This window comes from Vicugna pacos, chromosome 21, assembly GCF_048564905.1.
Source record: "Vicugna pacos chromosome 21, VicPac4, whole genome shotgun sequence".
Classification (NCBI taxonomy): Eukaryota; Metazoa; Chordata; class Mammalia; order Artiodactyla; family Camelidae; genus Vicugna; species Vicugna pacos.
In genome coordinates, this window is record NC_133007.1 from 29,253,628 (window position 1) to 29,357,400 (window position 103,773).

The 103,773-nt window shown below is 41.9% G+C and overlaps 4 protein-coding genes, 1 long non-coding RNA gene and 1 pseudogene across 12 annotated transcripts; 4 read left to right on the forward strand and 2 right to left on the reverse strand.

Annotated features, from left to right (window-relative positions):
- Positions 1 to 271: 271 nt before the first annotated feature.
- On the forward strand, positions 272 to 9,812 carry PIAS3 (protein inhibitor of activated STAT 3). Of its 2 annotated transcripts, none has more exons than XM_015246285.3 (14): positions 272 to 490; positions 3,132 to 3,549; positions 3,709 to 3,793; positions 4,022 to 4,072; positions 4,312 to 4,402; positions 4,911 to 5,045; positions 5,258 to 5,363; positions 5,952 to 6,025; positions 6,159 to 6,319; positions 7,180 to 7,313; positions 7,394 to 7,562; positions 7,710 to 7,843; positions 8,047 to 8,084; positions 8,635 to 9,812. In XM_015246285.3, exons 2-14 carry the CDS (start codon positions 3,135 to 3,137, stop codon positions 8,899 to 8,901), a joined length of 1,860 nt encoding a protein of 619 aa, XP_015101771.1. In that variant the 5' UTR covers positions 272 to 490; positions 3,132 to 3,134; the 3' UTR covers positions 8,902 to 9,812. The 2 variants fall into 2 exon arrangements, with proteins under 2 accessions (XP_015101771.1, XP_006212497.1); XM_006212435.4 differs by lacking the exon at positions 272 to 490 and adding an exon at positions 1,079 to 1,193.
- NUDT17 (nudix hydrolase 17) lies at positions 7,000 to 12,416 on the reverse strand. Of its 6 annotated transcripts, XR_012062887.1 has the most exons (9): positions 12,187 to 12,415; positions 11,803 to 11,986; positions 11,543 to 11,568; positions 11,301 to 11,393; positions 10,943 to 11,041; positions 10,580 to 10,716; positions 10,056 to 10,208; positions 9,788 to 9,945; positions 7,837 to 8,442 (listed from the first exon to the last, which is right to left on the reverse strand). XR_012062887.1 is itself a non-coding variant. In XM_015246247.3 (8 exons), the coding sequence occupies exons 1-8, from the start codon at positions 12,364 to 12,366 to the stop codon at positions 9,846 to 9,848; spliced, it is 972 nt and encodes a 323-aa protein (XP_015101733.2). In that variant the 5' UTR covers positions 12,367 to 12,415; the 3' UTR covers positions 9,404 to 9,845. The 6 variants fall into 6 exon arrangements, 4 of the variants coding, with proteins under 4 accessions (XP_072802787.1, XP_015101733.2, XP_072802785.1 ...); XR_012062888.1 differs by lacking the exons at positions 9,788 to 9,945; positions 10,056 to 10,208 and adding an exon at positions 7,000 to 7,549 and having other exon boundaries at positions 8,295 to 8,442; positions 12,187 to 12,416; XM_015246247.3 differs by lacking the exon at positions 7,837 to 8,442 and having other exon boundaries at positions 9,404 to 9,945.
- A 1,878-nt stretch (positions 12,417 to 14,294) lies between these two features.
- Positions 14,295 to 27,691, reverse strand: POLR3C (RNA polymerase III subunit C). Of its 2 annotated transcripts, XM_006212434.4 has the most exons (15): positions 27,207 to 27,691; positions 25,965 to 26,131; positions 25,174 to 25,429; positions 24,879 to 25,064; positions 23,752 to 23,840; positions 20,593 to 20,697; positions 20,373 to 20,465; positions 19,117 to 19,197; positions 18,819 to 18,870; positions 18,408 to 18,468; positions 17,832 to 17,982; positions 16,966 to 17,067; positions 16,790 to 16,839; positions 16,037 to 16,186; positions 14,295 to 14,443 (listed from the first exon to the last, which is right to left on the reverse strand). In XM_006212434.4, the coding sequence occupies exons 2-15, from the start codon at positions 26,109 to 26,111 to the stop codon at positions 14,362 to 14,364; spliced, it is 1,605 nt and encodes a 534-aa protein (XP_006212496.2). In that variant the 5' UTR covers positions 26,112 to 26,131; positions 27,207 to 27,691; the 3' UTR covers positions 14,295 to 14,361. The 2 variants fall into 2 exon arrangements, with proteins under 2 accessions (XP_006212496.2, XP_072802788.1); XM_072946687.1 differs by lacking the exon at positions 16,790 to 16,839 and having other exon boundaries at positions 27,207 to 27,455.
- On the forward strand, positions 27,557 to 80,774 carry RNF115 (ring finger protein 115). Its single transcript, XM_006212433.3, has 9 exons — positions 27,557 to 27,786; positions 44,173 to 44,231; positions 47,482 to 47,539; positions 61,191 to 61,402; positions 69,582 to 69,653; positions 70,850 to 70,922; positions 71,878 to 71,971; positions 74,051 to 74,166; positions 74,859 to 80,774. The coding sequence occupies exons 1-9, from the start codon at positions 27,691 to 27,693 to the stop codon at positions 74,988 to 74,990; spliced, it is 912 nt and encodes a 303-aa protein (XP_006212495.3). The 5' UTR covers positions 27,557 to 27,690; the 3' UTR covers positions 74,991 to 80,774.
- LOC140687981 (probable ribosome biogenesis protein RLP24 pseudogene) lies at positions 39,918 to 40,408 on the forward strand (annotated as a pseudogene).
- A 1,151-nt stretch (positions 80,775 to 81,925) lies between the features above and the next one.
- On the forward strand, positions 81,926 to 91,642 carry LOC140688128 (uncharacterized). Its single transcript, XR_012062889.1, has 4 exons — positions 81,926 to 82,058; positions 82,451 to 82,555; positions 91,158 to 91,273; positions 91,434 to 91,642. It is a non-coding gene; the product is annotated as an uncharacterized lncRNA (long non-coding RNA).
- Positions 91,643 to 103,773: the final 12,131 nt, after the last annotated feature.

The window sequence follows — 103,773 nt, forward strand, 5'->3', positions numbered from 1 at the left end:
TAGCCCAGGTTTTCTTTCCCTTAGGGAGAGTGCCTCATTCTAAGTAGGCACCTCTGTATGCTATCAGATTCCCGATCCACAGTCTTCTTTGCACCTTGCCTCCACCCCAAGCGCATACAGCAGCACAAGGGTCAGAGGAGTAGTGAGAATGATGAGATCCAAGAACGACTCTCTCGATCCACTCACTAGAGGAGTTAATCTTTCCAGGGCCTGCCTCTGAGTCCTTCCCTCTCCCGCCTCAGACTCCGCCCCTCCCCACTGCTCCGCGGTCCAGGCGGGCTTACCCGGGAGAGGGCGGCCCCAGCCCCAGCCCCAGCGCTGGGCCGGGCGGAGCTCCCGCCCAGGAGGAGCTGCGGCTGCAGCGTCCAGCTGCCGGACTGACCTCGAGCCGTGCTGACCGCGGGAGCGGCGCCGGGCCCCCTCCCCCCCACCGCCCCAGCCCACCCTCTGAGCCGTCTGAGCCCCCTCCCTGCTCCCTGCCACTGCACTGGTAAGTCCCGCGCTCCGCACCAAACTTTTTTGCTGCGGAGTTCTACCGCCAGACCACGAGCTACACTGTGGGGGGGGGAGGGGAAGGGGTGAAGAATTGAGACAAGCCTTCTTGAAATGATCTATTCACGACTCCATAGCTTCCCGAAAATGGATCAGATCTCCCCGTTTCCCGAGTTGGTATAACTCTTGATTTTAGCTGGTTAAACTTGTAGTGAGGGAGATGAGGGTATCTGTTCCAACTTCGCTACACCCTCTCCCATTTCTCTGAGATGTAGCACTTCTCGATACTTTCCCTCCACATTTCAAGTACCTTTGGCTCCCTAAAAGCTCATCCCCTCCCCATTCTGCCGTGGCAAAGCCCCCTCTCCCAGGTACTTCGGGTCCACCTTCTCCGCATTTTCCTGGAGACCCCGCGATCCTTCGGGCTGTTCACTCCCTCCGGGTCTACCGGTCTTGCACACCGGCCAAAGACGTGCAGGGGCTGGGTCCGGCTGTGGAGGGAGGGGCTGAAGCTGGGGCTCGTCCGAAACCAGGCGGGCGGGGCCGGGAAGGGGAGGTGTAGGGGGCCGGACGGGGCGGAGCAGGCGGCATTTGCGGCCGGCGCCGAGGTGGAGAGTTGTGCGCCGGTCCCTGGGCCTGAGCTCGGGCTCGGGCTCGGGCGCCTGCGATGTCTCAAGATGGCGGAGCTGGGCGAATTAAAGGTACCGGCCCCCTCCCCCATCCCCATCTGCACTGAGCCCGGCAGAGCGCCGAGTCAGGGAAGCGACCGAGACGGGGTGCCGAGGGCTCGGTGGGGGCTGGAGACGTGGCGGGGACTCGCTGCTGGGGATGGGAGAAGTGGCTACGGGCGAGGTAGGGGCTGCGGCGGGACTCCGGGGGCGGGGCCGCGGGGCAGATGCAGGGGTGGGGCCGAGGGAATTGCAGCTGTTGGGGGCCGAGGCGCAGGGGGCGGGGACGAGGGGTAGAAGTTGGATTTGGTGGTAGGGGCAGATGCAGGGGTAGGGTCAGGAGGAAAAGCTGCTACAGAGGCAGCGCGAGTCGATCAAGGCCCAGAGATTCGACAGTAGGGGGCACATGTTGGGATGGGACTGTGGGGCAGAGGTACGGAAGGCTCCAGGGGGAAATGCGCTGAGAGGATAGAGGCTTTGGGGCTGCTGTTGGGATCTGAGCCTTGGGAAGTACCAGTAGGCGGCTGAGATCTAGGGGGCGGGGCTGCGCGGGCGGATAGATCGAGGGGTGGGGCAGAAGCATCCTGGAGGCTGAGAGGGAGGTCCTGCCTTAGTGAGTCGGGATCTTTGGGCAGAGACAGAGGAGTGTGAAACTACGGGATAGGAAGGGAGAAGTTCTTGACAAAACTAATGGAGAAATAAAGACAGAACAGAGGAAATAAGGATGGGGAGAGAGGCAGAGGAGCAAGTTTTTAATCACATTCCTCAGGAGGAGCCCAAAGCCGTAACACCGCCGGAGGTGAAGAGCCGTGGAGGGCTAGCAAGGCCTGCCCGTGGCCGGGCCTCCTAGAGACTCGCAGAAGGGAATCCTTTAAAGAGAGAGCTTGCCACGACCACACAGACTCTTGAGAATAACTATCCAAGGACAACATGACAGAACCTTTAAGAAGCACTGGGTTCATTTCCCTGCTTCTTGGCTTTATGCTGCCCTTTGAAATGGAGCCACAGCCTTGGGCAGGCTTGAGGTCTAGTCACTGGGCCCAGTGTGAGATTCTGCACCTTGGCTTAGGGGCCCCATGCCTGCTCCTCATTCTCCAGGGCCTCTGTTGAGAGCTTTGCCCTTTCTTCTCCCGCCCCTCTGGCGGAGGGGGAGGATCACTTCTCTCTGTGCAGGAGAGAAGCAGAATATTGGTTCCTGGCAGATGGAGTAAACAGGTAGACAGGAAGGGTAGATACCTAGATGCCCCATTTTGCTGTGAACACCCTCACTCCAAATTTTGGTCCTGCCTCCCTCCCAGAAAAATAGGGCTGAGGGAAGGGTAGTTATGTTAATGACAGTGAGAAAGGATCTGGGGGCGTTCTGAGCATTGAACCCTGACCTGAAAACCCTGGTTACAAAAGCTTCAGAGGCTTGGGGAAAAGAGCTGAGGTGGATTGAGGTGTTGGGAGGGGTGGGCTGAGTGGCACAATCCTCCAGCCACCTGGCCCCTTTCTCCCCTGTGGAGCTATCTGGCCTGAATCCTCTTCTCCCCCTCCTTCTCCCTGTCTCCTGTCCTCTTCCCAAGAGGCTGGGATGGGTCTGAGAGTCTGAGAAAGGGCAGGAGAGGAGATAAGCAGCTTAACGGAGAGTCCAGGCTCAAGGCAGGAATGGAGGTGGGCCGCGGAAGTGGACTCAGAGGTGTGCTTTAGGATGGCCTGCTGTCTGCACCCTGTCCTCACCTGGTCGACTTCCAGGCTGGGGGAGATGGCGTTGCTCAGGCTCTGGGGTAATGGTGAGGCTGGCCTGAGGGTTGCTAAAATGGGACGTAGAGGTCCTTTTGGTCATATTTGCAGTCATCCACTGGCTGCAAAGCACCTCTCTGATTAGTGCTGGATGCATAGAGGCACTGCCCACCTAGCAGCTCAGCCCAGTGTCCTTGGCAGGACAGGCCTGTGCGAGGTAGGGTTCTCAAGCTTCTCTGCTCTCCACAGCACATGGTGATGAGTTTCCGGGTGTCTGAGCTCCAGGTGCTCCTCGGCTTTGCTGGCCGGAACAAGAGTGGACGGAAGCACGAGCTCTTGGCCAAGGCCCTGCACCTCCTCAAGTCCAGCTGTGCCCCCAGCGTCCAGATGAAGATCAAAGAGCTTTACCGACGACGCTTTCCCCGGAAGACCCTGGGGCCCTCTGATCTTTCCCTGCTCTCTCTGCCCCCTGGCACCCCTCCTGTAGGCTCTCCTGGCCCTTTAGCTCCCATCCCCCCGGCCCTCTTGGCCCCTGGCACCCTACTGGGCCCCAAGCGTGAAGTGGACATGCACCCCTCTCTGCCCCAGCCTGTGCACCCTGATGTAACCATGAAACCGTTGCCCTTCTATGAAATCTACGGGGAGCTGATCCGGCCCACCACCCTCGGTATGGCTGTTTGTGATCCCTCAGTCTTCCCGGATCCCATGCCTCTTCCACAGGCCTTTCTTAGGCTTTAGTCCTGTGGGCTCAGCAGCCCAGGATAAGGGCAACTTCTGTGGCTGCCTGTGCATGGGCTTGGGAATAACTGCTCCTTTGTGTTCTCAGCATCCACTTCTAGCCAGCGGTTTGAGGAAGCTCACTTCACCTTTGCCCTCACCCCCCAGCAAGTGCAGCAGATTCTTACATCCAGGTACATCGCTTTCAGTCCTCCTGCTTCCTCCTTGGGTAGTTACCCTTAGACTCTTAGACTCCGCTCTCTGACTGTCTTCTCTTCTGCCCTGCTCCTTCCTCTCCATCTTCCTGCCCCTGCTTTGCCTCTGATTCTCTCGTATGCCTCTTCTCTGTCCCTGGTGTCTCTGTCTGTTCACCCCTCCCCTCCGGGGAACACATACTGACATCTTTTCTCTCCCTGTTCCAGAGAGGTTCTACCAGGAGCCAAATGCGATTATACCATACAGGTGCAGCTAAGGTGAATCGATCCTTCCTCTCTGCTGGGCTCCCATGGAGGGTGGGAATGAAATAAGGGTATGACAGGTCCTACTAGGAGATATCCCTGCTCTTCCACACCCACCCCCGCCCTGGGACTCTTTTCTGGAAACTGAAGGCTACAGATATCCATCACTGATTTACTGAGGTTCCCTGCCTCTCTCTGAGATTCAGTTCAAGAAACTGCCTCCCACCCTTTCATCTTCTCTCATCTCTTACCAGGTTCTGTCTCTGTGAGACCAGCTGTCCCCAGGAGGATTATTTCCCCCCCAACCTCTTTGTCAAGGTCAATGGGAAACTGTGCCCTTTGCCGGTAAGTGCTCTTCCCTTCTTCTGGCAGTAACCCCTTCCCTGTTTCAGTTCCTAGATGTTAATTACAAACCTATTATGAAAGAGACATGCCTGGCACAGTGCCTGGGACATAGTAGGTGCTCAGTTTACTGACTGAATCAGTATAATCTAGTGAGTCCTAAGACAGGGCTGGACGAGCGTTCTGTTTGAATCCAGAGGAGGAGGGACATTGGTTTAACCCAGAGGTTGAGGGAAGATTCTCAGAAGTGATGCGCCCAGAGCTGAGAGTTGGAAGAAGTGGGGTCTCCTTACTCTTACCCATGCTCCTCAAGAGCTCAGTGAGCAGCTTCCTATTTCTTTGGCCATTGAATAAGCTCTCTCCTTTTCCGCCGGGATTGAACCCTAGGTAGTGCCCCAGCTTTGTGAGTCACTGAATGGGCCCCCATCTCCTTGGTCAGTGGGTGAGCTGACCGCCCCAGGGAGCAAGGAGCCTAAGGCAGGACGTCTTGACCAGGCCCTCCCTTCTCCAGGGCTACCTTCCCCCTACCAAGAATGGGGCTGAGCCCAAGAGGCCCAGCCGCCCCATCAACATCACGCCCTTGGCTCGACTCTCAGCCACTGTTCCCAACACCATCGTGGTCAACTGGTCATCTGAGTTTGGACGGGTGAGCGTGGCGGAGGCAGGGAGCCTGGGAAAGCCTGCAGGGGGTGAGAGGGAGTCACCCAGTGTCTTGGGCTGCAGAAATACCTTTCTCTTTATGGGTCTCTCTGCCTTAGCTTGCTGTCTCTGGCCCTCTTGTGACAAAGGAGGGGGTGTTGGTGGGGTGGTGGTGGTGTGCAAAGCAGAGGCTAATTGTTTCTCCCCACCTCCAAGTAGAATTACTCCTTGTCTGTGTACCTGGTGAGGCAGTTGACTGCAGGGACCCTTCTACAAAAACTCAGAGCCAAGGGCATCCGGAACCCAGACCACTCCCGGGCACTGAGTGAGTAGCAGCCTGTCCCTCTTCTCCTCTCTGCCCTGGAGCCAATTCTTCCTGGCCCTCCAGCCTTCATAATTAAACTCACACCCGCCTTGTGACACCTGCCTCACCTCTCACATGAACCCCAACCCTCCCCCTGTGTCCCTTACTGATCTCTGTGGTTGAAGAGTCGGACCATTCCCAGGCACTGAGTGACACCCCTGCATTCCCAGTTACACATTGGCTTTGCACCGCACAGACCCTGACTCCAGCCCCGGCTGGAACATGGGTTCTTCAGACTAGAAAGAGTCTTAAGTATCATCTAATCTAACCCTCTTGGGATGTTTCAGTTCCCTCTAGGTCATCTCTACCAAAGCGTCACCTAGCTGTATTTAAGCATCTTCGGGGGCTTAGTGGGGGGGTTGAAGGGAATCCCTTCCTCCCATGTAGCCTTCATAATCCAGATCACAGACTGCCCCCACGTGACATCCCATTGGCTCCCAAAGGGCTTCTTCCCACTTGTCTCTCAGCCAGAGTCATCTGTTTCTTCCCACCCTTGGGCTTCTATCCAGCCTTGCTGACCCCATGGCTCTGGCCCTACTCTTGTTACAGTCAAGGAGAAACTGACTGCTGATCCGGACAGTGAGGTGGCCACCACAAGTCTCCGGGTGTCACTTATGTGCCCGGTGGGTACAAGGGAGAAGAGAAGGGGTGGAGGGTTGGGTTAAGCCTCTGGACTCAGATGTGGGTTCCTCAGGCTGTTAGAGTGAGGCTCCCTGGGACGTGGGGACTCTGACCTCTGAACTCATCTCTCCTCAGCTAGGGAAGATGCGCTTGACTGTCCCTTGTCGTGCTCTCACCTGCGCCCACCTGCAGAGCTTCGATGCTGCTCTGTATCTACAGATGAATGAGAAGAAGCCAACGTGGACATGTCCTGTGTGTGACAAGAAGGCTCCCTATGAATCTCTTATCATTGATGGGTAGGGCCATTCTGCATTCAGCTTCCTTTTGCCTTGGACAGTCCACTAGGACTCTCTCTCTCTCTATGGCTATATACGTTTATATATAGCTTATTTCTCCTCCCATGAATCCCAACTCGTAACCTATTTGTCTCCTTTATATAAATATAATGTATATATGTATATAAAATCTGTCCCCTTTATTATATGTATGTATCTCCAACACTGAGGACTACTCCATACCAGGCACCCTGCTGAGCGCTTTGCATATCTTATCTCACTGAATCTTGTGAGATGCCGGTAACCCTGTGAGATGGGTACTGGCATTATTGGTGAGAAAACTAAGGCCTGGAGAGACTAAGTATCTCTTCTTTCTTTCTTTTTTTTTTTGAGATTGAGTATCTTGCTCAAAGTTATATTGTTAGTAAGTGGCAGAGCCAATGTATCGAATGCATTTCCTGTAACAACCACCTGACCTCTCACTGAGTGCAGCAATCTAGTTCTTTGAGGGCCTGGATGTGCTGTCTTGCTGTTCCTAATCCGCCTCCAGAGCCTACATTATGATTCGTATTCCCAGTGCCTTTTTGAGGTGGTTTACAGAGTTCTGTATCCCCGCTCCTTCTGTCTTGTCCTTAGTACTACACGGAACAGGTGCTTAGAATGTATTTATTTTAAAACTTAGCACTCAAAGTTTTCGAAGCTCTTTTACACACCTTACTTTATTTGATTCCAACAACAACTCAGAGAGGTCATTAGGGTGGATGCTATCCCTGATTTACAGATGAGGAAGCTGAGGTTCAGGAAGGTGAGTCCCAGAGCTCCCTGGCTGCTATTCTAGCCATCTCCCGGCCACATGAGTTCCCATCTCTCCTTTCCCCCAGTTTATTCATGGAGATTCTTAATTCCTGCTCGGATTGTGATGAGATCCAGTTCATGGAAGACGGATCCTGGTGCCCAATGAAACCCAAGAAGGAGGCATCTGAGGTTTGCCCCCCGCCAGGGTATGGGCTGGATGGTGAGTGACCCCCTGTCTCCCAGTTGAGCTGAGTCTGGGGTGGCCTCTTCTCTGAGACATAGTCTTCTTACTACCCACAGCTGTCCAGTATAGCCCAGTCCAAGAGGGCAATCCATCAGAGAATAAGAAGAAGGTTGAAGTGATTGACTTGACAATAGAAAGCTCATCAGATGAGGAGGACCTGCCCCCGACCAAAAAGCACTGTCCTGTCACCTCAGCTGCTATCCCAGCTCTACCTGGAAGCAAAGGGTACGAGGAAATAGGCTGAATCTACAGCAGAAGGGGCAGGGAAGGCGTCGGGGGTGCTTTCTGATCACTGGGCAAACCCTGGGGCACAGAGGGGACTTGGGAGGCAGAGCTGCGTGAGGGCATCTGTGTTTCCTTCTCTCCTCACAGAGTCCTGACGTCTGATCACCAGCCATCCTCGGTGCTGCGGAGCCCTGCTGTGGGCACGATGGGCGGCGATTTCCTGTCCGGTCTCCCGCTACACGAGTACCCACCTGCCTTCCCGCTGGGGGCTGATATCCAAGGTATGACGCTGATCACAGGGTGGGGCCCTGCACCGCCACAGCCTCCCCAGAACCGGCTCAGAGCCCTTGCTCCTTTTCAGAGCTTTCTGGCCGTCTCGCAAAGGGCCACAGTCCACGGAACTTGTTTGAGTGTTTTGTTTGCTTGTTTTTGGTGGTGAAGGGGCCAGATAGGAAGTTAATTTTAATTTTTCTTTTCTTACCAGGTTTAGATTTATTTTCTTTCCTTCAGCCTGAGAGTCAGGTAAGTAGCCCCTTCTCCTCCCATGAACATCTCAGATCTCTGAAGCTTCCTTTCTAGGCACTGAGGGCTCCCCCCTATTTTCCCCAGGGGACCTAAATCTGCCTCTTTGTGGAGGAGAGGGGGCAGTACAGGCAGTTTATTTCCCTCCTAGGCCCCACTGGGACTGCCTCGGATTCTCACCCGTGTCCTCCTCTGTCCTCTATTACTTACTGTTCTGTCTCCAGAGTTCTTGGCGCAGTTCTGCTCCTGTCTGCTCACCCCTCAAAGCCATATGCACTTGAGCACCACGACTGCCCCAGCCGGACATTCCACACATTTCACACGCCCACAGGGCCAAGAACCTAGCAGGCTGGTGGGGCTGGGAAGGCAGGGAATAGGGGTAGGGTGCGGGGAAGTGGGGAAAGAGTCAGGGAGAGGCGCTCCCGCTTCTCAGAGAATACCTTGGGATCCCAAGGGGTTGATTCATCCCATATGATATTTCTGAGACAAGGGATTGGGAGGCGGGGACAGCCCAGATGATCTCTTAAACCATGCTCTTGATTCCTCCCAGCACTACGGTCCCTCTGTCATCACCTCACTAGACGAACAGGATGCCCTTGGCCACTTCTTCCAGTACCGAGGGACCCCTTCCCACTTTCTGGGCCCGCTAGCCCCCACGCTGGGGAGCTCTCACCGTAGCACCACTCCAGCACCCCCTCCTGGCCGCGTCAGTAGCATCGTGGCCCCTGGGGGGACCTTAAGGGAGGGGCACGGAGGACCTCTGCCCTCAGGTCCTTCTTTGACCGGCTGTCGGTCAGACATCATTTCCCTGGACTGAGTTCCTGGCTTTGGGAACCTTCACTGCCTCCTGACAGCTGAGCAAGTATGCTGTGGAGTCTGAACCCCTGGCCACCCTGACCCCTCGGGGGCTTTGGTCAAAGGCCAGAGAGACCTTCATGGACACCTGTTTTTGGCCTTATCTCTGCCTGACAAGTCCAGCACCCAAAGGGTTAATATTTAACCCCTTTTGAAGGAAACTCGGGGTGTCTGTTTTTGGACGTATTCGTATTCTTTGAGGGCCGCACATTCCTTTGGGTATGCTAACCTAGGCAGTAGCAGGCAAATGGGGTGGGATGTGAGTTGGGGAAAGGGCTGAATCCTCAGCCTTGACTGTGTAGAGCCTCGCGGGGAAGGGGGCCTTCTCGTGTCCCCTAGGTGCCCTCTCTTCTCATTCCCCAGAGCCGGCTCTGTTCCTTCCCCATGTCCATTGTCTCTTCATGTCCATTCCGTTCTCTTTGGCCAAACAGACAGGTGGAGTAACTGAGACGGGCAGACACATGGACAGAGAACTCTATTTTGGGTTGCAGATTTTTTGTGCATAAACAAGAAAAAACAAAATACTCCAAAGATGACTTTCCCTGCCTCCTACTTCCCAGTAATGACTGAGAAGCGGATAAGGCCTTAGCCCTGATCCCCAGGGGTTTGGGAGAAGGGCCTGGCCAATCGCCTGGGTCTCTATTTATATATTTAAGTTCACAATGTTTCTCACGCTGACCAGCCTGAGGCCTGAGCTTCTAAAGGCCCACGGGCCTGTGGTCAGGGTGGATCATTCTGCACCTTTCCTGGGAGGTGTGAGCACCCACGCTCTCCCCCAGCTCCTTTTTCAGGCTCCTCTAGGGCCTGGGACCTATGTTGTATTCCCACAGTTGTAACAAAGTTCTCACCCATAATAAAGGTTGTGAATGTTCAGAGTGTCACGGAGGTGGGCTGGGGAGGGGGGTATCAGATTCCTGGTCCGGGGGGGAGAGGGTCAACATTCTGTTCTTCCTTTGCTGGCCCCGGGTCTGAGGGAGCTCCACTTCCACGTGATAGGGGTGTCACACTGAGGATTTTCAAGAGCAGTTATTCCTTCGTCCTTCCTCTCCCCCATGCCCATAAAAACACCAGACCATTCTGCCCAACACTGTGGAATCCTTAGGGCCTCATCCTTACCTGCCCAGGTGTTGCAGCCAGAGCCTGAGGGCAAACTTGGTCCCTGTGCTAACCCTCTCTTGGCTGTCGGCCACGGCTGGGGTGGTCCGCAGCAGGGTGGACGTGGGCAAGGCCAGAGGTCGAGCTCCTCCGTCCTCTCCTAGTTCCACCGCACTGCGGAATGACAGCTCCTGTCTGTGCTGTGCCTTGTGGCTTCACCCACTTCATCTGATCCTCCCAACCACCAAAGGGAGGAGAGGTGGGTGGGTGTTAATGCCCTTTTACAGAGAGGAGGGTTAAATGACTTGCCCCTATGAGAGAGTGGGACTGAAGCCCAGGTCTTCGGTGCTGGCTAGTTGGAGCAGGAACCCTTGGAGTATGATGGGCAGTATCTTTGATCTCATGTTCTCTCTTCATTGTCAGCTAACCAACTCCCTAAATCTCCCCCACAAAACAAAATTCTCTCCTGAGGAGGAGACAGAAGCTGAACTTCTCAATGTGTATGTGTTGGTGTGTTGGAGGGTTAGGGAGAAGCTCCTACTTACGGGACAGAGGGTGGTAGGTCCTGGGGAAGATGTCTGGGTGTCTCTGTCCCATCCTCTGAGGCAGCCACTGCAGCTGCTACATCTGGTCCCAGCCACATAAAGGCGCTCACCTCTCCTGGGTTTGGTTGGATCCGGGCCTGGGGCCAGACATGTTGATCCCTTAGTCACGGGCTTTCTCAGGAGACCTGTTTCTGATCACAGCCTACCCACAGGTGGAGTGGAGAGACTTGGGGCAGGGGCCGGGGAGAGGCTATTGGATTTCTTGCTTATCTCTGACCTTCCCCTCCCCCACCCTAGCCATAGTGAGAACCAGTCTGCTTGGGTCTCCTAAGCCCCATTTCCTTCCTCTACTGCCAGCCCTACCTGCAGCTGCTGCTGTGACTCCTGGGAGATGACAAGTAGATAGAGAACGATGTGATGGTATCTGGGGAGACCCCAGCTCAGCCTAGGAGGGTAGGCAGACTAAGAGAGAAGAAAATGGCGAAAGTAAGAACTTTCTGTCCCTTGAGACTTTGTAAATGCAGCCAAGGAAGTGGAGAGTAGAAACAATGCAAGAGGGACACGGGTAAGGGCTGTGGGGTTGGGGACTTCAGACACCCAGACACCATCATTTCCCCTGTGGTCAAAGCAGCTAGGCCAGTTCTGTGGGCTTCGGTGGGTTAGAAGTTGTCGAGGGTTCTTGTTTAAGTAGGAAGAAACCTCTCCCAGGTCCTTGTCTCACCTCCCATAGCCCCAGAGGGACCCAAGAGAACTGGCCCTGGGGCAGCTGTAGTCCACTCTCCTCCCAAAGCTCTCGAAGCCCTCCGTCCAACAGCTGGGAGAGAGAGGGCAGGAGGTCAGAGAGGCCAGCACCTGACTCCTCCAAGTCCTGTGTTTGCCCTTCCCCTGGCCCCCACCCAAGGTGATCCCAGACACAGTCCCTCCTTCAGGGCAGGGTGCAGGCTGGGTAAGGTGATCGGTTACCTCTTCATCAAGTTCCACATGCCCACCTGCAACAACAGTGGGGCCAGTAGGTGAATGATGGTGTCCTTGGCCAGGGACCCCATGCAGTATTTACACCGCCCCCTCCTCCAGGGGGCACAGACGCTGTTGCAGCCCCTTGTGATTTTGGGACCTACTACATTTCTGGGCCTGCTTCTCTGTCATTCTCAGACTGGGGATAGCACTGTTGGGTGAAGGGGAAGTTTCTTTCCTGGACAGGGCCTTGTCCTCAGGGCGCTCACCTGGGGGTACCCAGAGGTTGGGTGAAACGTTGAGGGTGCGTGTCCTTCGGGTCAACAAGACGGTCTGATCGCTGGACTGCAGAATGACCGCCACACCCAGATCCACACCTCGATTCGTGGGCAGCTCGGCCCCAGGAGCCCCGGGCTGCTGGTCCAGGGCCGCAAAAGGGCAGAAAGGGGGTCGCTGGCGGGAGGGAACCACTTGGGTTATCGCTTCAGAAGCCGGGCGGGGCTTTCAAAAACTGGGGAGCATCGCACGACGGGGGGATGGGGGAGGAGGCCGAGCCGGGGCGATGGGCTCGGCCCGCAAGCCCCCGCCTCCCTCCCGATCCCAGTCGCGCCCTTCGGCCCTTCACTGCCCGCTGCGAAGCCCCTTCTCCCGACCTGGAGCGGAAGCCTGGCCGACGCGCCTGGGAATGGCCTGTCCGAGAGGACGAGCTGTCCCCGCTTCAGGCCGCAGTGCGTGGGCCCCGGCCTAGCGCCCAGGAGGCCACACACGCTCTGCGAGAAGCTCAGGGGCTCGGGGCGCCCGGAGCGGAGCAGCAGCAACCGCGCCGCGGCCATAGCGCGCCCCCGGGGGCGGCGGACGGGGGCGGGGGACGGGGCGCTGCGGCCCGCGCGGCGCCCTCTGCCGGCCCGGCCGCGCTTCCCCTCCCGGCGCCCCGCGGGGCCGGCGGGAAGCCCGGCTTCCGGGACGTCTCCGGAGAAATTTAGGTGTGACACTTGGGGGCTATCCATGCGGGTAATAAATAAATGACAAAGGGGAGCACCTCTAAAATCTCAGCCCCTCTTTTCCTCCCATCTCTGTGTAGGGAAATGATCCCCAGACAGGGATTTCTGGACTCGCAGGTCAACACCCCCTAGCCACGCGCGGGGGTATAAGCGCCCCTCCACAGCCCCCTGCACACCTATCTTGGTATAGAAGGTGACACCTACAATTCGTGAATTACAGCTGTCTCCCAGCCAGACACCCAGGAAACATTTCTGACACCTCCTCTTTCTTCTCACTCAAATGGCAAGCAAGTGCAGCAGACTCTACCTCCTTAAATGTTCTCAAATCCATGTCTTTATCTTGTCTTTTACTTCCAGCCTCCATTACCCTAGTTCAGGCCTTCCTCATATTCTGCCTGAGATATTATTGAAAGTCCTGCCCACACCTCATAGTCTGCCTGAGATATTATTGAAAGTCCTGCCCCCACCAATTCATTCTCTCCAGTGCTGCCAGAGTGATCTTTCTAAAATGCAAATTTGCTCGTTTTGCTTCCCACTGCTCTCAGGATAAGATAAGCTACTTAGCCCCGTGTAGCAAGAATCCACCAGTCCGTGCCCTTGCCTGTCAATTCTGGTGGGACTTAGGCCCTATTTTCTAGTCATATCTTATTTGCAGTTCCCCCAAGAAACAGGCTCTGCTTCCTTCTGGGATCCTTGCCCCCTTCCACCTGGCAAATCCCCATCTTTCAAAAAGGTTAAGTGTCACTTTATGCTCCCGTTCCTGGCTGACCCTTTCCCCCATTGCCTCTGTACAAAATACTTCCCTACCATAGCCCCCTAACACTTGTCTCCTCCCACTAGGCTGTACGCTCAAGGCTATTCCTCTTTGCATGCTTAAGGCCTGGCCCAGTATGGGGCACATAACAGCTGCTCAGTAAAGCACGGGAAGTGTCTTGAAGGCAGAGATGGTATTGTACTTATCTCTGTACATTATTTCTAGTATAGTGGTTGGCAATTAACTGAGATTCAAATGTTCAATGAATTAGAACACTGGTAAGAGGAAACTGAGGAGATTATATGTAAAATGAGACCTAATTGCTTTAAATGAAATGAAGCTGCTCATATAAATTATATCAACTAGATTAGTCACCTATCCATGGTACTGAGAGAGAGAAGTCAGAACTGCCACTTTCTAGGAACTACGGTGAAGAGGAAGGCAGTGATTTGGGTGCTTACCACATGCCAGGCATTGTGCTAAGTGTTTTACATACACAACTTCAGATATGCTAGAAGCCTGGAGCTGGCAAATGTGACTTTCATCCATAGGTTCTAGTGTGACTCCTTGGGCCAATCCACCTGTTGGCCCTGAAAATAGCTTTTATTCCCCCTCTGTGGGAGCCTTCCACGTTCTCTACACTGTGTGTGTGTATGTGTTTAAGATTACAGTTTCACAAAGTAAAGAAAACAGGTGTTGCCTTTTGAAAATGGAATGAACATTCTGGAACAGAAAGAAGAAACTTCTTTCATTGTCAGGGATGTTCAAACACAGCCTTAGCTGATTTCTTGGTGGGAACTGATGCATCTGTTAGATGATTAATACAGTTGACTTAAGTTCTTTCCCCTGCTAACATTTGACGAGGGGGGAATATACTGATAGGTCTAAAACAGGATCAGCAAACTTAAAAAATACGTTAAACTCTTTCTGGTGTATTCTGGGTGGAAGGGATAAAGAAGGGGTTTCAGAACAAGAATCTGCAACTTATCCCACTGCACAGCATGCATCCAGGCACCTCCTTTATTTTTCCTTCCAATCCCCTCAGATTTTTTAAGGGAGACTCTTCTTCTGAGTCATTGTCTCTTCAGGGTGCTCTCGATGTATGACTCCAGCAGGAAGATGGTTTCATCCACCTGGATCTCACAGGCATCCAACCTGAGTGAAAAAGCAAAAGCATTTGCTTAGACTGAATATTCATTAGCATATCTAGGATTACAGGCTGGACTGGGTGTGGCCATGGGGAACTGCTTGGCTACCCTCGAGAGTACTGGGTGGAAAGCAGGAGAACCAATAGATCATTCTCCCATTTACTGAACATCTCTTATACGCGAGACACTGCGGAAATTGCCAAGGATTCGAAAGATAAAGCCTCTGTCCCAGGAGAGGTTACAGTCTAACTTACAATGAGGAGAAAGATAGTACATGTTAAAGGCACAGGTGTAAAAGGCCCTGGTGTGTCTTACAATAGAAGCTGAGAGCGGCTGAGGCTTAAGGTGATTAGGAATAGAAGGGAACTTCATCAACCTGATAGAAGCCATCTATGAAAAACCCACAGCTAACACCATGCTTAATGGTGAAAGACGGAAATCTTTCCCTCTGTGATTAGGAACAAGACAAGGATGTGTGCTTTTTACTTCCATTCAACCTTTTACTGGAAGTTCTAGCCTGGAATTTAGGCAAGAAAAAGAAATAAAAGACATCCAGATTGAAAGGGAAGAAGTAAAGCTATTTCTAATTCACAGATGACATGATCCTGTAATAAATGAATTTAACAAAATTGTAGGATATAACATCAAAACACAAAAATCAGTTCCATTTCTATACACTGGCAGAGAAGAATTCAAAAATGAAATTAATTTTGGGGTGAGAAGGGTATAGCTGAAGGGGTAGAGGGCATGCTTAGCATGCAGGAGGTCCTGGGTTCAATCCCCAGCACCTCCTCTAAAAATAAATAAATAAACCTAATTACTTCCCCTGCACCCCTCCAAAATGAAATTGAGAGAACACTAAAAAAGCATCAGAAAGGAATAAAAACTTAGGAATAAATTTAACAAAAGAAGTGCAAGACTTGAACACTGAAAATGACAAAACATTATTGAAAGAAATTATGGAAGACCTAAATAAATGGAAAGAGCTTCCACGTTCATGGGTTGGAAGATTCAATATTGTTAAGATGGCAATACTTCCCCGAGTGATCTACAGAGTCAAAGCAATCCCTCTGAAGGCCAGTGGTGAAGGCCAAGGAACTGAAGATGAAGAGACAGCCTGCTATGTATGAGACTGTGGAAGGCCTTAGGTGTTACGCCAAAGAGTCTGGTCTCTATATTAAAAACAAGGAGCCAATAAGCATTTAGACTAGAAGAGTGATATTATCAATCACTTTAAAGACACTAACTTTGAGAACATTAGAAGAAATGGTTTGAAGAGGGAGGTGATCGTCAAGGTCGAAGAGGTGATGAAGGTCTGCGTGGGGAGCAGATGAAAGGCCACATCTGAGACACATTCCTGAAGTAATGCAGCCTTGGTGAACGAGAGAGCTGTGTGGTGAGGGAGGAGAAGCTAGGAATGTCCTCAGAGTTTTTAGCTCAGGAAAATGGGTCGACTGAATTCTGTTAACTGAGCTGGGGAAGAAGACAGTGAGTTTAGGTTTGCTCACGTTAAGCTGGAGGGGTAGCAGGAAATGGAGGCGGGTTTGTTCGGAATGTATTTTGAAACACAGGCTGGAGGGTGAAGGGTGATGCTGCTTACTTGTTGACGTTACGTTTCAGGGTCTCCAGCTGCTGACGCTCAGGGGCTGTGATCATCTCCTCTATCTCCTGCAGCTGGGCCTCCTCTGCACCCGTGGCCTGCATGGATGCAATGATGGCTTCTACCCTCTGAGACTTTTCTAGTAGCCGCCTGTCAGACAAACACAACTCTGAGGCGTGTCCCTAGCCTTGGAGATTCTTTTATCCTGTAGCCCTGGGGCATAACTCCCCCAGTGAGCATGTTCCTGGTCAAAATAAATAATGTCATTTTCTGAGGACGTTTTCTACAAGCTTCGTTAGAAATGAGACTTCAGCTTTTCAGTGACTATGAAGCTAGGGAGATCCCAGCTGGGACGAGGACGTAGGATCTAACTGTCCCCCGAGCCCTTCGACCCTCCCCTGAAGCTCCCAAATAAAATGGTTAAAGGTTTGATCCCCAGCCCCCTGCAAAAAAAAAAAAGAAAGAAAGTAAAAACGAATTGTACCTTCACTCCTGAAACTCTCACTGCTTCTCATTTGTACTGAAACTCTGGTGCCAGTTTGTACATTTCTCATAAACTTAATCTGCAAAATTATTTCACCGGGAATATAACAGAAAAGCGTATACTCCTGGGTGATTCGTGCCAACCTAATCCAATAATTGAGGGCAACCAGATTGGTTACTGTCTCTTTTGGTTTCCATTTCTATAGGAAATTTCCCCTCAAGACTTCTGACGCTGAAAAACTTAATTACTCAACTGAAAATGCCACTCACTTGTTTTCTTTGGTTTCAAATTGCCTCCTTTCTATCAAGTTGGCTACGCTCTGAGGGGAGAGAAAACAAGAAATGCACAGAGTTCTACTGAAGTAGCTCAGGTAAAATGGCTAACGAGGGCACGAGGGTGAGACACCTCCGCGGAGGGCAAGGGGGGAAAGGCCAGCAGGAGTCACCTTGTAGCACCTGTGCAGCAACATTCGGGCAGCCGACGGGATGTTCACAGTATATAAATAGAAGGTCCTGGATGGGGCGTGGTCTGGCGTTTTGGGGATTTCCTATTTGTCCATAGAAAGAAAAATAAGAGAAATTAAGCTTTTCTTCAGAACTGGCAAAGTAAACACCTGTCCTATCTGGAGCTACTCAGCCTTCTCTTTCACTTATACTTTCCTCTTCCTCAGTCAGTACAGCATCTGTGTCCAGGGCATAATCAGCCCCATGGAGAGCTGGGCTGCCCTGTTTTTCCCATTTGACTGTCAATGTCCTGAGTGGGGAAGAAAGAAGAGGCGCTTAACATGTACTGAGCAACTCTCAAGTGCCAGGTAGATGGTATTTGATCTTTATAACAAACCGGATTTCTTCTGTTACCACTATCCATCACCACTCTGTAGATGGGGAAAAAAGATGGTAGACAATTTGCTCAGTGTAACTGTAGTAAGAGGCAGAGCTGTGACTCTGACTCCAAAATCCATTCTGTCTGTTCCCTCATAGGGTATATATACCACATGGCTCTGCAGATAGTGAGGATCCAATAGATGCCACTGATGGATTTAATCTATAATAAAGTTAAAGCTCGAGGAAAGGGGCTTACAACTAAAGAAGAAAGGGTAAGGTGATTCTGGGCTGATTTCCTGGCTGTGCCTCTTTTTTACTAGGACAGTTAAAGTTCCACAATTATCTTTCAAGTGCTTGCTATGTCTTTGTTAATCTTTTTTTCCCTCTATCTCAGCGCTGGATACAGAGTTTCCTTGGGGTTCAGGATCTTTGCTTCAGGAATTTCTCTCACCCTAGGTCAGCTCTGCTGGCTGGTGGTTATTGTTACCTGGAGTGATATGAAATTTTCTGAGAGCATCTTATAAAGCATATCTTTTGCCTCTTTTGCTGGAATCATTGCAAAGTCTTCTACCTGCTTCTGCTCCAGGTGTTTCTTTTGCAAAACAAGACGGAATATTCTGGCACAGCGAGACCCAAATCTGGAAAGGAATGAAGAAAGCAAAAGGCATGCCAACACAGATTAGCTTTAGCTCTTAGTCACAGATGGTGGTTGTTCGGTTTCCAAGTGTGGAGCCAGGACCAGAAAGGAACGGTGCTGAGACAATTCTCTCATAACTCCACAATTTGACGATGGTACAGCTGATCATAGGAGAGCCACAAACTGCTGACTCACTTAAATGCTTCAGCTCCTGCATCTGTAAGTAACGGCTTTAAGGGGCTGGCGTCACTGGGAACTGAGCAGTAGGGTATTTACGGTAAAGGGCAATAATAGACCGGATCAGTTCAGTGGAAAAATGGGGCAAGATGTGCCAAGGCATGTGACATAAAGATCAAACCACCTGTGCAAATGGGGCGTGAGGAGGAAGTGTCTGACCCCCAGCACCAATCGGGGTGACCCCCTTACCTCTCCTGTACCACGGACTCCAGGCTGGCGGTGGCTAGGCAGCCTAGGGCCTTGTGTAGGTCTTCATGCCGAGGGTCAAGGTCGCTCAGTAATGTTTTGGCCTGGTCATTGCGATCTTAGTTTTATTCCTAAGTCTTTAAAATTTAAATACTATTTTGTTTTTCACATCGGTCTCATTTATGATGTGTATTTCAAAACCTTAATTAACTAGGATATTTAAATCAGGGTTTTGCTTAACTAAAACTTGGTTAGTTGAAAGTCCCTTTTACTTCTCTATTATCAATGTTTTCGTTCAATATTCTACCTTACTTAGTGTACTAAATATCATCAAATCATTTCTTTTATAAATCACCGTCCTGTTTTATAGGTCAGGCTGCCTGACTGAAAGGAAATAACCACCGGTAAGGATACTGATGACATACATTCCTCCACCGCTGTCGCCAGACTTTCCAACAAACTCTAGCTATTAAAAAAAAAAAAAAAAGGGAGCACGTGTCATCCGAATGGCAACAAGTCCAGTGATTCTGTTTCCAACAGAGCAAATCTGTCCAAGAGTATGGAGCAGGTAGCCCTATCAGATGACGGTAGAGAAACTGTCTGAGCTGGCTAGATAGAGAATGAGGCTACAGAAGAATGATACTAGGTGTCAGTGGCAGAAGTAAATCATAAATACAACAGAAAAAAAGAAAAAAGAAAAAAACAGACTTACTGGATCATCTGCCAGCAGAGTGAGATACTGATCAAGAACCTGCTTAGAGATGTTATAGCCAACAGGTAGGGACCTGAAGATCTATGGAACAAGAGAGACAGGGACAATGGGTTTGGGAACTTAGATTTGCTGACGTTGCTGAAATAAAGATGTTTTATTATACACTTCAATTAAAAAAATATATATATATATAAAGAAAACAACATTGTAAACTGACTACTTCGATAAAAATTTATATATGAAAAAGATGTTTTATTAAGAATGAGGCTGAATTTGAAATATTAAATTTGACATGAAAAAAAAAAAGAATGAGGCAGATCTAAAAATACTGACATGAAACGAAGGTGTACATATACTACCATATGAAAAAAGTGAGTTTAGAACACTGTGTAGCATACAATCCCATTTTTTTTTTCAGTTAAAAATATACATATACCTACATTTTTGTGAGACTCTACATAAAAGTCTGAATAAAGAGATGCACCAAACTATTGACAAGGATCTCTGGGGCTGGGATTACACAAAACTATACATACATTTAAACTGGGGTATGTTACATACAATAAGAAGCACAGATCTTAAGGGTTCAGTTTGATGAGCTGACAATTGTATACACCCACGTAACTCTCACCTACAAGATAAAGAACATGTCCTTCATTCCTGAAAGTCTGGGGACTGCAACTTTTAAAAAATTATACATTTCTATGCTGTTTGAATGTAGATCACATAATTACTTTTGTCATCAGAAAAAAACCCTTGTATTTAAATTTTTGTTATATAAGTTAAAAAAATTTAAAATAAAGACTATAAAAATATAGTAACCATATTTAATATGAATAATTAGTATAAGTACAAAAGTAACAGAATATAGATAAAACATTTGCTATATTAAGTATTAATATTTTAAGAAACATATTTAAAACAAACTTAAAATATACAAAATACATTGAAAAAAACAAATACAAGGGCCCAAATAATGTCCTGAGCACTAAGGCTCAGATTCCAAATAGTGGATTCCTAGAACAATTAAGAGTAATTTGTTCTTTGACTAAGATAATGGTTTAGGTTTCTAAAGGCTGGATTTCCAGGAGACCAAATATTTCAGTACCTACCACCTGAAGGTAACGCCTGTCCCACCTCAAACAGCAAAAACCCTTTCTTTCAAGGCTCAGACCTCAACCTACTCCCGGGCTCCATGTAGAATGATGATAACATCCCAGAGGCCGTAGAGAACCAGGACAGAAGGTGAAGCTCACCTCATTGGAAGACAATGGCTGGGTGAAGGGGGCACTAGAGGAAGTGGTGATCTCACTCATCCGGAGCATGGTCCGCACGATCTCGCTGCTAGTCTGGGTTTGAAAAGTGAACTGGAGTTCAGAACTCACGCTGACGCACTGGCTCTGGCTATATGCCAGTGGCCACATCTGGCAAAGCGGATGTTCTTCACAGCCACTGTCCCACCCACTTGACTATCACCTGGTCCATCCTGTTGGCAACTGCACTGACAATGGCTTGGTCACGGAAATGCTGGTGGAATCTGTCAAGGTTGGCCTGCCAATAAATCCCATCATCTGGAATGGGCTGAGGAGGAGAAAGGGATTAGAGAGAAACATTTAGATACAGTGAAGTTTTCTAACGAGGAGCTTGGATTTGACTGTTCACCATTTCTTTTCCCATACAGTAGAATCTAAATTGGCTGGAGAAAAATCAGTCATGTGGATTAGTACCTGGAAAATGACAAATTCACAGCCCCCAACTTCAGACTTCATGATTCTTCTTTTCTTTTTTTTGAGCAAAAGATTTATTTAGAGTGATGTACATGGGGTGGGGATGGGGAGGGTAGGGGGGTTAAAGTAAAGGTAGATAACACACTCCATAGACAGCGTGGGGGTTGTCTCAGGCAAGAGACAGAGCGTGACCCAAACAGATTCTTGAAGCTGCAATCTTCAAGACTGAACCTCCAGTCCTTCTCTACTTTATCTCATCTCCAGTATCTTCAAATCTCCCATTTGCCCTTCCCTTCTCACTCAGCAGATGACCTTGCTTCTTCTTTCAGAGAGCAAAGAGAAGCCATTAGGTCAGAATTCATCCAGTGTGGTGAACACATCCCCATAACATTTGTTTCTTTTTTTAAAAATCTGTGTTTTTACCTACTTTTATCACAGTGGAACAATGTCCCTCCTTCTACCTAAAATCAATGCCCATATGGGGGTGCTAGGTCTCACCCTCTTCTGCATTCTCAGGGACTCAGGTCAGTTCTCCCCTCTCTCCTCTAAATCTTTAGCCTCTCTTTACTGGCTTCTTCCCATCAGCGCTGACCTTGTCCAAATCTCTTCTACCCTAAAAGAGTTCTCCTTTGACACTGTGCCTTCCTTCCTTTTCCTTTCTGTCACAGCTGAGCTTCTCAAAGAGTTGATCATCCCAGCTATATCCCCAACCACAGATTTACTCAACCCATTTCTACCATTATACTGAAATGACAAAGTTCCTGAGGAACTATTGCTAAGTTCAAAGAATAATGTCCAGTTCCAATCTTATCTGATCTTTCTGAAGCATATGACATGGTTGGACATTTTCTCCTTCTTAACTCTATGTGGCCCCTTGGACTTTATGACACCATTCTTTCTTGGTGTGCCTCCTAACCATTCTGTTACCCTTCCTCAGTCCCCACAGATTCCTCTTCCAGATCTCACCTATAGATGCTGGTGTTCCCCAGGGACTGGGCCATAGCCCTCTTTTCTTTTCACTCTACATATTCCACTTAGGTGATTTTATCTGCTCTTAACACTTCAACTATTGATGTACTTCCAAATCAGTTACTTAGTTCTAGAACTCTCTATTAAGCTCCAGATGCACAGACTCAACTGCCTACTTGACACTTTCCACTAGTTCCTCAAAAATGTTCTTTTGAAGTTTTTAGCTAACTACACTATAACCAACCCAATTTCTCAAGCTAGAAACTTGAATATCATCCCTAACTCCTTGCTCTCCCTCATCTACTAACCAATTACCAAGTTCTATGTGTTCTTTATATTTATCAGACTGTCATTACCTTATTTCAGGCTCTAATCTTGGCTCACGCAGATTACAATAGCCTCCTGACTGGTTTTCATTTTTCTTTTTAATATAGTGGACACTATAAAAAGGGTAACTGGGTTTGCTGCTTTTAATTTTGTACTTTTTGCATCATTCTCCCCATTTCTCACAGAGAACACACATGTGCACAACTACAGGTGGACTCTCTGAACGGCATCCATGGAGGTGCACAAGCTCTGAACCATGGTACTATGGTAATATTGCTAAAATGTAAATCTAGCCACTTCGTTCCCCTGCCTAAAATTCATCAGTGCCAGCCCTTTGCCTTCAGGATGAAGTCCAAACCTCTTAGTCAATCAAGAAATATTTATTGATGTCTTGCTAGAATTCCAGGTGCCAGGGATAAGATACTATCCTCAAAGAGCTTCCAATCTTTTGGGAGTAGTAATAAATAACTTCAGATCTTACAAGTGCTGTGCAGATGAAATGGGAAAGTGTGGTAGAGACTGGAGTGGAGGGTGGGCAATGATGCTTGAGCTCTAAGAAAACAGCATTTAAGCTGAGATTTGAACAATAAAAAAGAGGAAACTACATGAAGATCTGAGGGAAAAGCATGTGAAGCAGAAGGAATACTACAGGCAAAAGCCTGAAGACTGGAAGGGGTGTGACATGTTTGAGGGACAGAAAGAAAGGCAGAAGCCAGAACACAGTGAATGAGAGGAAGAGGAGAGAGAGCTGAGTCTGGAGAGCCTTGTCCCCACCAGACCACGTAAAGACCCAGCTCATATAAGGCTTAATAATCCACAGTAAAGACTCAGATTTCTTCTAAGAGTAATGGGAAGCTATTAAAGGAGTCTAAATCACTGAAGTATTGGGCTTTTTTAAAAAGAACAATTTAGAGAGTCATTTTGGTTCTCAAGTAGGTGGGAATGCCTGCAGGGAGGCCACTTAGGAGAGTACTGGCAAAGCACTGACTAGAGTGGTAGTGGTTTGGATAGGATGACAGCAGTGGAAACGGTGAGAAATAGTTGGATTTGAATTAAATTTTAGAAACTGGGCTGATGGTTTTACTGTGAGATAAGATGGTTCCCAGGATTTTGTCCTAAGCAAATGGTGCCCCAGGTGGCTGGCCTTGGAGGAGTCCCTTACTAAGACGAAGAGAGCTTGTCAGGGGAGCAGATGTCTGGGAGTGGAAACCAGTTACTCCGTTTTGGCCATACTAATTTCCAGATGCTTATTAGCCATCTTTACACGGATGCTGGGAAGGCATTTGAACATGACAGCTCAGGCCAATGTACATCTTTCTAGACTCATTTGTCACCACTGGCCACCATGGGTCTCTATGTTCCAGCCAGACTGAACAATTTACACATTTTCTAGGCCCTTTTTTGGCATAAGCTACTCCCTCTGTCCAATGACTGAAGTAAGTTAAACCTCAGAAGAGAGAGGGCAATGGCGTTCACTCCATATTTGATCAAGTTCATAATCCTACTACTTCCCGACCCAAGAGCCTTCAAGCTCTTCTGGGGCTTGTTATCTCAGCGCTCTCTCTGGTTCTCCTTACAGTGAGGACTCCTACTAATCAGGAAGCCCCATTACCTCCTTGTTATCTGAGGTGTGCTTTGGTCTCTTGGCCTTGGGCTCCCCAGTAGCATCTTCGTCAGACGACCTCCTCCTTTTCCCTTTCCCTGCCAAAGTAAACAGTTGAACGAGTTAGGCTACATCTCATAAGATGACAGGAAATGACCGAACATGACAGCAGCTGTCTCTGTCCCAAAGACACGTGCAGTCACCTCTAAGTCACAGTCGTGAGGAGACCGAGGAGCTACAAGAAATGCAAGTTAACCATGAAGGCATCTGAAACTCTACATGTTGAACAAGATATTCGTAATCTTTCTCCCTCAAACTGCTCCTGCTCCAATGCTTCCTTTCAGCGTGAATGGTACCATCACCCTCCCACATACGTGGCACATAGATGTCATCCTTGACTTCTCTGTCTTCCTCACCCCTTCCATGTCTACATTTACCTTTGCCCCATCCTTTCTGCAGACAGAAAAATCTTTTAAAAATGCAAATTAGATCATGTCACTTCCTTTAAAATCCTTTAGGAGTTTTCCTTTGCTCTCAGGATAAAGAACAGACGCTCTATAAGGTCCTGCATGACCTAGCCCCCGCCTATCTTGCTAACTTTATCTGATGGCTCTCCTTCCTTTACTCACTGTGCTTTCACTACCCTGAGCTTCTTTTACTTTCTCAAACATCCTCTTTGTTTGTTTGTTTTCCACTATGCACTATTCCATTTGCCAAAATACTTACCCTCTGTCCTCCGTCATACCTTACCTCACTGGTTGGCTCCTACCTCTGCTTCAAATCTTAGTACAAATGCCACTATCTCAAAGAAGCATGTGCCCTAAATGCCCACATAAATCTAACCTCCTGTTACGTATTTTCATAACACCTCATCCTTTTCCTTCATAGTACTTACCACAGTTTGTTAGCTGTAATATACATCTATGATGCTTCCTAATTAATGGAAGTCTCCTATTCTAGACATAAGCCCCAAATGGGCAGGGACCGTAATGGTTTTTTCATCACTTTACATCACAATCTCTGGAAGAGAAAACTCCTTGGTAACTGTTCAATTGATCCATTCATCCATTCAACACTCAATGAGGAAGAATCCACAATTAGGGTGAGTCATAGTTCTAGGGCTCAGAATTGCTTACCTATCAAGCTTAGTTTAGGAACCAGGTACATGTCCTTTTCACTGATGACAAGAGTAGGGGCAGGCGGTGGTGGCCCAGGCTCTGAATTCTCAGTGGCAGGCACCACGGGGCACCGCTGCACAAAGTGTGTGTCTGCTAGTCGCACAAATGTGTTGGATACCTCAGCATAGTCCATGGTCTTGCCATCTGTACAGCAGGAGGAAAGGGGCAGGTGAGATAACCTAAGAGAGCTGAGGGTCCGCTCCTGCATTCCGCCAACCTACACCTCTGCCAACAGCGTGGCTGCAGTACTGACCCTCCATAGTCTCTGTGAGCCGGTCTGCTACTTTCTTCACAACAGCTGACATTGTCATTTTGCCATTCAGCAGCAGCTCTTCGACAAGCAGCTCTCCGGTGTCACTATACAGTGTTTTGGCAGTATAGATGTACCTGGGATACCTAAGCATTCGTAACACCCGGCTGCACTGGGCTTCATACTCCACCACACCCCGTTTGTGCACTCGATGTATCACCAGGTTGTGCTGAATAAGGACACAAAGGGCCTTTTTTACCTGGAGAGGACACAAAAGAAAGAGAAGAAATATCTGAAGATGTAGCTCATTATTGCTGGCAATTTCTCTCCAACAGTTTATGAAGCATCAGGAGGTGGCTGGAATTCCTGTGCCTCTTCCCTCTCTCCATTGCAACAGCTGATCAGAATCGCATGTCAGTGGAAGGAATCAGGAAGATTCCTTCCTATGATGCTCATATTTCTTCTGATCTTTACCTTTCAAAGTACAATTTACTTCTCTATTATTCGCATTCCTTAAAGGTAGTACTGAAATTAACAGACGCAGTATGAATAAGTGAAGTAAGGCACAGGAAGAGCACAGAGTTGCCTCAGAAGCCACAATGAGTCAGGAACGCTCAGGAACGAGAAGCAGAACCTTGGGCCCCTACTGCCTCGCCCTGTCCCCAGTAACCTTATTCTGATCCTAGGGCAGGCTTCTCTCTTCTTTTCATTTTGTGGGATGAGGAGTAACAATATTCAAAGATAGGTAAAAGACATTGATGAGATGAAAGCAAATTAACATGATCCAAACATACCTGATCCAGTGACGTCCCTGTGTCATGGGCGATAACTCTCAGTGGCTGGCTGCCAGTTCTGACTAGGTGGACTCCAATTTTTTCTACAATCTCTCCAAAATGCTCTTGCAGCAACAAAGAACACAGTTTAATTTCTGCTTGAGTCATTGTACTGAGGAATCTCAGAGCTAGGGGGAAAAGAGAAACTGTATGATGGGAAGTTTCTCTTTTATGGTGGAAGTGGAGATGCGGAGTGTAAATTCATGTACTTTCTGGAGGGCAATGTGACAGCAGATACATCAAAAGCCTTAAAACCTTGCATATCTTTGACCTAATAATTTTGTTTTGGATACTCTGCTCCAAGGAAATAATGAAAATATGCCAGTGCGATTCTCTTCAGAATACTGACATATACTGGGAACAACCTAATGTCTAGCAATAAAGGATTATTTCAATAAAGTATGGTATACTCATACAATAGGGTACTACGCCAACATTGACAATGAAGTATAATACGTATTAGTGTAGAAAACTTCATTAAGTGAAAGAAGCAGGCTACAAAGCAAAATGGAGAGGAAAGTTCAAGTATTGTGGAAGAAAGAAAAATACATACGAATAGGAAAAAAGACTGGGAAACTATACATATCAGATTTACCTTTATGGGATTATGTGTGATTCTAATTTTCTTTAAAGATTGGGTGAGATGAATCTGTGATCTGTCACAGACCTTAGATTCTATGCTTCATTGTTTGGAGGAATTAAGGCCACTATTCACATCCCCCTAGGAGTGAACATTGGGAGACAGTGCCATTCCCAGTCCGTAATGGAAATGATAACTTAGCAAAAGAAATTAAGAGGTATAGGAGAGCTTCTCAACAGGGTGTTAAAAAAGGAGATGAAGTATGTTGTTGGCAGGGAAGTGTTTAATTCTAACATTTTTATTCCTTGACAAAGCAGACACAAGTAGAAACAGGCACAGCTCACTATATAATCACTTCCTTATTACCACAAGTGCTGCCAAACACTGGTTTGTTCATTTATTTCTCTCAATTCCTCAGAAGCCAAGACTTTGCCTTTCAGCCTCAGTATCCCCCGTCCACAGGTCTCTGGGAAAGCATCCCCAGACCCTCTGCCATCCCTGAATAGGATTTCCAAGGAGCGTGGCTCCTGGTTCTTCACTCCCTTCCCGCAGGTTCTGGTTCCGGACTGGATCCCTCGGTCCAGAGACAGGGCCGCCTGGTTCACACCGCATTTTCCACTAACCTCTGGGTCAACGCGATCTGGCGCCGCCGAGCTCCTGCTGGCCGCCCGGGCGGAGGGGGAGCCCAAGGTCCTCCCACGCTGGAGCACGGCCCCCGAGCAGGGCCGGGCAGGAGGAAGAACGTGTGCCGCTCTACCCCAGCGTTTCGGTGGTTTCCGGGGACGCTCTCTCTCTCTTCTCGCTGGGAGGCTGGAGGACCGGCGAGGGGCTGTGTGAGGAGCCGGCGGGCGGGCCGACTCTCCTTCCTGCGCCTCTTTGGTGCCGGGAGGCGGGCCTCGGGGTCGCGGTCGGCGCCGCCGCCTCTCTGGGCCCGGCGGACTCACGTGACCCGCTCGGGCTCTGGAGCGGCCGGCCGGCCGCCCTGAGGAAGCGGCGGCGGCGGCAGGGGCGGCTGAGGCGGCTGAGGCGGCGGCTGCAGCGGGGAGGGAGCGGCCTGGCGGGCGCCCGGCCGGCTGCCCCCTCGGACGGCGGCGGCGGAAGAGAAAAATGGCGGAGGCCTCGGCGGCCGGAGCCGGGGCCGCGGTCCCCGCGCACCGGTTTTTCTGCCACTTTTGCAAGGGCGAGGTCAGCCCCAAACTACCGGTAAGAGCACCGTGTCCTCTGCGCTCGGGCGCCGGCATGGCTTCCTTGCCCCGCTGCCCCAGAACGGGTCTGCGGCTTCCCGCACAGCCCCGGTTCCCCTGACCTCGGTCGGCCAAGAACCTGCTGCCCGCGGTCTCCGGCCGCTGGCCCCGGAACTCCCGCCCTGCCTGTTTTCCCACTCGGTTGCTCCACCTGCCTCTCTCCCCTCTCTTCCTGCCCCCTTCCTTTCTTTTTTTGGTCTTCCTTAGCAAGTTCTCCTGTGACACCTCCTCTCATTTTCTTGCACCCTTCTTCACCTTGTCTCCTTCCCACGATGACCTCTCTTTCCCCCCACTCGATACTCTTTCTCACCTTTCTTCTATTTGCTTCTCACCTTTCTCTATTTCCTTTTACACTTTTCACCAGATCCTCCCCCACCCCCCATCCTCATTGAAGCAAAATAGCGGATTGCGGAGGATTGTCCTTATTCGGTTGTCTCTAGGGAAGGAGGAAGAAAGCGTGCAAAGAGAGGGTTTGAAGGTACCCGGGGTGCAGAGGGAGATTTTGCTATTCAGGAGTTTCCAGGGTTCTTGGGAAAGTGAAAACAGCAGTGTACTAATGACTTGCAGACTGCCTGCGCTCCCTGTCACTCCTGAAGGAAATGGCTTTAGGAAGAAGGCAGAACAGATTGTTTCAACTTGGTTATTTTGGTTGTCATGCTGCCAGTGTCTTTAGCACTACCTGCCTTACCCTCCCCCCACCCCCCTTCACTTAATAAAAAGATCTAGGACAGAATGCTAGGGACTGACGTAAAATTGATTTTCACTAGTTTCTGCCAGACTGCATTAGCCCCTAGAGAGGCAGTGCTATGGCTGTGAAAAAAGTGCTTCTGCAGCAGGCTAGCCAGCTACAGCACCCCGAACTCAGAGGCTGCTTGGGGTTGAGTTATAGCTACTGCAGGGAGGCCCACGCAGGTGAATGTTAATCCTGCCTTTGGCCAACCATCTTTAGAACTAGTTATGGTTGTTCCTTTCCTTAGAAGTATCTGTGTTCAGCCTTAAGACAGGGTGCCTGTGTCACAACTTACCTCTCTGTTTATAGAGGCAATCTGTGGGAGAGCCTACTAAAGTGTGATCTGTATGTCTTATTCCCTAGAGACACAAATGGAGTCCAGTGACAAGTGCCTAAAGGTTATTTTAGGCTTTTCACCTAAAAGTTGTGCTTTTCCAGCATTTTCTTTCGTCTCTTTTTGCCCCCAACTTCATAGTTCTAGTTTCATCTACATACTCTTTCAGTTTCACTTGGTGATTTGGCTCTGTGTGTGTGTGTGTGTGTGTGTGTGTGTGTGTCTATGTGTTTTTTGCCATGCTTCAGGGCTGAGAAAAGCAGGTGCCTTGTTTTTTTGCCAGCGGACATCAGAGCCTCCAGAACTCTCTCTTACCACAGAGAGGGAGTCTGGAATTCAGCCAGTATGTGTGTGACCAGTGACATGTTGAATGTGATGCCCTGTTGAACAGTGTGGCCTTAGATCTTCTGATCTTTAAGTTGCTGTTCAATATTTGGCTTTAGGAGTGAGAAAACAGTCTAACCTTCCAGAACTTATTATATCTTTACTTTTTACCACCTGGAGTCCTCACTTCAAAGTGCTCTTGAAAAGGGGTAATTTGAAGGACTTTCTAGGTGTTTTTTCTAAGCCTGTTTGATGTCTGGAGGAGAAGTTATTGATCTTTTTAGTCTTATTTATTATCTGTCATGCCTGATTTGTAAATTGAGGCCCAACACAAATAAATATAACTGAATATTTCCTCCAGACGTACAAGGTTCTCAGCTGAATGTCCTAGAGGTGATACTGAGGAATATGTGGTTCCCGTCCTTAAGCACCTTACAGTTTTGTTGGAAAAAGTAACAACTAAGGTGAATGAGGACGGATAGTATGTGCTTTAGAATTCAGAGGGAGGGATGTATCACAGCTTGGTGATGTGAAGTTGGGGAAGAAGTAACAGATGAGATGGGATTAACATGATTTTTTTTTTCTGATTTAAAATGAGTTTTGAAGGATAGGTAGAATTCAGATTGAGGAGAATAGCATAGACTGAGGTAGGAGAGGAGGCGTGAGCTGAGGAAATGGGAGAAACATTTAGTAAATCATTGTTGCTGTGCATACTTAGAAGGTACAGTGAGGTCAGTGTAGTTTTGATTTGTAGATGAGACAGTGAGTTTCATCTTGTTTCAAGGCCATCTCTACTTCCTTAACCCTAGACTGTCATCTTGAAATGTTGGTTGTAGGAGTGGCCAGGTTAGTAACTGGCTGGTTCAGTACAAATCTCTCTCTGCTGCTGAAAAACCAACTCAACACTGGTTAGTCAGTAATATGATTTTCATGTATATTGGACAACATTGAAAAGCTTTTTTAAAAATAATATTTTATGTGAACTTGAGATTCCCTCACTATGAGTACTCAGCATACATTAGGCATGCATTGTTTCTTCAGCTGGATCTGTGTTGCAGGAAACCTGGATGTCTTTCTGAGGATAGCCACACCTAGGCGATCTGGAATAAAGTTTTTCTTTGTCTGGAGTTAAGTTGTACCTCAAGAGGCTACTTACTCTCTTGCTGACTCCCTGACCCATAAGTGTTGTCCTCTCTGAACACCAGAGGCTGGTGCTGAGTTTCACAGCAGCTTCTAGTTAGCTATTGCTGGGCAGGTTTCTTCACCCGGTCAGTGGGTGGGACTGCTGCAGAGCCGGCTCATCTCTTACCAGTTTATTTACCAAATCGAACCATAATTGTGTTCCATGGGACTAGGCTGCAAGGTTTTACAACTCTTATTTCTTCTCCTTTCCCCAGTCTCTAGGTTATAGTATTTCATGATACATTTGAAAGTGTGTGCAGGCAATAGCTTACCTAGTGTTCATCCTGAAAGCTGCCCTTAGATGTTTGTCTATTGGTTTTCTTGTCAGCCTAACTAAGAAAGATTCACAGACCCAGCTAGCTTTAATGTCTGTATTAAAAAAATAATTTTGGTTATAACTTTGGAGAGAGATTGGAGTATGTCTAATGCTATGTAGGTTAAGCCACATTCGGCTGAATTAATTTGATTTGATGAAATAACACTCCTTACGGCTAATCCTGATCTGTCCACCTTAGCTTTGTGTGTTTTTGATTTCAATCCTCCCAGATAGGAAGATAAAAGTTGTTTTTTTTTTTTAAAGAAGAAACTAAGAGATGAGGGGAAATCGTGGAGGGAATTTTAGAATAAAAATATATTCAGTGATACTGTTATCATTAGGCTTCAAAAAGAGTCTACATTTTAGAAGTGAATATTGACTTAGGAATTTCTTCTCTTATTAAGAGTGTTTTCCTATTTATAGTGAAAATAATTTTCGTAAAATTTAGGAAGTGTTAAACTTGGATATTAAAATAAGAGATTTTGATTATATGGTCTGAAACTGTAGGATTTCAAGTTTATATATAATTAGGTAAAATAGCATTGTATATTTTTTGGTCACCAGATGACAGAAGAAATACATAAGTAATTTAAAACTATTTTCAAAACACAGCAGAAGCTTCTGCCTCATCTGACTATCCTGTTGAGAGCCGCTGTGAAGCCGAGACTGGTGGAGTTACTGTGCTACACTGAGGGGTGACTGGGGTAGTGCCCTGGAGGGCCATGTCGTGGAATGTAAAGGTGTCTTTCCATTGTCACACCACCCTCCCCGACTTTTAAATCAAGGTCAGGGAATATTACCTTATGAGATTAAATTCAGTAGTCATTAAACACGTGAGATAAATCACATGCAGAATAAACTACTTTTGGTATTGATGAAATTAGGGTGGTTCTTAAGTGTTTTAGGGAGATCAGAGTATCCAAATTTAGACAGGAGAGTAGTCTAATTAAGGGCTGCCAGTGTATTGCTCACCTCTGAGGCTCTACCTGAAGGAAGTAGCAGGCTTCTCTCCCTCTCAGGTCTCCTTATTGTATCACCTTTGATCTAATAAGATGTCATCCTCATCAATAAGAAATGTTACCCAGTTTGGTTCTTCATCAGATGCTGTATAAGTCATTGTCATTGTGCTGTACTTATAATGACTCTGATACAGGAAGACTTTCTAACCATCCTCTGAGAGTAGCTAAAAAGTAGATTTCTTAAAGACTTTGTGACTCCTAAAACTCTTAAGCTCACTGACTTTGCTTTTTAAAGTTGCATAATTTTTTAGAAGATCCCAGAGCCATGTCTAAGTAATTTTAGTAGTTTTGTTGAATTGGGGGAAGGAATTTAGTGATTTGAGCTGGGTTTTAAAGGTTTTACTTACTAGATTTCTTAAATTCTGTTGTTGGTGACTTAACTAACAGGTCCGCTTGATTATATAGCATCTTTTTGATGTTATATAGCAGTAATTTATTGACTTTTTTGAATGATACCATGAATTCAATATCCTTTAGTTTTACTTAAAAAGTAGTAGCTTTAGTGGTATGAGATCTTTATCTAAAAGGCTTCAGCGGTACAAAATGCAGGTGCTACCATGTTTGAACATAGAGTGTCAGTAATATATTTCCTGCAAGGATCCAGAAGTAAGAAATATGTATTCTTATATGTGTAGAAGCTAGTTCTGGTCTTGAAATTCTACTGATAAATAGACATGTATGTCTTGGGGAAATCTATGGGATTTTTTTTTCAGTATGAGGAAGAGTAAAAATCTTAAACTCACTGCAGATGAAATTCCTTGTATTTTGTGGGGGGAAGTACCAGCTGGTTGCTTACACTTTCTGTTTCTTTATGTTTACTTGTCTTTTTATGACCTTTACTTATGTTCAGGGAGAGGATGCTAAGGTCTCTCAGATAGCCATTTTATTAGAAGAGAAAAGAAGATGTGGATTGTTTCTTATTCTCTGTAGTCAAATTAGAAGGGGTCTGAGATTAAGAATCCCGTGGATGCGGACTTCTTTTCATCTCTCCACAGCTTAATATTGAGCAATAAAGGAGATAGTATAGAGCAGTGGTTCTCAACTGGGAGCAGTTTTGCTTCTTAGGAGGACATTTGGCAGTCTGTAGGCATTTCTGATGGTCACAACTAGGGGGAAGGGAAGAGCTGTTTTCTGGCATCTGGTGGATGGAGGCCAGGGATGCTGTTTAGACCTGCTACTGTGGACAGAGCAGCCGCCCACAGCAAATAGTTATTGGGCCTAAAATGTCAAAGAGTGCTGAGGTTCAGGAACCTGGTGTGGAAAAATAAAGGAATAGTCATTGTCTTCTTGTGTCAGTAGTGCTTCAGGTTTTGTTCTGGTGTAGCTTTGATTTCTAATTTTGGGATCCTTTTGAGAATTTTCAGTAAGATAATTGAGAGCGTATAATTTTAGCCAAACTCCTAATGGGAGGACTGAAGGGATTCTTCCGAATAGTGGTTACGTGGCTGCTGTTCCATTACAGCAGTGTCTGCTGGAGTCACTTTCCCTCCCTGTGGTTGCTGAGACCAGAGGAATTGGATTACTCCTCTCACGTTTCACACTGTGGGGCAACTTCTAAAAGCGTCCAAATTTTTTTGTCAGTTGGGAATTAATTGAGGTAGTAACACCACATGTAACTTGGTAAGACATCTGGAAATTCTAGTTTGAAAACAAAGTAGAAAGCAGACAAGTCTAACTTTTAGTTTTTCTTTAGCTCATCTTAGCATTAATCAAGTTTTACTTTCTGTGTTTCTCTTATAGCTCTTGACAGTTTTCATGAGTTTAGGAGATTTTGTGCTTACACTTTCAGTTTCTTCAAGCTCTTGCTCAAGTGGGTGAATTGAAGTTATCAATCCTTATTCTAATACTGATTCTCCATGTTACTGGAGTTGAGTCATCTGACCCTCTCAGTTTACCTTAGTGTATCCCACCATAAGATAATACTGAGGTGTGCCTGTTGGAAGCTTGAGTGAGCATTCAGAGCAACGAAACTGTGTAATCTTTGATTGAAAGGTGTAGAAATGAGCAGTTCTTATTTGTAGAAAGATAAGGTCTTTATCATAGTAGAAACATTTTTGATAGTTCTTTTTTATTTTATATATATTTTTTATTGAGGTCTAGTCAGTTTACAATGTTGTGTCAATTTCTGGTGTACAGCATAATGCTTTAATCATACATGAACATACATATATTCATTTTCATATCCTTTTCCACCATGTTACTGCAAGATATTGAATATAGTTCCCTGTGCTCTATGGTATAACTTTGTTGTTTATCTATTTTATATATATTAGTTAGTATCTGCAAATCTCGAACCCCCAGTTTATCCCTCCCTACTCCCTAACCCCTCTGGTAACCATAAGTTTGTTCTCTATGTCTGTGAGTCTGTTTCTGTTTTGTAAATAAGTTCATTTGTGTCTTTTCTTTAGATTCCACATGTAAGTGACATCATGGGGTATTTTTCTTTCTCTTTCTGGCTAGATAGTTCTTAAAGTTTCACATACAGAAGTTCGGGTTAGATTCTGAAAGATTTTTTAAAAATCTTTTTTCAAGTTCAGTTGTTAGTTCAAAATTCCTTAGAGGTCTCCAGATGTGCATGTAACAAATAGAAGTGGCTCTGATGATTTTAAATGCTTTTCTCCTGTTGTCCAGACTTTTTTCCCAAAATAAGCCAGTTTTGTTTTCCTTGAAAATCTGTTAAGGTAGGTAATCTTTCTCCTTGACGATTTCAACAAGTGTCACTAAATTCTTAGTAGACAAAGTATCCTATATTTATATCCTTGCCACTCCCTTTGATGCTATGCAGATTGGAATAGACTTTAAACCTGGAGAACCATCTTCCAATAAAGCTTTCACTATATCTACTTTTCAGCATGCTTAAAACTTACATTTTCAAAAGAAAGGAAAAAAAATCCTGTAGTTAATCCTGTTCTTTCTCGTCTTTTTTGGGTTGACTGAGACCTGCGGGTACCTGCGGGTATCCTACAATGATGCTGACCTTCTAGTCCAGTGGGTCTCATACCTGTCAGACCCAGTGCCCTCTTTTTATAATAAACATTTTGAAATACCTAAGAATTTCGTTTCATTAAAGATAGTAACACAAGTTTCATACACATAGGTTAAAAAAAAAACCCTAAGTAATTCTCTAGCTTTAAGATAAAAGGATAAATAAAAAGAAAATAACTCATGACAAAATAATATACATTTCAACGTGTAAATGTTCAGTTGTTCATAACAGAAAGATATATATAATGTAGTAGAGATTGGCACAAAACATAGGCGTAACAGCTACCCAAGTAGACTGGTATAAGGGTATTTGTGATTTAAATACCATGAGAGGCAAGCCACCAGAATGGTGAACAAATAAAGTATATTTGGTAAAGGTACAAATAAAACATAATTTTCTCTTGCTTTATTCAGTGGTTGTTTTTCTGGACAATAGTGCATATTAAAATTATGCAGAAAGATGTGATGTTTTTATATAGAATGGAGTTAGGTCCTAAGCTCTGATAATTATGAAGATTTTTTTTTTATCTACTTACCTATCCATATGAAGTTTAAGAATAGGAACATTTCTTTGTGCTAGAGTTCCCTATGCTTTTATGGACACTGCCCATTAAATGTTAGTAGCATTTCTTAATTGCTGTGACAACCAAAACACTTCAGTAGATGTCCAAAATGTCCTGTAGATGATTGTATTGTCCTCATTGAGAATGACTTCTGCTCATACAGGAAAACATTTTCCTGTTTTATCATTCACTTTTCTTTACTCTTGCTTATTATTTACTACTTTAGCACAGTGCTTTTCACATATGGCAAGATTCAGTCTTTGTCCTTCAGATTTGATTTACTCTTCCTTTAGACAGTTCCTCCTATATGCTCTACATTTCTCATTTCCTCACCAGCCTTACTTATCATTTGTAGCTGAATTTGTTGAGTGGAACTTAGCTGCTTCTAGTGAATCTCCTGTAATTTAAGAGGTACTTTGTTCTCAAATAAACTTACTAAGCTGTTGAGTCATTGATTTTATTTTATAGAGCCAGTTATTAGGCTCTGATCTTGTAATATGGTCATTGCTGAATGTTTAGAGGCATTAGTGTTCCTAGCTAAGACAAGTTAGGTTGAGGAATGGAAATTCTGTACCTTAAGTCTATTGATTTGAAAAAAAATTACTGTTATTTTGATTACTGATATAGTGTGAAAACTGTTTGCAACGGTAAGCTTACTTTTTGTTTAATAACATGTAAAAGGCAAATTAGCTTTCACTGCTATTCTTAATTTGCATGTTTTAGTTTAAAAAAGTGGTTGGAAGTAATACTAACAAGTAAGAATCCTGAAAGTGTTTAATTCCCTAAATTTTTCGGCATTATTTTACTAATCAAAAAAATTGTTGGTTTATTATTCTGTACCAAGTGTAGGTGCTGATTCAATTAGGGAGACTTGTTTTACTATTATACTAGCATTTTTACTTATTTACTTATTTTTAGAAGTGGAAAATTTTATTCGAGCCAAGTTGAGGATTATGATCTGGAACAGCTTCTCTGAAAGCTCTGAGAACTGTTCCCCACTAGCAGCATTCTGTTTTAATGTACAGTAAGTATTAGCTGAGCAGATTCAAGAGTTCCCAAGGGTTTTAATAAGGTTAGCAGTGTAACATGGGTCTAGCTTATCCTGCAACTCTAGTGCTATAAAAGGGTTCCAGAAGTATGTCTGTTTTCTGTTCCTGAGTATAAATTAATTCTCTGAACTCAAGAAATATTAAGCAATTGTCCCCCTGGCTGTTAATCAGGAAGAAAATCAATTAAAACAAACAAACAAACAAACAAACCAAAAAAAAAAAACCCATTAAGCCATAGTTTTAGTGTTATAACAAAGATACCTATACAATTTAAATACTGTTTGGAGAGCTGTGATTCAGTTCCAGGCCTATAAAACTGCCATTATGATGGTCTCACTCCCTAAGAATAGTAACATTCACAATCTTCATCATTCTGTTCCTTCATTCCAGGCCCTGACTGAACACTGACATTATCAGGGACTCCAAACAGCAATGTATAATCAACCAACCTTCTTTAGCTCATTGTGTGACAAGGCAGAAAATCAGGTCACAAGACAAAGTGTTACTTGATGTAAGCTTGATCAGATGGACAAGAAGCCACGTTTTCTAAGGAAAAAAAAAAAAGACTACAAGAATTATCAGAGAATAAGTCAATATATCCAGAAAAGATTTAGTTACAGTGTTCTTTGCTTGCTTACACTAAAGGCAGCAGGAAGGGGCACAATGCAGTGGCATAGATATAAAATGGTAAATGATCCTGAAAGTTCTCCTTTAGCTCTGTTGTGTACATCATAGTTTGGGGGAAGTTTTTATCTTTTTACATAAACTGATGACATTCATTCATTCAGCATATATATATTCTAAACTCTACATTCTAAGCGTTGTGCAGAAAGAAAAGCATGCTTGATGGGGAAAGAAAAATAACATGGGATTAAAAGTCACTGAAATCATGTACAAAGTATATGTTCTAATAAAATCACACTTAGGGAAGTAAGGCACTTAGAGCAAACTTCTCTAAATATCCTAATCTTAAGTACTTAACCTCAAAATAAGAACTGAATGTGTGAGACTTCTTGTTTTCCCGAAGGAGAATTAGGGGAGACAAGTAAATGAGGACAGCATTTGTGCTCTAGTTTTACTGACGGAGAAACAGGTCTTCCCAAAGACCACGAAAGTAATGGTCGAATTGGGAACAGAACTCAGAAATTCTCTTTTCTCTTTCTTTTGGAGTTCATTTGATGCTTTTGAAAAGGGGGACAGTGTAACCTGGCTTGAAAAGGGATAATAGGGGAGTATGTGAAAAGTCCCAAGAAAAAAGTGGTATCTTTAATGTTAGAGATGTGAGTTGGTATGAAATTCAGGATGTGGTGTGTTCTAGCCTAGGAGCTATGATGTGTTTCAAACAGTTTGTGTTCATAATCCTTCTAATTAGGAGTTTCTGAACCATTTTGCCTCTGATACTCAAAAAGAATGTGAACAGTAGGACGTGACTGACTTAATATTGTGATCTTAGATTTTTGACTCTGTCAAACGACATAGAAAGTAGGCTTCTATTTTAGATTAGATTTCAACGTTGATAGTGAAGAAGAGCAAAGCTGTGGAATTAGGAAATAAATAGTAAGTCTTTATATGATATTTCATATTCTGAATAAATATTGGATACAAATTCGCTTAAAGTTCATGGGTATGTAGATTTCACAGTGTGGGACTTAATATAAATAGTTCCTGGCTTGTAGGTCATTGTTCTACCAAGACTTCATATTTTGTGATAATTAACCCCTTGAAATATAAGAAGGAAAACAAAATACATTAAAACTATCTTTTCCCTTTCTCTTTTGTATTCCAAGTGCTTTATGTCCTCCTGTACTGTTCTTCTACCTGGGTAAGCGGCAGGACTAAGCTGTACTTAGGAAGTTGTCTCTGATTCAGACTGTTACTAGTGAAAAATGTTTCTGCTTGTGGGTATTTTTAGATGAAACAGGCAGTAGAACATCTGAAACAATTTATTCAAGTATACCTGCTACTGAGTATCTTCACTAGAGTTGTATACAATAAACATTTCAGACCTTATGGGGAAACAACTGGGTCCCTGTTTCAGTGGTTCTGGGTAAGTAACTTAGGCTTGTTATGGTTCTCTTTTATAGATAGGGTGATAGAAATGACCTAATGAAAATTTTTTTTTGTAAGACTTAGTGACTGTAGGGACTGTATACATTGACAATATTTGGGGGGAGGGATGGGTGTAAAGTTTGATGGATTAATATTTAAGCAGAGAGAGAGATCCATAGTGCCAGACATGTAACAGACACCTAATTCATATTTCCTTGGTTTTGCACCACCTGACCCCTGCCCCAAATCAGGTAGATTTACTTACTGAGAAAGACTGTGCTGAATAGTAAAAAGTACACGGGTCAGTTGATAACTCTTCCACTGCAATTAATTTGGCATTCTAAGTTTTATATATATGGCCTCTGAATTTGGTTTTATGTGAATTTTCCTCTAAGAGACAGTTCTTCTCTAGGTGCTAAGTTAGATTTCTGAGCTTGTAAGAGTGAAGGTCTCGGACTCTGGAGTGTGTTCATCAGGGTCACGCTCCCCTGTAAGAGAGGGAGATGGCTGAATGGCTGCTGAATTTCCCGAGGCCTCATTTGGCCTTACCATAAACTTTTCCATTCAGTCCTCAGCAAATTACAGTTCTGTTCCTTTGTCTAAAAGGATAATTATTTTCAATCAACATAGTGTAATGAAAAGAATACACAGTTGTGAATTCAAGAAAGACCAAAATTCAAATCTCTTGTTCATCCCTTGGGCAATGTTCTGGTTTTCTGTTACTGCCTTAAAAAATCACATCAAAATTTAGTGGCTTAAAACAATACTTTATTATTTTTCATGTTTCTGTGGGTTTGCAGAGTTCAGCCTGGCACTTCTCACTTGGGATCATGCGTTTACGTTCAGACACCTGGAGAGGGAGCCATCTGAAGGCTCTGTTGGGATGGACCTTCAAGGTAGTTTTTCCCTCTTACAGTGCAGCCCTTGTCTGATGTCTCAAGTGCTCTGCTGCGTGGTCTTTGCCCAGCAGAATAGCCTAGACTTTTGTGATTGCTCAGGCTCTAAGAGTCATTAAGCAGAAGCAGTTATGAAGTTAAGGGCTTTGTCTGGAATTGACCCAGTATTTTTCAGGTAAAGAAATTACAGCCCCCCCACCCCCCCGCCCCCAATTCAAAGAGGGTGGAGTGGAGGGCAGAAGAGCACATGGGTTGGGAGATTTTGTTGTGGCCATCCTTGGAAAATCAAATCTGCCACAGGCAACTTCTTACTTAAAACTTGCTTCACACTCTTATCTATGAAATAAAAGTAACAATTTTCTCCTTACAGAGTGGTTAAGAGGAATAGCAACAGTGTCAGGCGTGTCATAGGTGCTTCATAAATCTAAGTACCCCTTTCCCGTAATTTTCTAATGTAATAGATGGTTTCTAATCTACTTTTAATTTGGATCACAGTTCAGTACATAGTTTGGTTAACATTCTCCTGACCTGTGTTTCTCAGACTGATGTAACTTAAAACAAAAAAACTTCTTCATGGAAAATTTCAAACATGTCGAAAGTAGAGAGAATAGGTTCGGCTAGCAGGGACCCACGCATGTTCAGCATGAGGATTGAGAAGCGTTATTTCTGTTCGGGGCCCATCTACCCAGGCCGTGATGTGATGATCATCTGCAATGACTGCAAGGTGTTCAGATCCTGTAAATCCAAATGTCACAAAAACTTCAAAAAGAAGTGTAATCCTGTCAAGGTCAGATGGACTAAAGCATTCTGGAAAGTAGCTGGTGAAGAATTCACAGTAGATAAGTCATTTGAATTAGAAAAACATAGAAATGAACCTGTCAAATACCAGCGAGAGCTATGGAGTAAAACTACTGATGCAGTGAAGAGAGTTGAAGAGATCAAACGAAACGCCAAGCTAAATTTATAATGAACAAGTTGAAGAAAAACAAAGAACTACAGAAAGTTCAGGACATCAAAGAAGTCAAGCAAAACATCCGTCTTATCTGTGCCCCTCTTGCAGGCAAAGGAAAGCAGCTGGAAGACAAAATGGTACAGAAATTACAAGAGGATGTGGACATGGAGGATGTTTCTTAAGACTCTTACTACCCGTAACCGTTAATTTCTGCAATCTCTTTTGGAGACTTAGAGCTTCTAAATTATTGATTTGTTTTTTTACACAAAGTCACTCAAATGAAAGGAAAAACGAAAAGTGGAATAGTATGAGAAACTCACATGTACCCAGCTTCAGTAATTATCAACTCATAGCCAGTATACTTCATCCATCTCCACTCTCACTCAACATCCTGTCTCCAGATTAGTTTGAAGCAATTGATTTAATTTTTGAGTCTTTCGAGTAAAGGGGTGGCACCCTTGGTGTAGCTGGAACTATAATACCTTCAGAATGTTATTTTGGGGTTTTCAGATTTCTAAGGGAATGGTTTTCTCAGACCAGACCTTTGTTCTGAGATCAGACTACTGATGTATGTAAAAGACAATTATGCATTTTTTATTTTGATAATTAGAGAATGGTGAGTTTGTGAATTCTAAAAAATTCTGTTTCCTGTAATGTTGATTAGAAGGGATAGTCTATGGCTGAGAGGTTTGTTTGTTCTAAAATAAGCTACTATTATCAAGAGTAGTTCACAGAGAGGGAGGTGGGTATAGCTCAGTGGTAGAGTGCATGCTTAGCATGCGCAAGGTCCTGGGTTCAATTCCCAATACCTCAGTTTAAAAAGAAAAGTAGTTCACAAAGCATGGAAATTCATGGAAAAAGTTTTGGTTCTCTTCCCTTTAATCAAAATAGAAACATTCAATTGTGCTAGAATGGAAGGAGTACCTAGCAACAGGAAGAACTCTATAGTACTTCTATCATTTGGTTTATATCTCTAAAGTGTCCTGTTCCTATCTTTAACCTTCACCCCTGCTCCACGTTAGCCAGCTACTCCCAAAGCTGTATCTTGCTTGGACTTTGTGATCATTCAGAACAGTTCTGCCTCTGAAATCTCAGGCTTCACTATCCCAGGAGCAGCCACAACTTCTTTAGCTTCTAGCTCTTTTAGTTCTCTACTTTCACTCTACCCGTTCTCTGATTGTATTTGGTTCTGGTGCTTTGGCTGCTGGTTGTGAGGTGTGTGGCAAGTAATTTCATGTTTGTTTATTCAGTAAATATATATTGAATACCTGTCTGTCCTAGGGATATTGTGGTAAACAAAACTGACTTGGATCCTGCCATTATGAAACTTAGAGCTTACTGTCTGGTGACAGACATTAAAAAGACATTGAACAAACAGACAATTACAAATTGCGATAAGTACTACAAAGGAACAAGAGGGAGCTGTAGAAGAAAATAATAAGAGGAAACCAGTTCAGATTGGGTGATAAAAGTGGGACTTTCTGACATGACATTAGAATGGAGACCTAAAGGGTTAGAAGTCTCTTGTCATGCAGAAACTTAGGGGAATAGTGGTTTAGTTGTAGGAGCAATATGTATGGAAGCTTGGAGGCAGGGATGAGCTTGATGAGTTAGAAGACTTGAAAGAAGGCCCTTGTGGCTGGAATTCACTAAGGGAGCAAGAGGGTAGCCTCATAGGAGTTGAACAGAGACCAGCTGAATTGGGGCCTTGTAAGTCATGTTGAAGAATTTGATTTTATTCTAAATGTTTTTGGAAATAGTTGAAAGGTTTTAAGATGGGAAATGATTTGGTCCATTTTATGTTATAAAAAAGATCGTTCTGACTTCAATATGCAGAACAGATAGGAAAAGGCTAGCGGAGAAGCAGGACAACACCTAAGAGGGAAGTTATTCAGTGTCTAGAGCCAGTGCTGGCTTGGGTTAAGATAATTTGGCAGTGGGGCAAGGAGTAGGTTTGAGAAATGTGTTCGAGATAGGAGTGCCAGAATTTGATGGTTGAATGTGGAAGATAACAGAGAGGGAGGTGTCAGGAATGACTTCTGGTTTTCCAGTATGAGCAAATCTGGTATGCCATCTCTTGATGGGGGCGTGTGTGTGTGTGTGTGTAAGAGAGAGAAAGTGCATCAGAGAGAATACATATGAGGTTAAATGAGACTGGAGTTCAGAAGAATGGCCTGGGTTGGAGATACCCATTTGGGAGTTGTTCCATATAAGGGATATTTAAAGCAATGAGAATGAGCAAGAGAGGAAGAGAACAGAAAGAGGAGGGCCAGGCACTGTGATAGTGACAAATCATAACATTTTGTAATTAATTCTTTTTCCTTTTTAATTTTAGACATTAGAATACATTTAAGGTTAGCCTTCTAAAGACAATCTCATTTGGTTTCAGATAAACTTTCTTAGTGGGAGAGAAAGGGACAGAGTCACTGCTACCTGGAAGGATGGGGGATGAGGAGTAGGAGGAGGGGCTTAGGGATTTATATGGTCTTCAGATTGTTTCATTTCTGGAGTAGTTCACAGTATGCCCATTATGGGTGTTTCTCATCCTTCATGTGTGTGGTGGAGAAAAAAAGTTGAGAGCTTCTAATCCACAGGGTAAAGTTCATGATAGTCTGAAGTTTTCCACACTCTCGTTTTAGCCTTCCTATCTCATCATACTGTATCCCTCCAACCTCCATACATGCTGTATTCTATTATTATGATCTTTAACCCATAATTTCCTTTTTTATTGAGCAAACAGAATAATATTTTAAGTCTCTGTTTCAGACAAAGCCTCCCCTGATTCCTTCAGACAAACTTTGGCATTTGTTTATATTCTCAGTATACGTTGATTAAATGAATTATTTTATTAAATTTTACTGTTTCTTGCATTGATTGTCTCCTCATAAAACTAATCTCCTTGATAGAAGGGATTGGTCTTTTGTTCTTTATATCTCTTTTAAGAAAGCATTTGAATGTTAGAGCTACCATTCTGTCTTTGAGTAGGCAAATAGAGCCTAGGTTACCTTCTGTTTCTTTCTTTCTTTCTTTTTTTTTTTTTTTTTGCAGAGGAGAGGTAACTAGGTCTACTTACTTTTTTTTTTTTTTTTTTTTTTTTAATGGAGGTGCTGGGGATTGAACCCAGGACCTCCTGCATGCTAAGCATGCACTCTACCACTGGAGCTATATCCTCCCCCCGTTACCTTCTGATAACACAAACTTTCAGGTTTAGAAAATACAGAGAGCAAGAAAATAGTTGAAAATGTCTTTCCAAATCTATTTCAATAGGTAAACTATACTTTTTAAAGCTATGATAAGGCAGTCTTTAAAGTATATTCTTTCTTATCAGCCCCAAAGCTTAATATTATTTATTTAAAAGAAAGATTCATAATGCTGAAGGAAATAGAAGCTGATCTAAAGGAATTGTTCTGGTTATTTGAATTAACGTTTCTGTGGAACATCCAAGAATATTAAGTTTTATTTGGAACCATTGATAATCAAAATAGATTAGAAATATTGTAAAACTTTATTGTAAATTCCTACTCTACAGATTGATTTATTCTATGATTTAGTTTCTCTTGTATGTACGTAATTTAAAAAAATTAGTTTCTGTGCCCATCAATATTAGAATTTTACTGCTCTGATATATTTAGTAGAGCTTTTTCATTAGATTTGAAGAGAAAATTAGATAATGAATTCATTCTGTTTTTTTTAAAAAATCCAAATTAAAAAAAGAAATCTTTGACATTCTTCCTTCAGCTCTAATGGAAACCACTTATGACGCCATTCTGCAGACATCTCATGGAATTCTTTATTTGTCAGAGCATAACAGAAAAAAACTATCCTGGGATTCAGCAAGTACATACAACGTTTCACAGCATCAGCTTGTGTACTGCAAATTGTCCTGAAACTACACACTTAGCTTTGTACTGAAAGACTTTTATTTCTTTCTTCCTTTCTTTTATAGGAATATATTTGTCCCAGATGTGAATCAGGCTTTATTGAAGAAGTGACAGATGATTCCAGGTATTGTACAAGCTCATGAGTAAACCAGGCATTCTGTTTTCAAAATTGTTTTCTCTCAACAATGACTAAATGAATAGAAAGGAATTTGATTTATAACTTACACTCTCTGCTAAGAGAGACAGAAGAAAAGTGGCAAGAGCGAAGGGGAAGAAAAATGGGGAAATTTGGAAAGTGGTATGATAGTGGGTGTGATGAGACTCACTGTGGCATTCCTAGGAAACCTCTGTATCCATGTCAGAGTAAATCTGGTAAGTTTTCATTTATTTTCTGAGACTTTGGGTTCTCTTGGATTATTGGTTGGTTTTTAGTGACTGCTCAGTTGCTTGAAGGTAAATTGCTGTTATACCTCTTTGTTGAGCTGGGGAGCAACTTCTGACAAAGTATCTATGACAATAAACAGGTTATTCTAGCCATGGAAGCTGAGTTATTCTGCTTTGAGGAAGCCCTTTGTTCTTGTTAGGATTATTGTGATCAAACTTATGCTGTCTTACCACTGTAATATTAATGTGTTGGTAATGCTTGGAATTGGCTCTTACTGCTCTTACTAATGGTATAAAACCTATAAAAAGTGGAAATATTTCTGAAAGTGAGAATATTACATACTACTTCTTGGTTAACATGAATAAATTATAAAGACTTAAAAAGTAGAAGAGCATTGATAGGATAGCATTTTTGAGTAAACATAATAAAACACTTGTTCTTTCGTGGCTATCTGGTTAAATATTGGTTGGATAGTTGAAGTATTGACTGGATGAAAGAATGTTACCTGAAACTTCTTTTAATCTTGGAATGACTAGGGATTTTAAAAGCAGTAAATAATTCCTTTACTGTTGCTGTTGGCAGAATATAGAGTTGGAGTTCTCTTCCACAACCAGGAAAAACTACGCATTTTACAGTATGTACAATTAGTTTAACGTTATTAATGGAATCAGTGATTATATGTATAAATGAATGGGAGCTCTGGAGCAGTAAATGGCATGGAATCTAGTTTGGTACAAACACTTAAATGTTCATCTAATAATCTTGGTTTTAAATAACACAATACAAACTCTAAACCTATAAGGTTAGCATGATAGCAAAATTAGCAATTTTGTGTGGATGGCATGCTAACTTGGGATAGTTTTTTATTTGTGCTATTATAATTGCATCACATACTTATTTTAAGAAGTTATGCTCTGCATGTGTTAAATAAAGAGCATGTTGGTTAAAATAAAATAGTAATCCTGGTTTCTTTAGCCCTGTGTACAAAGTGTGGTTATAAAGGAGGTTAGTGACTTACTGCAGGATGAATCATTTCTAGCAGGGAACTATGAATTCTCTGGATCCTGCTCTCATTTGACTTAATTCTTTATTTGTGTCTTTGTAAGTCAAAGGCAGATGCTCTCGTTACATACGCTAATGCAAAGATTATGTCTTTTGAAAGGTCAGTATTTTAAATAGTTGAGGAAATCTTTTCCGTAGGATCAGTGTCTTAGAAGTAGCATGGTGTTCCCTTCTGTAACGTTCATGAACATTTGCTGATTTGAGTACTTAGCAATTACACTGGTAAGTAGTAGACGGTAAAAATGAGAGCAAGTCCTTGTAAATACACAAATGTAAATAAATAAAAATAAAATACACATCTAGAGGGGTATCTTGGAAGTTGCCTCAAGCTTTGTACATTCCTCAGAACATTGTGGTGGTTCTTATTATCCCTTCTCTATGATTAACTCTCTCTCTTTTAAAATACAAAGAAATTTTAAGGAAAGGGAATGCTGAGGGAGTTTCAGGGAGAGCAGAACCCCAAAAGATAGAGTTAATAGCATTAATTACCAAGGATATTTGAATCCCTGAAACTATGTAGTTAAGGCAGGAAGAACCCTGGAGGCCTGTCTAGGCTTGAGCAATGAAGTGGATACGTAATGGTAGTACAGTCATTTATTTAGCATAGATGTACTGGTACTCTGGGCTTGGTCTATGTTTGAAGTGCTTTTTGCAAAAGAGTTTTTAACTTCTGAAACCAATACAGTTGTTACATGGTTTCTAAGTAGAGAATAAGGCCTGAGTATAATGACATAGAGAATGGCATAGCTTGGCTTTTTCATTTTTGGTTCTAGACTAACCAGGGTGTGGTTGTTTCCTCAGTGAGCTGAGCACAGTGCCTGGATTGGTATTGTAATTCTGAAAATGAAAACTGTTTCTAGTAGTTTGTGGACTTTATGTCATTGAGGTGTGTGCATGCTTGTGCTTTTGAGTGTGTCTCTTGAAGTAAAAGTGGTATCCAGCAGTTCTTGTGATTCTTTCCATCCCCTTTTCACCAAAGTGTTAGCCAGTTTCTTCTTTGCAGATTGTACGGGGACAGTGGGATCTAATATTTCCTCCCAGTCTTTGGGAATAGGTAGTTATTCTGCTGTTTACACATGTGATAAAAATTCAACGTTTATTTGCCAGTTATCACTATAGGATATGGCATTGCAGGGCTCTCAGAAGTGATGACTGCTCTGTATAATGGCTGATACATAATAAATACTCTTCATATATTTATAGTATTAATAAAATACGGTCTTTACCCTCTAAATTTACATTTATGAAAGGAGGGAAAGGAGTAGAAGTGGGTAAGACGAATTCTAGGTATTTATAATACAAGGTTGAATTTAGAATCAAAGTTAGAGGGTGCAGTGGTGTGGAGTAGTCACCCTTGCTTGATGAATTTCAAAAAGACCTAGTGGAGGATGGGCCCTGAAGGGTAGGTAGGATAATCAAAGATGGGACTAACTACCAGCAGAAGAAAACATCCTTACTGAGCCCTTTACAATGTGCTAACCAAAATGTGGTGGCAGACCCCTTGCCTTACTACGTTTAATCATTCTCAGTACTCTCAACTGCTGTATTCATCTGGTGATTGAATGTTTGTTTGTTTGTTTGTTTGTTTTTTAGTGAAATGATTATTTTCAGAATCTTGTTTTATTTCTTAACCTCTGAGAATAAATGTTTTTCTTCTTTTGCTAGGTCAAATTTGAACTGCATTGCTGGCTGTGGGTCCTTCTTTCTCTGTGATGGTCTCTTTCCTCAACTTTTCACTTGATTTGTCCCTAGTTTTGTAGTTATAATGTTTTTCATAGATTAACCCACATGCCTTTGTGGGCGTCCTGTTGGGATGAGTTATTTTTCCTTATTGGGCTTTGTTCTCATTGTGCCATTCTATATTTAGCTTCTGGGAGGGAAGCTCATTCCTGGGGTAGGATCACTACTCACTGCTTTTTCTCTTCAGTTTTTTAGGTGGTGGTGGCACCCGGATAGACAATAGCACATCAACACATTTTGCAGAGGTAGGTTTTCCTTTGGCTATAGGGATTCTTTAGGTAGTGGGTGGGTGTTAAAACCATGACAGGTTTTCACTTCCCAGTGCAGCAAAACATCAGAACGTATAAGAAAAATATGGGCAAAGTAGCCCTAGAAAGATTCGTTTTCAGTAGTGGGGCTTTGGTGTGGTGCTTTCAGTAAACCCTTGATTAGGAAACAGCTGAGCTGTTTTAAACCTAGTGGTGTTTTCAATTCTGTTTTCTGCTTCTTTATTGTGTGTATAGTGTGAGAATAAAAATCTCGTGTTTTTGAAATAACAGTGTTACAGACTCTTAGTGGTGGGGCAGCCAAGTAAAGAGCAGGCCAGGATGAGTTGTAGTTGAAGTCACAGTGAGGCTCAGCCTTCAACTGTACGCAGAGGTACTGGTTTCTAGAGATTATCTCTAATGAATATGGTAATTTGGTATATGTAATTGAAATTAGGGGGCCAGATAGAGGATAAGATATTTACTTGCCTTCCACATCTCAGGGTGGTACCTACAGTTAATTCCTAGCTCTTTATATAATGCAGTGTCCATATTTTTGGAGGAAAAAAGATCTTAACTAGGATTTGAGAATAAGGCATTAATTTGCATCCTTGAATACCATTTTATATTAAACTCAGAGTAATTTTCTTTTTTCATTTTATCCATTAACTTAAAATCTCCTTTTGGGGGGACCATTTTAACCATTTTTAAGTGTACAATTTAAGTCTACGCTTTTAAGTGGCATTAGCACTTTTTGTTTATAATCATTTAGAGACTATAGCCCACAAGGGACAGACCAGCTCAGCTGACCAAAAACGCTGGTTTGCTTTTTGTTCCTATTGCCACACAACTTGGTTGGATCTGGAAAGCTAACAGATGCTAAAATAAAAAAAAAAGTTTAATCCCCTAATCAGAATTTCTTTATGTTTCAGGATCACATTAGCCTTTTTCAGAGATAGTTCAAGTGCCTAGAGAGCTAGCAAAACTTTTTGGTATTTATTTATGTGTAAATTAAAACTATGTGCAGTGTATTTGAAAACTGGTATTCAATAAGAAGCCCATAAAACCCTAAGCTTTTCTCCTTTATCCTCTGAAAATTATTTTAAGACCTGTAGCTCTCAAGATTTTTATGTTGTTAGAGTTATAGTCAAAAAACTTAAAGAAGTGTTTGGGTAACAGTTCTGTTTTATCAAAGGAAATTTTCTTTTACTTCTGGTCTGTGGTACTTATTAATATCCAGTATTAAGCTTTTTGCTTAACTCTGAATTGCCTTGTTACATGGGTTGATTAGTGTGTTTCAAGACAGATCATGTCTTTGAACTTCAATTTTTATTTTCTTATTTTGGTGGATGGAAAAACATTACTTAAGATTTATTCCCCTTGCCAGGCTGGAAGCCTTTCTGATTTTAGTGTGTTTTTTTCCCTGTGTGCGCTATTCCTGATAACACAGATTGTCCCTTGCTGGTTGTGCATATGCAGAAGAAACTTCCTCTGATTTTCCTTAAGTGTTAGTTCTCTTTTAGGAAATGGAAACACATTGGTCTGTCAGTTTTATGATATGACTCACCAGAAGGAGATGCATTAAGAAGAAAAATAAATAAATGTAGTCAGTTTTCTAACTTTAGTGACGCTAAATCTGACACTGACTGCATGAGTTACCCTTCAGGTGTTAAAGTAGTTTTGCTGAGTCACAGCCTGTGTCTGTGTTCTTTAGGCTTTGTAGCAAGGGCACGATTATGCCCAGTTTTTCCTTGTCATGTTGCCTGAATATTTCAGTTTTCGCCTTTCTAAACAATATTTTTCACTTAAAAAATAGAAGAAGAAAAAAAAAACCCTGTCTTTATAGTGTTCTAGAAGTTGCCAGGGATTTAAAAAAAGCAGCTGAAAGTAGGTACTGAGTGCACTTCCAGGACTCTGCTAGAAGTAGGGGCAAGAAGCAAATCTCCTGGTTGCCTTGTCTGCAAGGAACTTACAATTTAGTTGGAGAGCAGGTGCAAACATGAAACAAATAAAAAAACAAAGAGTGTACAGTGAGTATGATAAACTTACTGTGAGGGTATGTAACAAATACAGTAGAAGAGAGATGTTAAGTGGGTTGCAGTTTTGGGGAAGACTAAAGTCTTTAGGAAAAGAGGTCAGATGACATGGTGATAGGCCTGGTACCAGATTGCCTGAGTTTAAATCCTGGGTGTACTACTTACTGGCTATGTAACCTGGGCAAAATGACTTAGAATTTCTATGTGCCTCTGTTTCCTCCTTGGTAATTGGGGAAAGTACAATACCTACCTCACAGGATTGTTGTGAGGATTAAGTGAGTTGATAAATACCAGGTATGTAGGCTGGTGTGCCTGCATATAGTTAGTGCTTAATAAATTTTAGCAATTATTAATTGACTTCATGGAGAAGGTGAAACTCCTTCATTGGAGAGGTAAAACAAGGCTTCAAGTACCGGAGCCTTAAAGAGTAGGCAGAATTTAGATAAGCAAAGAGGTGAAAAAAAGTATATCAAGATAGTATTCATAGACTCTAAGGTTTTATACCTGTTTCCTGGAGGAAAAACTTAGGAAGAAAATTATATATGAAAACAATTTTCCTTTTTTATTTTTCAATTGATAATTTCAATTGAAAATTATATATGAAAACAGTTTTCCTTTTTTATTTTTCAATTGATAATTTCATCAAAGGCTTATGCTCAGTTTTGCTCTATTTTTCTTCAGCCAGAGTTGCTTGTACAATGAAGAGGTTATTTTCTATAATTAGCATTTACTAATAGCTGAATTTCTTAAAAGCTAGATATATTAGAAGAGGCTTAGTCCAAGCCAAATTTCTAACAAAATCAGGATTTTTTTTCCCAAGTAGGTCTAGGGTGGGGAGATAGGGAGAGTGGATGTGGATGGAGGAGGGTTGTCAGTTAAATGCGAACTATGAGTAATGAGTGAGGGTCAGTGGAGAGTGAATCTAAAATGTTGCTAGCAGTTTGCAGAGAGAGGACATTCCCCTGTTGATAACCTGGGGAATGGAGCCCATGGCTACCTGAGGGTTTCACTGATTACTTGAAAGCTTCTGACCGTGACCTGGTGCCAGTGAGACATCTGATCTGAAAGTCTCAGCTTACCTGAATAGTTCACTTCAGTGCAGAAGTGACTGTGGCTGCTGCCTCACATTAGCAGAAAATAAGACAGATGGTTTCCTGGAAAAAGAACTCCCAAGTATGCAAGAGGGTGGTGTGCTCTGAGCAGTCTGAGTCATATTTATTTAAATAAAATCAGTTTTGGTACATATGCAGCATAATAATGGCAATAAAAAAGGTATTAAGAATTACCTGGAGTCCCACTATTCTAAGAGTTCCCTTTCTTCATACATTTCCTTTCAGATTTTGTCCTGAGGCATAGATACTGAAAGATATTATAACAGCATTAAGAAGATTTTTTAAAAGTGAAAAATCTTCCATATTCCCATTACCTTATTTTCACTTTTTATTTTTGCATAACACTTTCCATTTCTCACATGCATGCTTCGTAACTGTTTTCAGATACAATCATAAAATATACTATATTGTGCATACTACTGTATATAAAATAGATTAACAATAAGGACCTACTGTATAGCACAGGGAACTGTGTTCAGTATCTTGTAATAACCGATAATGGGAAAGAATCTGAAAAACAAATATGTACAACCAAATCACTTTTCTGTACACCTGAAACATTGTAAATCAGCTATACTTAATTAAAAAAAAATTAAACCCAAGAAGACTGCTCAATGAAACCAGTGTTTAAAATGCCAAAAACTGTTGTCTTACTGGCAGTTAATCTGCTTATCCTTAATACATTAATTTAGTTTATATTCACCTTATTTGCTCAAAGATATTTTTTAGGCAAAAGCAAGGCTTATTTTCTCTAAAAATACCTGACAGCTTACTCTGAAGAAGGTGAAATAAATAAGTTACATATGACAAAAGTTACATAAAAAACTAGTAATAGAGCTATTATTCCATACAAAGGAGTTTTATCATAAAAAGGGCACTCACTGAAAACATATGTCTGTAATTCACAGGAGGTCATTTTCACACACCAACTAGCTGTGTGACCTTGAGCAGATTACTTAACCCTTCCATGCCCAGTTTCCTTTTGTATAAAATGGGAGGGTTGGACTAGATGTTTTTAATAAAATGTTGCAACTCTTTAAAAAAATACCATATTATATTTCTGATTTTTAAAATTTACTTAGGATTATAACATAAATCTTTTATGACTTCGTATTTTTTCATACCTGTATATTTATTAAACTGTTCTCCTTTGTTAAACATGTCTGGTTATATGTGATGGTTGATCATTGGTCAATACCTCTTCCTTCCATCTCAGAGTCTAGAACATATTGAGAAATAAAACATAGATACCAAATAGATGAAAATAAAAATTTAGTTTTTATTTAGCTGAATTAGGGAGCACAATTGATCTGTGGCCACATGGACATCGTATGTCTACACGGGATGATCCGGCTGAGAGAGACTGCTGAGCAGGCACACATACACAGAATCAGCTCTTTTGCATTTGTGCAGCCTTCTCATACATGAACTCCATCTATTGGAGAAATGTGAATCAGCATATGTTAGGCTCTTGCCATTCACCAATCAGATACTTTAGTCCTTTGGTAGGGAAGAGTGGTGAGGAATGAATGAAGAGGTCAGAGGTGGACATAAAAGCTCTGATTCTTCCCTCTTCACTTGTGGGTTTAGTAATTTAAGCCTGTAGTTAGCAGGAGTCTGGGGCTAGGTCCTGTGGATTTGCTTCTACCTTCATTAAGACTCTGCAGTATCCAAAAAAAAAAAAAAAAAAAGACTGCAGTACCAACTCATGCCCTTTTGTATATGCTCCTGGGACCTGTGGAGGAGGCTCTGAAATAATCAAGAACAATATAAATTTAAGTTAAATTGAATGAAATAAAATTATTGATATTCTAGTGTTTTTGATCTACAAAAATGGTAATTTTAAATGATTCAACCTACTAAAAAGAAGTTAAAGATTTCAAACTGTCCTTCCCCAAGTAAACTATCCTTTACCTGTTTGCTGCTCTTCTCAGTCTCAGCCAGAGGGCATGTACTCAGATGCCAGGTAGAGCTTGGGTTCTTTGAGCAGTTGCAGCCAGGACTGGACCCTAAAGTTTGAATAGATTCAACCGAATCTTTCGTCTGTCTCATTTTTAGTATGAAGAATTAAAAGAGCTCATTTCATGGCTAGCTGCTTCATATCCAGTCCATTTGGAAATGTGAAGTAAAACACCTGAACTCTTCAACAGTTGTTAAAAGAATAACTATCTTTCTGTGATTCTGTACATACAAAGTTCACGCCAGTAACACTGTTGCCAGCGAAGACTGTAACATCAACTCAATGGTAGCTAAGGGAAGAAGGGTAAAACAGAAAACATTCTTAATATCATCCTTGCCAGTTTTTTGTTCAGTGAGTGCCTGCTGACCAGAGTGCATAGCTTATAAAAGTAAGCTCATTTGGGAAAAGGTGCCTTTTAAGAGACTGAAAATTATGAAAATCATGAACTTATGGCACAGTATTCACATTATTGGAAGGTGGAAGGGGCATTGTATATCATATTTTTTGTTTGTGAATGGGACTTGAATGCTCTGTATTTTTGTAAAGTTTAGAAATTTGCCATGGTGGCAGCCATAATTTTGAGATTTGTTTTGAGGGCAATGTCTTGCCAGCCAGCATATTATAAACCTCTTAATTTCCATTTGTTTTTGAGCATTATATTCTAGACATCCCTGAGCTAATTTCAAGATGAGCATTGTTTTTATTTTTCTTTCAATATCTACTGCTCCTGATAGTCATTCTAATGCTTATTGTTCTTTTTAAAAAACTATTTCAGTTATCCTTTATTTATTGAACAAATAAATCTGTTTCATGGAGATAGATCTTTCAATATGTCGGTCTTTTAAATTTTCCTTGTAGTTTTTAGATTTGCAATAATTTTATTGAACCATCCTTACCTCTCAGTAGAAGCTTTATTTTCATGGTAAATGAGAGCCCTATGCTTTTTTACCTGTTTGCTAATAAAAGCTAAAATGAAGATATAGTCTAGGTTTCTAATATCTAAAACCACAAATAAAGAGTTAGCTTCTCCTAAAACTTCTTTTGGGTCCATGTGCAGTTCAAAATAAGGTGAAGAGGTGTTTGGAACAGCTAATCTAATGTCATTTAACTCTGCTGCCAATGGCAGTTTAAAGGTATAATGCTTCTATGGCTATTATAATGATATAATAACCATATAATTTATCTTTCAAAATGGGATACTTTGTGGAAAAAGCACACTAAAGATAATAAAAATTATATGATTTTTTGAAATATGTTTATTGACCAAAAAAATTGGTTATATTTTGTTGGTGGGCTGTTAAATAATTGTGTTTAAATGCTTTTCAAAAATAAAATTCTAAAAAATAAAAGTAACTTAGGTCCTCAAAACCTTTCGGAGACATTACTAGGAAAGAAAACTTTTGAGGTTGATGTGGACCGGTAAATCCTCATGAACATACATGTGAAAATTCTAAACAAAATTTTAGCAAATAGATCCAAACAATATATAATCAAGTGGGATTTATCCCAGGAAATGCAAGTTTAGCTCAACATTTGAATGTCAGTTCAACATTTGAAAATCAACCAGTGTAATTCACCATAGTAACACTAAAAAATAAAAATCACACAATCATCTCAATAGGTGCAGATAAAGCATTTGATAAAATCCAACATCAATTTTTGATAAAAATTCCACAAACTCAAATAGATGAGAACTGCCTGAATCTGACAAAGAGCATCTACTAAAAACCTACAACTAACATCATAATTAATGGTGAAAAACTGAGTATTTTCCAGCTAGATCAGGAACAAGACCAGGATGTCTACCCTCACTACTGTGTTCAACATTGTACTGGAGGTTCTGTCCAATGTAATAAGGTAAGATAGAAAGATAGATAGAGACAGACAGACATAAGTGGCGTCCAGAATGTAATGGAAGAAGTAAGACTGTTTACAATTGAAATAGTCTTTTATGTAGGAATCTATTAAAAAAGCTATTAGGACTGGTGAATTTAGCAAGGTTACAGGATACAAGAAAAACATACAAAAATCAATTGTATTTTCTACCTATTAGCAATAAACAGTTGGAAATTGAAATTTTATAAGTATCATTTATAATAGTATAAAAATATGAAATACTTTAAATTTCAGAAAAGATGTGTAAGACCTAAACATGGGGAACTATAAAATATTACTTGGAGGAATTAAAGAACGCTTAAGTAGGTGGAGAAATATATCCTGGTCATGGGTCAGAAGAGTCAATGTTAGGATGTCATTTGTAGATTCATTATAATTCCAGTCAAGATCCCAGTCAACTTTTTAATAGAAATTTATAAGCACATTCTAAAATTCATGTGAGAGTGCAAAGTACATAGACTAGCTAAAATAACTTTGAAAAAGAAGAAAAAAGTTGGCGTACTATATACTGCCTTATTTCAAGACTTATTATAAAGCTACTGTAATAAGGCTGTGGTATTACTATCAAGATAAATCAAAAGAACAGAATAGAGGGTCCAGAAACAGACCCACATGTTATGGATAACTGATTTTGACAAAGGTACAAAGGCAGTCCAGGAGAAGAAGGATTCCCTTTTCAGTAAATGGTGCTGAAACAATTGGATATCCACAGTACAAAATTATGAGCTTGTATACTTTAAACCACATACAGAAATTAACTCAAGATGGATAATAGACCTAAATGTAAAACTTTATAAAACTTGAAGAAGGAATCATAGGAGAAAACCTTTGTGATCTTGGGTTGGGCAGAGTTCTTAGAGCCATAAAAAGCATGATCCATAAAAGAAAAAATTGGTGAATTGGGCTTCATCAAAATTAAAAACTTCTGCTCTTCTTCATGAGAATGAAAAGACAAGCCACCCAACCAGGAGGAAATATTTTCAAATCATTTATTTGATAAAGAACTTATATCCAGTCTATATAAAGACCTCTTAAAATAGAATAATATGAAAACAACCCATTTTTAGAAAATGTCGAAGATTTGAGCAATCTACTTCACCAAAGAAGTTATATAGATGGCAAAAAAAAAAAATGCTCAACATCATTAGTCATTAGGGAAATGCAAATTGAAACTATAATGAAACAGCACTGCATGACTATTAGAATGGCTTAAGTTTAAAAGTCTGACCATACTAACTTTTGGTGAGGTTGTAGAGCAACTGAAATTGAATGTAAAAATGGTACAACCAGTTTAGAAAGCATGTTAGCTGATTTTTAAAAAGATAAAAGTACGTCAGCCATATGATGCAGCCATTCCACTCCTTGAAGATAATGTACACAATTGTTCATAGCAACTATTTGTAATAGTCAGAAATTAGAAACAACCCAAATGTCTGTCAACAGATGGATGAATAAACAAACTGTGGTATGTCCATAGTGTGGAATATTACTCAGCAATATAAAGTATATGGCATACAGTTCAATATAATATATTGATATATTGATACATGTAAAAATATGGATGAATCTCAAAATAATAGAGCGGAGTAAAAGAAGACAGACAAAGAGCACGTACAATATGATTCCCTTTACATGAAATTCTAGAAAATCAAAAATTCTAGAGAATGCAGACCATGGAAGAATCATCAGTTACTTGGGGGAAAAGAGGGACAGGAGGGAGGGATTATCAAAGGGCCCTAGAAAATATTTGGAGGCGTGGTTATGCTCCTTATCTTGACTTAATGCTTTCATAAAATTGCCTGTGAACTTTTTTCAAAATTGCACTTCAAAGGTTAATAAATTTGAAATTGTTGACACTCAATTGACTCATCCCTATAGACCATAATATTTTTTTGAGACATAATTCACATTTGCCCTGTTAAAGTTTACATTTCAGCAGTTTTGGTATATTCACAAAGTTGTACAGCCATCACTACTATCTAATTCTAGAACTTTTCATCACCCCTGAAAGAAATCCTGTACCCATTAGTGGTCGCTCCTTTCTTCTCCCCAGTTTCCCCAGCCCTAGGAAACCACCTGTCCATTTTCTGTTTCTATGGATTTGCCTATTTGGGACATTTAATATAAATGGAATCATACAATATATGACTTTTATGACTGACTCACTTACCATAATGTTTTCAAGATTCATCCAGGTTGCAGCATGTAATCAGTACTTCATTCTCTTGTATGGCTGCCCTGTTGTATGGATGTACTACATTTTGTTTATCCACTCATCAGTTGATAGACATTTGCATTGTTTACCCTTTTGAACTATTTTGAATAATGTTGATATGAATATTTGTGTATAAATTTTTGTGAACATATGTTTTCAGTTCTTTTGGACATATAACTAGGAGTGAAATTGCTGGGCCATATTGTAACATTAACTTTTGAAGGAACTGACCATAATATTTTAAGAGGTGCTGATGTGATTGTGGTTAGCTTACAGCAGATTTTGCTAAATGGAAGATATATTGTCCCATCTTTTTTTATATTGAAATATGTAGACATTTCAGCCCACATTTTTTGAAGCATCATCTTTTTACCTCAAATTCAGAGTAACATTTTCAGTTTTTCAAGACAAAATTTGTCAAGTAAACTGTTCTGTGATTCTTTTGAATGTTTCACCAAAACTTTATAATAGTGTTCTATGTTTGTTTTTAACTTATATAAGGCATGGCTTGAATACTCTGTTTTGTCGTATGAGCTATCTTTTCCTCTCCTATTTGTTTAAGTCAGCTCAGAGGTAAATGACCTGAAGCTGTTCTTATCTTTAGGGTCGATTTGGTATAAATCTGTGTGGTATACTTTTTTATCCTGTGCTCTATGGTTAGTGTGCAATATGATTGGGACAAATACATTGACTGTTACTATCCATTTGCATTAATTTGCAGTTTCCAAACAAGTAGCAAAATGCCTAAAACTGATGTTGAAGCTGCTTCTAAGCTTGGGTTCCTTCAAAATTTTTATGTAATAGGAGATGTGATAATTCGTGTAATTATCAGTGCACATATTAATATTATGAGCTTGGTGCTTGATTTTTCTTCTAATCAAAAATTTTGAATATTTAGTTTTTACATTAGTTATAATGAAGATAATGATTGCTTTGAGAGCTCCTTTCTGTGAGCAAACATTGTAGAACTTTATTCGTATAGTGAAGGAATCGTAGATTTCTTCCTGTATGTTACCTAAGTGAGACAGATGATGGAGAACATGGAGAGGGCTGCTCATACTTATTCACTTACTGAAGGCAAGTATAGTTTTGGATTTTTAAATGTTAAGTTTGCTTTGGAATTTTGGGTCAAGAAAAACTGATGTAGAGCTCTTTTCAGACTAGAAACCAGAGAGATCTCTTAACAGATGGAGGCTGTTACTAGAAAACAAAGGGAAATAAGTCTGATATGATAAGAAGTACAAATGGCAGTTGAAATGAAAAGACATTGTTTCACTAGTATTTAAAGAAATCTTACTGATGTTTTTAGTGTGCACTTTTTTTTTTTTGCTCTTTAGATTGAGTATTAGAATTAAAATTTTTTTAAAACAAGGTTGGTAAGAGTGTTAGAGAATGTATGCTGTATACTAGTCAGAGTATAAAATGGTGTAGCCCATTGAGGGTACTTTCCAGAAAGATTTAAAGTGCTTTTACCCAGTGGTTCTATTTCTGTGCTACAGGATGTTCATATGAAAGAGAAAGAATGCTTTGCAGTACATTTTATTGAACTGGTATAACCTTGTACACAAACCAGACCAAGGATATTACACATAAGGAAAGTTACAGGTCAGTTCATTTATGAACATAGATGTAGGAATTCATCCAAACACCAGTGTTTGCCCTGAGATTTCAAGGTTGGGTTAATAGTGAAGGCTAGAAGGCAGTGAGATGACATATTTAAAGTGCTGAAAGGAATAAAACTGCCAACCAGGAATTCTAAATCCAGCAAAACTATCCTTCAAGAATGAAGGGGTCAGGGCGAGGGTATAGCTCAGTGGTAGAGTGCATGCCTAGTACGCCTGAGGTCCTGGGTTCAATCCATTAAAAAAAAAATGAATAAACCTAATTACCCCCCCCCCCCAAAAGATTTAAAAAAAGTTGGATGAAACAGTTTAAAAAATTAAATTAAAAAAAATGAAGGAGAAATTAAGACATTCCCAGATAAACAATAGCTGAGGGAATCCATTACTGTATGGTCTATACCATCTATGCAAAAAATGCTGAAGGGAGTCTTTCAGACTCACCGCAGACCTACTGAGTTTACTTTCTGGAGTAGGGCCAAAGAATATGCATTTTAAAGTAAGCCCTCCTGTTGATTCTTATACACAGAAAATAAACAAAAACAAAAACCTCACAATGAGACACCATTTTCTATCCGCAGACTGGTAAGAACTGAAAAACAAAAGTCCTATGATACCAGGTGCTTGCCAGGATTCAGTACAGAGGAGCCTCCTAAACACTCTTGGTGGATGTGTGAATTGGCACAACCACTTTGGAAGACAATTTGGAGTTACCTAGTAAAGCTGAAGATAGATAGACCATATGAAGTTGTACAGACCATTAACAGAGAAATGTTTCTCTCTCTGTAGCAGAAGACATATAATAATGTACATACTTGCTGTTTGTAATGGCACAAAACTGGATACAATCCATATGTTTATTGAGAGAAGAAAGGATTTTTGAGAGTGTGGCATGAAGTGTGTGTGAAAATAAATGCATCAACATATGTGGCATCAAAAAAGCAAGTCCTTTCATAAGGCACGTTTTGTTTATAGGTATGTATGTTTGTAGTAAAGCTATAAAGAGAAGAAAGGAATGATAAAAAATTGAGGGTAGTGGTGACCTCTGGAAGTTGGGGGAAGGGAGAGACACAGGGTTTCAGTGGCTTTTGTCACGTGAACTAAGATGATTTACATGGGAGTGTGTTTTCTTTTCTTATACTTCATTTATTATGTTATTTTACATGCATCAAATACTATGTTATAAAAATGTTAAAGACTGTATAAAATATAAAACATACATGCAGTTGAAAAGATTGATATGACTTTGTGTGTTCTGAGTCATTCATTGCAAGCCTTCTTTTTTTTTCTTTGTAGCATTTGTCCCTATCTAACATAACAGAGTTTTCCCTTTTTTCTTTGACTTCATGGTATAACAAGCAACGACAAAATAAAAAAATTTTAAAAAGGCAAAAAAAGAGAAACCAACAAAAAATGAAAATAAATTCCCTAACTCTCAAAAAAAAAATCTGGAATTCTGCATATCAAATCAGCATCTGGATAGTGGGTTAAAATTAAGGGTAAGAACTGGTCACTGCTGAGTGAATGGAGGCTGTATTGCATTTTATAGTTTATATTCTGCACTTACATTTTTATAATGTTATGATTGTGTATTCTCTAAAAGGGGAGGAAGCATCTTTGAAAATCAAGAAACAAATTATTATCTGGAAAAATTAACAAAAAAATAACTATTGACAAACCTAAGCAAACTTCTTAATTTTAGGAATTGATGTGACAAGTTATTGGAAGATAGATTGAGACGAGAGATGGTTCTGGAATTAGCTCAGCCTAATGTGCAGTTGGGCTGCTAACCCTTCCTCTGAGTGTTTCTAGAGGAGGCTATTGTTAGTGTGGGTCTCTGGAAGAAAGGATCAGTCTGAAGTGGAGGTGCTTTTGGGATTTTAAGACCTAAGGTCATGTGCTGAGCAGTTTTATGTCCCTGTTATTAAATATACATTAAATAATAAATTTTTGTTTGATTTAAAATGTTAAAACAAAAAGACCAGGATGTGACCAAGGTTATGCACTTGGTTGGATGGAATGAATTAAGTAGTGTTCTATGGAACTCTTGAAGTATCTGATGTACAGATAAATAAAATTTAAATTATTTCAGAGGTGACTTGTTTTTCTCCATTTACTCTGATTAGTAATTCATCGACCAAACCTAAGAAATATCACCCCACTTCCCATATACACTCCTCCCCTAGACTCCCCACCAATATACCCTTTTAGTGATAAAATAAAAGTGTACAACAGAATGGTCTTATCAGACATTCCTGCATTGCTTTGGCACAGCTTTGACACTCCCCTTTTCTGATAAACCTTCTATAAATCGTAAGAAGTGTTATATGAACATATGTCTTCATTTGTGATGATGATGCTTTTTTACAAATGTGTGAATATTTAAATCTTGTATTATTCTATAGGGGAAATGTGGATGCCATTGTGACAAAACACAACGTTGATCTAAATGATTGATTATACTTAGGACAGAAGTTCCTGATCACCTGTGGCTCATGTTTTTCATTTTAGCAAGGGAAACTGGTCAGAATCATGTGGATATGAGCTCAGTGTGAAGGATCCAGCTACTGGCTTTTTGTTTCCGTATGAAGGAAATTAAGTTTCTTGGTATATAAATTTCTTCCCCTACACATGCACTTGAAAGACTTCTCTCCTCCATGAAACTGGAGGAACGTTCACGTCTCTGATTTGGAACCGCTGAATTCTGAAACGTTAAATGTTATGCCTCTCTTTTTTTCAGTACTTCTTCTTCCTGTTTTCTCTTTCCCGTTTCTGAAACCAGTAACATGTGTTTTATTTCTGGTTTTTAATAGTTCTGGGACCATTTGGACCCCACGATGTTTTTCCAAGATTTTAGACCCTTTCTAAGTAGCAGTCTACTGGACCAAGATAACAGAGCCAATGAGAGGGGCCACCAGACACACACCGACTTCTGGGGACCAAGTCGGCCACCTCGGCTGCCAGTGACTCGGAGGTACAGGTCTCGAGGAAGTGCTCGTCCTGAGAGATCCCCAGCTTTTGAAGGGTGAGTGCAAGGTGTTGTTAGTTACATTCTTTTTAAGGGTCGTTTCTATGAAGGACATATTTAATCTAATCTTTATAAGATTGTCATACTTACTACATTTGTGGACAAGATGGAGACATATAGACAGGATGAAAATGAAGCCAAATTGAATGTCTGTACTCAACCAGTACCAGCTAATGAGTGATGATAAACTGAAGGACAGCAAAACTAACGATACAGGTCTCTGGTTGACCTTTTCATTAATATCTCGGATATTAGGTGATATGTTTATCAAAATTTCAGAAGGTACTGAGATGAGGTAGCCTTTCTTTTTTTCAAAGGAACTCCATTAGCTCATGTTCCTGACCCATTCCTTACCTATTTCTCCAGGGATTTTGTTTCATCCATTTTCTTCTGTCTGCTCCCTTTTCTCCATTTACTGCTTCCTGCGTTGTTCCCCCCACACCTCCATACTCAGTGTGTACTTTAAAATCTTTATTATATGGGTCCATCTGAATGAACTCTCCATCTGGGAGGCTGGCATCTTGCTTGTACGTTAACACCAAGATTTGGCCCCACCCAACAGCCTTTAGGCTTCAGAGCTGGGACACCCCAGCCCAAACAGCTAATTAGGTAGGGACACATCCCCACCCATCAGCAGACACTGCCTAAGGCCGAGTCCACAGCTGCCTCTAGACATGCCCCTAGACACATTTCTGCCCACCGGAGGGCCAGGACCCAGCTCTACCCACCAGTGGGCAGGCCCCACCCCTCCCACCAGGAAGCCTGCGCCAACCTCTAGACCAGCCTCACACACCAGGGAAGCAGACGTCAGAAGCTAGAAAACTGATCTCACAACCTGTAAAACAAGTCCTCAAACACAGGCCAGAATCTGCCCTGGGACCAGCAGGCCATAGGCCCTGTGTGACGAGAGGGGAGTACACTGCAGGGTCGCATAGGACATCTCCTGCAGAGGGCCACTTCTCCAAGGTTGAGAAACAACTAACCTACACAAAAATACAAATAGAAATTTAGACAGAATGAGGTGGCAGAGGAACATGTTCCAGGCAAAGGCACAAGATAAAATCCCAGAAGAAGAAATAAGTGATGAGGAGACAGGCAATCTACATGAGAAAAGAGTTCAGAGTGGTGACTGTGAGGATGATCAGAGAACTCAGGAGAGTGCATGCACAGAGCAAAGAGTTAGAACATGTAAAGAACACCCAGACTGAGCTGAAGAATACAGTTGCTGAAATGAATAATACGCTGGAAGGGACCAAGAATGGACCAAATGAGGCAGAAGTGAGCTAGAAGACAGAATAGTGGAAATCACTACCACAGAACAGAAAAAGGAATGAAAAGAAATAAGAGGCAGTTTACCTGTCCCATAATTTGAAGGAAAGAAAATCTTTCTCAGTGCCCCACTCCCACCTCTACACCTCCTGCCTAGAAAATTCCATTCACTGGGCATTGCGTCACACGCTCCCCACCCCTAGCTGTAAAGAAAGCTGGGAGAGTATGGATTTAGCTTTTCTGTCCTTTGTAGTAGGAGATGGCAAGGGAGGAGGGTGTTGAGAATGGATTTGGGGTCGGCCAGCCAGTGTCTGCTAATTAGCTATTTCATTAGCTACTTCGGCTGAAAGAATATTTGGCATGTTATTTCAGATTAATTGTAGCATAGGGTTAATATTTATTTTATATTAAACAATGTTTCTACAATCTTTTGAAGATTTTGATCCTATCACTTGTAAAATATATTAGCCATGGGCACCCTACCTTCTTGTGTTGTGTATGTGTGAGTGTCATAAACTCAGTGATTTTGGCTCTAAATCATGTTTTCTACATTTTAGTCATTTAAGTACTGTCTTGATGAATTTTTCCCTCTCTATCATCATTATTATTATTTAATGTTTTTTAGACCTGTTTTTTTTTTACCTTATTTAAACATACTGTGAAAAGAAGCTTCATATTATTACCTGTGTAAACCTTTAGTATATAGTGATTAGTTGGGTTTTTTTTCCTCCACTCAAGTAGAGACCGTCTCCTGCTATAGGATCAGAAAATGCCAGATCGTACTTTCCAAGGCTCTTTGACAGGTAGGGCAAAGGCATGTAACCCTTATTACCAATGGAACCTAAAGGGTCTACTGGACTTCTGGAAAAAATTTCCCTTTCTTATTAAAAAATAAAAATCTGAGGAGAATCCCACCTCTTTACTTACTGAGTCTTAGAGCTGCTATAGCCATCTTGTAACCATGTGTGGAAGACACAGCTGACACACTGAAAGGGGCAGAGCAGAAGGATGCAGAGTCGTGTTTCATTGAGTTGCTATACCAAACTTGGGACTGTTTGCCTCTAGACTATTTATTAATTAAGGCAAATAAATGTCCTTGCAGTTTAAGTCATTTTTAATCAAGTATCTGCTATTTGCAGCTGAATACATCTTTTAATTCTTATACATTACGTAGATGGAAAACAGTAGTGGAAAGTAACTGTAAAAATAAATACATTAAAAATGAAGTACCATTATTAAATTTTAAAAACAAAATAAAACATTTTGATTTAAAATAAACATTGATAAAATCAAAGTGCCTTTTGGTCCCCAAAGTAGGCTCCTAATTCTTCAACTTCATTCCATACCTCTTCGCCCCTTAGTCTCTTTACTGTCTTCAGTCTAGCCGTCCTGGCCTTGTAGTCGCCCACAGTTGCTCTGTTCCCTTCAACCACAGACCTTTGCACAGTTTGGTTTCCTGTCTAGATTGCTGGGATGTTCTGCCTCCAGCCTTACTTCCGCCCCTTCCTTAGGTTAACTCAGACCTAGCCCTTAGGTATCATCAGCTCAAGGGATATCACCTCCTCTGGGAAGCCTTTTCTGACACTGTTACTAGGTCCCTGTGCACATCCTCACCGAGCTCTTGTACTTTGTAACACTGGTCACAAAAGCAGTTTTATGTTTTGTATTGTTACTTAATGTCTTTCTTCTCCACTAGACTAAGTTCCAAGAAGGCAGGGACCATTATTCCTTCAGAGCTTAACATAATGCCTGGCACATAGTACATCCTGAAATTCTTAATGACTGGCTGAATGAATGAAACATTGTCTATAATTTAGAACTGTATTAGCGAATTCATGCATTTCCTATTGAATGCAGCTTTTGCTGCTCTAAACTTTACAATTTTGTCATGTAGGCTGTATTAAATTGGATTCCAGTTATTGCTCGAACAACACTGGAGGAATAGAGATGAACTAAAGTTACTGACCATTTCCTCAGGCCATTGAATGTTATGGGGAGGTTTTGAGATTCTGGATTCTCCAGCTCTCCAGATCCTCAATGATACCATTTTCTTGGTCTCTGACTTTGACATTAGAATTTTGGCAGGCTTTTGAATTAAAACAAATGTATAACCATTGAATTTGTTTTTAAAATGTTCTGTTACGTGAAATCACCTCATGGTCATACACCTATCTTGGAAAACACTGCTCTGACATTTTCATTCTAGGTACACATTTAGGAAGAAAGTAGCCAACCATTAGAGATGTATAAAATGTATTCAAAAATTTCTTTCTTATGTTTATATGGAAAATAAAGTGTCCAGTGCATGTACCTGTGTTTATACCTGTTGAAGTTTTTCTCACAGTTCCATGAGGGCAGAGACAATATCTAGTTAGATATTTTTAATACCTAATTTTCTTCATATAACCGTGTATTTTGTCCATCTTTCCATATCATTTTTTATAGATCTGCCAGATCTGTCACATGAATAGAATTCCATCTTATGAATGTACAATAATTAATTTAGACAGTTCTCTAATGAGGACCATTAGAGATCTTTTAGATTTCTTTTCATCATTATAAACCGTAATGCATCGAGCAGTCCTTATTTACGATTTTTTGTATGTCTATAAAAGTATGTCTTTCCATATTTTCCATTCTTTTTTCTTTGTACTGAAGTTTGGACATTTTCTATTGACCCACCTTTGGTGTTGTTAATCTTGTTTTCTGCTGTTAAACCTATCAAATGAATTCCTTATTTCCGATACAGTATTTTTCATTTATAAAATGTCAGTTTGATTGCCATATGGATTCAAATCCTGGGGTGAAATTCTCCACCTTTATTTGTAGATATTAGTCATAGATAATTTGAAGTTCTTTTTTGTAACTTCAGTATCTGGATCACCTCTGGGTCTGTTCTCTTTGTCTGTCTTTTCCTTTTGGCTTTTGGTCATTGATCTTGGGGTTTGGCATGTGCATTTTTGGTTGAATGTACGTAGTTTGTATAACAAATGCTAGAGGCTCCAGGCAGTGTGACTCTTCTCCAGAGCGGGTTCCCCTTTCCTTCCTGGGCGCACAGAATGGTCGGTGGTCGCCATGCTTTTCAGCACCGGGTCAAGTCAGGGCTGGGTCACAGGCCTGGTGAGCATTGTCTCATTAGGGTTTACCCCTGGTCCTCCAGAGGTTTCAGTTCAGAGCTTGATGAATTGTTCGGAGCCTTTCTTACAGTGTAGGTCCTGTATTCTAACTTTGGTTTCATGAGAGTGCTGTTTAAGTCTCTGCTCTGTTTTTCAAAGTTTTCCATTTAAGTTCTTTATTTGCTGTCCTATGTAGTCCCATATTTAGTAAATGCTCTGAAGGGAAAATTGCTTTGTGCTTGAGGCCTCCTGATTCTTTGCCAGGTCTGGGTTCGCTGTCTCCTTCACAGTGGTCCTCCATTGCAGCTTTCACGGGATTCTCAGCCTTCTGCTCTTGCCTAGCATCAGCAAACACAGTTAGCGAGTCAGCTCCTTCTCTAGGGTCTTAACACCTCAATCTGTCGTTGTCTCAGCAGCTCTCCTCTGCCCTCAAACCAATTACCTGGATTTTCTAAGTACCTGGATTTTCTAAGTTCTAGGTGTTAATACTGGTTTGCCACTAACTGCTGTATCTCACTTGAGGGTGAACGTCTATGGAAATGTGTCTGTAGGATGAAATTCCAGGAGAGAAAGGTTATGACCATTTGAAAATTGATAAATTGCCCTTCTGAAAGGCTGTAACTGTTACAGTCTCACCAAGAATATTTGAAAGTGTGTCAAACATCTTTATCAAACTAGATGTTCTCAGTCTTTATCTTTCTTAATCTGATAGATAAAGACATGCTAGTTATTTTTGTTTTAATTTGTGTATCTTTGATTTTTCACTTGATTAAACTTATTTTCATGTCATTATTTGATACTAATATTTCCTCTGTGATTTGTTTATTAATATCCTTTGACCAGTTTTCCTATTATGAAGTTAAAAAATTATTTTATAGGAGTTCTGTATGTAGCAAGGATATTAATCTTCTATATATGTTGCAAATACAAATTTCTTTCTATTCTGTCCTTTGTCTTGTCCTTGGTAATTTTGTTGTATAGATGTTTTTAATTTGTAGGATATCAAATCTTTCAATCTTTTAGATTTCTCACCATGCTTAAGGAGTCTCTCCTTATTCCAAGATTTAAAAAAATTATTCCTATATTTTCTTCTAGTCCTTACTTTATCTGATATTATTTGGTTATGTATTTTGTTACAGGCAATAGAAGTCCAATTTAATATAACTTGAAAAAATAGTGTGATGATTCATATAAGTCATGTGGTTCTTGGCTATATCAGACACATCTCCCCTTTGTAACAACTTTATTATAATGTCATCTCTTACTGTCCTGATTCAGAGTTCTTGATATAACCTATAAAACATAGTTAAAATATGCATGCACGTCTATTATTATTTTCCAACCAATATAAAAGAGAAATAAAAGGATAGTAATAGATAAAAATATAATATGTTTTGATTTATAAATGCTTGGTTGTGACTATTTTGGGAGACAAAGTGAAATATCAGATGCTTGTCTCTGTGGAGAATCACTAAGAAAGTGATAGTGCCTTTCTGTCTGGCAGCAGCCATCAGGTAAGCCAAGGTGGGTGCTTACAAGTACATCCAGGAGCTATGGAGGAAGAAGCGGTCGATGCAATGCACTTCCTTCTCAGGGTGCAGTACTGCCAGCTCTCTGCACTGCGCAGGGCTGCCTGCCTCACTTGGCTCAGCAAAGTACATAGACTGGGATACAAGGTCACGCGAGATTATGTCATATATTGGATTCATGTGCACCTCAGTGGCTGTAAACACCCGTTTCCTAGGGGTGCAGCCTGTGGCAAGCCTGTGCATCATGGTGTTAACCAGTGACGGTTTGCTTGAAGGCTTCAGTCTATTGCAGAGGAGCATGCTGGATGCCACTGTGTGACGGAGAGTCTCCACGCGCGAAAGAATGAAACTGAACCCATATCTTACTCCGTACACAAAAATTAACTCAAAATGGAGTAAAGGCTTGTGCATAAGACCCTGAAACCATAAAACCCCTAGAAGAAAAGAGGCAGTAAGCTCCTTGACATCAGTCTTGTTGATGCTATTTGGACCTGACTCTGAAAGCAAAGGCAGGAAAAACAAAAATAACAAGTGGGACTACGTCAGACTGTAAAAAGCTTCTGCCTGGCAAAGGGAACCATCAACAAGATGAGAAGACAACCTACTGAATGAGAAAAACTTTTTGCAAATCATCTGTTTTACAAGGTGTTAATATCCAAATACATAAAGAACTTATACAATATATTGGCAAAAAAACAAGCAATCTGATTTTAAAATGGGCAAAATATCTAAGTAGATGTTTTTTCCAAAGAAGACATACAAATGACCAAGAAGTACATGAAAAGATACTCAACATCACTAATCATCAAGGAAATACAAATCAAAACCACGAGATACCGTCTCACACCTGTTAGAATGGCTGCTGTCCGAAAGACAAGAAATAGCAAGTGGTGGTGAAGATGTGGAGAGAAGGGAGCAAACCCTTGTGCACTGTTGGTGGGGATGTAGCCACTATGGAAAACATTACGGAGTTTCCTCAAAACCATATGATCCAGCAATTCCATGTCTGTATGTTTATCTGAAGAGAACAAAACACTAATTTGAAAAGATTTGCACTGCCATGATCATTGCAGTTTTGTTTACCTAGCCAAGACATGGAAACATCCTAAGTGTCCATTGATGGATGAATGGATAAAGAAAATGTGGTGTGTATACACACACACACACACACACACACACACACACACACACACACACAGAGTGAGATATTATTCAGCCATAAAAAAGAGTGGAATCTTGCCATTTGTGGCAATGTGGACCTTGAGGGCATTATGTTAAGTGAAAAAAGTCAGACAGAAAAATAAATACTGTATGATCTCATTTATATGTGAATCTTAAATAACAAAAAAAAAACTCTAAATACAGAGAACAGATTTGTGGTTGCCGAAGGCAGTGGGTGAGGGATGGGTGAAATGGATAAAGGGGGTCAAAAGATACAAATTTCCAGTTATAAATAATCGGGATGTAATGTATAACACGGTAACTATCACCAGGGAAATGCAAATCAAAAGCACAATGAGATTATAGCTCTTTACAGTTAATTATAGTTCATTACAGTATTACAGTTTTAATGCTCTTGTGTTTTTGAAAGTTGCTAAGAGTAGATCTTAAAAGTTCACAAGAACATAAAATTTTGTAACTATGTATTATGATGAATGTTAATTAGTCTTACTGTGGCGATCATTTGCAATGTATACAAACATCAAATCATGTCGTATGCCTGAAAAAATATAATGTATATGTCAATTATAATTTTTTAAAAAATGTCAGTCAGTAAATCCAAGCTACACCCAAGGGAGGCGTATAAAATTACTTGTGGGCATATTTTAAACAAACACAGAATGTAGTTGGCTATTCTTGAACTTTTTAAAAATGGCCCTTTAAATAACATCTTATACAATGTGTATAACATAAAAATGGAAGTGCCCTTGTTACGGGGAGGTGGGCCCAGAATCCCGCTGGCTTAGCATCCCTTTCAGCCTGTCATCTTGCTACCAGCTATCCAAGGATCATAGTTGGAAAACTAACCATACAGTCAGATTCCTTTCCAGCCTAATTCATAAAAATCTAATACATGTAATAGCAGAGCTCAGGAAGACAGCCGTCATTAGCAAAGGAGCACTCTCCCGTGTAGCAGACTGATTGTATAATAGTGAAAAACCATTGTGTTTTGGGGAAGGAACTGGTGATCATGCAGCCATGGATATCTATAGAGCACTTCCATTGGTCTGTTTTCTTATCTAACTTTTTTTCCTTCAACAGAATACTACAACAGATCTTTGCAGGATTCTTTGCAAATCCTGCAATTCCTGGATCCCCGTACCCTTTTTCTTGGTAAGTAACTAATTGCCTCCTGTCTTAGTCTCCTGGAGTAGTGTGATTTTAGGTACTTTAGTATCTGTGCCATAGTGAGAAAGAGAAAGACCTGCACAGGTGAGTATGTAAGTGTGACTGACAGGCTCGTAAAGACTGCCAGTATCAGCTGAGCCCATGCTTAGTCAGAACGGAGTTTTTATTATTGGACTCACGAGGGCCGTCCTGGTCCCACCGGATGCCTGGGCACTGGACGTGTCTGATTCTGTTCGTATTCAGGTCTGAGGATGGTGTTGAGGTAGAGAATGAGACGGTCCCTGCCAGGCTTGGTACCAGATTTGTGTGTTTCTCCTCTAGATCACACAGGAAGGTTTTATTCCTTGAGAATTTCTGAAATGGAAAACCTGCTGCTTAACTTCCTTTTTTCAAAGTAAGAAGGTTTTTCAGAAAAAACAAAAGGCTTTAATTCAGTATCAAAGTGGCACTTATGAATGGTAGAGGTTAAAGATGGAATTTCCTCTTGTCTAGACAATTATTTGCTACTTCTGACTCTGCCCCACAAGGCTTCTTTGCTCAGAAGGACTTCAGTCCTCTCACACAGTTACCCTATTTTCCAGCCTCTGGTGTCTTTAAACACATTCCAGCCAAAGAGTCTGGATAGCTGTCATCCAGGTAGTGGAACCAGCAGCTCCAGGAACAGGTGGTGCCAAGTCCCTTTTGTAATTGCTCTGAGTTGTGATTCAGAGAGACTGCTGTGGCTGCTTCTCTGCTTGAAAGCTCTTCATTGTCCAGGACCACAGGCGGCCTCTTAGAATGAGGGAAGTCTGCTGTCGATTTTAGCCAGTCACAAAGGGAAAACTCTCCTTAAAAAGCGGCTCCATCTATGTTTAATGTAAGTGGGCCCAGAGAAGACAAACTTTTCTTAACCAATAGGCAACGAGTCACTCTCTTTGCTCTGGTGTGTTTTGTGATATTTTAGGTAGCTTCACATTTTTATGTTTCATTCAGTTAAGTAAAAATTCCTAGAGAATGAGAGACTACCTCTGGATAATCTGTTTGACCTTGAAGTTACTGAGAAATTTTTGGCCACTTGATTCTAGAGAACTAGTGACTTTCCAGCTCTGAGAGAGCAGGATCCCTCTGCCAGTTTTTTCTGTGGTGTAAGGCGGGGAGCCTGGTCACTCCATCTAATGCTGTCTGTCTCATCTCACGTATAGGAGCGGGATGCTGCACTCCAACCCTGGGGACTATGCCTGGGGTCAGACAGGGCTTGATGCCATTGTAACCCAGGTGAGGAGCTGCCTTTTGAGGGTGTCTGTTCAGTGTGTCTCATGGTTCCACAGGCTTCCTGCTTTCCTTCTGCTACTTTCTGAAATGGCAGTCACTCTGCTTTCGCTAATATTTAGAGCTTGTGGGTTTCCATTTTACTAAAGGGATAAGTGGTTATGGGTTTAGCTCAGCATCCATGTATTTTCTTGGTCCTAGGAGCTTTCTAGAAGATGGCTTCAACCCCAGAGGAAGAAAAGACTTCTATAACAAACAGTATCTTGTATTTTTGGCCTCTTGTTCAGTCCTGTGAGGATCCTATTAACAAGTACTTCACAAAAAAGAAGGGTCTCCCCACATGCTGAAGCAGGGATTTCTGCTGGATGGAGCAAAGTAGGGGAAGGAAGCAGAGAAAAAGGTGTTCCCATGCCGTGTCTGATTGCTTCCACTTGTTTATGTTTATCTTAATTGAGTTGGTTTTCCATTTCCCTTGTGGACTGCTGAGCATAGAGAGCATGTCTTTATATCCAAGACTCATAGGCAGTCGTTTAGCTGTTTCTTGGCTTACCTTGTGCTGCTTTCCATACTCCCACCCTTTTATTCCATTTGGCAGAGTGAAGCTTTTGAATTGGCTAAGTATAACTTTTCATTAAGCTGTAGTTTTATTCGTGACATCACAACCCTTTTGCTGCCTCTGAAGTTGCTTTATGCCCAAAGGTGGGCCTTTCAATGATGAATCTGTCTGTAGTCTTATGCTGATGTCACCTGGAAATTGTAAAGCAATTAGGGGTGTTCTGGCAGCAGGAAAGGGCAAGCCCAGGCCTTCCAGAGCCTTGCAGAAGTAAGAGCGACTAACATTTCTTCATGTCTGCACTGTTTGTCCTCAGCTGGAGCAGCTCCCTCCCTAGGGATAGTTAGACAGCTACTACTTTTTCTCTTTATTTATTAATTCTTTTTTTCTTCCTTTTTTTTTTTGTAGCTTTTAGGACAACTGGAAAACACAGGCCCCCCTCCAGCTGACAAGGAAAAGATTACATCTCTTCCAACAGTGACAGTAACTCAGGAACAAGTTGGTAGGTTCATTTTCATACATATTGCCATCTTCTTATCTCTTCAGAATGTTTGCCCCTTCTTGATACCAGAGATCTTCAAGTGAAGCTGTAGCACTCCTCAAGTCCCTGCATGGGTGCCAGATCTGGAAGGTACCTATCCTTTCTTTAGGGTTAGTTAACAGGCAACTCCTGAGCAATTGTCTTGTGCTTTTTCTAAGTCCCGTGCAGGAAATAAAGAGGTACAAAGATATGTAAGGCTTGATTTCTTGAAGAACTTACTAGGGGGAGCAAAACTCACCAGATGATTAGATAACAGTTTAAAAAGTGGTGTTGAGCAGATGATACTGACTTCGGGGAAAGAGGAAGAGAAAAAATGGGAGGCTGGGAATTTGTTTCACATCTGCTTTATACTCGAGTGCATTAGACATAGATGTTATTTTATTTATAAGCACTGAAGGAACTTAGTGATATGAGAGATTATTTTGGACTGGGAGTTTTTCCCCCACAATTCCAATTTCGAGTCAGAAGACTTTAAAGACAGGGTGGGCCATCTTAGAAAGGGCATTTTATTTATGGAAAAGTATGAACCAGTATAAGAATGTCAGCATGAACATGGTGCCTGAATCAGGTAGAAGGAGAGTGACCTCACTAGACTTGAAATAGAATCTGATTCGGGGAGTAGTGGGAGGTATGACTGGAGGGAAAGGGTGGGTCCTTGTTATAGAGGACCTTGAAACTGGCAGAGTGGTTGGGGCAGGATATTTTAGGTAGTAGGTAAGTTTGGTAGTTGTAGACACTTACATTCCCTCATTCTGAGGGAGGAAGGAGGGAATGTAAGTGTCTACACGGAAGATTAGTTTGGGAAGATAGTGTCAAATAGATTGGAAGTGGGAGAAAGGAGAAATAGTATAAGGGGCTGTTGCAGCATTTGATGGTTCAGGTGATGGGGTCAGTGCTAACAGAAAGGAAAGGGTAGGCTCAGATCATTTTGAAGTAAAGCTTTCATCACTGACTACATTATGAGATGAAGGAGAGGAAAGAGTCAAAGATCATTCTTAGATTTTGCAGCTCTGTAACTATGGAGGTGGTGCTGACACCATCGCCGATGGGGGAATTGTGAGTGGGCCTTGGTTCGGGTAAGGAGGTAATGTGACGTTTTTAATTTTGAATTTATTGATTTTGAGGGGAAATTAGCTGGTAGCAAAATGTAGGCTATATTGGGAAGGCCTTGAGTCAAGGATGGTACCTGAGAGGCTGTTACAGTAGACTAGGCAAGAGAGGTAAAAGCGAGAATTAGGGTGGAGGTGGGGGTGGGGTGGGGAGTGAATCTGTTAAGTGGTGTTCTTACTCCAGATGCCCTGAGTGCTGTGGAGCATGTACCATACGTAGCCCAGCTGCTGGAGAGAGAGACTGCTAGCTGGTATTATTAGCCAGATTTGGGAAAATTGGTATTTGCTGCCTGGTTTTCCCAGTTTACTTTGTAGCCCTTTCCTCTCAGAGAAGAGGGCTTCCTGTCTCTGGGCCTGGAGTCTTGGCTGCCCTTGGGCCTTGCAGTTCTGTGGCGCCGCCTCCTGGTAAAGCTTTCAATGAACAAATTGTACAAAAGGCTTCAGGGTAACCGTGATGAAGAGGGTGTGCAGTGTGGAAGGCAGCAGGGCAGACGTCACTTGAGACACTGAATGCGAGCTGTTAACACTGCTGAGGTGAGGCCCGCTGGTTGCGGTGGGCAGATTGTCAGTGTTTTCTAAGTAGAAACTGCCAGAAGGCTATCACACATTTGGGAAGATGTCTTTCCTGTTTTACTTAACAGATCATCTAAGCCCCAGTTCTTCTGACTCTTTACATTGAGAAGTGGGCCTTGTATAGTTCCCGTCCAGGCCCTATTGGAATAGGCCCATTCATCAGCCCTCCTTCTGACATCCCTGTCTGCTACCACTTCTATCCCCATTTTGAAATGAAGTTCATGCTTCCTGTCTGCCTCCGCCTCTGATGCACTTTGTCTTTTCTTCGTGCATTCCTCTGGTGGGTAAAGACGTTGGGCTAGTTTTTTCTTCCTTGTTTTCACTTGTTTACCTTAAAAGGCATTTTCTCCTCCGACAGATATGGGTTTAGAGTGTCCAGTATGCAAAGAGGACTACACAGTTGAGGAAGAAGTCCGGCAGCTACCCTGCAACCACTTCTTCCACAGCAGCTGTATTGTGCCATGGTTAGAACTGGTAAGTACAGACAGCTCCCATCTGTGATGGGGCGGCTGTGCCGGTCACATCTTCTTTAGGGGATGGCTCACAGTAAGGGTGTAATTAACAGTGAAGGAAGAGTCAGGCAGATCAGATGTTAGCACCTGGCTAACTCCTGGTGGCACCGTTACTGTTTTTGAGATTATCTAAAATTTTGGAGCTTCTCTGACCAGGGGTGAGCAGACTACAGCCTACAGGTCTCTGTAGCCTGCCACCTGTTTTTGTAAATGAAGTTTTATTGGAACACAGCTACACTCATTTGTTTACAGGTTGTCTGTGGCTACTTTTGTGCTACGTCAGCAGAGCTGAATAGATGTGACATAGGCAGCATGGCTTGCAGAGTCTAAAATATTTACTACCTGTTCCTTTACAGAAAAAGTTTGTTGACCCCTGCTCTAGAGACCATCTCAGGTCACTGTTTCTGGTTAGTTCTGTTTAGTGGTATGTGTTAGCTGTTGTTAAGCTGCTGACCTAGAATTCTTTGTTGGTTCTGTTGAAAGTTCTCTTTGGAAGATATCTTGGTGTTACACCTTGGAGTCCATTGTGCAGTCTGTGAGAGTGCCTGTGCTTTTTATTTTTCTGCCTGCCAACTCTTGGGGTTTCTTAAGGGTTTAGTACTTCTAGCTTCTCAGGTCAGGCTGTTTACATGGACTGATACCTTTCTGTTTCAGCATGACACATGTCCTGTATGTCGGAAGAGCTTAAATGGTGAGGACTCTACTCGGCAAACCCAGAGCTCTGAGGCCTCTGCGAGCAACAGATTTAGCAGTGACAGCCAGCTACATGACCGATGGACTTTCTGAAGCTGAAGACTGCATCTGAGCCAGGGCTGTGGTAGACTTCTTATCATGGCTGTTAATTGTATCAAAACAAACAAAAAAAATAGTAGGTGGATTTAGGAGTCACTTAAGAAACCCTAACCCATAATATTAATGCAATGAGTGTTTTTCTTCTCTAAATTTAAAGTTAGTATCTACAGATGGTATTGTATCTACAACCAAATGCCCCTTATTCCTGAATTCAGAGTGATAATTTTATAAGTGTGAAACCTAATTATGTGGATTTCCCCCACCAGAATAGAATCAGTTCCTTAACGTCTAGCTAGGGTCCTGCTCCTGCTGTCATGTTACCTTGTGATGGATGTTTCCAGTCTCTACCCTACCATTATTGTATTTTACTGTAAGTACAGTGGAACCAGAGCCCTGAAGTCCTGCTGATACAAAGTCCTGTTTTAACTGTACAAAAGCATCTACTCTTGGCCACATTAGCCATGAATGAGGTCAGATTAATTCAGGAATTTGGGACTAATGCTTTTGTTTTTTCTTGAATCCTCAGAGAGCAAATCAAAGAAAAATCACAGTGGGAAAGAGAAAGTGGCTTATCATTGTACTCTTTGGTTTTCTCATTTTTATTTTTAAAGAGTACTTCACAAGATGCAGCTTCTGCAGAAACCTACATGACATGTCTTAGAAGTCTTATGTTGGTGGGAATCTGAATCTGGTTCCTTTTTGGGAATGAGTTTAGCAGCATATAGGCACAGAAAGACAGACATTTGAAATATTTGGTTCTGAGGTTTTTTTAATGATCCCCAGTTCACTGTTTACTGTCTTTTGTCCTGGGGACCTTAAAATAATTCCCCTCAGAAATAGAATTACTTCATTACTGCTTCTGTGGCCAATTCATTGTTTTCAGTAATTCATTGATCATCAGGAGTTGAGATTTTACATTGTCTCATTTTAATTTTTTAAGCCGTTTTATCATCTCTGAAACCTTTCTGTTCTGCTTGGTTTTGGCTGTACCTGGAGTCAGGCTGTTCATTGTGATCATGCCCAACAACCTGGCCGAGGAAAGGTAGACCTTTTTTTTTTTTTCATCTTAACAGTGTCCCATGCACATGCACATGCTCTTTGGCACATTTAAGTGTTTAAAGTTGAATAAATGAAGACGATTAAGAATGTTGTTGGAACTTCAGAGTCTCAAAAATAAATGACGGGGATATGTAACCACCGTTGGTGCACCAGAAAAGGGTGACAGAGGGGCACCGTTTGTACGGTCATATCAGCCATTCATGGTTTGGAATGGTCAGAACAAGAAGGCTACTCTTTGGTGAGTCTCGTTCTTGGCTAAGGAACATTTCCTCAGTTTTGGTTGACTGTCATTCACTGGTTTTGGGGGGTAAGGGGCAGAGTTAGAGATATCTTTATACTTTGGTAGAAGATAGAGGACTAAGGGAGGGAAGAGAGAAAGTGAGAAAGTTTAATTTAATTGCTGAATTAATAGCCTGCCTCTCAAAGTTGTGACCATAGGGTATGATTCACACTGGCCCAGAGACAATAAAAGATGTTCCCTCGTGTGCCTCTTATGTTACACCTCTGTAGAGAGCGTTTGTTTGGAGAATGTGAACTATTGACTGTGGCTGTTGAAATATAGCCTGGAAATACACATTGATTTTGCATGGGGAGGGGTGAAGAGCCTGCGGGGAGGTGAGAGGTATGTTATGAATATTTGATGGCGACGACTTAGATGGAGAAGGCTATGCTGAAGTTGGAGCACATTGCAGTTTTCAAGTAGAATAGTATCAGCTGTCTCAGAAAAACTATTACAGCCTGGAAATTTGTGTCTGCCAGCTGGTATCTGGAGATGCCAGGACAGGTGGTTGTATCTTTACTTACAGCTGGAGCACTAGGAAGGATCTGAGTGGCTTCACAGAGGGATACAAACAGTGGATATCTGGATAGTGCTGTAACTTTTCAAAGTACACAGTAGCAAGTGGCATCAGTTTGAGTTACCTGCTGTTTTCTTCACTTGTTTTGCTCTGTGAGATGGAGGACATGAGTCTCGGGGTGCTGTTTTTGAGACCTCCTACTTAATGAATCTGTAGTGTTTCTTGAAGCATTTCAGACTTCGAGGTTAATTGGGTAAGGAGTACATTTGTCAGGGTTCTTCAGAGAAGCAGAACCAATAAGAAGTGTGTATGTATAAAGAGGTTTATTATAAGGAACTGGCTCACATGATTATGGAGGCTAAGAAGTCCCAAGATCTGCAATCAGCCAGCCAGCCAAATGACGATGAGGTTCTAGTCCAATTCCAGAGGTGTGAGCGCTAGGAAAGCCCATGGTGTAAGTTCTAATCCAAAGGTCAGAAAACCCAGTGCTTCAGTTTGAGTTCAAAGGCAGGAAAAGACGGATGTCCCAACTCAAGCAGTCAGGCAGAATGAGTTCTCTCTTGCTAGCAAGTATCAGCCCTCTTGTTCTATTCAGGTCTTCAACTGATTAGATGAAGCCCACCCACATTAGGGAGGGCAATCTGTTTTACTCAGCCTACTGATTCAGATGTTAAACTTATCCAAAAAAAACCCTCACAGATACACCCAGAATAATGTTTGACCAAATATCTGGGTACCCCTTAGCCCAATCAAGTTGACATATAAAATTAACCATCACAAAGAGGAAAAGTAGAAATGATGCACACAGCAGAGTGATCGTCATCCCACTTAAGTTTTGCCAAGTAAACAGTGTGTCTTTATGAGAAATGTCGGCCTTGCTTAGCTAGGATTAAACAGTAGAAGAAATGTTTATGGGATAAAGACCAATTTGCTGTATGCATCATATCTGTTTTTCCTTCTTAACCTAAATTAACCCGGATGTCTGAGATGCCTCCTATTCTAGGAAGAAATATTGAAGATTGATTGGTTTAACACCAGAACACGACTGGAGCTGAAAGTTTATCTCTAGGAACGCCTTGCTCTTACGTGTTTGAAACACAGTTTAGATATAGCACCCAAGGCAGGGGGCTACATAACCCAGACTTTCAGGTGTTCTTTCCTTTATAACTGGAAGGCTTACAGACTCAGGAAACTGAAGCCTTACTGGGAGTCAAGGGGGAGAGGATTCCGCTCTCCCTCATTGTCGGCGAGAACAGAAGACAGTTGCAATTTCAGATCTTGGGCCTTTAGACTTGAGACCTTTATATTCATACTAAAGGACTACCTTTGAGTTCTGTGCAGAGATAAACAGATTGTTTTCTTATTCATGAATGTCTTTTCTTAATGTTCCTTTTGTCCACTATGTTTGAAATAAGCGGGAATAACTTTGCTAGCACGTAATGAGGAGAGACTTCCTGGTAGACTTGAAAGTTGAGAGATTATATAGGCAACTCCTTGCTGACCTCCAAGGAATGACTGCTTCTTGGGTAGTTTCAACAGGAGTCGGTCTAGCCCATTGTCATGTGGACTGGTGCTGGCTGGACAGGACTGGGCGGCAGGAAGGGCCACAGCTACGAACGTTTGGTTGGTATCGCCAGCATCTTTGAAGTTCCTAAGCTAATGAATTGGGTGGGAGCAGAGTGAAGGAATAATCCTGGCATTAAAAATTAATGTTCCCTCAGAGTTCCTGTTGCTAGTTCTCTGAAGAATTGGGAAACATGGAGAACCCAGAACGGCATTTTGGTCCTGTTGCTATAGCTCCTTGATTCTTTGCTCATAGCATTTCAATTTAGAAGAAAAAAGATTTATTCTAGGTGGAAGATATGGAAATGGCTATAATTTAAATAACTTTCTTAGTTTATTATAAATTTTAATTGTCAGCATTTGCTTCATAACAACTGAACAAGTGTTTGTTAAATGTTTTCCTTGATCAGTACTCTCTCTGGTCAAATAATTAGTTCTCAAGTTAAAGGGAAGAATTAAGTTTTTTCCCCCAACAAGTCTCACTTGGATTAAATAGTTATTAGGAGAAAAATTCCTTGTTTATGTCTTTGTATTGCACACATATGTGTGTGTGTATACATTCATAGACACACGCCTACATGCACACTTCACACTAGAAGAAGAAAGGATGTGGTGGGCACTGAGGTAGAGTGAGTGGAGATACAGCAGGGGCTGGGGCCTCAGTCTGATTCTCTCCCTGTACCTGCCTCAGGCCTGTCTGCTTCTGTGCGTCTCTGTTACGGGGCACTGTTGGCGTGGGCAGGCACCCTGTTGTGTGTGGCAGAGGGATTCAGTGGAGGAAGAAGTCTTGTCATTTCTGAAAGTTGAGAATAAATAGCTTTGAGGAAAGGGTGTTCATCAACTATTGGTTCTGTTTTTTAACTAGTTAAACTCAAACACAGTTATCTATTGTTTCACAATATTTTTCTTGATAAATTATTGATGCCAAATTGACTTCTCACATGACCTTCTGCGTGCTTCAGTTTCTTTCTTCCTGGTGTCCAAGTGCTGTTTTCTCAAGCGATACAAATACACCCATCTTAACAAAAACTGATGGGGAGGGGATCATGTGTCTGTTTTAAATAGCAACAAAACAGTCTGGGGTTTCGGGGGTGGGGTGAAGGGTACTTGAGAGTTAGCTGTTAGAGCCAATCTAGGTAGGCCATCTGTGAAGGCAGGGAGATAGATTTTAGGAGGAAAGGGTGCAAGGCTGGTGAATAGATCTTTGGATGTTAGGAAAAAACTTTCTTTGATCTCTGTGGTAGAGAGGTGGAAAGATAAGTGTGCCCCTTACAAGAATAAACCAATGGAGATTTGGGAGTTTGAGGGGACTAGCAAGAGAGAGTACACTTACTGAGAATTTCTAAAGTGAATCTAACATTAGTTCTGATGTAGGGAGTTGGGGGAAAGATTTGGTGAGGTAAACATCACAGATGGCTATCGTGTGGGAGGAAGTTGTAGCTTGCAGTAATGTCAGCATCTCAGCACACGGGCTGGGAACCACAGGGCTGCTCCACCCATCTAAAATAGAATGAGTAGAAGACAATGTGTACAACTGGAGATCTTTTCCAGGTTCAAGAAAGGATCAGACTGCCTTATCTAAAGGATATTATGAGGTTTTGATCTCTCATACCTGCCAGTGAGGTGGAATTACAGGCATCCAACTCTCAAACGTTTTATATGTATGAACTTCATGTTTTGCCAAATTACATTTAGACAGTGTCCATGGAAGTGAGTCTATCTGTTGCTGTTTCTCTTTCACCTGAAAATGTGTATCTCTGAATTATGGGATGTAGGTTTGTGATTCTTTATCTTTTCTAGTGAGATGTACCATTTTTAAGGTCCAAAAATCATTAGACTCCCTCCCAACAAGATTATAGTTGTATTTTTAGTATCTTTTGATGGAAGAAAACATATAATGCATAACAAAAAGCTGCTATGATTTTAGTGATGCTTTTAAATCAATTTGTTTTTATTAGTCATACCAGAATCTACATCTAGTTGAAATTTGTTATATACATATTTGTAAGATACAATATTTATTCAGACGGAATATAATACTTATAAAGATTTATTGTAATAATTTCATGACCTCACAGAGGTTCAAATTCCTCACAGAGGTTAAATTCACTCTTATAGATTGAGGTTAAATGTGTGTCCAGGAAAATTATTCATGCATGGAAATTTATCAGTGGTATTGATACACTTTGAAAGCCAAGATATAAGTATTTCAAATTTCTATTTAACAAAATCTTGAGATAAGCAGAATAAATAAAATAAATTCTTTAGAAGTGGGACCTTTGACTGTTGTTGCTTTGTTTATTCTGCTTAGTTCAAGTCAGAACTAATAGTCTGGTGCTTAATAAACTTGGCCAGTGATCATGTGTCCTTTCTGCAGATTTTTATGTAGACTATAATTAGCACAGCATGATGGATAAAAACCTTTTCTGTAGTTGGACATGGCTTCTTTGTGAGTCTTCCAGTGATTGTATAATGTTGAGCAGTTTCAGAATAGTCTTTGAATAGTAAAAAATGAAAGACGATTCCACTTATGTAAGCTTAAAATTTAGTTAGTTAGAAACATAAAACTAACACATAAAATAGGTAGAGAAAGATTCAAGTGAATGTAATATAGTGGAGAAAGCTTTGGAGACTTCAGAGTCAGAATTCATATGGTTCTGGGTTTAAAATACAGAGTCTCATTTGATTCTCAGAGCAATCCTGTAGAAACAGAGCATAGAGTAGGTAATATCCCATTTTATAGATAAGCAGATAAAAGTAGCTTCTCAAAACTTCATTTGCGCAAAGACACATAGCTGGTATGTTGCAGAGCCAGAATTTGAATCCATGTCTTTTGACTCCATGCCTAGTCTTTTTACCTCCCTCAGACACAAAATCCAAAATCCTTAGTTTGAGGTTCAAGACCATCACTAATAAGGGTCTTACCCATCTCTTTCAGCCCTTCTCTCTGCTCCCACAAACCTTAGCTCCCACGTTTGGCAGGGCCTGGCCAAGGATCACAGGTAAGGTGTCTGTCTCCTTTTGATGGCTTGCCATTTAGCTCCAGTTAAATTGTCTCTGTTCCCACCTCTTTATTCATGTAGTTCCCCCGTCAGGAATACCCTGCCCCCATCTCTCTGCTTAACTATGACAAGAAGTTCTCTGTCCAAAGAGAGAGACAGGAGGATTTGTGGACTTAGTGAGAAAAGGAAAGGCTGCAAATGTTGCTTTGACATTTATTTAAAAAGAGAGAGAAATGACCAAAGAGGCTGACAGGTACTTAGTTGAAACTAGACAGGATATGTGGTGTGCCTGGTCCACACAAATCTTCCTCTTCCCCCAGCAGTGCCACGTGGATGCTGTTGAGCACCAGGCTCTCTTTGTTTCCTCATTTTCATGCCAAGCCAGTTGCTGGGTCTGGCTCTCTTCCTCTCCTGTCCTACCTGCCTGTGCGTGTTTCCTCTCTCTTCCCTTTACAGTGTCCAATAAAAATTTCTTCCAAAAAATTTGGTGTTCTCATTTTGCTTGACTCGCTGGTTTATTTTGCTGTGTTGGAGGGAAGGGAGGAAAGTTCTTCTAGGGCACATGCTTATTCGATGTTTGAGTAAGAACTATTCAGCACCTGCCTTTGTGAAATCTGTTTTCTTATTTACTGGTGCCTGAGGTAGGAATAAAGTCAGGTTTACTCTGGCAGTGAGGAGGGGAGGTCAGGGAACGCGTTCATTTGCCCACCTTACAAATTCCCTAGATTCTTGACATATTTACATGTGTTTTTTTCTTCTTTGTGCATATTGTAATGTGCTAAATAGAGTCAGATTTATCTTGCTATAACTTTTTTTTTAAAGTTTCTTCTGGCACAAGCCTTACAAAGCTGTAGATAGAAAAAGGGAAGTTTGTATTACTGCCACAAACCTAGAATAGCAATAAAACACCTGATGTAATTCATCCTGGGATGTATGTCTGACAGGCCCTTAGGGCTAGAGAGGGAACGGGAAAGGAGGAAGGGAGGGTGTTGTACGTGTTGTGTCTTACTGCTGAAACTGTGACTTTGTGAAGTCCGCCTGATCCTGGTAGAAGTGGGGAAGAAGCCAACCTTTGATCTCTCCTTGCTGGAAGACAGGACAATCAAAGAAGAAATTGATGCCGCTCAAAACGTTCAAGGTAGGTCTTCCGTGTAGAGCACTGGACGGCTGGCCCAGAGGTAAGAGAAGGGTACTCTCTGAAGTTAGTCTGACGCGCTGAGGGAATCCTAGAGATCCAGGAGCTTCCCTCATCCTTGTCATCACATGGGAGCATGAGAACTTGACCTGCGTGATTTCTCTGGGCCTGAGGAAATGTGTGTACTTCTGTTCTGCTGAACGCTACCACTTCTGTAATTCTGTTAAGCCTTGAGTTGGGGGAGAGAGAGAAAAGGAATGAACTATGAAAAGTTCGTTGTCTTCACCTGACTAGGAGAAGGAAAAGAGCCTCGAGACTTTTTCCTCTAGCATAACTTGGGAGTCAAAGGTAGTAAATGGTAGTAGATTGTATGACTAGACCCAGTTTCCTCTTCTCTTTAGACTTTATACTCTGTGTGAAGAAATATAATTTATTTTGCTAAAGAAAGAGCCTAACCATCTGAGAGAATTTAGATTCAGTAAAGGATTGTGTCTAAGGGGTCAGACTACTTGATACTCATCAGTTTCCTCCTGAAAATTGGGTGGCTTGCATTTGGCAGTTCCTCGCCAAGGATCCCAGATAAGGTCTCTGTTTTCTTTTGATAGTTTGCAGTTAAGGGGCTAGAATAAGAGTGTGTCCGGTGGTCTGGTTTCTGGGAATGGGAGGAGGCAATCTCAGAATTGGTGAAGGACTGAGACAGAAGGTGCTTAGTATATAGCAAGCAACTAATTACTGAGAGCGCAGATTTTAGAGTGAAAAGGTCCTATATTAATTCCTGTGTCCTGGAGCAACATTTAACCTCTTTAAACCTGTTTGCCGGTGAGTAATGAGAGAATGTTTACTTGGAAGGGTTGTATGAGGTGAGAATCACCATATGTGGAGCCTACTCCCTCATACAAATTCTTTAAACAAATTTATTAAGAGCCTGCTATGTACCTGGTACTGTCTTGTTGGGGTAAACAAGACAAAGTCCTGCATTTATACAGCTTATGTTCCGGTGGCACTCAGTGGTAGTTACTGACTTGAGGAAAGCCTAAATAAAGCTTGGAATTAAGAATGCCAAGGGGAGGCCAAAACCTGCATCAGGTACTGATTGTGCAAACATGTAATGGCAAGTCATTGCAAGTTCTAATCTCTTCTTTTTATCTAGTGGGTAAAACTGACTCACTGATGAGTGATGCTGAGAGGACTCAGCTACAGGTGTCGAATATATTCAATCTGGCCATCAGTCTTTGCTGAAGCGTCGTATTGTTTAAAACCCACCTCCAGACCAAGTCTGTTTCTGGTCTTGGTCATCTCCACTTTGTAGCCAAACATCTGTTGCCTCAACTTGTAGCCCTCTGTTCATTCAGCAGGTAGAGGCATTTGTATTTGCTTGCCTCTACCACAGGATTTCCTAACAGGTGTGACCTCCTACCCAGTGGAAAGTCTGATTCATTCATCTTCCCTTCATTACGAAATCTTCAGTCCCTTTGGACCAGTTTTCCCCTCTTACTGGTATAATATTTTCCTGTCAACAGCCAGAACTTAAGGAGCATTTCCCTGTCCCACTCAGATTCCTTTCTACCCTTCTCCTAGAGAATAACCAAGATGTCAAAGGTACAGCACACTCATTTGTTGGGCTGCTCAAGGCTCTTCTGAACATTTCTTGAAGGGCCACCATGCCGGCGACCAGCGCCATCCAGACCTTTCCTTGCAGAAGGCCTGAACTGAGGGTAGCTTCACTGTGGCTGCACTTGTGTCCTGTTTGCTTCAATCCCATCACTGTGTAGTTTCCTGTCTCTGGTTCAGAAGAGACTCAGTGGGTTAGGGGAGAGTTTGGGAAATTGTTAATACCTCCATTTGCATCATCTCAGGACATCGTTCTGATGATCTCCAAGGATACCTCACAGTATAATTTGTTGCCCACGTTAAGTATTTTTTAACACTTGTGGGTGATGATGACGACGTACTTAGGCAGCAGTGAATAAATATAGAATTTATGTGTGTCTTGGGTGGATGCAAATAGGCCTTCCTTGAGGGAACTCTAAAGCCTTGCCAAAGAGACAGCTAAAATAGCTTCATTACCTTGGAATTGGGTGTCTCCAGATCTCATTTAAAAACCATCTTCTGGAGTGGGTCAGTTTACCCTAAGTTAAAATCTTGGGTTTTGTAATAGATCTGGATTTTTATCCACCGTTACTAGCTGAGTGAACAACACAGATTATCTTTGAGCCTGATTTATCCCATGACAAGAATAGTACCTACCTCAAAAGACCATGAAGATTAAATGAACTAAAACATCACTTAGCACAATGCCTGGCACACAGCAAGCACTCAGCAAATGGCAGACATTGTTTATTGATACTACCTGTTACTTGTCTGGCTTTATTGTTCTCACCTTCCCAAAGGAACCCCATTTCTACATTTAGTGAGCATCCACACGTGCTGACTCTAATCCTTAAACGTGCTGAGAGGATGAGAAATGCTCCCGGGAGAACCATCACAAGGAGAAATGCTTAGGGTGTGTTAGGAAAACATGAATACTAGATTATAAGGAGTAAAGGCTTTGTTGTACTCCCATTCTGTTCTCCAAGGCTTAGCACTGTTCCTGGGGCGCACAGGCAGTATGTGTTAGATGAGTGAAAGGAGTTTCCATTAGTGAGAGAAACTGGAACAGAATATTCACATAAGGAGTAGAATGAAATTTGATGGAGAGCTTCCAGTGCCAGGCTAATTTAGACTTTTGTTACACAGACAATGAAAAGTCATTAAAACTCCTTGAATGGTATGTGGCATTACAAATTAGTATTTTAAAAGAAGCCTACTGGCAGTCTGGATTACAGGCAGAGACAGTGTTTAGAGTTGATGGACCATTTATTAGGCCAGTAGCTCAGTCCCAGGCCCTGAGGTAGGTGTGGGAGACATAAAGATGAATAAGACATGGGCGGAGCTCATGGGGCTTCTCACTGAGGAGACTATCGGAGTATTTTAAGTGAGATGATGGAGACCTGGAAAACACATTTGGGAAGAAGGGAATGAATGTGGGAAAGAACTAATAGTACTTGATAACCGACTAGGGGAAGAGAAAAGGGGAGGAGTCGAGGTTTTGACTATGAATCGAGGGCAGAAGTAGGGTCTCGGGAGGTTGGGTCCGATTCTGAGTGAGGAGTTGGTAGGGCATCGGGAGCAAGGAGTCCCATCGTCGGGGGACATGTTTAGTTGAAACTTAGGAAAGGTTAAAGCTGGAGAAGTTGATTTGTGGGTCACTTGCAAGGAGGCACAGGTTTAAAGTGTGAGAGTGGGTGAGAACTTGGGGGAGAGAGGAGAGAGAAAAGATTGAAGGAGTGGGGAGTGAGTCTTGGGGAATGAATTTTCACATTTGAGAGGTGGGAGGCAGAAACAGAGGCAGAGAAGAAGGGAAAAGAACGGCCAGAAAGGTAGAAAAACCAGAGTCACAGGAGCCAGTAAAGATGAGACTTTGATCATTTGCATTAACTACCAATTAACCATAGTTGATGATGAAAATATTTGTTTAAAAAGGCCAGGTTTTTATTGTAGGAAGTAGGTGTAATTTATATCTATTTTTCATAAAGTCAAAAAGTAAGATAGTATTTGAAGACTCATAAAGAATGAAAGCAGTGTCCTTTTATCCCCAGACACAGCCGCTGTTAGCTCTACCCTTCTCTGTGTCTTTCAAAAATCATTATATCACAAATTTCAGTTAAACTAATTTTTACATAATTTGGATTTTGTAAGTGTTACTTATTACAGAACCAAGTTGTGTGCTATGATTATGTTTCCTTTTGTAAAAGGTAGTGTTTTCCCTGGAGATAATGATCACCTTAATTTTTTTTTAAAGGCAGTTTTCCGTATCCGTATCTTTAACCCTTCATCAGGTCTGTTGCAGGCCTTCAGAAAGATGATCTACCGACTGCATTTTCACCCCCTAGCGATCTTTCTCTTGCTCTCTTCAGGGCTAATTGCCATTTCTGGCCCTCTCCCATTCCAGAATTTCCTTACCCCCTTTCCTCTGTTATCCTGGGTCCCACTGTATCCACTCTGCTGGTTCACTTTATTTTGTTGAAGTACATCCTCTGGTAGCTTCTTAAGAAAGATCACGTAGAAGGCAATTTTTTTTTTTGAATCATTGCATGTCTGATAGTGTCTTTATTCCTTCCTCACATTTGATTGGTAGTTTGTCTGGGTGTAGAATTTTGGGTAGAATATAATTTTCAGTTTTGAAGACTTGCTCCATTGTCTGGGAACATGGAAACACAGAGTCACTCTCTGCTGGGCATATGAAGAAGTCATATATATAAAGCTGAGGCTGGTGTGACCATATTTAGACGGTGCCAAAGTAGTGATGTGAAGGAAAAGCCGGGGTGGTCTAACAAGATAACTAACAAATCTAAGTATTGGAATACTGATCTGAGTTCTGCTAGACTAACTTGTAAATCTAAGTTAATTAGTGTTGGTTTGCTGTTCATGTTTTTTGCTAGCCAGCTGGGTTTTCAAAGATACATATCTGGCTTTGGAATGTTGGTTTGCTGCCTCCCTGCCTCCACTTTTGTGATGATAATGCTGCTAAAGCTGTTCCATGCCTATTGGCCGAATACCCCAAGCTTGTACTTTACTCTATAAAACCTCATGTACACACCTTGAAGGTGCTCAGAGCTTCGGAGCAGAAGCCCCTCTGAGCCCGCCGGCGTAATGCATCCGAGTACTCCACCCTCCGAGTGGTGCTTGTTTCTTGACAGGCCTGTCTTTTCCGTAACAGTGACAGAACAGGGGAGCGTACACAGAGTGCAGAATACAGATGAGAGGCCTTGCTCCCCAGAGAGACTGTGATAGTGATTGTTTGGGGTTCTCTTGGCTTTCTTGTCTCTGATTCTAGAAACTGGAACTCAAAGGGCTAGCTACACTTCTTGCTTTATTGGTTTTTGCCCTTTTAATCTATGGCAGTTTGAGTGGGTTTCTGTTTCTTATGACTAAGTGCTCTTTAAGACAACCATCCATTTTATCTCAAGTCCGTCTCCCTTCCCAGCCTGAAGACTCAGTGCCTGTGTTTAGAAATATAGCCACGTCTCAGAGAGCTCTGAGCTGGGAATCAGGAGGCCTGAGTTCCAGACCTCTATCTGCCACTGGCACTGGTCAGTGAGTAGCTTTGGAAAATTTCCTTAACCGCTTGTGACTCAGTCTCTTTGCCGATAAAAATGGGGTAGCTACCTCAGACTCTTCAAAGACAAAATGAGATTACCTTTGTATCCATGCTTTGAGGGAAGGCAGCACTTGCCAGGCGGAGTAACGGAAAAAGACTGTGTAATGGGAAGGACTCTTTTCCAAGGAGACTGCCTATCCAGGACCTGAAATAACTACTTCTGTTATTTCAGGTCTTTAGTATTTCCTCTTCTATAAATTGCCTGTTCATATTCTTCACGTGTTTTTAAAAAAGTCAACTTCTAGGAACTTTATATTAGAGCTATTACCTGCTGCCATTTTTTCTTTTTTTTTTTTCACTCTCTTTTTTTAACAAATATTTTCTCCCAATTTATTGTTTGCCTCTTGACTTTTGTTTTTTCCATAAGGAAGATTTATACCTGTGTGTAGTTAAATACGTTTATCTTTTCTATGTCATCTGTGTTTCCTAATTTTTTTTTAACTTATTTTTATTTTTTGGTGGGGAGGGAGGTAATTAGTTTTATGTCTTTATTTTTAGTGGAGGTACTGGGGATTGAACCCAGGACCTCGGGCATGCTAAGTATGTGCTCCACCACTTGAGCTATACCCTCCCCTCTGTATTTCCTTATTGTTTAAGTAAATTTTCCTCACACTGAGGTTATAATTTTCTTCCAACATTTTAATTGTTTTACCTTTTATATTTGTATCTTCTAATTTTAGCTAAAAAGGTTATTCTCATATCAGAAAACCCAAACTGAACCAAAACCAAAACCAAGGAAACACCTCAATTTTCATCAAAAGGGAAATGGTTGAGTAAATTTTGATTCATGTATACAATAGAATATTATGTACTTAAAAAAACTGAGTTCTATAAATATGGGCCTGAAGGCAGATGTCTGTAATATACCATTATGTCAAAAAAAAGGCAAATTGCACAGCTATGTATATAAATATTTTTGTTTAAAAAAATCCTGTGTAGACGTTTAAAAATATATTTAAACACTTTTGTGCTTTTTATCAAAACTACAATAGAATAGAATTTTTAGATAGATAATTACATTCACAGAGTTTAAAATTCAAAGAGTAGAGAGAGGTGTACAGTTAAGTTTTCTTCCTGCTCCCACCACCCCCGCCCAGTGACTTATTATTGACCACTATTGCCTTGTTGCTGTGAGTCCTTATAGAGATATTCTGTGCATATATAAGCTGTTCCATATTTTTCATTTTTTAAAAAGCAATAGCAACAACAAATGAAGTTCTAAATTTTGCTTTTTTCACTTGCCAGTAGGTTCTGGAGACCATTCCCTGTCAGTACATGAAAAGCTTTCCCTTAAAAATTGTTGCACAGTATTTATAATTATGTGAATTTATTGACATAGATTCCCATTAACATTATGATTATTTCTAATCTTTTCCAAATCATATCCACATTGAATACCCTTGCACATACATCATTTTGCAAGTGATGAATCTCTAGAAATGACATTGCTGGTCAAAGGGTATATGCGTTTGGTATCTTGAGAGGTGTTGCCATATTGTCCTCCCCAGGGGTTGTATTGGCATACTTTCCCACTGGCACGTGTGACATGCGTCCTCATATCCATGCCAACACCATGATGCTAATTTACATTCCCACCAACAGTGTAGGTGGGTTCCCTTTTCTCCACACCCACTCCAGCTTAATTACCTTTCAAATATCAATGAAAATGATCACATGGTTTTTCCTTTCTCATACATTAGTATGATGGTCTGTGTTAAAAGATTTCCTAAAACTGGTGCATCCTTGCAGTCCTAAAAAACAAAGGTAACATTTGATCTTGGCATATTAGTCTTTTAACATGCTGCTACATTCTGTTTCATAATATTTTATTTAAGGCTTCTGCTTTAATATTCTTCAATTAGATTGATTTAAGAAATGTTTTATGTTACTTTCATTGGTTTTTGGAATAAATATGCTCTCTTCACAAAAAGAATTTGGAAATTTTTCTCTTTTAGTCTCAGGGAAAATTTCAGTAGCATTGGAAAAACCTGCTTTTGAAAGGTTTAGTAAAATTCTCCACTGATGTGATCTGGGCAAATGTTTAGGGGGAAAGTTAGGTAGTGATAAGTTTTCCATATTTCCTATTTGGCAATGATTCTATTTAGTATTTTCTTTTTACTGGAACTAGTTTTGGTACATTGTATTTTTTTTTAGAAAATTATCAGCTTTACACATAATTTATATTCATAAAATTGAGAAAGGGTTTTTACGGTTCTTTAAATTTCCTCTGCATTCATAGTTCTTTCTTTTTATTATTTATTTTGTGTATTTATGCTTTCTCTCTTTTTTCTTGATTATGTTAATTATCTATTTTGTTGCTTGTTTTTTTCCTGAATTAACAGCTGTGGGCTTATTTATTAGTTTTATCATTTTCTATTTTCTTATTGATTTCCACATTTCACCTTATTAATTCTTTCCTTCTACTTTCCTTAGATTTATTTTTCATTTGCTAACTTCCCAAGTTAGAGACTTAATTTCTTTAATTTCACTCCTTTTTGTTAATATAAAAAGTACTACATGTTCCTCTTACTATTGCTTTATCTGATTCCCAGAGGTTTTTACATGTGGTGCTTTTCATTTTCCATTTCTTAGATAATCCATACTTTCCTTTTTTATTTCCTCTTTGCACCAGAAGAGTGTTTTATGGTTTTGAGATGATAGTCTTTTTTAAAAAAATTTCCTGATTTTGTTGTTAGTTGCTAGTTTTACTGCACTGTTGTTAGAGTTTTCTTGTGTGTATGTATAGAACACAGAGAACAGAGTACAAGGACACATGGCAAATTGTTTATATTGTTTACCTCAGAGAAGTGTATTGTGAGGGAAATGGGAGAGCTTATCCACTTTTCTCTATACTGTTTTAAGCTGTTTGAATTGGTAAGGTGAGCCTTGAATACTTCTCTCACTAAAGCATACTGCATTCAGAATTGATGCATGGGTCTGCATACTTGTGTATCTGTCTTTCTGTCTACACACACACCCACACACACACACACACACCTAGAAGGAAATATGTCAAAATGTTAGGTGTTTACTTTGAGAATGGGATGAAGAATTTAGGGACCAATGAAAAGGACTTCCATTATGTCTTTTATATACTGTATTTATATTTTTAAATTGACAATTTAAAAAAAATCCTAGTCAAACTGTAATGTGATGTCAAAATTTTGAAATGTATCTATTTGTGGGATCAATAAAAAGGACAGAACTAAAATGCTGGATGATACATAAGAAGAAACAAGAAGGCCAATCAGAATTAAAGTGTTCCAAGGCAACTGGTTTAGCGAACGGGACATTAACAAATGTGGTGTAAGCAGAATCTTGCAAAGTGCTTATGCGTTGGGGTTTGCCCTCTCTTGCTGCTTTTGGCACCCAGCCACTGTGACAAAGCTTACATTTGTCTGCTAGATGCTAGAAGCACTTGACACAAGTTCCTCTCGTCACCCCAGCCAGGCATCAGACCTGTGAGTGAGGCCACCTACCACAAATCAGCACCCAGCCGACCTCCAGCTGACTGCAGACAGGTGAGTGAGCCCAGGTGAGCCCAGCCCGAACTGCCAAACCACAGAACTGTGAGCTAGCAAATGATTATTGTCTTAAGCCACCGAAGTCTGGGTGGTTTGTCGTGCAGCAAAGTGACGGACTCCTTTTTCTTGTTTTCATTTCCTTCTGTCTGGAATGTAGGTAGTTGGTGAATTGGCTTCAGCCATTCCGCCACAAGCCATATTGTAAGAAATGGGAAAGCAACAACACGAAAGGAAACTTGTTCCTGGAAAACGTCATGGAGCAAACGAAGTATCCTGCCTACCCTTGACAGCTTAGGACCACTATGTGAGAGTAAAATAAAACTCCGCCTTATTTAAGCCAGTGCGTTTTTTTCTGCATTTCTTTGCAACAGGGGCTTAGACTGTACCTAAGTAGTACATGAGCTAAGAAATCACTAAGTTGATCAATAAGTGTATTTTTATGATAGATTACCATGTGGTTTTTGCTGTTTATCACAGAACTTCAAAGAGTAGCGTGATATTGCTATTAAAAAGTTATTTCCTTTCATTCTTATCTACTTATTTATGTGAACATTATCTCTCAACACAAACATCTGTTAAAAAATAAAAATAGAAATAATGATGCTGAATCCTTTTTCATTTCAATAAAAAATAATATTCATCCACAGATAGAACTAAATTTTTTAAAAAGCCAGTGCATCACCTTAAGAGAGTATAAAATGATTGAAGTATTACATTTAATAATTGTTTACCAAAATTTGTTGTTTGATCAATCACACATTAGTAAGAGGAAATTTTTTTAAAATATTTACAACTTTATGGTCATAGGAAGTTTAAAAACATCTAATTTCAGTTTACTTACATATTTTTATTGCAGAGATGTATAATGGGATATTCAAAGAATACTTTCAATTATAATATATATCACATTAAGATAAAAGTTTGTATGAGAGGTGGAATGGAAGAATACATTCAAAAAGAAAGTGAAAAAAATACTTCCAATTCAAATATATTAATGACCGTATAAATATACACAGGGCAAATAAACCAGTTAAAAGACAGATTGTCAGATAAGATTTAATGAAGTGTAGCAATATACTGTATGCAAAAGACATATTTAAAGAATAAGGACATGTAACTGAGCAGGACCCTGTGGGGCCTTTCTAAGACAGCCCCTCTCCCATGTCCTCTGCCTACCTCTTGTTTGTGGGAAAGCTATAGTCTCCCAGACCACAACAGCCTGGCTCAAGAATTAATGATTGAAAGGATGTGAACATTTAGTGACAAAAATAGCAGTTGGACCAAGAGAACTGATAAAAATTTAAACAGTAAATCAGCCATGTAGCAGTCACAGAATCTTGAGTTCCTCCCTGAAGTACCTAGATAACAGTATCTGACACCCATTTCCTGAGTTGCTTTACAGATGCTAAAACCCCCACCAAATGGAAGAAGTTGACTGCTTGATGACCATGAGCACATGGCCCCCAAGACCTACTGGAGTATGAGGATAAATAATATTATCTCCTGTGACACCTCCCTGTTACCTCACCATCAATGAATCAGAGAATTGTGCATGAGCTGATTGCATACTCTGCAAATCCCCTCCCTCACCTTGCCTTTAAATATGCTTCCCTGAGGCCCATCAGAGAGATTTTGAGTATGAGCATAAACACTGCACTTTCCTTCAGCACAACCCGGTGTCAGTAGATTGGCTTTGCTGCACGTGGGCAAGCAGACCCCAGTTTGGTTTGATAACAGATATAGTAAAAGTGAAAATAAAAGGATGGGAAAAGATATGAATTAAACATAAATCAAACAGCAAAAAAAAGGACAACTATTTAGATATAAAAAAGTTACTGATAAAAGATTGAGCTCACCAGAATGATACAGTACTAATCTTGCATGTACCTAATAGAATCATCTCAAATTATATGAAGCAAAGTTTGAAAGAACTGTAAGAAGAAACGGAAACTACAGGAAGGTCCACAATAAAAGCTACATTTCAAAACTCCTTTCTCAATTTTTGATAAATAAAAAAATGATATAGAGGATTTAAATAATAATAAACAATTTAACTTAATGGACATACAGAGAGCTCCAACTAACCACTAAAGAATAGATATTCTTTTCAAACACATTTGAGAGAAATTACAAAATTGATCATGTACTAGCCAATAAAGCAAGTCTAAAAGTCTTTCATAAAGATCACATTCTCTGCCATAATGCAATTGGCATAGATGTCAAAAATACATTAAAAATCCTACTTTTCATAATTGCATTTTCTTTGCCTGTCAGTCTTTGTCAGCAGGATGGTACAGGGGAGGGAAGCATAGGCAGAGGGTGCTTTTGGTTATGTTCTAATTCTGTGGTTGTGCAGTGGGCTTGATTATATTGTTATGATTTATGTTTTTAGATATATGTTATATATTTTGTACATATTAAATGATGTATTTAACATAATATATAACAAATACAAAAATCATATATATGCATATGTATATACACACTATGATACCATGTATAGAAAATTGAGAACACAGATTTGAGAAAGTTTACCACCTACTCACCATTTATGAAGAAAAATACTCAAAGAGGAACTACATAGCCAAAAAGGAAGGCAAACCATAGTACGACCGTAAGATATAAGAAACACCAGCCATTGAATATGGCCTGAAGAATGGAAGACATCTGGAAAGAAATCCATTTGACCTTGACATTTGTAACATTCTCTTTGAAGCAAAGATTGAATTAATGTTATAGGATTATATTTCTTTTTCTTTGGATTCAATCATACTGCTTGATTTAATTGATTTCTTATTTAGCTAATTGTAATATTGTTAGTGTTCCTTATTGGTTTTCAACTTATAGAATAAACTTAGAGGGATAAAAGTGTTATAGATACTGACAATGTAGAAATTTTACAAAAAATTAGGTGCATTAGAGTCAAAAGAGAGTAGGAAAGAAGTCTACGGTTTCCTCAATATTCAGAGGAGAGTAAAAAAATGTAAAATTAATAAAACAATAAAGATTTAAGTATTTAAATTTATGAAGATGAGCACTAGAAGGACTAAAACATTAACTATCACTAACAAATATTAGAAAACAGGAGGTGATGTAAGGGTGTTAAATTCCTCATGAAAGAGGGCCAACAGATATTCTTTGAAGTATCAGAACATAAAGGTGTATAATTAAAATTATAACCTTAACGCTCAGATTAAATGAAAAATATTAAAAGCAGTGAACTTTTGGGGGGATTCTGTGGGTAGGGAGGGAGGTAAGTGTAAAGAAACTTTTTTCTCATTGTGTGTTCTTTTGCTTGATTTATTTTATCTTATGGATATATTACTTTTAATTTTAAAAGTTTTATTCAATTAACGTCTCCCTGTGAGAGTGCTGGTGGAAGAATGAGCCCTCATTCTCTCTCCAGGGGCCCCAAAGGCCAGATACACCTCCTTCCCACCCCCTGAAAGCTGGAATTGGGCTAATGAGATGTTCCCATCAGGCCTTTGGATCTTGAGGGCATGCCACAAAGATGGGGTGACAGAGCAATAACACTCCATTGGTGAACTTGTTGTGTGACAAGCAAGTTTCTTAGGCTCCTGGGACAGGCATTACACTCACCCTTAATAAATGAAAATCTTTGACAAACACTGAGCAACTATGGTGTGTCAGACAACACAGGGCACAGAGAGAACTAAAACAGCAGAGAGAGGCTGCCTCAGTGGTTAGACAGAGACTTCAGAGTCAGAAGGACAGGCTTGTAATCTGGCTTTGACAATTATTAGCTGTGTAGTGTTGGGCAAGTTTCTTAACCTCTCTGAAAATCAACTTATTGATCTATAAAATGGTGGTACTAACATTTTCTTCCCAGGGTTGTGCGGGTTAAATGAAGAAACCTATGTGAACTACTCAGTATAGCGCCTGGTGTAGAGTAAGGGTTAAATGTTAGCCATGATTATTTTTATGATTTCTCATATTTGAGGCAATTTACACTGTCCCAAGCACACGCACGCGCGCGCGTGCGCGCGCGCACACACACACGATTGTATTTAGTTCTTATAAAACACTGAGCTATTATGGTTATTTAAATATTTGTCATTTGAACTAAGCATATGGAGGCTTAGAGAGGCATTATGACTAGCTTAAAATCACAGCTTCTAAGTTGGGGAGGAAGGATTCAAACCCCCAAGTTATGGGGTCTTTTTCTTGGAATTTCCTTTGCGTCTTTTCTCACACCCATCCAGCCATTCAGGAACAGCCACAACACAAGGAGGAGAGTGATAACAGTAATGTCACAAAGTACATCAAGGAATTGGGAAGGAGAAATTTTAAATGAGGGGTCTGGGAAGGCTGCAGTAGAGTTAGGCCTTGATAGATGTTTGCGGACTTTGGAGAGCTGGTGCCTTGCTCACACAGCGGTGAGCGGTCTGGGGAGATTTGGCTTCCAGTCCTGGCTCAGCACTAACTAGCTGTGAGACATTGAGAAGGTCGTGTCTCTTCTCTAGGCGTGTTTCGTGAGGGACTGGTGCAGCAGGATGGGAGGGGGCAGGGTAGGGACCGCTTCCAAGAAGAGAGCAGCCGACAGGCAGGCTCCCCAACTGGCTGCTGCCTCGCAGGCGCTGATGCAAGAGTGGCCGGGCTTCGCGGTGCCTAGGGCCGAGCTGGAGCCGAGCGTGTAAGTCTGTCGTGGGCCATTCTGGAGGGCTGTGGGCAGGCGGGGGCCGTGGGCCAAGGATGCTCTTGAAAGAGGTGACCTTAGTGCTCAGGCTTGGGGAGCACCCTCGTGTGATGCGGTAGGGCCCTGCTGGTTCTGCACTCTGACCGCTAGAGAGCGCTGTCTTCCAGCTGAAGCCGGAGATGACTCCACCTCTCCCAGCAGTTCCTGACCCCAGCCTTTGGCCCCTTGAGCCGCCAGGGCGCGAGGTGGAGCATGCGGGCTGGCCAGGGAAAACGTAAACTAGTGGTAGAGGTGTGGGGGAGGGGGTGCAAGACCAGGGCTGGTGGGTCCTGGAGACACAGGCTGTTCTGGTCTGCAGCCTCCACAGCAGAGGTGGTGGGAAGTCTGGGGCTTTTCTGGGTCCACCACGAGGGGCAGGTCTCTCCCTCATGAAACGTGGCGAGCTCCGGAGCGGGCAAGGATGAGAGCACAGACTAGGTTGGTACCAGGTGGGCACTCTCACCCTTCAGCCATCCCCGGGGGTTCTGAGCTAGTTGGCTGCCCAGGGCCCGTGAACTCGCAGCCGGCGGGAAACACCATCCTTTCCCCGACCTCTTAGCGTGTGAGGCGCCTGGAGCCCTGCATTCAGATCCAAGCTTCGCGTGATTTCCGGCACGTTACTAACAGTGCTCAGCCTCACATTCCTCTTGTGTTTAACACTCCCTCCTGAGAATGTTGTGATGGTTAAATGACACATGAAGCTGTGCCCAAGGTTTTCTGGGCGTGTGGGCTGTGACTGGTGGGGACAGGATTTAAAGGAAGAGGCTCTATTCTATCTGCTACCAAAGCCCAATCTACCCCCTCAGAGGAGCTGGAAGGTTAGCGACCGGCTCCGCAAATACCTCTGTTTGCAGACCTCCCACCAAAATTGGAAAAGATGCCCCAGGCCCAGAGAGGGCACTCATCAGTCACCACAACCCCAGCTTACGTAAAGTAGAGCCAGATTTGTAGCTTACTTTTGCAGAACCGTGAGGTCTTAGAAGGGACTAAAGCGGTCATCTAGCCCAGACCCCGGCAGGGCGCCGAAACTTCCACGCAGGCAGTTCTCAGACTTGAGCGTGTAGGGCGGCTTGTTCAAGTCCAGGTGACTGGGCCCAGCCACAGAGTTTCTGCTTCGGTGCCTATGACGGGGCACGTGGAGTGTATGGGGTGTGTGCGTGCATGCGTGTGTGTACGTACTCCTAATAAGTCCCCAGGCGCTGCCGCCGCTGTAATCGTCCCTGCAAACTGTTTCGTGCAACACCTCGTGCATCCTGCATTCATCTCTCTAGTGGCGTGTGGTTCATCACCACCCACACCACCCGCCTGACATGCTTTGTTGAACCCTCCAGTTCTTTAACATTTTTTCGTCTGTTGCCTTCAGCCCTGTCTCCCTTCAGCTTCCAACCATTGCTCCTAATTCTGTCCAGGGCCCCACACAGAACCTGCCTTTGGATGGTGGTTATGTCAAAGGTCCCGGCTCCTCTCCTAACTCCACCACTAATGATGTGACCTGGGGCAAGTCACTCAATTTTTCTCATCTATAGAATGGGAATAATAATAGCACGGATGTTTGATTAAATGAGAAAACGTATGTAGAACAATTAGCACGGCGCTTGGCACGTGGTAAGTAGTCAGTAAATGTTGGCTGTTTTCCTTTTCTCCATGGGAGTCCATCAGATTTCTGAAAAAAGCTAATCATTCTAACTGACATTTCTCCTTTCTGGGCTAAATATCCTCAGATTCTTCAACTATTCCTTCTGGCACAGGGTCAATATTTCCTTCATGCTTGTCACTCTCCTCCAGCAAGAGTCTGGTTTGTACAGTCCCCATGTCACGTGTGTATGGAGCTCAGACCCGCCACCTGCCTCAGCAGAGTCAGAACCTTGTCTCTAGCTTTTGTGACTAATTTCCAGGTTTCACTCGACCAGCTCAGGTTTTTAAGCAATGAAGATGCCAGAGGGCACTTCTGCATGTAGAGAAAATTCTGTTATTGTGTCACACTTCCCCCCTGAAGCTCGCCTGGCTGTATCCATGCGTGGCTCCTCCTGTGTGTGAGTCTGCGGGGCACTGGTTGGGGAGAGCACCTCTGATCCTTGGTCTGATCTGAGGCTTACATTTGCTTTGCAGCTGGTGTGACAGTCAGCAGTCCAGGTGACAGCCCGTGTGAGGAAGCACACTAGAGGCCGACAGAGGAAAGGCATCTAAACCCCTTCTCTGCCTTGGCCTCAGCCCCTCCTGGCTCCTTGGGCCTGGTAGGAGACTCAGTGTACTCCCTGGGGAAGGGTGAGCTGACCCCTCTGGAACGGCCAGCAGTTTCTGGAAGGAAGCGAAACCTCAGGGCCAGAGGGCACTTAGAGCAAAGCTGCGTAGGCATTTCAGCCACTGTCCCCTCTGGCTTCTTGCCCAGAGTTCTTGGTAATATCATATGAGGGGGAAGTCACACGAGGACTGTTTTATTGTGGGGCCAGGGTGTGGGTATTAGGGTGACGTGGCAGAGGCCCCGGGAAACAGGCCCCTCTCAGTGTCAATTCTAATTTCCAGTTTGGAATAGGTGGCTTACAGGGAAAATTGGCCTCAAGTTCTGTCTTTTTGAAAAGAAGGCAGAGAAAAATCTGCCCAAGTCACTGTGGTGTCCTGGAGAGTCTGTCTTATCTCTCCCTGGTCACTGAGGACGCCAGGTTCCCCTGCAGCCGGGCCTCCCTCCTGCAGAAGTCCTGGCTCAGCGGCCCGAGCTCTGCCCTCTGCTCCACAGTGATTCGCACGGGGATAACCTGAGTTTCTCTGGGACACAACAACCTGGTGGCGGGAATGGCTACAGTCACAGCTCTGTCTGCTCTCTGGGCTGGGGTGTCCCCTCACCACCACCTCAGAGGCACACTATGATGTGTGAACAAACAGGAAGGCGACTCCACTCTGCAGCTCACTGCCTCTCGGAGGCCAAAGTCACACAGCATGTGGCTCTGTGGCTGCAGGTCCGTGTCCTCCCGGGCTGATCTCCTCGAGAGCCGCCCCACAAGCTGCAGGCCTGGGGCTCCAGCCCTGAGCACCCCTCTGAGGCTCCTGCCAAGCTCTGTCTTCGGCCGAAGCAGTTGAGCAAACCAGCCTCCCACATTTTGTGACACCTGAACTTCTTCCCACAGCCACTAGGAACCCCAGGCCTTCCTACTACCTAAGTCTTTGAATCAGGGACTTAACATTTTGTTCCCCGGAATATTTCCTGTCTGATCCAGGGGAAAGGAAAAGACAGTGCTGAGCAAAGACTCCGCCGCTGGGGTGGCTGCAGGCGCTTGCGGAGCTGGCTGGGCACAGACGCCGTCCTCGCCGTAAGGCAGACCCGATGGGGTTATCCTTCATCTGACGTGGCCTTCTGAGAAGAAGACGTACTTTCTTTAGTGGAGAATGAAGGCAAATATTGTGGGGTTTTCCTGGCATGTTGGAATCTAAGCAATGGGGACAATCAGGGTGCATGTGGACTCGGTTCTTCTGTGAACTAGAGCGTCCGGGCGGATCAGTCTGCCCCGAGGGAGGCAACACTCCGAGGTGGGGGTGTCGTTTGTGTCTTGCCACAGACCCGGGCTCCCTAGGCTGTTCCCGCTCTTGATTCCCTCTCAGTGACCCTTCACCCCTGGATGAGATGGTCCCCAGCCTCTGTGGGAGGCTGGAGTCAGGTTGAGTCTGTGGCCTTGAGATCCTGGCACTTCCCTTGCTGTTCTCCTGTCTCCAAGCTTGTCCCTTTGGGGCCCCTGAGAATCTGACTCTTTAAGACAAGGTCCACATTTCTGAAGGACCATCAATCCTCCATTTCTGTGTCTTTCAGAAGAGGCAAGTAGAGACCCTAATCTCTGCTCCAAGAGTGCCCAGACTTCGGTACATTCAGGAACCCGTGACATGGCCTGTTCTTGCTCTGCACCTCAGCTTTTCTTTCAGTGGAAAAATACTGTGTGTTCTGACCCCTCAGTGGGGAAAAGGAAGAGGGAGCGAATGACTACTAAAGCATCCTTGCAGCCAGCTTGCAAGTGTTAATAAGTCACAGCTCTCCAGGAGTGCTCAGGCCTGCCCTGACCTGCTACCTGCCTCCTGAAAAAACCAGAAAGTTTAGATCAGCAGTCGTGTGGGGCCACAATGTGGGAAGCAGCCAAGGAGCTTGGCTCTGCTCTTCCTCCTGCCCATTGCCTCGTACTGCTGTGGCACGTTTATCTCAGGGCTGCACCCGGACCCTGGCCTAATAAATTCCTCCAAAGGTATGCAGACTACACAGACCGCTTCTTCAGGTGTTGGATGAGGCCAGGGTAACATAGGGAATAAAAGGGGAGATTGTCATAAACATTGACTCAGGTCAGGGACAGAAAACCACTGGAGCTTAAAATGCAAGGCTCTGAGTAAGTTAATGAGCTACTAAAAAGACAAGGCAATACTACCATTATCAAATCTGAAGCTGGAGTAAAAATTTAGGCATATAAGAATAGGCCTCAAATGTGAAGGGTGGAGGCTGGAATTTTGTACTAAGCCAGGCAGACTGGTGTAGTCGGAAGGACATTAGCCTTTGAATTTCTTTTGTTGATTTATAATATTGTATTAGTTTTAGGTGTATAACAGTGACTCAATATTTTTACAGATTATACTCCATTTAAAATTATTATAAAATAATGGCCATATTTCCCTGTGCTGTAAGATGTATCTTTGTTGCTTACTTATTTTATACATAGTAGTTTGTACCTCTTAACCCCAGACCCCTATGTTGCCCCTCCCCCTCCCCTCTCCCCACTGGTAACCACTGGTTTGTTCTCTGTATCTGTGAATCTGTTTCTGTTTTATACATTCGTTTGTTTTAATTCTTAGATTCTACATATAAGTGATACTACACAGAATTTGTCTTTCTCTGTGTGACTTATTTCACTAAGCATAATACTCTCGAGGTCATCCATATCGCTGCAAATGGATACATTTCATTCCTTTCCATGGCTGAGTAATTTTCCATTGTACACACTATGTCTTTTTCCATTCATCTGTGGATGGACCCTTAGGTTGCTTCCATATCTTGTCTATTGCAGGTAAGGCTGCTATGAACATTGGGATGCACGTATCTTTTCAAATTAATGTTTTTATATTCTTCAGCTGTATGCCTAGTAGTGGAATTGCTGTATCGTATGGCAGTTCTATTTCTAGTTTTTTGGAGGAGACTCTGTACTGTTTTTCATAGTGGCTGCACCAATTTACGTTCCCACCAACAGTGCACTAGGGGCCTCTTTTCTCCACATGCTCATCGACATTCGTTATTTGTAGACTTTCTGTTGTTGGTCGTTTTGACAGATGTGTTGTGGGATCTCATTGTGGTTTTGACTTGCATTTCTCTGATGATTAGTGATGTGGAGCATTCTTTCACATGCCTGTTGGTCATCTATATATCTTCTTTGGAAAAATGTCTGTTCAGGTCTTCTGCTCATTTTTTAATCAGGTTGCTGATTTTGATATTGAATTGTATAAGCTATTTATTTATTGTGGACATTGATCAGTCATCACTTCCAAATATTTTCTTCCATTCAGTAGTTTGTCTTTTCATTTCATTTTCCTTTACTGTGCAAAACTTTTAAGTTTAATTAGGTCCCATTTGTTTATTTTTGCTTTTGTTTCTTTTGCTTTAGGAGACAGATCCAAAAAAAATATATTGCTGTAATTTATGTCAGATAGTGTTCTACCTGTGTTATCTTCTAGGAGTTTTATGGTTTCAGGTCTTTCATTTAGGTCTTTAATCCATTTTGAGTTTTTTTTTTATATGGTGTTAGAGACTGTTCTAGTATCATTCTCTTACATATAGCTGTCTGTCTTCTAAAGCAAAAGAATTATTATGTTAAGATATGTTCCCTCTATACCAACTTTAATGAGAAGTTTTTTTAAATTGAAGTATAGTCAATTTACAATGTTGTGTCAATTTCTGGTGTACAGTATAAGGCTTCAGTCATATATGAACATACATATATTCATTTTCATATTCTTTTTCACTGTAAGTTACTAAAAGATGTTGAACATAGTTCCCTGTGCTATACAGTATAAACTTGTTGCTTATCTATTTTATATATATTAGTTAGTATCTGCAAATCTCAAACATCCAATTTATCCCTTCCCACCCCCTCCCCCCTCTGGTAACCATAAGTTTGTTTTCTATGTCTGTGAGTCTGTTTCTGTTTTGTAAATAAGTTCATTTGTCTTTTTTTTTAGATTCCACATATAAGCGATATCATATGGTATTTTTCTTTCTCTTTCTGGCTTACTTCACTTAGAATAACAATCTCCAGGGGAGGGGAGTGGGAAGGGACAGACTGGGAGTTCAAAATTTGTAGATACTGACAGGCATATGTAGAATAAACAAAATTATACTGTATAGCACAGGGAAATATATGTAAGATCTTGTGGTAGCTCACAGTGAAAAAGAATGTGACAATGAATATATATATGTTCATGTATAACTGAAAAATTGTGCTCTACTCTGGAAATTGACACAACATTGTAAACTGACTATAAATCAATTTTTAAAAAAAAGAATAACAATCTCCAGGTCCATCCATGTTGCTGCAAATGGCATTGTTTAATTCTTTTTATGGCTGAGTAGTATTCCATGTATAAATATTGCTATCTCGTCAAGTTTCACCCCCAAACAAACATATAACCAAACAATCCCCATGGGAAGTTTGATTGGAAATACATTAATCTGTAGATCAACTTGGAGAGAATTGACGTCTTAACAGTTCTGAAGTTTCAATCAATGGATATGGTAAAATCTTCATCTGCATATGTTTTCTTTAGTTGCTCTCAAAGATGTTTTAGTTGCAAAGATGCAAAATACTGGTCCCCTCAGTTTGGGGGGAGTCTGGGCCGAGCTTGGGGCAGCTGGCCCTAGGCAGGTCACTCCAGCTGTGAAAAGCCTCGTCTGTTTACCCCAGTGAACTAGACAACTATTGTCAGTTTCTCTGTATGACAGGTGGGGAAATACTGGGAAGCACTGGGACGTCTTTCTAGTTTTCTGTTCCTGACCACTTACAACAAATCGCTGTGTCGTGTGTGGGAAAGAATGCCATCCATAACACACACCAACCCCCTGAGTCCCTGAGCTGCCCACCATATGCCCCAGCCCGTTTGTTTCCATGAGCTGGTTTGTACAATGTGTGCCATAAGTTAAGAGGGTATAGTCTTGCAAAAACAATAATGTTATTATGTACTGAGCATTTACCAGGTTCTGGGTGATCTACAAATGTCTTCTCAAGTCTCCAAGAAATCCTCTGTGGTTGTTAGTATTCTGTTTCACAGAAGAAAAAGCTGGAGTTTTGAGAAGCAGAGGAACTGCTAAGTGGTAGAAACATTTCTGGAAACATGGCAACTAGATCATCTGAAAACTCTTTCTCTACAAAGCTCACAGAAACACCGGGGAAACTAGAGCAAATTTTTTTTTGAAATAGGTAGTTGAACTTGGAAGAAAGGAAAGAAATCACTAAGGTCCAGAGAAAGATCTTCTCTAAGTGAAGAGAAAGCTGAAAACCAGTTATCAAGCAGTTTGTTTTCCCAGGGTCACTTTGGGACAGGAGAGAAGGCCCAGGAACTGAGACAGGGCGTAGAGCCCGACCCTCAGGAGGCTACACTCTCAGGGAAAGGTTTGAGGTCAGATCCGGTCTTGTTGGCAAAAGGAGAGTCATTTATTCGCTCACACATTCAATGACATTTTGGAAAGCCTGCTGCTATGAACGCTGGGCTTGTGTTCCAGGCACTTGGGGTACAGCGACAACACAAATATAGATCCCTGCCCCTGGGGAATTTGTATTCTGGTGGG

What these genes read in the sequence shown, in the direction of transcription:
- PIAS3 (XM_006212435.4), top strand. Translation starts at nt 1,170, where the DNA reads ATGGCGGAGCTGGGCGAATTAAAG. An exon ending in CAGCAGATTCTTACATCCAG is followed by an intron (nt 3,794 to 4,021) that starts GTACATCGCTTT and finishes TCCCTGTTCCAG; the next exon opens with AGAGGTTCTACCAGGAGCCA. An exon ending in GGGTGTCACTTATGTGCCCG is followed by an intron (nt 6,026 to 6,158) that starts GTGGGTACAAGG and finishes ATCTCTCCTCAG; the next exon opens with CTAGGGAAGATGCGCTTGAC.
- NUDT17 (XM_015246247.3), bottom strand. Translation starts at nt 12,366, where the DNA reads ATGGCCGCGGCGCGGTTGCTGCTGCTCCGCTCCGGGCGCCCCGAGCCC. An exon ending in ATGTGGAACTTGATGAAGAG is followed by an intron (nt 11,394 to 11,542) that starts GTAACCGATCAC and finishes TCTCTCTCCCAG; the next exon opens with CTGTTGGACGGAGGGCTTCG. An exon ending in GACCTACCACCCTCTGTCCC is followed by an intron (nt 10,209 to 10,579) that starts GTAAGTAGGAGC and finishes GTCATTCCGCAG; the next exon opens with TGCGGTGGAACTAGGAGAGG.
- POLR3C (XM_006212434.4), bottom strand. Translation starts at nt 26,111, where the DNA reads ATGACTCAAGCAGAAATTAAACTGTGTTCTTTGTTGCTGCAAGAGCAT. An exon ending in TGGAGGAATGTATGTCATCA is followed by an intron (nt 18,469 to 18,818) that starts GTATCCTTACCG and finishes CTCGGCATGAAG; the next exon opens with ACCTACACAAGGCCCTAGGC. An exon ending in TTTGAAACCAAAGAAAACAA is followed by an intron (nt 16,187 to 16,789) that starts GTGAGTGGCATT and finishes TTTGTCTGACAG; the next exon opens with GCGGCTACTAGAAAAGTCTC.
- RNF115 (XM_006212433.3), top strand. Translation starts at nt 27,691, where the DNA reads ATGGCGGAGGCCTCGGCGGCCGGAGCCGGGGCCGCGGTCCCCGCGCAC. An exon ending in TTGATGCCATTGTAACCCAG is followed by an intron (nt 70,923 to 71,877) that starts GTGAGGAGCTGC and finishes TTTTTTTTGTAG; the next exon opens with CTTTTAGGACAACTGGAAAA. An exon ending in TTGTGCCATGGTTAGAACTG is followed by an intron (nt 74,167 to 74,858) that starts GTAAGTACAGAC and finishes TTTCTGTTTCAG; the next exon opens with CATGACACATGTCCTGTATG.